The sequence below is a fragment of the Arvicola amphibius genome, chromosome 4 (assembly GCF_903992535.2).
Source record: "Arvicola amphibius chromosome 4, mArvAmp1.2, whole genome shotgun sequence".
Taxonomy (NCBI): domain Eukaryota; kingdom Metazoa; phylum Chordata; class Mammalia; order Rodentia; family Cricetidae; genus Arvicola; species Arvicola amphibius.
In genome coordinates, this window is record NC_052050.1 from 32,112,081 (window position 1) to 32,237,803 (window position 125,723).

Below are 125,723 nucleotides of genomic sequence, written 5' to 3' on the forward strand. Positions count from 1 at the left end.
AGAATTTCTCATACATAATTATCTAGAGAATGAAATGATCTCTGTGAAAACATCCAGGCAGCAATTCAGGTGGGAGGAGAAGAGGTAAGAGGGCAAAGGGGATGCCCACAGACTCTTGACTTAGAACAAAGGCTCAAAAGGGAACTGTAACCTCTGTTATCTCCATCAGAATGGAGCCTATAATGAGCAAGGTCATAGAGATTGAAAAACTTAGCCATGGCTTTGATTGACTCCACTTAACACAGGCCGTGGTAGCACAAAGGCCTGTCTGGACTTCCACAACTTGTCAGTTCTGTGAGTGGGACCTGAGTACCTCACCCCTGGGCAGAAGAGAGGACTCACTGGCAAACTGCACATCTAGTTCCTGGAGTGGTAAGAGAGGATGCAAGCCTGGACCAACGAGAGCTTTCTATTCCATGTATGATTTCAAACCTGGCCTGGATAACTGAGGCACCCATGTGGACCTCCCTCAGTCCTGTCTTATCAAGGGCAAGCTATTAGCAGAGCACCTGGTCATCTGTTCCCAAAAAGTGACCATGTATATGTACATCAAAGAGTCAGGTGCCAGGGTGCTGATGGGCTCCTGTTCTTACTCTTGGACTGGCTATGAAAGCATGAGATTTTCATGGGCAGCCCCCACCCTGAACTCTGCGATTTGTGCTGTTTTCCCCATACTTGTTATAATCCAAGTAAATTGTTTAGGTGCCAGGAAGCCAGATGACCTCCCGCATGGTCTCTGGTTCTTCCCAGCACCTGCAGTGCTAGGCAAAGGGACAGTCTTGCAGCTGCTGCTATAAATCATCTGGTTTCGTCCGAGTCATTGCTAGGCTGGGACAGGCCAGCAAGGATCTTCAAAAGATACTTACCCCTTTCGCCACAAAACTCCAAGCAGGGCCTCAGCCTGAGTTTTCACTCCTTTAACACATTTCTATGTGCAACCCTCACGAGGTCCTCACTGAACCAAGCCTCGCCCTGAAGTCCATCTGGCCTCCACCACCCAGAGAAAGGATCCAGAAACAGGGATGCTACCGCAAAAGCCCCCAACCTCCCTGCAATTACAGCAGCCACTCCTGCAGAGTCTGCTTTGGGGAATTTTCTGTCTCCTTGTCTCACTGTCCCTTCCCACAGCCAGGTCCCAGGATAGACCCCATCCTCTCACATACGGACCACTATAGATGCTCTTTACCTCACATTCGCCTAAAGTTGCATGCTTTTGAAGGACATGCCCTCTGACATCATCTGACGGTGTCACACTGATTGCATCGCAGTGAGGTCCCAAGATCAACACTAACTTAGGCTGCATAATGAGATTATATATATATATATATATATATATATATATATATATATATATATGCGCTTTGGAGCCAAGTATGGTAGTGTCTACTCCTGCAATCCTAACACCCCGAGAAAGAAGGACCTTACATTCAAGCCAACCCGTGCTCCATGGAAACGCCTAACTCAAAAACCAAACGGCTTGCAAGAAGGCTCAGTAGGTAAAATCATTTGCTGCTCAGTCCTAATGACTTGAATTCAGTCCTCAGAATCCATATAAAGGTAGAAGGAGAGAATTGGTTCTACAAAATCATCCTCTGGTCTCCACACATGTCCCATGGCACACACATGTGCACGCGCATGCACACATGCATGTACACGTGTGTACACACACACCTGTCAAACATACACATAATGATAATAAATAAATAAATATTTATTTTAAATGTAGTATTGGCTTGTTAAATTGGCTAGTGGGCCAGATGAGACCTGTGGGCAGTTTTCAGATCCCTGTGTTAAGGGATGAATACCACAGCTGAAAAACAGAGGAATAAGTCAAAAATGAAGTGTTAGCACAGAGCCTCTTCAGAGTCTAAAGAGCATAGAAAGAATCAAAGTTATTTAGGAAATTGAGATTCATAGTGAGCGTGGAGGTCAGTTTGCAAGGAGCAGAACCCGGGTCTACAAGGTAGTGTCCAGAGGATGAGAAAGAAGAGAAAAAAGAGATGTCGCCAAGCTGGGGAGCAGGGGCAGGGCTGGCTTCCAGCCCTAGAAAACAGCTCAGTTCAGGGGTAAAGGGTTCTTGTCACAAGCGTGAGGATCTGAGTTCCTTTCCTAGAACTCATTTTTTGTTTGTTTTGTTTTGTTTCATTTTGGAAAAAAAAAAAAAAACCCAGCCATGGTGGCCTGTGCTTGTAATCCCAGTGCTGGAGAGGTGGAATCAGGCAGATCCTTCACCCAGTGATCCACCAGCTTTGTCTAGGTAGCAAGTTCCAGCCCAGAGAAAGATCCTGTCTCCCCAACACACCCTCTAAAGAAAGGTGAAGGCACTGAGGTGTCCTCTGGCTTACACACACACACACACACACACACACACACACACAAAATACTAAAGGAAACACTTCAAACTCTGGGCTCAGCTGGGCTCAGCTGGGCGCAGCTGGGCTGGGCTCTTCTTCCACGTACCTTCTCACTGATTTCCAAATGTAACAGACTATAGTATTTGAGCCCCGACGCCTGGCTACCCTGTGCAGCGTTTGCCTAAAAGCGTGGAAGGAGACGCTGGTGAGGTCCGGGCCAAGCCTTCCACTGCTTCTGTCAGTGTGTGTTTACATCACATATACAGCTGCCCGCAAAACTATCTGGGCACCCACAGCGCTCCACGAGCAGGCCGTGTGTATTTATAACCGCACAGCCATGTGTGGACAGCCCCACACATAGATCTCACCTCCATCACTTCACACATCCCCGAGGTGCCCGGGGCCTGCTTCCTGACCTCACGTCAGGAGCTGTGTGCCCTGTAATTGACTCTGATGGGAACCGCGTTCTGCCAGCCAAAGGCATGCAGCCCACCACCTCCCACAGCCCACGGCTGCTGCCCTCCCACAGCTTCAGGGGCTGAGCCTTCCTGGTAAAGCTATGCCTGCCCAGAGACTGGCTATAAACATGCCACAGGCTGACCTGCATATGGAAATGAGGCTCGCGGTTGGGACTGGCGCCCAGCCACAGGCCTGTGGCCTGGCTGCCGCCAAGTATCTTTAGCATGAACTTGGTTCCCATCAGTCCTTTCTCTGCCCTGCCTCCTGTCTCCCTGGTCTCCTGCCTTGTCTTCCACTCCTAGTTTGTGGCTGAGGGCTTAACCTCAAGCCGGCACAAAGGGATTGGCTCCAGCCTCCCCATCTGACAACGATAGCAACAGAATCATAGCGTGGTGCTCTCGAATCCAGAATCTTGTCCAATGTGTGAGTCTCCCACGTTACAAATAATGACCTGAAGCCTGGAGAAAGTCATTCAAGACTAAAGAGGACAAGTTTATCACAGTTCGAGGGTGATCTCGTGGCTAAAAGCACCAGCTGAAGGAGGTGTTGGAATAGGCCCACACAGAGCAAAGACATAACACCGCAAATGAGGAGAACAGCTGGCAGAGAATCATCATCACCCAGGTGGCCATGGAGAGAGGGTGACAAAGAAGAAATGAAGAACGTCTCCAGGCATTCATAAGAGCTATGTACAGAGTTCTCTTCCAAGAGAGAATAATGGCCATCCGGGAGACCTTATTAGATTAGAAGATACACTGAGGATACTCAGGCCCCTTGAGATGGAGTGGGGCTCAGTGCCCTAAGGGGCCTGATATGGGGGGCTCTCTTGAAGACCACCCAAACCACTCCTAAGAACCTCTGAGATGTCAGCCCATCCTTTCTTTCATCTCCAACATTGCCCAGCCATTTCCGGAGCGGGACCCCAAGCACCTTGGGAAGGGGATGGAGAAGAACACTTGACTGCTTCTCTCATCAGTGGACTGTGGTCCCTAGGCTCAGCTACCATGGAGCCCCTGATGGAGGCAGGCCATACCTGTCTCAGTTTCAGCCACTAATAAATATGTGTGTGGAAACCTTCCCTCTTTCCTCCCCTGTCTCCTTACCCCTTTTCTTCTCTCCGTTCCTTCTTCCCATGCCCTTTTTTCTACCATTCTAAAGGATTCTTTCTCGGGTTGAACCATGATCAGCCTCCCTAGGATTTTTGGTCATTTGTTCTGCTTCTGCCTTCAAGGCTGCAGCAAATGTGTGCCAGCACAAGCAGTGAGGAGGATGGCAGTGAGGGTGGCATTTTGTTGGTACTAAATGCACCTCATGCTGTCTCTTGGTTCTCTTTCCAGCCTTGGGGTGATTCACAGGCAACAGGTGGCAGCGTGAAAGCCTTCAGCCCTGGCAATCTAATGCAAGAGCTCCTTCCTAGAGCCCCTCACTAGAAGCTCCAGCTCTCCTCTTGCCTTCCATGTGCAAACCTTTAAACAGTAAAGTCAGAGTCCGCAAGATGGTTCCATGAAGGGTAAAGGTACCTGCCTCCAAGCCTGAGGGACTTGAGTCTTTCGTGGTAGGGGGAGAGAACCAGCTTCCACAAGTTGCCCTCTGATCTCCATGACATACATGCACCCAAGCACACACACATACACACATACATATACAAACAAACAAACAAATAAATAAATGTGATTTGCTATTTTAAATACTGAGACACTCTCCCCACCTAATGGGGCCAGGCTACACCAGCTCCTAAGCCAGCCACTTTACCAGCTGCCCCATCAAGCTCTCCACAGTGTAATCAAACCACATCTTGCCTATCCTGCTGACCTGATAGGACTCTGCAGAGCTGAGTGCAAACCTAGCCCCCATTTCCAATCTGCCAGGTTTCACAAAAATGCCATTCCATCCAGCCCACAGCCTGCGGGCCGGCAGACACGAGCCCCATGGAGACCCACTCAGACTCTTTAAATGGCAAAGCTGAGATTGGAATCCACTATCCTGAGCACGAGTGGTGTCCCCCCCACTGACGTCACACCCACTAAGAGAGGTCACTCACTTGGGGATCTTCTCTAAATCAACTTCCCACCCCTCCTACTGTCTCCCATTCTCCGCCCATGGGTCCTCACTGAGTCCTGTGTCTGTGGCTCCCATGCCTTGGGTCATAATAAACCCTGATGAAATGTAAGTTCAAGCCTGTCCATTGTCATCCCAGTAAACAGCCTGGACCCGGAGACCGCCTCTCTCCCTCCTCCTCTCCCTCCCCAGCAGATTAATAAATCAGATGTAGACGCCCATTGTTCTGGACGCAGTCAGAGTCAATTGCAGGATTTTAAATCTCTCAGCACAGAGCAGCTGGCTGGCTATGAGAGGCCCCGCTCTGTCTCTGGGAAAGCCAGCTAGGGGTGGAAATCAGAAAGGGGAGAAAGGGGAGATCAAATAATCAATAGTCAGCGGGAGCTCTGGGTGGTATCCCCCTTGGATCCCACAGGAAGAGGATCCCTAACTTCATCGTGATTCTCACACTGTTAGGACGTCGGGAGGGGACAGAAAGTCAGGCCACGGGGTGGAAGGTCTGGTAGGCCTGGGGTTAACCCTCAGATGGGTGGGGCCCCTCCACACCTACCCTCTAACCTCAGCAGGGGCTAATTTCATCTGCAAATGTTTGAATGGTTCCTAGGTGAACCTTCACGGTCCCAAGCCACTAGCTGAATTCCGGTTGATTATCCCAGAATTCCAAGGAAGAATTCATAGAAATCCCTGGATCTTAGACTAATTATCCCTGGACACCCCCACCCCTTGGGCTTTGGTTTTGTTCTGTTGTTTTGTTGTTTTAATCCCTCACTCTCTTGGGAGACATGGTGTGTCTGCCACTGCCGCCTGAGTGGCTGCTAGCATTTTCCCTCCCTGTGTATGTGGAAAATCATAAAAATATTTGGTGGCCAAAAAAAGAATGGGGAAATGCTTTGGTGGTCTGATGCAATAGAAATGCTTTTATGGAGGGAGGGAGGCGGGAAGCTGGACGTCTTCTTCTCATCCGAAAACAAGCATAAACACTGTATTGACTGGAAAATGCTAGGTGGACAGCATTTTCCTGGGAGACCCAGCCCGCCCCACCCCCTCCAAGCAGACAAAAGCACTGTTGGCATCTGGCAGAGGGAAAGTCACTTAGGATCAGACCACAGAGTTTGGGAAGAGCTGAAAGCCGAAATTTTTGTGGGCTATGTTCGAGGCTCCTGCCCTGGTGGCCTAATTCTCTTGACTGAGAGAGGAGGCGGGGCTGCTGGTGTCGGCTCAATGATGGTGCTGATGCTGACGCTGACAGTCAGAGAGAGGGCAAGGGGGGGGGGATACGAAGCGGGGTGTAAAACAGAGGTGTGTCGATTTGAATGAAAAACATCCCCCATAGGCCCATGTATTTGAACCCTTGGTCCTCAGTGGGTGGCACTGTTTAGGGAGGATATGAAACTTTAGGAAGTGGAGCCTTGCTAGGAGAAGTCCATCACTCAGGGTGGGGCTTTGAGAGTTTATAGGATCACCCCCTTTCAGCTCACTCTCTGCTTCTTGTCAGGGTTTGAAGTGTGATCTCTGCTTGCTGCCCCTGTCACCCCACCACCCCCACCGTCAAGGACATCTCGCCTTCTGTTACTGGAAACCAAAATAAGTTGCTTAAGTTGCTTCTGGTCATAGTATTTTATTACCCAAACAGAAAAGTAGCTAGAGTAGGAGAAGAGAAGAAAAACGGGAAAAGGGCCGTGTTTTCATTATGTCAACTTGACACAAACTAGAGTCATTTTGATAGAGGGAATCTCAGCTGGTGGTGGCGCACGCCTTTAATGCCACCAATCGGGAGGCAGAGGTAGGTGGATCTCTGAGTTTGAGGCCAGTCTGGGCTATAAAGTGAGTTCCAGGACAGTCAGGGCTACACAGAGAAACCCTGTCTCAGAAAAAAAAGAAAGAAAGTAAAGAAGGGATGAAAGGAGGGAGAGAAGAAGGGAGGAAAGGAGAGAGAGAGGGAGGGAGGGAGGGAGGGAGGGAGGGAGGGAGGGAGGGAGGGAGGGAGGGAGGGAGGGAAAAAAGAGGCACTCTCAATTGAGAAAATGCTCCCACCATATTGACTGCGGGCAAGCCTGTGGTTTGGGTTGATGATTGATGTGAAAGGGCCCCACCCACTGTGGGTGGTGCTGCCCCTGGGCTGGTGGTCCTGAGTGCTATAAGAAAGCTGAGAAAGTCATAAAGAGCTAGACAGTATGCAGTTCTCCTCCACAGCCTCTGGGTCAGCTCCTGTCTCCAGGATCCTGCCTTGTTTGAGTTCTGCCCTGACTCTCCTCAGCAATGGAGTGTGACCTGAGAGTTGTAGGATGAAATAACCCTTTCCCCTTCAAGTTGGATTGTGTTTTATCTCAGTGACAGGAACCCCAAAACATGAGGGACGGGTAAAGGAGAGGAGAAGAGGAGAAGGGAGAGGAAGAGAGGGGAGGAGAGGAAAGGGGAGGGGAGGAGAGGAAAGGGGAGGAGAGGAGAGGAAAGGGGGGGGGAGAGGAGAGAGGTGGGGTGGGGAAAGAAGGGAGAATAGAAGAAGAAAGGGAAGAGAAGAAGGGAAAATAGGGAAGAGGAAGGAGGGAGAAGATGATAATAGAGGAGGAGAGGCTAGGGAAGAGGAGAGAAGAGATAGAAAGGGAAGGGAGGGGAGAAGGGAAAGGTAGAGGACAGGAAGGGAGGGGAGGGGAAGAAAGGAAAACAAGCATTTGTGCCGTGTTTTGGAGCTGAGAAGCCTGTCTGCATAGTTATCTCCTTTGATATCCCTGGTGACTCCCAGGGGCTGGGCAGGTGCCATGATCACTCCACACCCATCCCAGAGAATCAGAAAACGAACCTCAGAGGCTAACATGTCCGGCAGCTCATCAATAGCAAAGATTCAATCCTACATGTCCGCTTCAGATCAATCCTACAAGTCAACTTCATACCACGTGTGCCCTGGGTACTTTCCAACAGAAAGATAGTGTGAGTCCCTCTAAATTGTTCTGGTAGCCACCTTTTCTAAAGTTAATATTTGAAGTTGATTTGAAGCCGTAGGACATAGTGAAAGGAATGCACACTATTGTACTGAATTTGGGGATACGGCATGGCATCAGATGCGTGATGGGATCAGGCCGTTTTGCAAGACTAATGACATACAGTTGGTTAATGTTGTGAACTAGAAAGGATTAGAAACTGCCTAGGAGACAAGCCTCTAAGTACACCCGTGAGGAATTCTTTAACTTTGGGCATGCCTGTGAGGGACTGTTTATTGGGTTAGTTGAGGTTGGAATGGAGTCAAAATTTGGGTGGCACCACTCCCTGGGCTGGGATCCTGAACTCCAGAAAAAGAGAACATGAACTGAGCATGGGCATTTTTCACTCTCTGCCTCTTGATTATGGATGCAATGCCACCAGCTGCTGCAGGCTCCTGCCACTTTGACGTCTCTGACATGAAGGCTGTACCTTCTAACTGTAATTCCAAATGAGCCCTTACTCCCTTAAGTCGCTTTTGGGTGTTTTGTCTTCTTGTCATTCTATGCATCGTATGATACCCAAGAAGGAGGAGAAAGAAGAGGCAAAGGCAGGAGGAGGAGGAGGAGGAGGAGGAGGAGGAGGAGGAGGAGGAGAAGGGATGTAGCTTGGGAAAGGAAGTGATCCTTGTGTATTGACTGAATGACTGAAGGGAGCCGACATTGAGATGAATTCTTCTGCATCAAGCAAGGATCCCTCTGTCTGAGATGCTGTCAGCCCCATCCTCACCATTAAAGCTGTCAAGTTCTTCTAGACTGGTGCTGCTGGGCCATCTTCCCAGCCCCTAGGATTAATCTTGACCGTCGACTTGATTGTGCTGAGAGATGCACAAATTAGTAAAATACACTTTTAGGTGTGGTCTGAGGGCTTCTCCAGAGACAATTAACTAAGTGGAGGAAAGGCCAACCCAAAACAGAACCTGGGGACCGTGGCAGAAATGGAGGGGAAGAAGGAGGGAGCCCACCAGCACCAGCACGCTTTGAGCTTCCTGGCCACCGGGATGTAAGCATCTTGTGCTCACACATGTTCTGGCCACCATGATGTTCTTCCTTGCCTCGGGCCCACAGTGGAGCAAGCTGACTCCAGAGACCAAGTTTTCCTCCTTAAGCAGCTTTTCTCTGGGGTGTGGTCAGAGCACTGTGAAACACTAACTCCCAGGAGCATGGGGCAAGTGCCCTCTGAGAGCTTCAGGAAGTAACCACCTAGATTTCGGACATCTAGCCTCTACTTCTTTGACGATCTTAATTCATAACCCACCCACTACAGCAGTTTCTTAAAGCAGCCCCAAGAAACTACTAGAAAAGGAAGGCCAGCCACATAGCCTTTCTCAAGAAAACCAGAGGACAGCTAACTGAGCAGACAGGACTTACAGGGAGGCAGTGAGGGACCTGGGTGGTGGTTTCACTGACTGCAGGCCCCCGGGTGCTTGTGAACACAGATCCAATGACATCACCTGTCACAATTACTCTACTATGTTGGTAATTACATGTGAGCCCTGTGAGACACTAAGCCTTAAAGTGAAAGGTTGAACATTTCAAATAAGGTTATGTAGATGTAACGGCAAGCTGTCTGCCACATCTGTTACCCCACTGATCGCCAGGGCTGATTCTGGCTGTCTGGAATCTTCCCTTCCTCCCTCACTACTCCCCATACATCCCTCTCCCTCGATAGGTCAAAAAGGACAACCCCAAACAGAGGAGGACCAGCATCATCCAAGGTACAGAGTAGTTGTACTTCCTTCTAGAAACCTCCAAACAAGCTCTCGAAGTTCCAATAGTATCCTATAAAGGAGAAAGTCACTTACTCTGAGAACTACTCAGAGGGCAGCCTGTGGGACAGAATCAAAGTAAGAGGACAGGAAACGTTAGTTCAACAAATCAGCCTGGGGTGGGGTGTTGTTTGTTTGTTTGGGGACAGACCTTGATGTGTGTGACCCAAGCTAGCCTCAAACTCCCACTCCTTCTTGTAGTGAGGAGCAGCGGGCTGCATTCCCGCAGCCCCGGCTCCCAGCCGCCTGGCTAGCTTGTGCCCCGAAACAACAACACACAAACTGTATTCATTTAAACACTGCCTGGCCCATTAGCTTCAGCCTCTTACTGGCTAACTTTCACATTTTGATTAACCCATATTTAGTAATGTGTGTAGCACCACGAGGAGTGGCTTACCAGGAAGATTCTAGCCTACGTCCATCTTGGGTCGGAGCTTCACTGCATCTGACTCACTTCCCTTCTTCCCAGCATTCTGTTCTGTCTACTCCACCCACCTATGTTCTAACCTATCAGGCCAAGCAGTTTTCTTTATTAATTAACCAATGAAATCAACAGATTGATAGAAGACCCTCCTCCATCACCTTCTAGCACAACTGTCTCTGTGGCAGGGTTATAGGTGCATGCCACCATGCCTAGCTCTTCTGACAGAATTTTGTTGTTGTTGGGTCCTCAGAAAGAGCAGTCAGTACTCTTAACCACTGAGCCTTCTCACTAGCCAAAAAAAAAAAAACCTAGATCCTGTACATGGGTTTCTGTTCCCTGTTGGAGGCTGAATTGTATCTGGCAAAAAAATTAAAAAATCAGGGCTGGAGAGATGGCTCAGTGGTGAAGAGCATTGCCTGCTCTTCCAAAGGTCCTGAGTTCAATTCCCAGCAACCACATGGTGGCTCACAACCATCTGTAATGGCGTCTGGTGCCCTCTTCTGGCCTGCAGGCATACACACAGACAGAATATTGTATAATAATAAATAAATAAATATTTTTTAAAAATTAAAAAATCATGTTGAAGTCCTAACCCTTAAGCATTTTAAAATGTGACTGTATTTGGAGATAAAGTACTTAAAGAGGTAATTAAGTGAAAATGATGTCATTAGGGTGGGCCCTAATCCAATGTGAACCATCTTCTTCTTATATGAGGTGGGAATCAGGACAGTGACAGGCACAAAGGGAAGAGCACACACATGAAGACACAGGGAGAGCAGCCATCTACCAGACAAGGAGACAGGCCTCAGGGGACGCCAACCTTGCCAACACCTTGGGTTTGGATTTCAGTCTCCAAAACTGAGAAAGAGAGAAAGAGAGAGAGAGAGAGAGAGAGAGAGAGAGAGAGAGACAGAGAGAGAGACAGAGAGAGACAGAGACAGAGACAGACACAGAGACAGAGACACAGAGACAGACAGAGAGACAGAGAGACAGAGAGACAGAGAGACAGAGAGAGACAGACAGAGAGAGAGAGAGAGAGACAGAGAGAGAGAGAGAGAGAGAGAGAGAGAGAGAGAGAGAGAGAGAGAGAGAGATCTGCTGTTTAAATACCCCAGTCTGAGGACATTTGTTATGGCAACCCTAAAAGTTTACTGCAAGCTCTGGCTGAGCCACTGTGCCCAGAGAAGGTGTCCTGGTGTTAACATAAGCAGTGAGTGGGCTGGGCCTGCGTGGCTACTTGTCGGAGCACATACAGAGCCACGGTGGTTCCAGTGTGCAGCAAAATGTGAGGACACCGTTGGCACAGGCCAGCTACCAGCCTCTGGTGTACCAGAAGCAGCGTGGAAAACGGATGTCTCACGGCTCCCTTCTCCACCGCCTGCAAGCCGAGGCATTAACCTTCATCCTTTGCAAAAGCGACAGCACTTTTTCTATGCAAAGATAAACATGGGCCTGGTCCAGGTTTCTTATAAACACAGACCATGAATGCAAACAAAGTCAGGTCTGCATATACACATACGTGCATGCATGTGCACATGTGCATACACATTATTTCTAGATTCCCTCCCAATATACTCTCCTCCTGGGTCCGGCACCAATATCCAGCAGCACACCAGGGCTCAGGAGACCTGGGCTTGGTTGCAGCGCATCTCTACCAATTTCCATTCCTCCTAGCTTTCTGTTTGTTCAATTTAAAGTCAAAGGCCTAGATTGGAGATGGTTTCTGATATGACTTTCGGCACTCAGGACTCTTAATCCCAGCCCCACGAAGATAGCCCAGCCTGGCATGACAGTTGTATAGGGGTCTGCTGTCGATCAGCCACGAGCAGCCAGCTGGTCACAGCTTCTGGTCTCTGTCTCCTCCACTGTAAAATGCACCTTGCAGGCTTCCTCTCACAGTCTAAATGCGAGATCTGCTCTCTGCCATATCAATTCTTCAGGCCTTCCGTGATTTTGCTGGGGGTTTTGTTTGTTTGTTTGTTTGTTTTTTCCTTCAATAAGAATGTCTCCTCCTTAGCCTCCTGAGCCTCCTGAAAAAAAAAAAAAAAAAAAAAAAAAACGGAAGGACACTCCTAGGTAAGGTGGGGAGAAGGTCCATTGTAGAAAAAGGAGAGCATAGCTAGAGGCAGGGACATCTGGGAGAGTCATAGTGAAAACGACCAGACTCAGCTGGCCTGTGTGAAGGGAGGGGATAGGAGAAAGGGAAGAGGAGCTGCCCACCAAGAGGGGCAGCCTGGGCCAAGAGACTAACCAAGGGACCAAGAAGGTAAAGGGTAGACAAAAAGTCAAAAGGACCAGGTAACCAAAATGTCTGGATTATATGAGAAAGGGCAGCCCAGCCTCTGGGCTGGAGAAGTTTAGGGTTAGGGGAGGGGTAAGACAATCCTGTGACCTATAAAGACTGAAGGACACAGGTGGCCGGGGTCTGCTTTGATTAGTTAGCCTTTTGTCCGGGGTTTGAAACCTTGCCTCTCTGCTGTCTTCTCTAGGCTCTGCTCTCTCTATTCCCTACCCCACTCAGCATTCCTGAGTCCCTGCTGTTCAAACTTTTCCTCCTCCATTCCCGATTATCTACTGCTCTAGCCTCAATGACCTTGACTGACCTCCATTTCCACTCCCCCTCCTTGATCATAAGGGAGCGCTGGGCCCTCCGGCACCCACCGCCAGGGCAGCCGGCACCCTCACGTCCCCTTCGTTTGCTGACTCTTGCTGCTCCCACCCTTTATCTCTACAGTATCTTTCTTTCTTGACCACTGAGTGCCCTCCCTCTCCTGCTGTCACTAAGAACCCCTTGCCTCCCATTCTGGAGTCCGACTTCCCAACCTCGGGGCCTTGGCATCAACCCAAGCAAGAACCTTATCTCCTGGCAACTCTGGACAGCAGAATTAAACAGAGAAATCCTCCAGCTACACAGACAGGTGCCAAGCCAGATGAAAGAAAGGTCCCTGCCACCGCTGACCCTGGACAGAGATCACCTGTTCCTAACAGTCCTTCTGTCCTCACCCCCGCCCAGGTCCTTCCCAGCCTCCCCAGCGCCTTCAGTCTCCCAGCCTGGGAAGCTGCCTGCTACACCCGCACAGGATGACCTCGCCTCCTCCATCACAGAGAAAATAGAGGCGATCAGGAAAGGACGCCCCCATGTTCCTGCCACCCCACCCATGGCTCCACACATGTCATTCCTGCCTTGCCTCCCGCTGAGGGGAAGGGCACTCCTACCCCTGCCAGGGCTGATCCCTACTCTCCCTCTCCCTCAATCCTTGCCCTGCCAGAAGTGACAGCCCCCTCAGGTTTTGACCTTTACCTGGTCCTGGGTACCTTTCTCTTGGCACATATGTATGACTGCATCTCTCCTTTTGGAAAAAGAGGGACTAGATTGCAGGCCCTGCCCTTTGAGGTAACTTATACCCCCACTTCCTTTCCTGGCTCAGACACTTGAAATCAGCCACTGGTCAGGGACTTTCTCATCAGATACGTATATATTTTAAAAGTGAAAATCTTTTAGGATTTCATGTGAAGGCTTTTGTCTTCTACCTTACTGAGGCTTCATCTCTTGTCAGCGCTACTGTGCCAAGCACTCCAGGCTGGTTGTCCCCTGAGCTTTGGACAAAACTCCTGTCTCCACCTCCCAGGAATGCTAGGGTTACAGATGTTTGAACCAGACCAAGTGGGTTCCAGGGATCAAATTCAGACTGAGACTTGTACAGCCAGTACCTTTCTCTATTGTGTTGTCTTCCTGACCCTAAAGTTGCTTTCTTGCTGTTAAAAGGCAGGGGCTCATTGTCGGCTTACAAGCAATACAAGAACATTTGAAAAAAACCAAATTTAGCCAGCAGGACAACTCTGCAGATGAAGCCGTCAGTGCAAGCCTGAGAACTTCAGTTTGACCCAGAAAACCAGCCCCAAAAATTTGACCTCTGACCTCCACATGGCACACACATATATAAATAAATGAAAGACATCCAAAGAAAACTTGAAGCCAGGTGTGGTGGTGCACACCTTTAATCCCAACATTAGGAGCCAGAGGCAGGTGGATTTCTATGAGTTTGAGGCCACTATGGTCAACAGAGTGAGTTCTAGAACAGCCAGGGCTGTTACACAGAGAAATCCTGTCTCAAAAATAAATAAATGAATGAATAGAGGGAAGAGGGGAGAAAAGGAAGGAGGAAGAAACTTTAAATAAAAAACAAAGTCAAAATTTCTCCTGCCTCAGAGAGCAGGTTTGGTGTGCTGTCACACAGCTTGCCCCTGGGTGTCTGCCCCTCAGGCTAGGAACTCAGGTTGTGTCCTACACAGATAAACTCTCAGAGTTGATGGGTGGCTCTGGAACCTGCTTCTCTCAGCACCCAGTGGGTTGTGTGTGTCTCTCCACAGCAGCCAGTGTGAATAGCCACCATCAGTGGTGGCTCCCCCAGACCCTTGTATAGACTCATCATCACTGACTGAACTGGTCTTCAGAGAAGGGGTGTTTAGCTTGCCCTTCTGAGCCCCCTCCCAGTGTGGCCAAGTGGTGGAGGGTGCAGCTCAAGACTGAGATACAGAAAGTACAGTTAAGTTTGAGAGACCAGGACCTATGCCCTATTGTTCTCTTTCCATTTGAATGGCTCCCCGTCTCTACTCTTTCCTGGATGAGTACTCCATTCTCCCTTCTCTACTGCTCAGCCTCCGGTCCCTCATCAGCACATTTGTGGCCACAGCCTCTGAGTCCACAAGGCCTTCCAGCTTTGCTCCCCAAGGAACAAGCTGTTCGTTCACAACCATCTGAGACAGGCTGGCCTCCTGTGCAAAGACTCCCCAATGTCCAGAGACAATGGCCTGTTAAGTCGTGTTCTCACGGTTTCCCCATTTCACTAACACCAGTAAAGGCATTGTCAACTGCTCTCCCCCATCTCCCTTCCATTTGCTTCCAGGCCACTGGCTCTCTACAGATCCCAAAGCCAGATTTTCCTGTACCTGAGAGTATCACCGCCACCACCCAGCCTGCCCTAACCCCAGTCCGTCCCAGCATCCCTCCACCCACTTCAGGGACTGATGTTCTCAGCTACCTGACAAAAGATTCTAAGCAAGATCTGGAATTTCCTTTATTGTAGGAGTGTGTGCCACAGCCAGTTCAGTTCCTACTCAACCCAAGGAAGGCACAAATACAACATACACGTGTGCACACATACACACACACACACACACACACACACACAGAGTCACCAGAGTCACCACATTCTGTGTCAACACCCTGTCACAAGGTTCATGACAAAACCAGCATTCATGTTGATCTATGGAGAATCTGACTATGGCATCCACTCTGTGGTCAACAGCAGTATGAAGCTGGACTGGAGACATCAGCCTTGGCATCAGCCATGGAATCTTACTAAACACAGAGACTTCCTTTACTCTGAACCTTTGTTCTCTCATGTGGGAAATGGGTATAAAGATACAAGGTCTGTAGAGAGGTGATAGCCTAGAAGCAAGTGGAATGGGAGTAAAGGAAGAGGGGTTGACAGTGTCCTTTATGGGTACCAGTGCAAAACAAAAGCATGGAAAAGTGTTTAACAATGGGGTGACTGAGAGATGGTGTTTAAGGCATATATGTGGGAGAGGCATGTATGTATATGCATATATATGCTGAATCTTCCAGTCTTTCCTCTGTCATATCTTTCATCCATGACAAAGCTTTCCAGGGCCAAGGCTCCTTTCCACAGCTATCCCTGGAGTAAGTGTGACCAGTGCCCTACCACAACAGAACCCCAGCTGAGTCACCTGCTGTCTTTCAAGCCAGCTCCACTTTTGTCAAAGCCTCAGTGACACATCTGGAGAGTGGATTGAGGGAACTGTGCCCAACTGTCACCAAGCTGGCTACAAAAGCAAGAGGAAGAAGCTGGCGGTGGGGTGGTGGCAAGGAACAAGAGGGGAACTCTATAAGTGACTTCTTGGATTCAATAGTGCAAGCAATGCCCATACTGACTGTAGGCTTCTGTGGTGATGTGAAAGAAAATGCCCCCCAAAAGGATTGGCAATATTAGGAGGCATGGTCTTGTTGGAAGAAGTATGTCAACTGTGAAGGTAGGCTCTGAGGTCTCATATATGTTCAAGTCCATGGCCAGAAAGACAGACCACTTTCCTGTTGCTTGCTAGTCAAGACTAGGAATCTCAGCCGCTTCTCCAGTACCATGTCTGTTTATACGACACCATGCTGCACCATGACAATATTGTACTAAACTTCTGATTGTAAGCCACTCCAATTAAATGGTTTTCCTTTATAAGACTTGCCATGGTCATGGTGTCTCTTCACAGCAATAGAAACCCTAAGACAGAAGTTGGTACCAGGGACTGGGGTATCGCTGAGATAAGTCAGACCCATGTTTTTATTTGGAGTAATACGGACTTTGGTACTTTGGGTTAGGAAAGCAGTGGAAGGCTTTAAGCATTCCTTAATGGGTCATACACTAGTAGGAGCATGAAAGACAACAGTGCTGAGTGTGACTTGAACTGGTGTGGGGGGGGGGGGGAGGCTGACTCAGGAAGTCTCAGAGGAAAAGAATATTAGTATGTGGCCTGGAGATCATTCTTGTGATATTTTGGTGAAGAATGTGGCTGCTTTGGGATCTTGTCTGAAAAGTTGGCCTGAGACTAAAGTGAAGAGTTTTAAATTAATTCTATTTGCAGAGGAAACCTCAAAACAGCCTAGTATAGACTCTGTAGTGTGGTTACTAGTGTTAATTCTAAAGAAGACATAAAATGAAGAGAGCAATCTGAGCAAGGAAAAATATTTGAGGAAAAAAGGAGCACCAGAAAGTGAAGCTAAATCTTGTGTACAGGAAAACAAACAGTTTAAGAAATGAAACAAAGGAGTGGAGAATCCAGGGCAGGATCCCACCCAGCTACATTTCCAACTTGTGAAAAAGAATTAAAGAAAAGTATAACGGTGCACACCTTTAATCCTAGCACTCCAAAGGCAGAGGCTAGCAGATCTCTGAGTTTGAGGCCAGACTAGTCTACGGATCCGGTTTCAGGACAGCCAAGCTTAAGCAATGAAAGAAACCATCAAGAATAGAAAGTTAGTAAAGATTGAATGAGGGAGAAAATGTTCTTGCCCCAGTAAGCAGCAGAACTTGGCAGCTTCAGCCACATGGTTCTGGCTTTAGAGTCAAGAATAGAAGAAAAGAGTTAGGGAATTTTCCCCTAAGACTATGGAAAGCCGCTGAGGCCAGGCATGTGTCATAGGTGTCCCTGAATGGAAGCCTAAAGAGGCCATTAAGTGAAACTGTGAAGTTGAAGTCTGGATTGCCTTGGAATCCCCAAGATGTTGGAGATGCCAGAGTCGTAGGATACCTGCCAAGGAAAGCTGCTTACAGGGAGTGGAACAAGCCCAAGAGAAAGAAGTATGTTGCAGTCAACAAAACTGAAACAAGTTGGAGATCTGAAGAGCATTTTGACATCAGACATGGAGATGCAGAGTTTGGAGTTTGCCCCACTGATTTTCAGCCTTTTCTTGGTCCAATATTTCCTCACTATTCTCTCTTCCCTGTGTTTTGGAACTATAATGTATATCCCGTGCCATTATATGTTGGAAGTATGTAATCTGTTTCTTGGTTTTGATTTTATAGGGGATCATGGTTAAGAAATTGCATGAATCTCAGAAGAGAATTTGAACTTTAGACTTTTAAATAAGTTTGAGACTGTTATAGACTATGGGGACTTTTGAAGTTGGACTGAATGCATTTTTGCATTATATGGATATGAGCCCTTGAGGGCCAGGGAATGGAATGTAGTGGTTTGAAAGTGACCCCCAAAGGGAGTGACTGTCACTATTATGAGGTGTGGCCTTGTTGGAGTTGGTGTGATCTTATTGGATAAAATGAGTCACTGTGGAGGCAGGCTTTGAGGTCTCGTATATGCTCAAACCACACCCAGTGAGACAGACCACTTCCTGTTACCTGCAAATCAAGATGTAGGAATCTCAGCTTCTTCTCCAGCACCATGCATGCCTGCACACCGCCATGCCGCACCATGACAATAATGGACTAAACCTCTGAAAATGTAAACCACCCCAAATAAATGGTTTTCCTTTATAAGAGTTGCCATGGCCATGGTGTCTCTCCACAGCAATAGAAACCCTAAGACAGCATCCATGTCCAGTGCCTCCCTTCCTGTCCCAGCAGTCCTAGAGTTCTACTTGGGAATTCAACAGTCAGTGTGACCATCCACGCCCAGCCAAGTCAGATGGAGTGACATTGTTATGGCATGAATGTAAAGCGCCCCTCCAAAATGCTATTGGAGTTGTTAGCATCAAAGTCCAGACCCTCGCAGCCTTAACAAGCTATGCTCATGCCACCCATCCTCAGCAGATCAACTAAACAAACAAGTGATGGAAACAAGGAGATGTGCTTGATATGGCCATACTAGGAAGAGGAACAAAGAGTTCCAGTAACACTTCCATCCCGACAAGCTCATCTATAGGGTCCTGACATGGAGTTTAGGTTTAAAAGGGGGAGGCAGAAGTGTATATTACTAAGTAGTCCTGGTCATGGTGTGGTCTGCTAATCATTGAAGCATCATTGTCCTGGCTCCAATCCCTTCTGTAAGGTGATCTGAGAAGTTGTCAGAACTGTGTTAAATCTCCATCAAGGGACAAAGTTTCCCCTTCTAGCTGGGACCAGGATTCAGTCAGTCTTTTCCTTTTCCCAGCATGGGCTCCCTGGAGAAATTCCAATTTCCTGGGCTCCCTTGTCTCAGTCTGATAGGGAGGTCACATGTGTCTATTTAGAATACCTTCATTCCTACCAAGATCATTACAAAAAGGCTTATGTAGAGCAGACTTGGTCCCCAGGTAGATCCAGTCACTGAGCCATGATTGGATAATGAGGCCTTGACCTGATCAATGGATGACTCCACCAAAGGATGCACCATGTGATGACATTACTGGCAGATGAAGGGCAATGTGGAAGGTAAGGCCTGGCTGGAGAAAGTAGACCACTGAGGGCTTGGGGGTTCTCTTTATTTCTCTCTACTTCCTGGACAACAGGAAGTGACATCCCTGCTCTGCCACCTATTCACCACCATGACAATTTTGCTTCTCCTAGGGCCCAAAGCAATGGAGCCACTGACCATCAGAAACCGTGAGCCAAATCAATCTCCCCTTTGAATATGCTCCTCTCAAGTATCTGTAAGCAAATGGAAAGTCTAACATAGATACACTCTGTTCCCAACACAGGTCACAGGGGAGAGATAGGGTCAATTGATCTAAATGATCCCCCAGTGTGCCATGCACCTTGAATCTCATGCCCATCTGCCTTCTACCCCCCTGCAGCCCTAAAGCCAAGCACACAGGAGTTTGCTTGGGAAGCAGAAGGCAGACAGCCCTGCAGATCCAGATGAAGTTCGTGACCCTTACCAGGCTCTGTAGATAGTGGAGGAGAAAGCACTCCCTGGTCCCATGAGTCTGTCAGCCCTGCACAGATATGTTGCCCTGAACTGAGCTTCCTCTTCTGTCACAAAGAGAGAAAGAAGAAAAATAAAAACTTGATAGGATCCATCCTAGAGTGCAGAAAACAGAAAGCACAAGCTGAAGGTGCTTCATAAGAATGCAATGAAGCCAGCAATTTCTCTAAGTAGAGATAAAGTGAGGCACTCAGAAACTACCAACAACGCCCTGCCCAGAGCTGAGAGGCTAAGAGGGAGCCCAGCACTGGGAGCAGACATGGTACAGATGAGCCAAGAAGAAGTGCTCCAACTCAAGCCAAGCATGGTGGTGCGTACCAGTAACCATAGAACCTGAAAGGTAGAGACGAGAAGATTGCGAATTTAAGGGCATTCTTAGCCACCTTGCAAGCCAGAGGCTAGTCTGGCTGGGCTATATGAGACCTTGTCTGTCCCAACCTCTCATCTTACCCTATGATGTCCTCACAGTGTCTTCCCTTGGACAAACCCAACAAGAAGCCAGAAGGTGGGTAAGGCAAGGGTGTGTGTCCATGGCGACCAGCCTTCCCATGGAGAGAAGGGTCAACATGGGACCGGAGGGAAAGAGCATTGTGCTCTTCCACGTCACTCCGGCATCCCAGCAGAAAGAAGCAAATGCCTGCTGTAGTGAATGCTCAGCACATTATGGTTCTTACCCTTGTCATTGCCACTTGTATCACCTGTCTGTCATGAACCCAGCCTCTGCTCTTCTCTTTAGGTACCCTTGTCTTCTCTTCCGTGGAGCGAACACAGTTATCTTTTATCTTCTCAGGGAGGGAGCCACTGATGAAGACGGCAGCAATGGGCTTTACTCTAGTGACCACATTTTACCTCAGATCTCACATTCCAGTATGTTAGAGTGCAACCACACCTCCCTCATCGACTTTGTCCAGCCTACCGAAAACGGCCCATGAGGTTTCCACTCTTGGCCCCCTTGGAGTCAAGGCATCAAGAAAACTGACATTGGCTGAGCTTCTATACTGCCCAGCACCCTTCCACATTATAGCCAGTGTGGCCGGACAGTTGAGCACATTTGCTTTGGGACTAGCGGTGGAGCTCAATGGTAGATCACTTGCATGGTATCCATCCTACCACTGTAGAGTCGGGGGAGGGAGAGTGGTGGCCTCGGCTTGGAAGCAGGCCATTCCTGGACAAACTGCTGGATTTTTCTGATTCCCAGGTCCCTCCCCACCCCCCCATCAATGGAACACTGCCTGTGAAAGCTCTGTGGTGACAATGGGGAGGGCCTCACACAGAGACGGTCTATCATCTCCGGGGGAACGTGTGTCAGATGGAGAAATGGGAATCATACCAGATAAGGGGTTTTCTAGTGGCTCCACCTGTGATGGCATTTGAACCCAACCCAAAGCCAGTAACAGCCCACTGCCCATTCTACTGTACCTCTCCCATCTGAAGCCATCGCTGTGTTTTGAAGAAGCACAGACTACACATCCTGTAATCTTATCTCCTGATGGTGTCGCTTAGCTGTTGGGCACAGATGTGCATGGGTATGGGGTCAGTGGCCTCCTTGGCAGCAGCTCCAGGAATTGCTTAGAAGGAAGGAGAATAAAGAAAGCGCAGCTGAGGAAGACCTGACTGTGAGCATCCATGCAAGGGGACTGACTAAACACGTCTTGTCCTTTCATTGAAACTACCAGAAGAGGGGACTTAAGAGGGGGACCCCCAGTGATATTCCTAAGCTATCTGCCAATCTAAGCAGCCCCCTCATATCCTGGCCTCCAGAGCTAAAAGATGGCCCTGTGAGCCCCCCTACACACACACACACACACACACACACACTAGGCCTAGGAACACTACTCAGAAATATGGTCTCTAGGAAGTTAATGTTAAGGTGATTTGGAAATGAACTTCACTGAAAACTAGACTGGCCTTTGAGCCATGAGGTGAACCTTTTTCTATGCAAGAGTAGAAAGTTAATCTTCCAGGCCTCAGTTTCCTCATCTGTGAACCCTAACTCCTCGTGTCATTAGGAGGAGGTGCACTGAGGTCAGGTGTTTGCAGGGAAGGGGACACAGGACTGAGGGAACCAAAGCTGTGGCCTCCTGACAGCTTTTAGTCAGGGATAGTTGAGCACCCCAGAGTTCTTCAGGCAGAATCAAGGCTGGCTCCTGTCTGTGCCTCAAGGTTCCAGCCCACTCTGGCTAAGGTTGCTTGTTGCCGCCTGCCCTTCGCTCCTTTAAAAGGAGGAAGCGTCCTTCCTCTGGAGATCGTTGTCCTGAAACCAGCCTGAAATGCTAGAGACATTGACTTCACGCTGAGTATGTGGAACCACTTTCTGGGTTTAAGAAAATATATTATTGTTTACTTAACAGTTCCTTGGTGAGAAATGGATGTCTGTTGCTTTAAACAGAGGCAGGGTGTGCACACAAAAAGGCTCCAGACTTGTTTGCAGCCAGCGGAGAGGAGGGAGAAGGAGGGCATCCTGTTGTCAACCAAAAAGGACAGACAGACAGATGACAGGGAACAGGTCACCAGGGACCTGAACAGAGATACCAAACTCATTTTCCCTCTCCACAGAAAATTGTGGTGTGTGTGTGTGTGTGTGTGTGTGTGTGTGTGTGTGTGTGTTTTCAAAAGCAATTCCTTTCCTTCTCTTTTCTGGCATATATTTTGCCAGTCTTACCTCAAATACTACTACTTTGCTTAAGAAAACCATACTTTCTCCAGTTAGGCTCTGTGGGACTGACTGGCATGTCTACCTGACTACGTCAATCCTGAACATCCAGTCAGCAGTTTTATGAGCAGCTCAGAACCTGGTAATGGGAATACGAAAAGCCCATCTTACAGCTGCTGCTTGACTTATTAAAATTATACATTGCTTATTTAATTTTTTCTTTTCCAAAATGGCATTACATTTACTTGTGTGTATATTTGCACATGTGTGAGCATGTGTGACACATTTTTGTGTGTAGAGGTCAGAGGGCAACTATTTTTATCTTCTCTTCAGTGGAGAAGGGGCATATTACACAAATATGCATATGGTGGCTGGAAGACAACATTATGGAATCACTTCTCTCCTTCCGCTTTTGCGGGAGTTCCGGCTTGCATCATTAGCGGGAAGCTCCTTTGCCCACTGAGCCACCTTGCCAATCCTAATTCTTTCTTATGACATCAAATTTCCCCACGCTCAGGTCCAGCCTGATAAGCGTAGTCTTCATACCTCATCAAGGAAATTTCCTTTCGCCATAGATGGAGACCGCAATGGAAAACCACAATCAATCAATATTGAAGAGCTATGGAGACCAGTTCCAGAGGATAAACCTATGAAACACTTCCACGCCTACGGCTCAGGGAACGTCGAGGAAGAGAGAATGGAAAGAATGACAGAGACAGAGGATCAAGGACTTCGCTGAGAGATCGTGTCTCCTAGGAATGCCAGAAGCTACGCCTAAAAAGTCTAACCAACGTGACGGCCTAAACATGAGCTGAACGAGGAGGGCACAAGTGAACACGCCAACTACCTGCAGAAAAGCCCTCGGGGCCTCAACTCTACGTGAAGAACTCCAGGCAACTGAGTAAAGCTGAGCAGGAGAGTGGTCCTCCCCAGGGAAGAGCGCACCAATAGGTTAGCCAGTGCCAGTCGACCCTGAGAACATACATACAGGTATCTCTGTATGGACTGAACAGGTTATATTTGGGAATATAAATAAATACACACACATATGCATGTAATAATGACTGATGAGAAACGAGGCCATGGATTTGAAGGAAAGCAGGGAGGAGTAAATGGGCGGATTGGAGGGAGGAAAGGGAAAGGAGGGATGTGATAACTAAAATACAATCTCGAAAATAAAAAAAACAGTAGTGAATTTAGCTGTTCTGTACCATTCCTGTCTCCTGTATCTATCTGACCTGAATAATTATATCGCTGTTAATTATCTTTATAAATTCAAGCAGTGTGGTAAAAACGCATTATTCATTCAACTACTACTGGCCCTTTTCCCCACCCCAAGACAGGGTTTCTCTGTGTAGCCCTGGCTATCCTATAACTCCCACTGTAGACCAGACCAGGCTGGCCTCAAACTCACAGAGATCCACCTGCCTCTGCCTCCCAAGTGCTGGGATTAAAGGCGTGTGTCACCACTGCCCGGCATTATTGGCCCTTCTTAAATTACTGTCTTATAAAAGTTCTAGGGTCTCTCTGTTTTTCTTAGCTCACATCTCCACATGACTTGGCAACTTCTGTCATTTCTATATTTACAGTGCCAATGGTAACAACATTCACATTCTGTTATTTGGCCAAAATAATTGCCTTCAATTCCCTGTCTATCTAAAATTTGAAAATACATTGCATTTATATTATTGGTCTACTAATACTCGCAAATAATGTATAACAACATCTCCTTTGTCATAGGCTTTATTATTTTCCTTGAGTTGTCAATAGCTTTTGTTTTCCTTTTAGTATTTACCTTTGTTATAACTCCTCCCCTCTCAATTGTAAACTTTCTATCGTACAAAGTGGGACTCCGTTTCTCCAGGCGGCATATTAACACACTATCCTGACCCTCACTTAACCTCTACAGCATCTTCCAGCATGGTTGCTTTTGAGTGCTCCCCCAAAGCTCTCATAATGTGTTCTCTTCAGTTAGAGCCATGGTATTTTAAAGCTGTGTCTTATTTAGGGGTTTCTGTTTGGTTGGTTGGTTGGTTGGTTGGTTGGTTGGTTGGTTGGTTTTTCAAGACAGGGTTCCTCTTTAGCTTTTAGAAGTCTGTGCTGGAAGTCACTCTGTAGACCAGGCTGGCCTCGGACTCACAGAGATCTACCTGCCTCTGCCTCCCAAGTGCTGAGATTAAAGACGTGTGCCACCACTGCCTGACTTAGTTAGGGTTTCTAATTGCTGGAATAAATACCATGACCAAAAGCAACTTGGGAAGCAAAGAGTGTATTTCATGCTTATAGTCCATCATGCCTGGCAGCGAGGGCAGGACGTCAAGGCAGGAACCTGGAAGTAGGAACTAATGCAGAAGCCATGGAGGAATGATGCTTACTGGCTTACTTGCTAATGGTTTGCTCAACTAGGATCACCTGCCCAGGAGTGCCACTACCCATGATGAACCGGGCCCTCTCACATCAATCTTCACTTAAGAAAATGGACCACAGGGCTCGCTGACAGATCAGTCTGTGGGGGTGCTTTCTCAATTGAGGCTCTCTCTCCTAAAATGGCTCATGTGTGTGTGTGTGTGCGCGCGCGTGTGCGTGTGCATGTGTGTGTGTGTGTGTATGTGTAGATGTCTGTGTATGTACATGTACAGGGAAGCCATAGGCACCCTCAGGTACGAGTTCTTAGGAGCCATATCATTTGAGACAGGCTCTCACTGGGACCTGGAGCCCACTGGTCACTCTAGGCTACCTGGCCAGTGAGCCCCAGGAAGCTCCCTGTGTCCCACCTTCTCAGGGTTGAGCTCACAAAGACCACCACATCCGGTTTCTCCTATAGGTGCTGGAGATTGAACTCAGGCCCGCATGCCGGCAGGGCAAGCACTTTACCAACTAAAACTCTCTTCCCGGCTCCTCTTCCAGTGTTTTCACTGCAACATGGTCTTAACTTCCAAATAAATAAATGAAGGGTTCGTGACACACACCTTTGATAAGTCCTTGTCGTTGCTTAACTATGCCTCTCAGTTATAATTGATCGTTTTTCTAAATGGAGAAGTCGATGGAGAGTCATTGTTCCTCAGAACTCTTAAGTCACATGCCTTGTTTAGCATCCAGGACTACCCATACAGAGTATGACCTACAGTCTCTCCTAGATGACAGTTTCTTTCTCTCTCCCTTTCTTTCGTCCTGGGCTTCCTTTCTTCAGGATCTTTTCATTTAGAGAAAGTTAACAGTGATTCATCTTTTCAGTTACAAACTTGTGTTCTTCAGCTCTGGGACTCTGTAGACATGACCTTGTGTATAAATCCTTGCTTCTGTTTTCTTTGTCGCCTTTCTGAAGCCCAAGCAGGGCTTCGAAGCAGGGCATCCAGGAGGCACCTGGATGCCGCCTTTACATCTCGTTTCCTTTCTCGCCACTTCTAGAAGTCTCTTGGCCTATGTTCTGGGATTCCTCCCTGTCCTTATTGTCCAAATAGACATCTTTTATGTTATTTGTATTTTTTAAATAAGTCCTTTTTTTTCTTTTTAAAAAGAGATTTGACTTTATTTTATGCGTATAAGTGTTTGTGGAGTAAGTTCAAAGCCAGCCTAGGCAACTTAATGAGACCTAGTCTCAACGGATAAGAAGGCTTGGGAGTTTAGCTTGGTGGCAGAATACTTGCCTGGTGTGCCAAAGGTCTTGGGTTCAATCCCCAGAGGCACAGAAAAGAAAGAGATAAAGAATGAAAAAGAAAGAAAAGGAATGGTCTCTTCAGTCTCTATAGCAGGAGGTAGGATCTTCCTGGGCCCACACAGGGTGATCTTGTACTACACTAAGGCCGGCTGAAGGGGGGGAAGAGAGGCTGAAATAAGGCCCCCCTGCTTTCCAGGGCTTGTGGGCTAGCCCAGAGCTTGTTAAACCTGCTTGGGCTCCATTTCAGCCTCTCGTTGCCCTCTCACCAGAGGACTCGTGCAATGAACGACCTGCTCACACATCTACAGAAGCCCTGTTTCTCAGGAATAAGACGACCACACTAGCCCCCATTGTCACCGGGCAAGACGCGAGAGTCCCACATCCTCCTTAAACTGAACACATACTCCATATCACCACGTCTTCTGCCCAACCTGCTCTGTTTATTTATGTTACCCATGTTATCCCCCAAGGAATTTGAGTTTATGATCGTTATCTTAAACAATAACCTTTTTATGTTGGTTTATCCAAGTAATTAGTTTCATGGCCTATTTCTGAACGGCATTTTTCTTTCCCACCCAACCCCCTTTCCCAGCACTCTTGGTTAATCTATTTGTGCTCACTCTACCCCCTTCTAAAAATACATACAATGCAATAAGATTTTTTTTAAGGTAATCTCTGGAATGTGTGAAAAGCATTCTGACCACAAAGTTATATTAAGATGTTTAATTATCAGAAAATTGCTGTATAATAAACCTATCAAACAGTAAGTGTGTACCCTGCATATATGCACTGGGAATTCCTGAGCAACCTCAGTCTGTAAACCTATTCACCTCACCCAGGCACTCAACGGACTCTTTATGCCTTTGCTTTAACCAGCCTGAGAGGCTTGGAGGTTCAGTTGCTTCTGAGTGGCTTTCGGATCCACCAGTTCCGGGGAGTTCTCCAAGCAGTTAGGACTTCCCCTAGCTCACCCAGAGACTGTGCTTGTTCGTTCTTTCCTCCTCTTGCTAAATGCCCACTCTTAAGGAATGTATTTGTTCACTGTTTATGTTTTAGGAAGTCGCTGGGGCACCAGGTCGCTACAGTGGGTTGCCTCAGTCAGCTGATTCTGCATAACAAGCAAACACAAACATCACAGTAGCCTGTAACAAGAACCTTCGTGGGGTGGCTTGACTTCAGGATGTATGTCTCTGGGTCATCTGGAGCAGCTTAGCTCTGCACAGCTCTCGTCCCAACAGAGCCTATGCCCTGGTTTTCCCATAGCAACGGCACACATTTAAGGAGGATGTTCAACAGCATGAGCCATTTCCACTTCTATCCGTAATGTTGCCTCCATTAGCACCAAGTGACACAGGAAGGCTGGGAGTCAAGGGCAGGCAAATGTGCTTGTCTCTGGAGGTGGGAAGGGAGAAGAGGAGTATCTACAGACTTTCCTCATTCGTCTGCCCATTTGTCAGAAATATCTGCTCCTTTCCCACATACAAAATACATCACTAGATCCCTGAGACACACCACCAAAGCCGGCATGGCTCTGAAACCCCAGAGTCTGATGATCTACACTGGGAGCTGGCTGAGACTCTTCTTCACGTGATAAGTGCTTGAAAATAAAAAAGAAAAGACATGGCTGCTCGTAGGTACGGTGGAGGAGAAGGTTTATTATAGATAGAAAGGAGAACTTGATAGTCAGAGGCAGGGACATCTGGGAGAATCCAGAGTGAGCATGGCCCTTAGCCAGGATATGTGAGGAGAGAGGAGAGAAGCAGTATGGGCCAAGACACTGGCATTGCCAAAATGGCTGAGTTATAGAGGGGCCAGAGGAGCTGGGGGGAGGAAGCCCAGCGGGCTGGAAAGTCCTGGGTAGGGGGCAAGTTATGCCTGCTGGGAGGTGGGGGTGACTGTAACAGGTAGAGACAGAGGGATGTTGGGAGAACCTGACGGCTAGCGCCCACATTGGTATGTTAACGGGCACCTCAGTTAGCATTTGTCCTGTGTTTAGGACCTAACAAGAAGGATCTGAGAGGGGCTGGAGAGATGCCTCAGAGGTTAAGAGCATTGCCTGCTCTTCCAAAGGTCCTGAGTTCAATTCCCAGCAACCACATGGTGGCTCACAACAATCTGTAATGGGGTCTGGTGCCCTCTTCTGGCCTGCAGGCATACACACAGACAGAATATTATATGCATAATAAATAAATATTTAAAAAAAAGAAAGATCTGAGAATTAGCAAGACATATTGTTCTTCCTCAGACACCTAACACACAATGGAGCACCATGTACCGAGCCATGGCAGAAACACTCCCATTCAGGGTGGGACAAAATGGAAGGCATGCAGCCCTCCTTCATGCCTTCCTCATTCATGCTGCCCACAGTTTCAACATGAAGCTGGAAATGCTCTCACTCACAGAGTCCCTGCTCTTCACTCTCTGTCTACCCTGCTCCTTCCTCTCTGTGGAGTTCTTGACCCTTCCTTCTGCAGTACCTTCCCTGCCTATCTGTCTCCACCAATTTGAAAGAACCTGTCTGAGGGCAGGCGGATCACCATCCACTGTCTGCTTCCAGCCAGACGTGATGCTCACATCTCCAACTGCCCCGTCTCTCTTTTGAATCGCCAGATGGAAGTTCTTGCTGATATTTCGTTAGCATTCTGTGAGGTTCATTCCATTTGATTCCAAGCACAGAAGCCGTGTCTACAGTTCTTTTTGAGAGCAAGCTGTTCTCTTTCCCTGAGGAATCACACCCTTCTTCCTTTTGCCCGGGAGCTTTTGTGTCCAGCTGAAAGGGTACCCCATAATCTAGCGGGCCACCGGGAGCTGCCACGTGGTCAAGATCAACTAAGGAAAATCAATTCGACTGAGCCAATAAGTTGCTGAGTGTCCTGGTGGCCGAAGCACTGAGCAATGAAAAGATTCATGCTAGTTTGTCAGACAAAATACTTTCTCTTTTCTCGAGATCATCAAATACAGTAAGCAGGCTAAAATTCAGAAGCAAGGAAAGGGGGCAGGGAGGGGTAAGCTTCTGACCGGTGAAGACAACTTCACACAGGCCAGGAAACTTAAAAATGACCTAGGGGTTAAAAAGGAAGAGTCTGTCAGCTCGTGTGAACCTCAAACAAGAAGATAGGCTATCCCAAAGGCAACTTCCTGTTACCTGGGAGAGAGAGGAAATAGGGGTGAAGAAAAAGAAAAGGCATAAAGCCCTATCCAAGGATCAGAAATCTAAGATTTCTGATAGTCAGTTGTATTTTATTTTGTTTTTCAAGTTTCAAAACACTGAGGGGAGTATAAGCTTTAGGGCTCACTTCAGAGGTGAGAAGGAAGATGTGCTGGCTGTTCAGCTGACCATAGCTGGATTTGCTCTCTAAGCTCTGGAGACCCTGGACTGGCCTTCTGTCTGATTGCTGAGGGCTAATGCAATCCTTCCTGTCTGAAGGCACTGGGGAGGCTCCCACAGAGGCTTAGTTAGGAAGGGTGGTTCATTTCTGAACAAGAGGCTGACTTGGTCCCTTTGTCCTGAAAGGGTACCACATGTATCTGGGACACGTGAGGTTAATAATAGACGGCGGGGCCAAGAGGGATGGTTCATCAGGAAAAGGTGCTTGCTGCCAAACCTGATGACCTGAGTTTGATCCCCAGAAGCCATACAGTTAAAAAAAAAAAAAAAAAAAAAAAAAAAAAAAAAAAAAAAAAAAGACTCCTGCAGGATGTCCTATGGCAACCACACATTCTGTCAAACGTACACATACACAGCACACAATCAGTAAATAAAAGGCAATGTGTGCACATGTCTGTGTGTGTCCGTGTATGCTCCTTTTCAGGAATTCTACGCGGGCTGTCCTCTCCAGTCAGAGATGGCTAACCACAGCCCTACCGACTCCTGTCCAGCTCTGCTGGGCTGACGTGGAAGTGAGAGCTCAGCGGAAGGAAGATGGAAGGCTGGAGTTGGAAAAACACCTTAGAGCTGATGTCACCGATACAAGAGGCTCTTGTGTCTCCCCACTAGTGTCCTGTCTGGTTCATAGCTGCGGCCCAGTGCTGCAGCCAAAATTTGGCCAGACTCTTTCCGGATTCCCAGCTGGGTCTCTCTGTCCCAACTGACTGGTGTCTTCCCCATTTACTAAATGTGCATTGTGATCTCAGTTAGCGGGAGACAGGAAATCCACGCTAAACCCAAGTGCCGGCATGTCTGGGTTGGTCCTGGGGTGATGCTCGCTCTGCGATTCATTCATGCATCTCCCTACTCACAAAGCCGTTACCTGTCTCCTGCAGCAAGAGGGCTCTCAGGAGGTGATGATTCATTCCCAGTGGTGGGCACAGAGGTCAGAATCAGGAAAAATGCCTTCTGTCTGCCATGACACCATTCCTCAGAAGAAGGCAGGCTCTCTAATTTGAGGCTCCTTTCTAGCAGGGGCATGGTGAAGGGTGGCGTGAAGAATGTGGCAGAGCCAGCCCACCAGTAAAGCAATTACAGAACAAAATTAGGCTGGTGGTTTAGGATATAGCACAAGCCTCCCCTCAAACGTGCCCTAACCTAAGAGCCAGTCCCCAGGACTCTGTGGCCCCTCAGGCGGCCTCCCTGCTGGGGAGGGAGCATCCCTAGCAAGCAAGGAAATCATCAAAGGCTGGGCAGCAGGGATGCTCAGCCATTAGACAGGGAAGACAGATTCCCTCTAAAACTAGCCTTTAAAGGCATCTCATTTACCTTCAAGGGCCTCGGGAAAGCCCCAGATAGGTGCCATCCAGGAAACAGGGATACTTTGAGATCAGCAGGGTATAATGCGGCATAAGAGAGGCAGGTCAGGCCCAGAAACAACTTCCTGACTCGGAGGGCTTATTGGACCATGAAAGAGGACTCCTAGGGAGACTGCGAAATCACCATCTTTCTGGGCCTTTAGATGCCTGTTTATGTGAGGCCAGTGGCTTCCCAGCCAGCCCAGAGGCCGGCTGGGGAATACAAGGACTTCTCAAGTCCCCTCCTGTCAGCCAAGGGAAGCTATTTCAGCCTAAGAGCCCAGGTTTCCCCTTTCTGAGTGGAAACTCAAGTCCAGAAAACGGCAGTATCTTCATTGCTTTAGAACAGCACAGAACTATCCACTTCACCCACTCATTCATTCATTCATTCATTCATTCGCTCAATATACACAGTAAACATTCATCCCACGCTTTGTTCAGTTCTGCCTACTTGAGAGTAATGGGAGGGCTTTGATGTCTTGTGATTTCATTTTATTATCCAAAAAGGGATGGGGTAAGTAAAAAGGGGGCAGATCTTCTTCAGAAATATTCTCAGCCTGGAAGTCATTCCAATGTCTTAACTCTGGGGGGCTTCTCCAACTTTGAAACAGCTGTGGGATATAAGATTGAGTCCATAGTTCTAAAGTAGCAAGCGGTGAGTCAGGGTGGTGGAGGCAGGGTCTGGAAGCTGGGAAGGGGAGCAGGCAGAGAGGAGGGTGGAGTGAATAGTGACTTTCTTTATGTGGACTCACATATACAGACTACACACACACATATGACGTCAGGACTGGAGAGACAGTTCGGCAGTTCAAGCATGTACTGCTTGCTCCATGGAGGATTGGAGTTCAGTTTCCAGGGCCCACATGGAATGGCTCACAGATGCCTGTAACTCCAGCTCCAGGGCATCAGACACCCTCTTCTAGCCTCCTTGATCACTGCCCTCACATGTGCAAACCCGCACTCAAACACGCACGCACACATAATTGAAATTTTAAAATAATTTAAAAAATAAATACCAAATTAGAACTCCCAGCATCAACCCCTCAACCAGGAAGTATAGATCTTATAGCAGCAGAATGCCTACAAGATTTGGTTTAGAAATTCTCCTAACATCTGAATGTGAACTCCTTGGGTGACCCGGTCATGTACAGACAGGCTATGACCCCCGGCAGCTGGACACGAACATCCCCTGTGGAAAGGGTGGAGTGTGGGGGCAGGGGCCAGCCTTTCATCTCAGCTCCTTGAAGTGTATAGTCTTCCTCCAGCATCATTCTTGGGGCTCACAAGCACAGGAGTTGCCCCTCCATGCCTCTTCCACTGTCTGCTGCATTAGGAGCTTCTGGATTTGCAGTATATTTATTGGGTATATTTATTATTTATTTACGTAGCTCCTGGAAGTGAGCTGCAAGGTTGTGCTGGGTTCTGACCATTGGCTCTGGCTTCTCTGGGTCTTCCCTGCCTTCTAGGTTTGTATTCTTGGTGCCACAGAGAACACAAACTTATTCGCTCACCTATTCTGTTCATCCACTCATTCATTCGATTGTTCACTGAGTTGCTTGCTCAACACATTCAGTAAATACTCTTCTTATTTTATTATTTTTTTATTTAGGTGAAGGGGCACACAGGTACTGTGCCATGTGTGTGAAGGCCAGCATGGGTCCTCCAACTCAGGTCGTCTGACTTGGTAACAAGCACCTTTATCCACTGAACTATCTCACCAGCCCAGAAAAGATTCTTGAAGCCTTGTCAAGAGCTAAAATTGCAGCAATGAACAAGATAACCTCCATTCCGGTGGTGCCCAGTGTTATAATTTTTTTTAAAAAGTGATGCAAGAGAGAAAGACACCATGTGATAAGAGTTCACATGGAAGGATTTTTTATTAGGAGAAAGAGAACATAAAAAGAGGGAAGTGATGTGGGATTCCCCTCTGTATGCTGTGAATAGCATTGGTTAATAAAGAAGCAACTTTAGGCCTATCACTGTGCAAGCTAGAGCAAGGCAGGAATTCCAAGCAGGTAAAGGAGGAGAGAGTAGGTGGAGTAAAAGAGAAACCATGTAGCCTACATAGAAGATAGACACTAGATGCTGGTTGGAACCTTACCAGTAGGCCAAAACCACATGGTGATACACAGATTAATAGAAACAGGTTCATTTAAGATGTAAGAACTAGCCGGGCGATGGTGGCACACGCCTTTAATCCCAGCACTCGGGAGACAGAGGCAGGCGGATCTTGTGAGTTTGAGACCAGCCTGGTCTACAAGAGAGCTAGTTCCAGGACAGGCTCCAAAGCCACAGAGAAACCCTGTCTCGAAAAACCAAAGAGCTAACTAGGTGGTGTGGGAGGTTCTTCTGTCTGTGTGTTGCTTTTATTAGTTAATGAATAAAAAAACTGCTTTGGGTCTATAGCAGAGCTATAGGGGAACAGAGCTAGGTGGGGAAAACTAAACTGAATGCTGGGAGAAGGAAGGCAGAGTAAGAAGAGAAGCCATGGAGCCACCACTGGAAACAGACACACTGAAATTTTGCTGGTAGGCCATGACCTTGTGATGATGCACAGATTAATGGAGATGGGTTAAATTAAGATATAGAAATTAGCCAATAGGAAGCTAGAGCTAATGGGCCAAGCAGTCATTTAAATATAGTTTCTGTGTGATTATTTTGTGGCTGAGCAGTGGGGAAACAAGAAAGCAGCCTCCCTCCAAGAAATTGTCACCCACGTGATCAACTAAAATCCACTTAAAATTTGAGAGGGCTTGGAAAGGAATTCTAGACACTAAAAAACAATGTTCAGCTGCACTTAATTTCTCAAATGGGCTTTGCTTGCTGGCAGCTCCTTTAAGAGAGATTTTCCTGCTTCAGCAGTAGCAAAAAAAAAAAAAAAGCCACGGCTTTGAAATGCTGGCTTTCTGGGCTGTGTTGCCAGTGTGACCTCTGGCTCTTTCAGGAGGCCAAGCATTTAAATGGGTTTTGTAAGCAGAGTGTTACAAACTGCTTAATGGCAACATGGACCTGCTGTGCACTGCTGGGCACTGTGCACAGCTTGCCGAGGTGGTGAAAGGACTTCCACCATGTTGGACTATGCAGAGCAAGTAGGAAGTACCGTATATACACTAGTAATGCTGCAGCTTAAGTTTTTAAGATGTGCTTAGCATTTTAAAAAGTACTCCTGGACAGTAAAGAATTACAGATACACAATAGGACAGATTCAAACATAACATACCTCTAAATGAGTCATAGTGTTGAATAAATGTACACAGGCTTGGGAGAGAGAAGATAAAACAAAACAAAGTCTTTAAAGAGACAGACTATAGACAGATTAAAAGGAATAAAAAATAAAAATTAAAAATAATAAGCCACATAAAAAATGGAAAATACACAGAGAGTCTGAATTATGTATATTATTGTGTTCTCTTTGAATTATTTGACTGTGAAGGAGCTAAGTACACAGAGACATTTCATTGTATGGGCTGCTAAGCTAAACCATAATATATATTTTTAAAGGTATCTTGATTTTAGAATTTGAGTCTAAGTATGTGTTGCTTTGGAAAAGAGGTTCTTCTTTTGTTTCCACAGAGGCTGAGAGCCTATGGATTGCTTCCAGATTAACATGGTTTGATGTACCAAAATCCCCTGAAAGGTTGCCATGAACACCCCCAAAAATTACTTCACCCAACTGCTGACTGAGATGAAACTAGCACATAGAATACACCATGAAAGACCTGATTAACAGCAACCCCAATCAGCAGGAAGTAATTTATAGAACTATGCCCAAATCCCAAATATTGTTTATAAATGTTTGTTTACATTTAAAGGGGGATATGCTATAGAGATGGATACTTTGCATTGGTTAGAATCTTGGTTCATTGATACAAATTTAAGGTCAATTTTGTTATATTGTAAATGTATATTTCTGCTCTTGATTAAGGTATTGTGTTTGTGCAGCTCATTTAAAAATGTAATGTATAATTAAGAAACATAGGTTAATAGATAATGATCTATAATAGCCAAGCTTGTAGTCATGTTAGTTAGGTTTTTTTAGATATATAGAGATATACTTCAGTTAGATAGGTATTCGTCAACTCTTTCAGAGACCTTCAGAATATGGCATTTAGAATGTTTAAGAGCTTAGGACTTTTCATGACAGTGAGACACAGCTGTTCCTGGAAGTAGCAATTAGTTCAAGAGGAAGATGGGCATCAAAGAGGCTCCTCATGGAGTTTGCTAGCCATTTGGGCAAGAGACTGCTCTTGCCTGGACTGTTACATAAACTGAACATGCAGGACCCACAGAGCAATGGCTGTTGAATTTGCCTAAAGGTGAGGCAATCCTTCAGGATTCCTGCATCATAAAAGAGTCTGCCAGACATTCTGCAGGACACAGAAAAAAAGTGACTGACAAACTGCCAATATAGGCGTAACTGTCTTTGAAATTTACTGCATCATGGAAAAGTCTGCTGGATACTATGGGCCTGTAGGCTGCAGATGGATGCCCCAATAGTACAGACGAACTTTGGGTGACTGTCCAGGCAGTGAGATGGCTCTGTCAATTCTAGAGTGTTGAAAGTTGCTTACAGCCGGGCGGTGGTGGCGCACGCCTTTAATCCCAGCACTCGGGAGGCAGAGGCAGGTGGATCTCTGAGTTCGAGGCCAGCCTGGTCTATAAGAGCTAGTTCCAGGACAGGCTCTAGAAACTACAGGGAAACCCTGTCTCGAAAAACCAAAAAAAAAAAAAAAAAAAAAAAAAAGAAAGTTGCTTACAATGAACTTATTGTTTACTTAGGTAATATTGCATCCTTCTGGAGTCTTGGATGGAGCTGAAGAATAGATAGTTATAGTTTTTCTTAGTTATGATAAAAAGATAAAGTAGATATAAATATTATAACTGTAATTCTTGCTTGATACCTGTTTTGTTATATGTAATTTTACTATGTTAAAGTTAAAACCTTCCTTTTCATTTAAACAGAAAAGGGGAGGTAATGTGGGATTCCCCTCTGTATGCTGTGAATATCATTTGTTAATAAAGGAACTGCTTTGGGCCTATAGCAGAGCTACAGGGGAACAGATCTAGCCAGGGAAGACTAAACAGAATGCTTGGAAAAAGGAGGCAGAGTCAGAGGAGAAGCCATGGAGCTGCTGCAGGAGACAGACACGCTGAAAGTTTGTTGGCAGGCCACAACTTTGTGGTGATGCACAGATTAATGGAGATGGGTTAAATTAAGATGTAAGAGATGGCCAATTAGAAGCTAGAGCTAATGGGCCAAGCAGTGATTTAAATAATATAGTTTCTGTGTGGTTATTTCGTAGCTGAGCAGTCAGGAAACAAACAAGCACCTCTCTCCAACAGCTAGGAATACGCTAGAGTTGTTGGCCAACCAGTGTTGCAATTCACATAGTTTCAGTGTGATTATTTTGGGTCTGAGTGGCTGGGAAATGAAGTGGTTTCCAACAACAGGGAAGGGGAGAGAGGAGACCAGCCTCTGGGGAGAGGAGCAGCAGAAGAGGAGAGGCAGAGAGAGACAGAAAGAGAAAGGACATAGCCCCCACAAAGGGAGTGATACTATTAGGAAGTGTGGTCTTGTTGGAGAAAGTGTGTCACTGTGGCCTTGAGCTTTCTTTTTCTCAAGCTTCCCTCAGTGTGACTGTCAGTCAACTTCCTGTTGCCTGAAAGATACAGCACTCTCAGCTCCAGCACCACATCTGCCTGCACGCCGCCATGCTCCCCTTCATGATGATAATAGACTGAACCTCTGAAACTTTAAGTGAGTCACCCCAATTAAATGTTTTCTGTATAAGAGTTGCCAAGACCATGGTGTCTCTTCACAGCCATAGAAACCCCTAACTAAGACACTGGGGTTCAATTTCCAGCTTGAATCAGAGGCCAACCAAGAATTCCTAGCTTGTTCATGGTGACCCAGCAGTGCAACAAAGAGCCAGAACAGGCCCCGGAGCCTGCTGAGCTTCTTTTCCTGTGTTTGAGCCACTGTATCACAGCCCTGTGGCAGGTGCTGGCACCCTAGAGCCTTCAGAGGCCACAGTGGTTTCAGGAGGAGGGATCCAGGTTGGTGAAGGCAGGCAATAAGAGGTGAGGAAAAGGCACCATGAAAGTCCCAGACTTCAAACTGACCAGAACTGACCTCAAGTTCAGATGACCCATTCTTAGATCCTATGACCTTGGGAAGGCCATATAACCTCTCTGAGCTTCAGTTTTGCCCTATGCAATATGAGACAACACAGACCCACTCCAGAGACGTACTGTGGGTACATTCAGAGGGCTGAGTACAGGTCTGGGCACACGTGAGGAGGCCTTGGGATAAGTTTACTGTTATTATTGACTAGTCCTGAGCCTAGAAAGGCTTTTTCCACACACAAACACCCCAACACATAAAAACAGCAAATATTATCAGGCACCTGTCCCGTGACAAGTCCCCTTCCAGTCATTAGGAATACAATATGGAGCAGAGACAAACGTAATCATGCTAGTCCAGGAGGGAGGCAACGAGCAGCCCCGTGAAGATTGGTGAAGTTGCAACCAAGAAGTGCTAGGCCAGGGCCCCGGAGTGGTGGCGCACAATTTTAATCCCAGCAGTCAGATCTCTGTGAGTTTGATACTAGCTTGATCTACATAATAAGTTCTAGGACAGTCAGAGCTACATAGTGAGACCCTATCTCAAAAAAAAAAAATGCTAGGCCAGGGATGAGGGCAAGAAACTGCCGAACTCTCCAATGTAAAACAGCGCTGCAGACAATCTAATAAATCCTTTTAAAATGTATATGCAAGCCGGGCGGTGGTGGCGCACGCCTTTAATCCCAGCACTCAGGAGGCAGAGGCAGGCGGATCTCTGTGAGTTCAAGGCCAGCCTGGTCTACAAGAGCTAGTTCCATGATAGGCTCCAAAGCTACAGAGAAACCCTGTCTCGAAAAAACAAAAAAAACAAAAACAAAAAAAATAAAATGTATATGCATTCTTCTAGTTCTGTTCCTCTAGAGAAGCCTGAATAATAGAAAAGTATGGAAGATGGCCCAGCCCTGGCTCCTACAAACAGTTGAACGAGCAGACATACACTAGCAATAGTTTGTTGTAGAAGGAATGCTGGGCACGATGCCGAAATCCTAGGTTCGAGTTCTGGTTCTGCCCACTATTGAATAGCCCAGAGTTCCTCAGGATCAGGACTGAGTTTTGATCATCCCTAAGTCCCAACACCTGGCACCCAACAAGGCCAACACAGTTAAAATGGTCATGGAACCGGAAAGAATACCAGTAAGGTTACAGCTGCCCTGTGTTTTATCAATTTGAAGATCCTTCATCTGCCTTTTTACTACATGTTATTCTGAACCCATAGCATCCCTGTGATGAGGATTTGGGACTGGCTATATGATTCTTGGGACCTAGTATGAAAAGAAATGTAGAGCTCTCCTTCCAGTCTTTATGGGGTAGAGCATTAAATCAAACCTGGGTTTCTGTGAACATGAGCTCCTGAGTTTTCCAGGTGTGAGCCAACCCTGAGCAAGTCCACTGTACAAATGAGATTACAAAAGAAATGACTCTTCTAGCTGGGCATAATGGTGCACGCTTTTAATCGCAGCACTTAGGAGGCAGAGGCAGGCAGATCTCTGTGAGTTCAAGGCCAGCCTGGTCTACAAAGTAAATTCCAAGACAGCCAGAGTTACATAGTGGAACCAGTCTCAAAAAAGAAAAAAAGAAAGAAGAAAGAAAGAAAAATTATCCTACTGCTGTCATCCAATCAGAAACCAGAAAAACAGAGCTCCACAGTAAATCCCACCTGAGCCCAGCTCCTAAACTTCCCACAGATGTCAGATGACCTGACTTCTGCTCCAGGGAACTGTTCCTCCCTATTTCCTCTTGTGGAAAGAGACAGGTGTGGTAGTTTGAATAGGAATGGCCTCCACAGACTCGTGTTTGAATGCTTTGCTCATAGGGAGTAGTGTCTTTAGGAGTTGTGGCCTTTTTGAAGAAAGTGTGTCACTGTGGGTGGGGGGGTGAGCTTTGAGGTCTCAGATGCTCAAGCTAGGCCTAGTGCGGCATTCACTTCTGCCTGCAGATCAAGATGTAGAACCCTCTTGGGGCTGGGGTGGGGGAGAATGGGAGGGAGAGGGAACTGGAATTGGTGTGTAAAATGAGAAAAGATTGTTTTAAAAATGAAATTTTAAAAAAAGAAAGAAAAAGTTGTAGAACCCTCAGCTCCTTCTCCAGCACCATGTCTGCCTGTGTGCCGCCATGTTTCCCACCATGATGATAATGAACTAAACCTCTGACACTCTAAGCCCACCCCAATTATAAGAGTTGCCATGGTCATGGTGTCTCTTCTCAGCAATAGAAACCCTAACTAAGACACAAGGTAAACAAACGTCCTGGGATCTTACCCTCCGTGGGATCTTTATCGGTTCCCATTGTTCTCGGGACAAAATGGCAAAGCCTCGGAGGACCATGCAAAGCCCTTTGGTATCTGAGCCTCCATTAAAATTCCCCAGCTGCACTGCCTGCTTCTCCCTCTCTCTCAGAGTGTGCTTCCCAAGCACACACATGGTCTTGCCTCTTCCCAACTGGACCTTGATCCTTCTGGTTTCCAGGCCTTTGCTTCCTCCAGTCACTCCGTCTCCTGCTGTGTGTTAGAGGGTGACTAAAAGCTAAATGGTCAAGGAGGCGAACAGAAGGAAGAAAGCCGAGGCAGAGGGAGATCAAGACCCATCTGTCTGCAACCTTTGAGAATCTCTCTCTCCTTCCATTTATTCTGCCTTTCAATCACCATCCGTCCACATTAGTTACATCTATCGGTCCTTCCATCCATGTATCATCTGTTTATCTACCCTTCCACCTACTTGGTAATCTATCCACCATTCTTTCTACCCTTCCACCCTTCTATATAGCATCTGCCCTTCCATCCGTATGCCTAGTCATCCACCCATCCACCTATTTATTCATCTATCCAGCTACCCATCCCCATCTTTCCATTTATCCTTCAATGTGTGTACCCATTCATCTCCCCACCTGCCTGTCTTTCCGATCGTCTAGCTATCCTTCCATTCATCCACTACCCCTCAATCCACCCATCTAGTTTTCTCCATCAATCTATCCTTCAATCTGCCCATTCACTCACCTACACATATACCCATCTATCTTTAGCTCCATCCATCTCACCTGTCTCTCTTAGAAGCTAACAGTCTAATGGGAAGGCAGCAAGCGTCACCCATTGCTTAAACCAATGACATCCTAACTTGTATGAATCGAGACCTTGTCCTTACAATCGGTGACAATTCTCACTGCCCCCCCTCCTGATTCTATTTCTATCAGTGTTTCCATAGGTGTCGTCCCACAATAGGTGGTGGGGACACAGGTCCAGCATTCTTTACTAATTTCCTACAAGAAACACAAATCCAGGAGGATCCCTGTGATGCTGGTGACCTTGCTTGCTGCTGCAGCATTGAGGTGAAGGTGGTGTCCTTCACTCCACAGCTTTCCATTGTTTTGCTAGGTTTTTCCCAAATTACCCCACCTCTTCCCAACACCCAGAGACCCTCTCCACAGCACAGCCCTCTGGGAACATCCTCACTCCCTGCTGTGGCAAGTCCCCAGGATCTGGTGAGTATAATGGCCCTCTGCAACTCCTCTCCGCTGTCTGCCAGACTGCAAGCCAAGACCTCCAAAATCACAAACATGGGCTCCTGGAAGCATTTCTATTCATTTCCCAGTGTCTCCAGGTCAGCTAACCCTCGAGTGCACTTCCCCAGCTTCCTTTCCTCCCCTCCACACCAGCAGCCACCTGTGAAATCTGTCACAGATTTCAGAAGGAAACCCGGCCCTGGCCCCTTCCCCCTTGAGCCCTCAAGCAGGCTATTTTGTAAGAGATCATGGACTTCCAAGACACCGTCTTGGGACCCCGAGGCAGTACCTTGTTTTGAATAAGGAAATTGTATTTTGCCTGAATATTGTGTTCAGATTCATTTTTTTTTTTTTTTTTTTTTTTTTTTTGGTTTTTCGAGACAGGGTTTCTCTGCAGCTTTTTTAGAGCCTGTCCTGGATCTAGCTCTTGTAGACCAGGCTGGTCTCGAACTCAGAGATCCGCCTGCCTCTTCCTCCCGAGTGCTGGGATTAAAGGCGTGCGCCACCACCGCCCGGCTTCGTTATTAATATCGGAAGCCACAAAATGTGAATGGTGTCTAAAGAGAAGGAGGGGAGGGGTGTGTTCTCCAATCTCACCCCCAAAAGCATTCCTTCAGCAATTGACTTTGGAGGCAACCACTCTGTATCACGGGACTTTCCTCCATTTGCTGGGCATGACTGGCGCTGAGCCACCCAAACACCAGGCGGGTGCTTACTCAGCAAATCAGTACTCTGGTCCCTACTCATGGGCTCCAGGGACTCACAGCAGAGGGGCCCAGGAGACAGGTAGTTCCTTTCTTAAGAAAACTGGACCCAGCGTCTTGTTTCCATGCAACACATCTGCCCTGACTTAAACTTTGACTCTGCACCAGTATCCTTTCTGAGCTGTTTGCACTGTGAACATAGCACCTAAAAAGATTCATTTAAAAAAATTAAAAAGAGGTAACTGTCATTTTTAGAAAGGCGAGACACCCAGCACATCCTACTCTGAGTAGATTTCTTTGACAGAGTCTGGTGTTGCCCGGATGGTAAATATGCCCTCAGACTGCAAGTAAACAGTTCACGGCATGGAGCTGGGGTAGAAGAGAGGACGTGTTACACAATGTGGCCACACACACCTTGTTATTTCCCAGAAATTAGAGGGTCTCCCGGTGACCCCGAAATTCATCACACAGGCATTATTCCACGGTTTCAACAGCAGGCTCAAGTTGACAGAGTTTTACAGTCCCCGTAGATAAGATGCAAGAAGCTTTTGCAGAAAAATGGATGGAGCTAGAAAACATTATTTTGAGTGAGGTAATCCAGACACAGAAAGACAATTATCACATGTACTCACTCATAGGTGGTTTTTAAACATAAAGCAAAGAAAGCCAGCCTACAAACCACAATCCCAGGGAACTTAGACAACAATGCAGACACTAAGAGAGACTTACATAGATCTAATCTACATGGGAAGTAGAAAGTTGAAAAAGACAAGATCTCCTGAGTAAATTGGGAGCATGGGGACCTTGGGGGAGGGTTCAAGGGGGAAGGGGAAAGTCAGCGAGGAGAGCAGAGAAAAATGTAGAGCCCAGTAAATGTCAAAAAAAAGAAAAAAGAAGATGCAAGAAACTGGGGGTGGAAGGAGAAGGGGCCAGTGGTTGCACCGAAAAAAACAGAAACCAAGTTCTTGGCCTCTGGGCTTCTGAAGGAAAAACTCTGTCAACAATGAGTATCTGCTGGCTGGGGATGGGATCCGCAAGAAGACTAGATGAGGGTTAATTCCTCTACTGGGGTGTCTTTTTCCAAAGCAAGAAGAGTTTACAGGACTGGCTGAAAGAGAGACTCGCACACACTGCAAGGGCTGCATCAGGCAGGTTATAATGGGTCCTGAAGAGCATCCTTCTACCTACAAAATGCATCAGAGAGGTTTGAAACTAAAGGAAGATTTCACAGCCACACTTAGCGATTCCCCAACTCCCTTTGACAGCCCCAAGGTTGAGCCCAAGCCCTCTCGCATGCTAAAGAAGCGCTCTCTCGCTGAGCTGCAAACACTCCCAGTTCCTTCACCAGCTCTTTGACTCAGCAACCGTGGAGAAATACGAATCGCCATGTTCTAAGTGGCCACCACTGATTCTCTTTAAACTGTGTCTTTCCACCACTAATGGTGACTGGCAGAGACCCAAGAGCCCAGCCCTGAGCACTTGAGGCCTTTGAGAAAACACATGGCTTGATCTTCACCATCTGGAATGCCGAAGGTGGGAAGTGAGGCTCAACTTAAAGGACTCCCTGCCTCACCCAGAGTCTGCTGCCGGGAAGGCTGGCTCCTGTGAGTCACCTGGGCTGTCATCTGTAAACCTGTGGGTTTGTGTGTGAGAGGGGGTTGCTGCTTTATTTTGTTTTGGGCCAGGTCTTTCAGCAGTGTTTCCAACCCGTGTTGTTTATTTACCCATCCAACAAGTGTCGCTGAACCTTTACTGTTTATATCGCTGCTGTAGATTTGTCCTGTATAAGATAGAGTCTCTTGTAGCCCAAGATGGCCTTGAACTTCTGACCTTCCTTACAGGCACAATCCACTATCCACGTTTTACGCCAAGCTGGAGATTGAACCCAGAGTCTCACAGATGGGAGGCAAGCACTATACCAACCTGGCAACATCCCAATTCCATCTAGACATTTTCTATAATGATGTATTTTATTTTGTTTTATGTATATTGATGTTTTTGTCTGTGTGTGAGAGAGAAAGCGTGTGTGTGTGTGTGTGTGTGTGTGTGTGTGTGTGTGTGTGTGTGTGTGTGTGTACCATGTGCATTCAGTGCCCAAGAAGACCAGAAAAGGGCATAGGATCCCCTGGAATTGGAGTTACAGACAGGTGTAAGCCACCATGTGGTTGCTGGGGATTGAACTCATGACCTCTGTAAGAGCAGCCAGTGCTCTTAACCACGGAGCCATCTCTCCAGCCTTCATACCCTGCATCTAGACATTTAATTAAGACCTTTTCAATGGTCAGCTGCTGTCTTTCCATGGTGGGCTTCACACTTCGATTTCAAGCCTTGAACCGCATCTCCTCCCACCCAGTCTGCTTACAGAAGCTAGTGTCAGTTTTGAAGTTGGCGGTCCGTGGAGTTCTTTGATGCAGTCTTATGTGTGGTTGTTACGACAACCAGGCACAAAAAAGAAAAGCAGTCATGAAGGCGATATCAAATATAACGATGGTGACAATGTTCTCATTTTCACACCTGTTAGAGGTGAGGCCTGCGCATCTTGAACGAATGCTGGAGCTGGAATTTGACCTCAGGTCCTGAGAGGCCGCTCTCTGAACCCTTCCCAGTGCTGCACGGGAACCCAGATGGATAGTGCCCTCTGGAGAAGATGCTTCACAGGCAGTGTGGCTAGATGCAATGGGCACAGAGAGAGAAGGGCCCACAGGCTCCCCAGTCAGACAGCCTGGGTTACAAGTCTGTCCTGTGACAGTAACCAGAAGGCCTTGGTCAAGTGCCTTAACTCCTTGATCCCTCCGTTCTAAAAGGATCAAAATCAAATAATGATAGTGTCTACTATGGTAAAAACCAGAGATTAATACACACAAAGTCCTAGGACAATGTCTTGACTTAAGAAATGTCGTTCAACCTTCAGTTGCTCTAGCATCATTACAGATAATTTGAAGGCAGTGGAGGCTGTGGAAGAAAGACAGAAGAGCACAGAGATCCTCAGCTGGGGGTGCAGGGGAAGATGAACTGAAGCTAACAGGAACCTACTCTACCACTTTCTCCGCACACCCTTGAAGAGATCTGCTGCTGTCCCAATTGTTGGCTTCCTCACCAGTCGGTGAAGGGAGTTCAATCCTATTAGTCACCGCTACTTGGCAGAGACTCCCTCGTACGTCCCCGTGGCCCCTGGGGACTCAGAAGCATTCCCAGCTGGACGGCTTGGACTGAGAACAGCTGGTAAAGATGACTGGTCAGTTTCGCTGAGCTCCAGACTGGCCGATTCATCCCAGATGCTAAGGCTTTCCCAGTTCTCACTGGAAGCCCTACCTCCAGAAACACAAACGAAGGAATACCAAGATGGCAGGCCACCCCGGTGGCCAACTCCTTGTTTAAAATTCTGTAATTTTAAACAGACTTTGCTCTTCCTTACCACCTCCGTAGATTTTTGGCCATAGTTGGTACGGAAGTCTTTGCCCAAACACCTCGATTTCCAAAGTCTTTTCACATCATGATGTCAGCAGTCGGTATAGCAGGGTCAGCTGGGAAAATAAATATCCCCATAAAAGAGGTTGGGGAGGCGGCTCAGTCAATAAGGTGCTTATTGTGCAAGCAAAAAAGGCCTGAGTTTCGGTCCCCCTGAATCTAAGTTAAGAAGCTGAACACAGAGGAGCTTGTTGTGATGCCAGCATCAATAAAGAGGAGACACGACGATCCCTGGGGGAGGCTGGCCAGCCAGGCTATCACAACTGACCCGCTCAAAGTTCACTGAGACCCTGTCTCAAAAGCAGAAGGTGGAGGAGAGAGTGAGGCCCCCCCACTGGTGTGAAGCGGGGCCAAGCCCACTGTGGAGGCTTCTAGAAGTGAGACCACCTGCCTGACCGAAGAAATGCACGGGCAAGAAGTTATTGCGATGAAACGGTGGCCGAAGAGCATAAGGAACGCTGCGAGACTTTGACCCCTTTACGGATGCTGTGACTGATGAGGGTGTGGAGACAGTAACTAACGGGCAGCCCAGTGACACCGGGAAAGCAGCGGCTCGTCCTGTCCTGTTAGAAGTCTCAGGACAAACTTAAACAATGGCTGCTCAGCAGGGCAGCCCATAACCCTCCCCAAAGGGCCTTGTTTGCTATGACAAAAAAATCGGATCATACATACTTTTATATGACACTTTTTGCTAATTAAACTTTTGTAATGAGAGAGAGAGAGAGAGAGAGAGAGAGAGAGAGAGAGAGAGAGAGAGAGCAAACTCAAACTGTGGTGGCTTTGTGTTTAATCCCAGCACTCAAAAAGCAAGCGTCACTCTTGAGTTCAAGGCCAGCCTCATCTATGTGGAGAGGCGAGCTAGAGCTATATAGTGAGACTCAGAAGAAAATGGTGGAGTGGAGAATAGCTAAGACACTTGATGCTAACCTCTGGCCTCCACACACACACGCGTGTATGCATACACACCCACACATGTGCTACACATATATGCACAAAAAGTAGGAGGGGAATCGTGCTGGACCAAGTAACACAAGCCTGGAGGAGCGATCTGCTTCCTCTTTGCCAGGCTCTCAGCTCCTGTTCATTCCTCACCATTCAGCTTAGACAATAATCTTCTGGGACGCTAAGATAGAGTCCCTCAGTCCCATGTAATCCCCAGTGCACCCTGAGCTCCTGTGTTCTCCATCCCAACGTTCAGTATAAAAAGGCCTCTCTCCATTAGGTGGGCTCAGTTGAGCTGCAACCTCCATGGAGACAAACACCCACCAACATCCACACACCTACTGCACTGCCCAAGGGTCCAGCAAGTGGCACATGATTATTGAGAGACCAAGCAACAACCACAAAAGCCACTCTCAAGCAGTCACCAAGATCAGTGTCACCCCTCACCCCAAGCATCTCCTTCCCATTCCCAAGATCAAGGCCTCCTCCCCACCCACTTTCTCAAGGAAGGCAAGAGCATGCACTCTAGCCACCGAGAACGTGGTATCCGGTGACACTACTGGGAACACTGACAAAAATGTGGTTGTAGTGGGTTCACCCTGCTCTCAGGAAGGACTAGGTATCAGTCAAACTGCCTCGCTCACAGGAAGAACATGAGCCAGTGCCGGCGGCGCAGGACGGCCTGAGCCTTTGGTCTTGGCTTTCCCCTCTCAGAGTATTTATATCCATCCGGAGAAGCTGGCTGGCCTCCTCAACGTGAATGTGTGTCCACCCAAAGTAGCTATGCCCCAAATGTGTTTAGTACCAGGCCTTAGATGGGCACTCTCTGCCGTTTTGAAGGTTTTAATAAAATACAGAAGATGAACGGCTCAGAGCGTCCAATGCTATCTTTGTCCCCTCAGAGGGGTGAGCTCCTGGCTTGGTGTATTGTTTGGGTTTGAGTTTGGTTGGGTTGGGTTTGGTTTGGTTTCCAGGACTGAGGTTTGAGTCTAGAACCTCATACATGCTAAGCAAGCACTATATCAACGGACTCCTCAGACCTTTTCTTAATTATTATTTTTTTAATTTTTATTTTTGAATCAAGGTCTTGCTAAGTTGACCAGGCTGGCCTTGAACTTGGGATCCTCCTGCCTCAGCCTCCTGAGTAGCTAGAATTACAGGCCTGCACCAACAGACCTGGTTTGCATTGTTCGTTCCTACAGGAACCACTACTTTACAAATAAATAAGAGGGAGGTGTAAGGTGCTCCATTGTTTAAGAAAGGTAAAAGGACAAGCCCTTCAGGAATGGAAGCAAAGACTGCAGATTTTATGGCCAGTGTCCCTGAAGATTCAAGCCCTGTGGCCATCTTTCTAGGTCACTCCTGGAGCCTTAGTTCCCCCACCTCTGATTTCTCCTTTCTCTCCAGAGAGCTGCAGAAAAGCCACCCTGGCCTTAAGAGTTGAATCTTTGCGGTGAGAACAAGGGAGGGCACATATGATTTCCAGCCACAGAAGTCAGCGCATGTTCCATGAGGGGCAAGGAATGCAGGTTGTCCCAGAAGGGAGAGGCCTGCTGCATGACAGGAGGCCAGGTCTGCAGCCCTGTCCCGCACGTGTCAGATCCTGGGGGGGTGGGGGGCAGTGCAACAGTTACCGGTATGAAATAAGAGAAAGTGGGGACAGTCCTTCTGACAAGGAGGAACTAGTTCAGTATCCACTGGTCACTATTTCCAGTACAGGAGTTAAGGCTCTTGCCCTGTTTTTCACTACAAAATATAATATAATATAATATAATATTATATATATATATATATATATATATATATATATATATATCCATCCTACTAACAGTGTATCAGGCACAGTAACTGAAATACAAAGAAAAATATGGAAGCCAGGTCAGGCTTCAGAGTGCTCACTGTACATGACTCAAGTTCAGAGAAAGGCAGGCAGGCAGAAGTTGGATCCTTGTGGAAGGAACTAGAAAAGTCATGGTAGAAGAGAGTGTGGAGGATGTTCGATATAGTGAGGGAAGGGGACCACTTATCCCTGACCCATCTGCCCAGTGGTTGGACTTGGGGATGAAAACTAACACCGATCAGATTTGGTCTAGGTCCCAAGCATGTAGCTCCGTTCCTGAAGTCTTATTTCCAGAGCACACTCTCAACAAAAGAATAACTAAACGCTGAAGTGACATCAGATCAGAGTGGATTTATTTTCTTTTTATGGCCAGTCCTTTGGCTAGTTAGCCAGACCGGGGATAAAGTGGAGTCTGTCATTGTACAGAGGCCCCAGAAACTGAAAGAAGAGAGAAGCGATTATGCGGGACTTCTTGTCTGCCCCGCCACCTCTTCCAAGAGTCTCCGGGTGGAATCCTGCAGTCCGTCTCCTGGGAGCGGTTCGCTCTCCAGAAAATATGACACTATTTCCTGCCCTTGTTGGTTAGCACACCCCGTCACCATCCGCCTCGGTTTCATGTAACTGCCAACCGGCATTAACACCCTCCTCCTCGCCTAGGGAGAAAATAGAAAAGGAAGAATTCAGCGGACCACCCCACCCCCGGTGCCATCCTCGGCGGCACCAAGATAACCAAGGCAGAAACCACAATACGATCCGTGCTCCCTTCACCAAGGAATGCTAAAGACAGGACAGTTTGACTACCTTCTGCATTTTCCTGCAAAGAGAAAGCATGTTATTTAGGCTGTCTAGGGTCTCTACCTCACTACAGAGAAAGATCCCCGCGACACACACACCCTCACCCCGCCAGTACAAGGCAAGAGGTGTTGAACACAGTCGGGCGGGATCTGTCAGATGGCTTCTGCAGCAATCAGGTGAGCCGCCCGCCGGCGCCTGCAGCGGAGACATACTGACCCCTAGTGGCCGGCCGAGCCCTTGAAGCCTTGTGCCCACCCTTCCTCAATTACAGATTGTTACAGAGCAAACAAGTGTGTGCCTGCGTGGGTGTGGCCCGTGATGTGTCTCCACCGCCTATCCCAGCACACTCACGCACGAGTACACACACACACACACACACACACACCACGTCCCTTTTCCCGTCCAAACCATAGAAGCAATTTTCCCTCCTTTAGTCCGTTCCAGAAAACAGTTTCCTAGGAACCTTAGGAGGGGCTCCTGGGCTCAGCTAAGGCAAGTTTCTAAGTTTTGGGGGGAATAAGTGGGAAAAAGAGAGAGTGCCCCCATATAACACGGGGCTGGGGAGGTGGTTCAGTGGGTAAGAGCATTTGCTGCTCGGGCATGAGGATTAGCGTTCCAATCCCTTAGCGCCCACGTGTCCGGGGAGGTTGGAGAAATGACCCAAATGGTTAAAGCACTGGCTATGCAAACATGAGGCTTGAGTTTTGATACCTAGAACCCACATAAATGCCAAGTGGGTTCCTGGTTGTTACAGGTGTTCTCCAGAGCAGACTGGCTAACCAGGCTCACCTGTGAGTGAGCTCTGAGTTCAAGTGAGGAGCAACCAAAGAAGTTTCCCAACACCAACCTCAGGCCTCCACACATGCACCCAACACCCATATACATACACATATAGACATTAAAAAGATAAAAAGATCCTGGTACACTTGTAAACTCAGCATTGCGGAGATGGGGGCAGATGGATACATGCACACACATGCGCGCACATGAACACACACGCACACACACAGAGAGACTTGTAAAATTATCCATGTGCTTTCAATATGCAATTAGGACTATACCAACACATCACAGATGAACAAATTGAGACCTAGAAAGGCGTAATAGTTAGGGAGGATGAATCCAGAAGAAAGCCCAGACAACCTGTCTCTCAGTCACGGCACTGGGCCCCCTGCTTTGCGGGTACCATCAAAGAGGTGCCCAGGATGATGGCAGAGTGTAGCAGGCTCTAGACCCCAAGCTCTTCTCTGCACCTTGCTTTCCCAGAACACCGCTCACTTTTGGAGCCTCAAGCGCAGCATGCAGGGTGTTCAATCAAACCGGAGCTAGTTTGAGGGAAGGTTCTAGGAAAATGGGAGAGCCAGAGGAGGGGCAAGAGCTCCGTGAACCCTAACGCTGAGGTGGACGCATACCTTGTGCCCTCCAGGACTAGCCCAAGAAGAGGAGTTTTCGGGTACAGCCTCATTGCCCCTTCATTTTGGAGCCAGTATGGTCTGTAGACCTCAGCTGAGCCCTGTGATTCACATCTGAAAATGGAAGCCTCTCTCCTTAGTTTAGTTCATGCATGTTATAGAGAAGTCTTACTACATAGGAGTAAATATGACCACATTTTTTTTTTACTGTTTTCATCACTTAGTGTGTGTCTCTGTGGAGGAGGGGGAGGCACGCATGTGCTACGGCCCACATCTGGAGGTCAGAAGACAACTGGCCAGAGTCTGTTCTCTCCTCCGACCATGTGGGTTCCAGAGATTGAACTGGTGTCACAAGCCTTGCCAGAAAGTACCTTGACCCACTGAGCCAACTCACAAGCCCACCAAACTCTGTTTTTGACGTGAGAAAATGAAGGTCTCTGCCAGATGGTCTCAGTCACTATCTCAGGCTTCCTAGGTAATGAGCAGAGACCCTGCACATCCTGGCTTCCTGAGTCAAGGCAGCTGTCTTCCCACACTGTGACTGTCACCAGGACCCTCACATGCTGAAAAACCACCTGTCCTCCCTTCTCCCTTTGAGCAGCTCTGTAAGGCTCGAGTCTGTCTGCAGACCTTTACCCGAGCCGTTCCCTCAGCCGGGAGTGCTCTTCCTGTACATGGATCCTCATGAGGTTGGATCCTTCCTGTCATTCCGGTGTCAGCTCAAGTGTCACCTCCTCCGAAAAGCCTTCCCTGTGCACCCAAACCCAAAATAGCCTTCCAGTTACTCTCTGTTGCATCACCATCGTATCTGCTTCCCAGCAGTTACTAATCTCTGCAGTGTGGTGTCCAGTCACCCTGGCTAGTTTCAGCCCCTGAGGAATAAGGGCATCTGTTACACAGCAAAAGCCCACCATGGGGCCACGCAAGGGTCCTAAAGTTTCACCACTGCAAGACCGTGGCAGTAGGTTCTATCGTTATCCCCATTGAACAGAAAGGGAAATCCAGGCACAGAACATTCTACAACCTGTCCCAAATTCTACCCTTAGTAAGCCTTGCTCTGAGTATGGACATTAGCCTGTCAAAACAGCAAAAGACAACTGAAAGTTTATGCAAGCACAGGTTTGGAGAGCTCTCCCCTTAAAAGATACCAAATTGGCCAATAAGCAAATGGAAAGATGCTCAAAATTATTATTAGGCTTTAAAGAAATCAAAGCCCCAGTGAACTCCCTTTCATACCCACCAGGTGTGTTTGTTTTAAGTGGGAAATAACAAGCTGTTGGCAAGAGCGTGAGAAGCCCTGATGCTTGTGTGTTTCTGGTGGGAGTGAGAGATGGGGCAGCTGCAGTAGAGAACAGAAACTCTCTCGAAGTACAATACAAGCCTGGGGAGATGGCTCAGTAAGATGCTTGCCCTGCAAGCCTGGGAACCAGAGTTCAAGTCCTGAAACCCATAAAAATGTTTTGTTTGGCTTAAAGTTGGTTGTACTGCGATGGCACTCACTTGCAATCACAGGTAGAAACAGGCAGATCCTTGGGGCACATGGGACAGCCAGTCCAGCCTAATGGAAGACCCTGACTCAAAATAAGGTGGGTGGCGTTCCTAGAGAATTACACCCCAAAGGTGGTCCTATGACCTTTATCCACTCACTGTGCACACGTGCGCGCGTGCACACACACACACACAAATGTGCATACACACAATAACAACAAAACTCAATGGAAATCACGTACAATCCAGCAATTCCCTCTCTAAGTAGGGACCAAGAGGAATTGAAAGCAGTTACAAAACAAAAAACATGGGGCTGGAGAGATGGCTCAGAGGTTAAGAGCATTGCCTGCTCTTCCAAAGGTCCTGAGTTCAATTCCCAGCAACCACATGGTGGCTCACAACCATCTGTAATGGGGTCTGGTGCCCTCTTCTGGCCTGCAGGCATACACACAGACAGAATACTGCATACATAATAAATAAACAAACAAACAAATAAATAAATGAATGAATGAATGAATAAATAACAAAAACAAAACAAAAGCATGTACCTGAATGTTTACACCACTAGGGAGAGCTAAAGCGTGGTAGGAACTCAAAGACCCATCAACTACTAAACATGAGGTGGGACATAGATCCACTCAATGGAATATTGGTTGGCCTCCAAAAAGGAATGTTCATGCATGCTACAGTGATGATATCCTTGAAATCATATGCTATGTATAAGAAATCAGAGACAAAAACATTATAGGACTCAGTGTATCTGAAATATCCGGAACAGGCCATTTCGTACGTAACAAGATGTTACTGAAGACGGGAAAGAATTAGAAACAGAGAATGACAGCTCAAGGGACATAGGGTCTCGCTCAGGGTGGTGAGACGACGGGAACTGAACAGTGGTGCTGGGTGCACAACGTGTGAATGTGTGAAACCACACTGGGTTCTGGGTTCTAAAGTGGTTACAAGAGACCTAAAAAGACGCCTCAGCGGAGAAAACTCTTGACAACCGGAGTTCAATACATGGAACCCACGTGGTGGAAGGAGAGAACCAACTCCTGCCAACTGTCCTCTGACTTCCAGGCTCACGACATGGCATGTATGTTAAACAAATAAATAGATTATAAATAAATAGGAAGGTAGGTAGATAGATTATAAATAAATAGACAGATAATTAGAAAAATAGATAAATAAATCGGCCTTCGGATGCAGGGCAGATAGCTCAATGGGTCAATCCCTTGTTGCAAAACCATGAGGGGCTGAGTTCAGATTCCCAGCAGCCATGCAGAAGAAGTCAGGCATGCAGCATGCACCTGTAATCCCAGCCCTGGAAGACAGAGACTTACAGGCTCCATGGTCAACCAGATCAGATCATCAATGGGCTGCAGGTTTGGCGAGAGACCCTACCTCAAAAAAGACAGTGGAAAACAGCTGATGTTGACTTCTGACCCCCACAAGCACACACGTGTGTGAACGCATACACACACATACAAGCACAAAATGTGCTTTGCATATTTTGTTTCCCACATCCCTGGACCTAGGGCCACTAACATTAGGTATATGATGAGATCATAAATAAATCCCTTAAGGTGGGAGAGGTGAGAGAAGCATCTGTGTCCCCTGGCACACTCGGGTCCTTTCACGGCATAATAAAGCCGTGACCTGCTTCCTCCAGAGAGTCACTGCCTCATAAGATATCCAGAAACTGAAATTGTGCCACTAGCTCGGAATCAAGCCTTACACAGTGGTGGTGTTTTTTGGGCAAGGGTCTCGTAACTCAAGCTAAATCTCAAGCTTGCTGGGTAGCTGAGGATGACCTTAAACAGCTGGTCCTCCTGCCTCTACCTCCTGAATGCCAGGATTCCAGGCATGAGCCACCATTATGGAATACTAGTTGTCAAGCCCAGGGCTTTGTGCCTACTATCTAGGCAAGCGCTAGTCTGCTCCTCTCCAAGCCAGTACAGAAGTCTTTGGGGAGCATCTCATACTGAAAACATGTTTCTGTGTTACCAGAGTAAAGGTTCGCAATTCAAGGCTGAGCTGGGATGGAGCAGGACCGGGAGAAAATTCACAACCGAACAAACAGATATTTACTATGTGCCTCCACTCACTGTGACAGAGAGCTGGGGCCCTCTCCAGAAACGCCTGCCAATGACTAAACTCTAGTGCAGCCCTTTGAATACGTATGAGTCTCACCCTTTGTGTACTAAGTCCATCTGAACCGGGACCGTATTTATCTATGCGCACCTTAAAAGAACAAACTCACTTCCTGGGTAGGGGCTCTCAGTGTTGGCTAAGTGAAATACTAAATGCAATTTCTCACAAAACTCTTAATGCCCATCCATTTCTTCTTATTTCTTATTTAGTGTGTGTGTGTGTGTGTGTGTGTTTGTACGCACACTGCAAGCACACCACAGTGCAGAGGAGGCCAGAGGACCACTTCCGGGAGTCAGTTCTCTCTTTGCACTGTGCGGTGGGGGGGGGGGGGGGGGGTCTCAGCTATGGAGCTCAAGTTTGCTGGTTTGGCACTGAGTTCCAGATTTTACCTTCCCTGGAACCACTCAGGGCTTCTCCCTTTACCTTCTCTTTTACTGGCTTTTTATTTCATCTCTACAACTTGGTATGATGACCCTCGATCTGAATAGCAAGCAGAGATGCCCTAAAATATAACAATACTTATGTGACACCAGCTTCATAATGGGATCCAGATGCCATCATAAGCTGTAGGAATGTTCAAAGAGGAAGAAGCAAACAATTTTCAAAACAAAAAAAAAGCTACATTAGTCGTATTGAAACAATAGCCCTCCATCGCAATGAGCAATAACAAGAGTAGCATCAGCCCCAAGTTAAGCGGAGTGAGGCTAACGTCTTTACGGAACTTTCTGTGTAAGGTTTCAGCGGCCTTTGAGGTCTCCTAGAGTTCTTTGGGACAGCTATCATCAGGCAATCCCGTGTAAGAAGCCTGCCTCACAAGCCACAGCTTTATTTACTGTTTTGTTTTGCAGAGTTGACACAAGGAGCTCCAATTTTGTCCCGCCAGGTTTCTTTCCCATTGCTATGCAGAGGTTCAGCAACTTTCTCCTTAAACCAGCCCAGCCCAACCCAACCTTTCCAGAGACAGGCCCACCCCGACACCACTCAAGGTGACTCCCTACCCTGCTTGAGCTTTGACTGCCTAATTCTGGGACCGATGTACAGGTGAAGGCTAAGGGGTACAGAGAAACAAGCACCCTGCTTTCCACAAGAAATCTCTCCTTTGCTAGAAGACTGGGTATGTATTTGGTCTTGAGTTATGGTCCTGTTGGGCTGACCTCGAGCTGATATCTTCCCTGCATTCTTATTTATTTCACGCACATATCTATTCTATCCATTCCTGTGAGTGGCTGTGTGCGTGCCCCAGCATGCTTGTGGAAGCCGGGGGATAATGTAGAGGACTCAGTTCTCTTTATTCATCATGCAGGTCCTGGGGACCAAACTCGGGTTGTCAGTCTTGGCAGCAGGCACACTCACCCACTTGGCCATCTCACCAGGCCCCATTCACATATTTAAAGAACAGTTTATGGGAGGGAGAAATGGCACAGTCATTAAAAGCATTTTCTGCACTTGCAGGGAACCCAGTTTTGGTTCTCAAGCCCCCTCCTCCCTCCCCCTCCCTCTCCCCCCCTTCCCCTATTCATCCCCCTCCCCCCCCCCCCCCGCACACATGGTGACTCACAGCTCTCTAGTAGCTACAGTTCCAGATCAATGTCCTCTTTCTGGTCTTCCCCAGTGTGGCGCACCATGCCCATCTGCACGCTATGTGCCGCCATACTGTTCGTGAACCAGGCAAGGGGCTGGAGATTGAGACATACAAAGACTCACGGACAGAATGCCCAAAGAATGCCCCCTTTATTGTGTCCAGGGGCAGCTTATATAGGGATAGCCACGCCCCAGCCAAATGCACCAGAAACCATTCCCCTGCCATCAGGAACTCCTGAGGGTCTCGTGCTCAGAGCAGCTGTAGGCTCTCAGGAGCCCTGTGATTCAAGCTCTTAGTTTTCAGATCAGGGGAAAACAAGTTGTTTACAAGAAATTCACGATCTGGTGGTTCACAGCTCCCAACACCCCAGCACATGGTGAACATACACACATGAAGCCAAACACTCACACATATAAACTAAGATTAAATAAGCCTTTAAAAAATAGTGGTACACTATTTGGAACTAGGTTTACAAAGGTGAATAAGGAAAGAAATCTGTAGTACTCTCCTAGTAGGAAAAGAGACACACAGAAAGATTAGACACCGGCCTTTATTAGTGTAGCAGAGAAATGAAAAAGCAGAGAACCCCAAATTCAGCAGCTCTCAGTGATGCACTTCCCCCCTCTGGGCAAGAAAGCCCAAAGGGCAGACACCCCGCCCCAGGCCTGTTCTGCAGCCCCCAGCTCCATCCTTCTCGGGAGGACTGGGGCTCTGCCTACTTGCAAACTGGTAGGAAGGCTCTCAGGGCCCTGTGATTCAAGCTGCTGGTTTTCACGATGTGGGCAGGTTAGTAAAACAGAGCAGAATATATATTTGTCATTCCCTCTGAAGGCCACTTCTGGCCTTCCCACAAAGGGCCGCAAGTTCCTGAGGTCAGAAGGCCTCATTTCTGCAGTTCCAGACAAGCTTCTCTCTGTCCCAGCAGCCTCCAGATCACTGCCTGGAAACCTGCTGGAGAAGAAAGAAGGAGGAAATAATTTTAGAATGGTGGTGGGGGTGGGGTGGAGGTGGTAGAGGTGGTGGGGTGGTGATGGGGGGGATGGTGATAGGAGGGTGGTGAGGGGGGTGGGAATGGCGGGGGTGGAGGTGGTGAAGAAGAAGAAAGAGGAGAAAGAAGGAGCTACCAGCTGTTATTTCCTGAAAATTCCTTCTGTGTGCACCAATTTTGAAAGATTTATTTTATTTATTTATGTGCATGTGCATCTGTGTGTGCATATATGTGTATGGATGCAGTGTGCCAGGAAGCCAGAAGAGGGCGTCAGACTTTCCTGGAGCTGGAGTTGTATAGATGGCTGTGAGCTGCCAGGCGTGAGTGCTGGGACTGAAGTCAAGCTCTCTAGAAGAGCAGTAAGCACTCCGGGGGTTTTTGTTTGTTTGGTTTGGTTTGGTTTTTTTTTTTTTTTTCTTTTTTGGAGCCAGGCCATTGATGACGTCAGGGTAATAAGACAGTCCATGACAGAACTGGAAAAACTCCCGGGTGACATTCTGAAGGGACATCCCTGTGCCATTACAGTCACACAGAATACTCAGCAGCAAAGGTGCGGAGATTGCTCATGACCACACATAATCAACCACCCGGTTATGCCCTGTCCTGCTTGGTCTGTAAAAGCCTAGAGAGGGCTAAGCACAGTGGTGCATGCCTTCAATTTTAGCACTCAGAAGACAAAGGCTGTAAGATTTCTTTGAGTTGAAGTTTAGCTTGATGGAGACAAAGACTGTAAGATTTCTTTGAGTTGAAGTTTAGCCTGATGGACACAGCAAGCTCCAGTCCATCCAAACTGGGGAGAGGGAGCTACAGAGAGAGATGACTCAGCGGTTAAGAGCTGCTCTGCTTGAGAACTCAGGTTCAATTCCTAGCACCACCCTCTTGGTGGCTCACTACTGGCTGTAACTCCAGTCCCAGAGGATCTGATGCCCTCTTCTGGCCGTTGTAGGAACTGCATGCATATCATAGATCTTTCCTGGATGGCAAATAGGGTACCATAAGCACCCCATCTGGGATCTCTCAGTGACCAGTAGGCTCCCCTGCTTTCCTTCTTCCCTGGCTCCCTTGCCACCCCTTAAACAACAAGCGTGACACCTGGCCCCTAAGCACACTCCTCCAGGAAACCTCCCCACCGTAAACATATTTCCTATCGTCATTCTCCCCAACAAAAGGCCGGGAACATACCGAGCCGGCTCCGGGTCCTTACACGGGATGGACCAGGTTCCTGTCGCAGTGAGGCTTGCAGTGGGGATTCAGCCAGTGTTCAAGAAACAGCTCCTCGGCGCGGTGCTCCAGGGCCAGCAGGTGGTGCACATACTCCTGACAAGACAAACCCACAGCAATGAGAGGCTCCTGGAACTCTCTTTGTAGACCAGGCTAGCCTTGAGCTCACAGAGATCCATCTGCCTCTGCCTCCCGAGTGCTGGGATCAAAGACGTGTGCCACAAGCCAGGCTTGCTCCTTCTTCTTAACCTCAGTCTTTCACACAGTCCAGTGGGAAGCCAGCCAGCAAAAGAAGCCAGATGGTACAGCCTGCAGGGTCAGCCTCGCTCTGAAAGAACCCTGAGCGCTATAATCGTGAGACGGGAATCACCGCAAAGTGTGTGGGAAATGGAACCACTTAAACATTTTTAAGTAACTCTAAAACAGAGGACTGTTAACCAGAAAAGTGGCATTTCACCTTGAGAGAGAATGAACATATTCAGTCATATAGCATTTGTGACAGATTAAATCCTTTTGATATGTATCTATATCAAATTTTATATAGCAAAATTATTATATGTTTTATATATAATAAATATATATAATTATACATATATATGGTTTTTCAAGACAGGGTTTCTCTGTATAACAGTTCTAGCTGTCCTGGAACTCGATTTGTAGACTAGAATAACCTCAAACTCACAGAGATCCATCTGCCTCTGCCTTCCAAGTTTTGGAATTAAAGGCATGTGCCAACACCATCCAGCTCAAAAATATCTTAAAGCACATGAGCCTTCCTGGAGCACTGAAAAGCCTTTAACAGAGGGCCCAGCTTAAACGTTAAGATTTTTGTGTTTCGAGAATGTCCTCTGGGAACTCTATAGCCAGTACTAAATACAATCATTAACAATTTAAAAGAGAGGGTGGGGCTGGGAAAGAGTGCAGTTGGCAAAGCACTTGTCATACAAGATTAGGGCTGAGTTCAGATCCCCAGACCCCACAGGAAGCAGAAATGGGGGTAGTGACGCGTGCCTATAATTCCAGCACTGATGAGACAGACAGAAGGAGCCCAGGGCTTGCTGGACAGCCAGTCTCTCAGAATAAATGAGTTCTGGGAGACAGTGAGAGGCCCTGTCTCAAAAAAAAAAAAAATTCCAAGGTGAAGAGCAACCTCTTGAGAACCTCTGGCTTCCGCCTGCATGTGTACACAGCTGTACCTGCACACCTGCACAGAAAAACATGCATACACATACACCATACATGTGCACACATCTACTCTACTGTACCTGTACACTTGCACAGGAAAGCATGCATACACATACACCATACATGTGCACACATACAGAAAGCCAGATGTGGTGTAGTACCTATGTAGCTGTAATCCCAGCACACAACAGGCTGAGGCAGGAAGACTGCCATACATTCAAGGCCAGCCCAGGCAGCATAATGAATTTCAGGCCAGCCTGGGCTTAGTATGAGACCCTGTCTCCAAAGAAAAGAAATGTTATTGGGAAAGAGGGAAGGGTAACACCGCTCTTGACGAGGGCCTAAAACACACAGCCAGGTAAAGCCTTGCCACCTACTTAGTCGTGACTGCTGCTTTTGGGCACTGGAAAAAATTACGCTGAGTGCAGTAACCCAGGCTCAGAAACACAAACACCGTGTGTTCTCTTTCATGTGCAGATCCAAACTCCGGCCTCTGGGGGTACAGCCCTCACATGGCGCACGGACATACTTGCAAGCAAAATACTCCTGTGCGTAAAATAAAAAACAAGTCTATAAAATAATGTTTAAGTGGAGAAAGGGCTACATAGAGAGACAGCGTCTCAGAAACAAACCAACCCTGGGCTCCGGTGATTCTCTGTCGTAGGCCTCCTGAATAGCTAGGGACTAGGGCACATGCTACTCAAGCCAGGTAGGGATTTGCTTTGGTTTGTTCTTTATGGCAACAGCCGCAGTTAAGACACTGAGTGTGTGCCTTAGAGCCTGGTGCACCGTTGGGCCTCAGTACAGCTCCCTGAAGAAATCTACAAATGAGTACATGACAAGATTGCTTCTGATCCTACTACGTCCCCGGTGGAAGGTCCCTCGCCATCTGTCCCGATCGTCTCGCTGTCATAGTCAAGTGTTCATAAAAGCAAAAGTCAGTATCTGTTTCACAGCGGCTGAGGTCACCCCCGAAGGAAAGTCATCAAAATAGACACACACCGAGAACAAGAAAAAAAAAGCCAGAACCGGTTTCCATGACACTTGAGTATTTATTTTAAATGTTAGGGAAATGAATATGCCACAAAGGCCTGAAAGCAGTCATTAGTCAAAGATGAAAAGCCAAGCTCCAGATCTGCTAGAAACCACAAATTCAACAATTGCACTGGCCGAGTCCGAAATGGCCCAGCATTAATGAGCATCTCAAATGTTCCTGGACTGGGAAAGCAGAGGGAGATGGAAAACGGGTTTTCATTTCTTTAGATTCTCTTCTCTGGGGAGGGAAGAAATTAAACAAAAACAAAAACTGGTATTTGTGTTCCGTGTCAAATGCCCATTGTAATGATTTAAGTGAATCATTTCCCAGTAATGGGAATGGAAACCGCACATAGACCCTCACTGGACTAGCATGACAGCAAAATGAGCGGAACCTGACCTGACCCAAGCATGACACAGCAAAACCTAGCAAAGCAGGAACTTTTTTTCCAAGATGTCACCATCCTTTCCTATGACATTTGAGCGGGATTACAGATCCATGGACATTTGGAAGAATTCTTTTTGCTCATTAGTCAAAGCAAGGTAATCACACAAGCTGGAGGATGGCTCAGAAGTTAAGTGCCCCAGAGCCCCAAAGGCTCCGTGCCCTAGGAAAGCCAACATGTGCCAAGGGCAACAGACGGCTCGGTGATTCTGAACCGTCTTTGAGACCATGGGAACGAAAGCCTGATGCGGTTCCTAGGACATTTCTCGTAGGGATAAACATGAAAGCATGTTTACAAAGGATACTTAGCATCAAGCTAGCCTGATTTATCCGCACCCAGGAAGAACATGCCTGGAAGGAACACAAGCCAAAGTGGCCCAGCTTCCTAGAAAGGCAAATCCCCAGATACAGGAATGCTCATGAACACGATCACAGAAGACATCCCTGAAGCCTGAATGTCATCTTTCTTAAAGAGTTTGCATCATTCTCCCTGGCAATGGGAGAATTTGGAAAGATTAAGAGAGGACTAACAAGTTTAAATGAGGTAAAAGAGGAGATCTTGAATAAACTCCAGGTCCTACAGTAGAGTTCTATCCTGCTGAGTCCACCCACCCCCCCCCCCACCCATCCCAGGAAGCACGGAGACATAACTAGTACTTAGTAAATGCCAATCACCGGTTTGGTGCTGGAGACCCAGAAGTGAGACAAACTGTCCATCTCCTAAAACCATTGACAACAACGGTCTAATAGGAGAGACATAAAAATATCAAAACTGGGGACTGGAGAAATGGTTCAGTGGTTAAAAACACAGGCGGTCCGTGCAAAGGACCCAAGTTCGATTCCCCAAGCTCCTACTGGGCAGCTCTCAACTTCCTGTAGCTACTGCTTTAGGGAATCCAACTCCTTCTTCTGGACTCCACCTGCATACACATGTGTGCATGCCCACACATAGACAAGCACACAAATGCATATCTAAAAACTGAATCTTTTAAATAAATAAAAATGTAAGTATTAAATATAAAGTTCACCAAAACACCACCTTCAATCTCCAGTGAGATGGTAGGGCTGAGAGTCAACCCATTACCTCCCTCTGGGCCTTTTCCTAGAAATCCACTCCGACAGTGTGTTTATGCAACATACAACATTGCTTAGTAGATGAGTAGGACATCTGTCTGTCTATCCACAGGAGAGACTCTCTACCCACCGGAGATCCCTTCTCAGCCCCCCTAGTGGATGCCTGCAAAAGTCAACCTGTGAGCCGGGTGGTGGTGGCGCACGCCTTTAATCCCAGCACTCCGGAGGCAGAGGCAGGCGGATCTCTGTGAGTTCGAGACCAGCCTGGTCTACAAGAGCTAGCTCCAGGACAGGCTCTAAAGCTGCAGAGAAACCCTGTCTCAAAAAAAAAAAAAAAGTCAACCTGTGAACTGAACTGCCTGCCATATACTATGGTTTTTTCCTACACACACACACAGGCCTAGGATGAAGTTTAATTTACAAACTGGGTCAAGTAAGAAACCAATGACAATAATTAATTATAAAATAGAATAATCCAAATGTTATGCTACAGAGATGGAGAGGTAATTCAATCAGTAAAGTGCTTGCCCCCACACAGAGCAGGACCTGTCTCAGGGGAGGCTGGGTCTGGGTAGGGAGAGAGTTACTGAAATTATCCATAATAATGAGAAAGAAAGCTGACTGACCAGACAGTTAGTAACGTACTTGCCTTGCAAGCATGAGATCTTGAGTTCAATCCCTGGAACCTACATTAAAAAAACTCCCAGGCATATGCTTTGGAAATCAGTATGGTGATTTCTCAGAAAATTAGGAAACAATCTACCTCAAGACCCAGCAATACCACTCTTGGGTATATACCCAAATGATGCTCAATCATACACAAGGACATGTGCTCAGCTATGTTCATAGAAGCATTATTCATAATAGCAAGAACCTGGAACAACCTAGATGTCCCTCAACCAATGAATGGATAAGGAAAATGTGGTACATTTACACAATGGAGTACTACACAGCAGTAATAATAATAATAATAATAATAATAATAATGACATCTTGAAATTTGCAGGCAAATAGATGGATCTAGAAAAAAACATATTTAGTGAGGTAACCCCGACCCAGAAAGACAAATATAATATGTACTCACTCATAAGTGGCTTATAGATATAAAGCAAAGAAAAAACAGCCCACAGGATACAACCCCAGAGAAACTAGATAACAAAGAGAACCCTACAAGAGACATACATGGATCTACATAGGAAGGAGAAAAAGACAAGATCTCCTGAGTAAACTGGGAATCTGGGAGTCACGGGGGTGGGGGGTGGGCTAGAAGGAGGGGAGAAAAAGGGAGGGGAGTGAAGAAAACTGTATAGTTCAATAAGAACAATTTTCAAAAAACAGTCATAATGGTGTGCACTTTTAATCCCAGTGAGCAGATCTCTGAGCTCACTGGTCAGCCTGTCTATCCTACTTAAGGAGCTACAGGCCCATGAGAGACCCTGCCTCAAAATACAAAGTAGATAGAGGTAGGTAGCTCCTGAAAAATGATACTCAAGGTTAACCTCTGACCTCCACACATAAAAGCACAAATGTTCACACACACACACACACACACACACTCACACAGCTTATTGGACCGTACTTCTCTTCTTCCTGTGAGGACTTGAGATGACACAATGCTTCTGGGGTAGGATGCAGTGAGGTGAAGGGCAGAGGCTGTGTGTACGTGAAGCTGGCTGAAGGAGAAACACAACTCTGCAATGGACCCGGTAATAGACACAGGACTGTCCTAATCACTGTGGTTACTATGAAGATACTCCGTGACCAAGGCAACTCTCATAAAAGAAATCATGTAACTGGGGGCTTGCTTACAGTTTCAGAGTGTTGGTAGGAAACAGGCAGGCATAGCACTAGAGCAGTAGCTGAGAGTTTTATACCCTGATCCCTAGGTAGCAGGTGAGAGGGACAGTAGGCCTGGGGTGGGCTTCTGAAACATCAAAGCCCACCCCCAGTGACATACCTCCTCCAACAAAAACACACTTAATCCAACAGGGCCACACTTCCTGATCCTTCCAAGCAACTCATCAGCCGGGGACTAAGTGTGTAAATACACGGCCTGTGGGAACATTCCCATCCAAACCACCAAAGAAGCTAAGTGACTGACAGGTGTCTTGTACAGAGTGCAGGCACACTAGACCTCCCCACCCCAGGCGAGATGAAGCAAGACAGCACAAGATCGCATCACCCTCCCCGGAATGATGCACAATTTTAATCTTAGGCATTGTTCCTCGCTAGAAGTCCCCATTTAATATGTGTAGACTCGGGGTGAGCATGAGTCACAGAAGCTTGACAAAGAGAAAGCGCAAATAAGGAAGGGTAAGTCCGCTGGGAGAGCAGATAGGGAAGAGAGAAGGAAGCACTGTGACATTCAGAAGGAAGAGGAGGCTGTCAGGGGGAGCTGAGGGACAAGGGCCTTGCCGGCAGATGGAGACGCTTATGAGAAGGTGCTGAGGTTTGAAAAGAAACAAGAAGTTCTGGGTGATTGAACATCAGTTACCCTGGAAGGGCAGCAGGGAACCCAGGGATAGCTTGGGGCTAGGATGTCCCCAGGGCAGAGCACAGTGCCTTTCCTTCTATAAGCAGAAAGGAGGCAGAAGGCTGTCTTAGTCAGGGTCACTGCTGCTGGGATGGAACACAGTGACCCAAAGCAACTGGGGGAGGAAAGGGTTGATTTCAACCATTCTGTGTTACGGGTCATCACTGAAAAGAGGTAGGGCAGGGACCTGGAAGCAGGGGCTGATGCAGAGGCCATGGAGAGCTGCTGCTTACTGGCTTGCTCCTTATGGCTTTGTTCAGCCTGCTTACTTAAAGAACTCGGGACCACTAGCTCAGGGATGGCCCAGCCCACAATAGGCTTGATCACTATCAATATCAATAGGCCCCCATCAATCACTAAGAAAATGCCCTCCACACTTGCCTATGACCTGGTCTTGCGGAGGCATTTCTCCAGCTGAGGCTCCCTCCTCTCTGATGACTCTAGTTTGTGTGGCATAAAACCCACCATCAACAAGCCTTCAAGGATTATTTCCTGGGCTTTGTTGTTGTTGTTGTTGTTGTTGTTAATAATCACCCATAGGTATCACTAGGCTGAGCACTCACACACAGTCTCTCATTTCAGCCTCACAGTGAGCCGAATAGGCAGTTACCAGCTCCTCATTTCCTAGCCGTGAACACTGAGACTCGGGGAGTTTAAACGATTTGGCCGAGCTATGGCAGCAGGACTGCAGTGAGCAGAGGCGCAGACAAGTTAACTGCTGCCCAGCATGAGCTCCATGACCTTGTGGAAATCATACATAGGATCATTAAGTTTTTTTAAATGGCTGTTTAAATAGCAGGCTCTCTAAATTCATGTTTACTTATAACATACAAAGGGGACCCTTTGTCTTGGAAGTTGGATCTTTATCAATGTTACCAATCGAAAATGACATCATACAGGATTCAGGTGGGTCCTATCCAGAACTGAGAGCTCAGATAAACCCTTTCTCCACTAAGTTACATTGTTCAGGGTGTTTTAACAAAGCCACCAGAAACAGAACTAGAATATTCCAACCTGAAAAGGAGAAAATGGAGACACTGTATCGCACAAGGAACAAGCCCCCCCCCCCCCCCCCCCCCCATGTGACAGCAGGCAGGTTGGAGTCAGGCAGTCATGGGTTAAGAAACGGTAAGGACCACCAGTCGCCACCAGGAGGCAGTGGAGGGACACGGTTCTTCAACGCTTCCAGAAGGAGCTAACTCTACCAATGCTTGACTCAAACCCCAGCCTCCTGAACTGTAGGATAATAAAGTACTACTGTTCTAAATACCACAGTCCATCACGGCAGCCCTAAGAAAGGAAAACACAGCAACCGCGTAGAGGACGGAGGTGACAGTAAAATTTTGCTCCAAATTTTATCACTCAGAAACATCATCACTTTTGCCCTGTGTACACATATGCACATGGTACCCATGTAAATATGGGTAGGCCAAGTTTGTCTTCAAAACTTCCTCTCCGCTTTAAAAGCTGTACATGCAAATTTTTTATTTAAAGTTTTGTCAAGAGTACAGAAAACTGACTACCAGGGCGCCTCAGCGGGGAAAGGAGCTTGCCACATAAGCTTGGAGACCAGAGTCGGATTCCTGGAACTCACAGTGAGGTAGGAAAAGAGAGTCAGCTCCACAGAGTTGTCCTCTAACCTAACCGTCCCTTTCCTCCTCGGGGAGCAGAGATGAAAGCATTGCCTTCTGCAGAGCAACACTTCCTAACTTGAAGGTGTCCGGGGTGGCTGAGTATCGCACAGACAGGGGCCATGCTTAAAGGGTGTGCGTACGTTCTGCCAGTCAGAGGAGCTCAGATGAAGCCTGAGCAGCTTTCTAAGGACCACACTGGGCAGCGAGACTTGAGGCCCAGCCCTGCAGATGGAGGCCAGCACTCTTGCAGGCCAGGGGCTCTTCCAGGGGGAGCTCAGAATCATTTTTGTGTTGGTGACTTCCACACCACTGCGACCTCAGTACCTGGCAGAAAACAACATAGAAGAGGAAAAGACAGGCGGGAGACACAGCTCAGCAGTTAGGAGCACTGACTGTTCTTCCAGAGTTCAGTTCCCAGCACCCATGCCAGGTGGCTCGCAACCACCTGTTACTCCAGCTCCGAGGGACTGTCACCTCTCACCTCTTTGGGTACCTGCATTCACACGCACATAATCCCCACACAGATATGTGAAAATACAAACCATGGAAAGTATAAATAAGCCAGGCAGTGGTGGCGCATGCCTTTAACCCCAGCACTCAGGAGGCAGAGGCAGGCAGATCTCTCAGTTCAGGGCCAGCCTGGTCTACAAAGTGAGATCCAGGTCAGTCAGGGTTACACAGAGAAATCCTGTCTCAGAAAAAAAAGACCTTCATATAGATAGATAGATAGATAGATAGATAGATAGATAGATAGATAGATAGGTAGTATAGATATATAGATATATTGTGTGTGTGAGAGAGTGAGTGTGTGTGTGTAAAATCTTTTTGTTGTTGTTTTGGTTTTGGTTTGGTTTTGGTTTGGTTTTGGTTTTCAAGACAGGGTTTCTCTGTTTAACAGTCCTGACTGTCCTGGAACTCTCTCTGTAGACCAGGCTGGCCTCGAACTCAGAGATCCACCTGCCTCTGCCTCCTGAGTCCTGGGATTAAAGGCATGTGCCACCACTGCCCAGCAATATAAACATTTTTTAAAGACTTAGGAAAGATTTGTTTGGCTCATGATTCTAGAGAGTTTATGTAACCCATCAAGGTGGGGGAACCATGGCAAAGACCTCAGTTCAAGGCAGCTGGAGTGTGTGACTGTTCACATCATGGTGAACTGAGGAACAGAGAGAAAAGAGCAATAACCAGAGATCAGGTACAATCTCAAAGGTGTACTCCTGACCCACTTCCACCAGTCAGGCCTCAGTGCCAGCCGAGGAACAAATCTTCAAAACCTGAGCCTGTGGGGACATTTCCGCTTCAGACAGCTTTCCGTTCTGCCTTCTCTTCCTACAGCCCCATCATCAAGCAGTTGTCTCCAAACAAGCTTGGGTTATCTGTCTGGTCTTGGCCTCTGTGTGCTTGCTGGAGCTTCCTTAGACCTACAAGTCCTCTGACACAAAAGAATCACTATGACAACTCAGTCAAATCTACCTGTCTCCGAATGGCACATCCCAAAATGAATACCAGCCTTTGGGGAGCTCCCATCCCATTTCCAGAGGGTTCAGACCCTACTCTCCAAAAATCTCTGAAGATCTGGAGCCAAGTTAATTATAAATGACTATCAGAGCCAGTTACACTACCACAACAGCTCCAAGAGTCTAGGGGTGACTTTCCGCTCCTGACAGCCACAATGGTCCCCACGGTGTACCCCCTGCCAGTCATCACTCCTTCCGGGAAATCACTAACACAGATGGCTGCGTGTGGCTGGGGACTGCAGAAGATAAAACACACACAACAAAACCAACTGCAAACCCAGCTGGGCAGAGAATTCCAGGAACTACCTCCCTTGGACATCAGCCATGCTCCTTTCTCTGAACAAATGCCGCGCCACAGTTCATGAGAAGCGACTGTGAGCCTCTGTGTGTGTTTTCATTTTGAATTAACACTCCCCCAAAGCACGGCTCCTTACCCTGTGCCGTGGCTTCTTTCTTCTCTAAACCAGCTTTCTTCCCTCTAGTCACTTAGTGAGAAGCAAAATAAAATCACCCCAATAGTCAACATCTCAGTTACCTCCGGTGACAGCAAGCACGTGGGTCTCCAGGCTTGGTTGCCAGGGGCACATGCTTTCCCCCAAAAGCTGTCAGCTAGATTCATTTGCCAAAGTCCACCTGTCCATCTCCCAGGTACCATGACAAGGAGATGGAATACATGTCCAACGATGTCACTGCCTGTTTCGAATGTGCAGCAGGGTCTGAAGGTCTAACAGAACCTCTAAATGGTTCCTGTGGAGCGGGCTTGATTGTCTCAGTTCTGCGCTTAAAATTCCTAGATGGTTCCACAATGTGTGCAGCCCAAAACTCAACCAGGTTGCAAAGATGGCTAGGAGATGTCCTACCTGACCCTGAGACAGCCTTCCTCTGGTACCATTCCAGGTAGCCCAAGGCAAGGCCCAAATAGGAATATGGAGGAAGGAGTTCAGACAGTCTGACACATGTTATTTTGCAAAGCCTTTTACAAAACACACACATATAGGCCAGACATGGTGGCACACTTTAATCCCAATACTCGGGAGGCAGAGACAGGTGGACCTCTGTGAGTTCAAGGCCAACCAGCCAAGGCTATGTTGCAATACCCTGCCTCAATGAGAGAGCAAGAGAGAGGGGGGGGGGGAGGAAGAGGAAGAGAGAAGGAAGCATGACTCTTCAGGAGCCAAGGGCCCTTGGATGATGTCCACTCTCTGTGAAGCTCCTGACCCTGCCTAGCCAAAGTTGGGACCTCACTGGCACCCCAAGAATGCTGGCAAGCACAGGGCCACCATCCTTGGCCTTCAGATCCAGCTGTGTGTGTTCTCAGGGGTGGCGATGGCCCCAAGCCAGAAGTAGGCACAGTGTCAGCAAAGGAATACACTCAGAAGTTTGTGTCTAAGCCAAGAGAGGACCATACAAGGCAGAGTTCAGAGCCAAGAGCAGCACAATTGCAGGAGGCAGGAAACAGCTTCAACGGTCCAAACACCTGCAGGGAGAGGCCTACAGAGTTCTTCAGGAAGGGCCCAGGCCGTTGCCCCACAGAGCTCAAGACAGCCAGGTGCAGGTGCTGGCAGAGAAAACCCTCAAAGACTGGTGTGAGCTGAAGGGTAGAATGTTTGTTTGTCCTACTTACGCAAGGCCTCAGATTCAGTCTTGGTACAGGAAGAAAGTTGAGGAAAATGGTGGAGAGTAAGGTAAGGGAACTTCCCACATATGCAGTTAGAAAGGAAATAGGGACTGGCCTACCTGGAGGGCTCGGGGGTAAAGGTGCTTACTGCCAACCCTGACAACCTGAGTTCAGTCCCTGGGCCCCACACGGCAGAAGGAGAGACCCATCTCCCACAAGTGGTCCTCCAGCCTCCAGAGGAATGTACACACCACTCAATAAGTAGATGTAAAACAAAGGAAAAATGAGAGAAGGCACAAAGTGAACGGAAAGATTCAAATCTAGTCTGACCTGAGCCAGGAGTATTTACCATCAATTTTTTTTCTTTTAATGCTGGAGATCAAATCTAGGGCCTTGCACATTCCAGCTGAGCGTTCTGCCACTGAGTTACATTCCCAGACTAATGAAAGTCTTTTAAATATGCGCACTGAGTCCACGATAAGAGAAGGCAAATGTGGTTCCAGGTTCCTGTGGACCTCACATAAGAATCTGACAGAGAGGCTGAGATGATATTCAATTGAGGGGTCCAGGAAAGAGACCAACCAGAACCACAGAAATACCACCAGACAATAACCTCCAGACACCCAAAGCTGGTACATTGTGATCAACCTTCCCCTTGATGAGGTAGAAATACAGTGAATGTCAGAACAGCCAAATTAGACCCCAAAACAGGGGCTGGACCAGCCTGCCAGCGTCTCACAGAAGGCACTAAACACCCAAAATAAAGGCAGGGAAAGGGGGGTGTACAATTACTTTCCTTGTTGTGATAAAATGCACCTTGAGCCGGGCAGGGGTGGCACACACTTCTAATTTCAGCACTTAGGAGGCAGAGGCAGGAGGATCTCTGTTAGGTAAAGGCCAGACCAGTCTACAAAGTGAATTCCAGGACAGCCAGAGAAACCCTGTCTCAAAAAACAAGGGAGGGAGGGAGAGAGGGAGGAAAAAGAAAGAAGAAAGAGAGGGGGAGGGAGAAAATGAAAAGGAAAGGAAGGGAAGGGAGAGGAGGGGAGGGGAGAGGAGGGGAAGGGAGAGGAGCGGAGGGAAGGGAAGGGAAAGGCAAGGCAAGGCAAGGCCAGTCCAACTTATACATCTTCAGCACAATCCCTGCACCTAAGGGTCGGGGATCATTGCAGAGGAGGGGACTTGAAAGACTATAAGAACCGGAGGAACAGGGAGGGTGCTGTGAGCTTGTGTCTCCTAGAAATGTCAGAGAGGCTGCATCCATGAAGTCTAGTCAACATGGCCGCCTAAACAAGACTTGAACAAGGGCAACAGAAATGGACATTGCTAACATGGAAGAGAGAAGCTTGTGAGGCTTCAACCCTAGCTAGACAAAGAACTACGGGCAACCGGGAATTTTGAGAGGGAGAGAAACCATCTCTCCTAGGGAAAACCCCCCAGTTAGTTATCTAATGCCAAGTTGTCAACCCCGAGATCATATACATGCAGGTAACATTATACGGACCAAGCAGGTTGAATTTATGTATTTAGGAGTGGTGTGTGTGTGTGTGTGTGTGTGTGTGTGTGTATGTGTGCGCGCGAGCGCGCGTGTGTGTGCGCGTGTGTGTGTGAATCAATTAAAGAAAGGGAGTCAATGAATTTGAGAGAAAGAGGATTACATGAGGGGTTGGTGAGAGGAGAAGGAAGTGAAGAACAATGTAATTATATTACAATTTCAAAAAATAAAAGAATGGGCTGGAGAGATGGCTCAGTGGTTAAGAGCACTGGCTGCTCTTCCAGAGGTCCTGAGTTCAATTCCCAGCAACCACATGGTGGCTCACAACCATCTCTGATGAGATCTGTTGCTCTCTTCTGGACTGCAGGCATACATGAAGGCAGAATACTGTATACATAATAAATAAATAAATAAATCTTTAAAAAATAAAAATAAATAAAAGAATATTACTTTTTAAAAAATGAAAGCTACCGCCCAGCTTGCTTTCTCTTTTTGAATGCAGTCTAAGACCCAGTCCATAGAATGTTGCTGCCTACATTTAGGGTGTGGTCACCCATCTTGAAACTCTCAGACATACCAGAGGCTTGTCTTGAAATCAATGCTAGGTCCTGTTAAGCTCATAGTCAATATTGGCTATCCCAGGTGCCTTGGTTAAGAAAGACTAGGCAAGTAGAAACCATAACCCCCAGAGCAGAGCTGAGAACAAAGGCATCGACCAGAGGCAGCTGGTACCAAGATTCTACCCAAGGTGACCGCTGCCAGCTGAGGGTACTAGTGCAGTCTGCCCCGGGGTCCGAGAGGCAGACAGCAGGTTGGCATCAGCCAACAGGAGGAGCTGCTGAGCAAACAGAGCAGAGGAGGGAGATGCCAAGCAGCCCCTCGGGATGCCGGGCGCACACACCACATACCCATAGACCCTGCTATCTCTGTTTTCAGTACCATGTCCTCGGTAGATGAAGAGAGCCAGCATTCCCAGGGGTGAAGGGCACACATGTCTTACTGCTGTCTGTATCAGAACCCCCATCTCACTCAGTGAGCCCCACTCAGTTAATTTCAGAATAGACTCCCATTCAGAAGACAGAGTGTGCTACACAGTTACCAGAGCCAAGCACTCACCCGCATGGGCTCATCAGGGAATCCAGGCTTGCTGGGCCTGTCCTGTCGCCGGGACCTCAGGAGCTGCTTGGCTTGCTTTTCTGTCAGGATCGGGGAAGCTTCTGAAAAGAATCAGGAAGAGACTTGAGGGCTCCCCGGGCCCAGGAACCCACACTCCTTCTCAGGGCTCCAGGAGGACTTGCAAGTTCAGTCGTGGTGAAACAGAAAGAGGAATCTGTCCCAAAGGATGTGACATTTCTGAGGAAATTTTACATTGTTTCTACTAGGGTTAACTTAAAGTAACAGCTTCAGGACTTAAAAATCTACTTACTTCTTGCAACGATCCACTCATTTACAGCGGGCATTTATGTAATATATAGTTTTCTTGTTGTTATTTATTGTGGCTCATTTTTATTTGTTTTGAGAGAAGATCTTTTGCCTCGCTGCCCTTGAACTCAACTGTCTCGTTGGAATGACCTTGAACTTCTCATCATCCCGAGTGCTGGAATTACAGTTGTTTGCCACCGTGCCCTGTTAACATGGTCCTGCCTGGGACTAAACTCAGGGCTTCTCCACATGCCAAGCAAGCACTCTGCCCACTGAGCGATCTCTAGCCCTGACTACAGTTTTAAAAAACATATTCTTTCCCAATCTATTGTCCGTGACAAGAAGACTGTGTTAAATCCGTTCTTCACTCATTCCACTCAGAAAGTATGATTGCAAAATCATTAATGGGGAGGGGGGCCTCATGCAAACATTAAAAGACATTAGCATAATAAAAGTACATCAAGCTTTCCATGATCGTATATGAACCTTAGAAGAAGATGTAATTCAAGGCTTGTCACTATTTCTGAAAATAGTACTCAGAAACATCTTAAGTCTTTTCAAAGAAAGTAATTCTAAATAATAGAAATCTGAGAAGTTTAGTTTTACAAAAAGAAAGCATATCAAAATATTAATGTATACTATATATGATCACATCAGTGCAAAAATAGGCCGTGTCCTTCGAGAGAGAACCTACCTGAGGAGAAGACCAGGAGGGTGAGAGCAAAGACCAACACAAACAGCTTCTCCATGATGCTGGCCAGGCTCCTCTCCTCCCCTGACTGAACCCTCTGGACCGGCCCAGACCCGTTCCAGCTACTTAAAAGAGGCCCCGTCAGTACCAATGCTGTGTAGACTTCCACTAACACAGTTTGCCACGTGATGTTAAGCGTATCTGACTCTGAGCTTGGAATAATGACTGTAAAAATATTTCCCTCCGAATTCCTGGGACTTTTCATCCTGAGACAAGAAATGCTCCCTCTGTAAGGTGACCTCCTGAGTGTGGTTTCGAGAATATCCATTTCACGTAAACAGGTCTACCGAGTGCATTTGGTAATATTTCTGAATATTTCTCTAAAGCTTTGGTTTATTATTTTCTGCCTCACTGGGTAGCACTTGCCCCTTTTTTGACATCTAGCTATGTTGTGTGTGTGGATGTGTGTGTACAAGGGCATTCACGTGGTTCCATGCAATTATAGAAGTCAGGGACCAGCTTGTGGGAGTCAATTCTCTCCTTCCACTGCGTGGGTCCTGGGGATTGAACTCAGGTTGTCAAAGATTGTCAAGCTTGTCAGCATGTGCCTTTACCTACTGAGCCATCTCACCAGCTGGAATCATCTCTTATATTTGCATATTTGATTAATGGGTTTTGGGAAAATGTCATAAATCTAAGTTCATCTCACACACACACACACACACACACACACACACACTGATAATTTCAGAGGTAGGTAAGAAGCAAGGAACATAATAAAGGGAATAAAGATTTTTCTCTCGGGCTTTGGAGCCAGAAAAGACCACCCTTTGAATCTTGCCCTCACCCCCACCCCACCCCACTCCCCACAGACACTGCTCCTTCAGGTAAGTTGGTAAGTCATTTAACTTCTTTCTTCTGTTCTTGGAGAAGGAAGCAATAAACCCACCATGTGGGTGTGGTGAAACACTGGGGAGAAGCATGAACTTGCAGTAGCTGTGACCCCTCACTATCAGCCATCTCTTTCTTAAAACTGAAGAAATTAGGATCCAGAGAAGGGAAACCGAGTCCAAGTTCACACATATATATTGGGGAGAATTTAAGTCTGTCTCCACACTTACGTTGTGTGTTCTCCTTATGCTCCATGCCATAGCTTACATACAACTACCCAAAAAGGCCCGTGTTAAAGACCTGGCCCCCAAAATGCCAGTACTGGGAGGAACAACCTTTAAGATGTGGAGCCTTGTCCAGATACAGTGGTGCATGACTTTAATCCCAGCACTCTGGAAGTAGAGGCAAGCAGAGCTCTGTGGGTTCAAGGCCAGCCTGGTCTACATAGGGAGTTTTAGGACAGCCAGGGCTGTGTAGAGAAACTCAGTCTCAAAAAAAAGAAAAATAAAAAGCTGGGCAGTGGTGGCACAGACCTTTAATCCCAGTATTCTGGAAGCAGAGACAGGGGACCTCTTTGAATTTGGATCTCTGTGAATTCAAGGCCAACCTGGTCTATAACGTGAGTTCCAGGACAACCAGAGCTACACAGAGAAACCCTGCCTTGGAACACAGGAAGGTTCCAAGGTCACTGAGAACAGGTCCCGATGGGGGCTGTGGGACCTGACTCCTTTCCTCTTCCTCTTTTGCTCCTGGATCACATGATCTACTCTGTTCTACTCTGTGCTCTTGCCACGATTATGCTGCCTCACCACAGGCCTAAATCTTTCTAATGTGCTCAGCCTTCCTAATGCTGAGACGCTTTAATACAGTTCCTCATGTTGTGGGGACCCCCGACCGTAAAATTATTTCGTTGCTACTTCATAACTGTAACTTTGCTACTGCTATAAATCGTAATGTAAATACCGGAGATGCAGGCTATCTGATATGCGACCCCTGTGAAGGAGTCGTTCGACCCTCAAAGAGGCCACCGCTCACAGGTTGAGGATAACTGCCCTAAACTGCGAAACAAAAGGAACCGTTCCTCAGGGCTGGGGCAACATCAGTAATTAAGAGCACCTGCTGTTCTTGGCAAGGACTCAGATTCAGTTCCCAGAACCCACATCAGTCATAATTCCAGTCAAGCGCACACATGGTACACATGCCTGCATTCGGGTCAAACATTCATAATATGATAAAATAAACCTAAAAAAATTTAAGGGAAAGAAGCCATGAATTGGAAAGAGAGCAAGGTGAGAGGGTACACAGGGGGGTTTGGAGGGGAAAAGAGAAGAGAGAAATATAACGACATTATAATCTCAAAAAAATTAAATAATTTTTTTTTGAAAAAAACTTTTTGTCTTTAAGAATTTGATCCCCGCAGACAGCCTATCACAGGGATAAAAACCTGACTAACACACCCATAGCCCACTTCTTTCTGCACAGGGATGGGGGAAATGCCAGGAAGGCCATAGCAGCCTTAGCCAGACTTCAGGTTATTTTCCTAAAGACAGTAAACCTGCTGGGTGTGGCGGCACACTGTAGGAATCCTGTCCTGCTGGGTAGCAGTAGGAGGACGGGGGAGAGAGAGTTCGAGGTCCTCTCCACCACATAGGAAGTTCAGTGCAAGCCTGAATCTCAGCGACCCTGTCTCGATAGAAGAGGGGGAGACTCCAACACACTGCTGAAGTTCTCTGAAATTCGTCAATAAATACCACGTGAAGAAATCATTAGGTGCATAACAAATTAGAACTAAAAGGAATGTGGTCTCTCTTTGCATAAAGCTCTCCATCGGGAATAAATGACCTGCTGTCCTGTTGTCATTTTCCCTGCCAGCTCCAAAGGAAACAGAACTTGACCCCCAGTTGTCAGCGGTTATGCTAATTCTGTGTGACTGATAGGAAACCGAAATGCCCTCAAAAGGAAATGAAAAATAAACAAACTTTCTAAACTGAAATATCCTGCCACTGGGTTGGTATTTTGAGCAGTCTGCAAACAGGAAAAGAAATCACGCACTGTCAGTAAAAGATGCCTCACGCGCTCTTCTCTCCCCCTTCCCTCTCTTTGAAACAGGGTCTTTCTGTCTAGCCCCGGCTGTCCTGAAACTCACTCTGTAGACCAGGCTGGACCTGAACTCACAGAGATCCGTCTATCTCTGCTCCCTGCATGCTGGGATAAAAGGCGTGCGACACCACATCCATTTGCTCGTTCGTTTCTCAAAACATGGGGCTTGGTTTAAGGAGTTCTGCTGCTGTTAGCAACCTTCTGTTTTTATACAGTTCTCCTGGGAGATGGCTCAGTGGTTAAGAGCCCTTGTACCAGGCTTTTTCTGTTGTCACCAACCAGCTCCCAGATCAGGACACAGAGACTTATTAGTTATGAATGCTTCGGCCTTAGCTTATGCTCGTTTCTACCTAGCTTTTTTTTTTCCTTTAATTGAAATTAATCTGTTTCTCTTCATCTACGTTTTGCCTTGGGGCTTTTAAGCTTCTTTCTGTACGCCCTGCTTTTCTGCTTTCCTCCAGTGTTTGTCAGGCTGGCTGCTGCCTGACTTCTTGCCCCAGGCTGTCCCTCTCTTTCTCCCTCATTCTCTTCTCTCTCCTCTTCTCTTCTGCCTGCCAGCCCTGCCTATCCCTCTCCTGCCTAGCTATTGGCCACTCAGCTTTTTATTAGACCAATCAGATGCCTTTAGGCAGGCAAGGTGAAACAAATGCAACACATGTTTAACTAATCAAACGCATTCTTACATCCTTAAACAGATACAACATAAATAAAAGTAACACATCTTTACAGCATTAACAAAGGCAGAAGAAACCAATGTAACATCTCTTTGCCTAGTTAAAATAATACTGCAAAACAAGCCCTGGCTCCTCTTCCAGAGAACCGGGGTCACCGCCCTACACCCACATAGTGTCTCACAAATGTACCTGAAACTCCAGTTTCAGAGATGATAGTCTTCATGGGCACTGCATGGACATGGTACACAGATGTCCACTCAAGCAAAACACCCATACTCATAAAATAAGAACTATACTCAAAAAAAGAACTATGGAATTTTAAAGTATTGTTTTAGGAATATGCATATTGTCACATTAAGTATTTTGAGGTCGATTTTTGTTTTTCTTTGGGGGGGGATAAGAGGTGGGGAGGATCAGGCTAGTAAAACAAATACTAAGCCTAACAACCTAAATTTAATCCCCAGAATATACAGGGTGAAAAAAAAACTGAAGTTCTGACCCTCACATGAGTGCCAGGGCATCCTTGTGCCCAGTGCATATGTCTCTACAGAAACACATAAGTAAATAAGTAAATGTAATAAAATATTTAGGCGTCCTGTCTTTGGTTTTTGCCCATACTCATTTTTTTCCCATTTCTTCTGCTGTTTGTGGTTGGGTAGAACACTGTTGTTTTGTTATATCAAGTAAACTTCCTCCATCAATTAGAAAAAATAAACTATACCTAGTTAGAAAATTCTAAAATGTTCAGTATACATTCACTCTGAAAGCATTTCTCTAATCTAGTCATTTCTGTCCAATAAAAAACATCTCATGTGGGCCAGGCAGTGGTGGTGCACACCTTTAATCCCAGCATTTAGGAGGCAGAGGCAAGCAGATCTCTGTGAGTTTGAGGCCAACCTGGTCTACAAAGCAGATGCCAGGACAGGCAGGACTGTTTTACACACACATACACACACACACACACACGCACACACACACAAAACCATAATGGCAAAGTACAGCAGTGGTACCACACTCCTTTAATCTCAGCACTTGGAAGGCAGCGGCAGGGAGATCTCTGAATTCAAGGACAACCTTGTCTAAAGAGGGAGTTCCAGGACAGCAGGGCTACACAGAGAAACCCTGTATACGGGGGAGGGGGAGAATACAAAAAATAATATGAACCAGGAATAGACACACAACTGTAATCCCCGCACTCAGGAGACTGGGGAAGGAGGCTCATGATTCCCAGGTTGGCCTTAGATACACTATACGGCCCTCATTCAAACAAACAAAACAGATACAATAAATAGAAGGAACTTTTTGGCTGAGGATGTGGCTCAGGTATCAGACCCTTGCTAAGCACAGGCACAAAGCCTTGGGTTTGGTAACACAAGCCTTAAATCTTAACACTCAGGATGGGGAGGCAGGAGGGTCCGAAGCTCAAGGCCCTCCTCAGCTACATAGAAATGCAAGTCCAGCTTGGGCTGTGTGGGACCCTGTCACAAGGAAGTACCAAACTTTGAGGGAGAAAGTCATTCGAGACGGGGTCACATACAGTGCGGGTTGGAAATGAACCCTGATCATCCTGCTTCTACCTTCCAAGTGTTGGAGTTACAGGTGTATGTCACCATGCCCATTTTTATGCACGGTTGGGGATCAAACCCAGGGTGTCATACGTACTAAGCAAGCACTCTACCAACTGAGCTGTATCCTCAGGCCTGGGAAACTTCTCAAGAAACATAAAATAACCCAGTAGTGTTAGAGGAAGCCGCTTGTTGGTTTCCGGCAGCTCATCCCGGCAAAGTTTCAGCACATCTGTCTCCGGCTGCAGCGGACCCATGGCTTCTCTCTAACTCCTCCTCCTTTCTCCCAGCATTCCGTTTAGTTTTCCTCACCTAGCTCTGTTCCCCTATAGCTCTGCTATAGACCCAAAGCAGTTCCTTTATTAACCAATGATATTCACAGCATACAGAGGAAAATCCCACATCACATGGGGGTCACACACCTTTAATTCCAGCACTCTTGTGGCAGAGGCAAGCAGACCTCTGTAAGTTGAGGTCAGCCTGCTCTACAGAGTGAATTCCAGAGATTTGTAGAGACACCCTATCTCAAAAAACAAAACCACAGCCAGGTGATGGTGGCTCACGCCTTTAATACCAGCATTTGGGAGGCAGAGGCAGATGGCTCTCAGTGAGTTCCAGGCCAACCTGGTCTTTACATAGTGAGACCCTGTCTAAAAATATTTTTTGAAAAAAAATTTGAAAAAGTGGAATTAGAAACTCCACTACCTTCCCTATAGACTCAAAACAAAATCAGGGCCCTTCCCATGTGCTACACGCCCCTGAGCCCTATGCATACAGCTCTTTCCAATTCCCGCTCCTACCAGCCCCCCCATCCTCCCCAGTCACTTCCTGTCAGCTAAACAAGCTCTTTCCTACCTCAGGACCTCTGCATGTGCCTTTATTCATGACACCTCCTTCTCATCTTTCAGGTGTCAACTTGAAACTTTTCCCATCTGGGTAACCCTTCTCAGTAAAATTCCCCCTTCCCTACACCCATTTCTGTCCCAAAATTTATTCATATCATTTTAGTTATTTGCCTTTTAAAGGCTGTCTCCTCCACTGGGTTGTAAACTCTAAGTTAACGCGTACTCTCTAGTGGACTGGAGGGGCGACGCTGGAGAGTGAGCATCTGTATCACACCCTGGGGTGCTCAGGTGGAAAGGACCCTGCAGGTGTGGAGCTAGGCAAGCTGATGCTCCAAAGAGCCTGTCCAGTTTTGCCGCTCAGAAGAGGATGCAATTCCCAACACGTCCACAAGGTGGCAGAGGAGAGGTTAGGACCCCACAACTAAACAGAAAAGCAACAAGGACCCTAGACTTTTCCATTTTGGAAGCAGCCAGGCTCCCAGGGAATCACTGGTCATGGGAAGGAGTGGCACTCCAGTGCCCAAGACTATTTCTCTACTACAAAGTTAATGTACTACTCGAAGTCTTTTTTTTATTTTTTATTTTTTATTTTTCTTCATTTCTGGGGCCAAACCCAAGGCCTTGAGTGTGGAAAGGACGTGCTCCACCTCTGAGCCCCACCTCAGCCCCTCACTTGAAGGCCTTCCCGAGGGTCAGGAGAGGTCAATTATCCATCTGACAACATCACGAACACAAGAAAGTGCCAACCAGGCTTGGAGGAACACACCTGTAATCCCAACACTCATAAGGCTGAGCAGAAGGACTGAGGATTACAGAGCAGCTTGCCTCTCAAGTGCTGGGATTAAAGACATGTACCATCACTGCCGGGTGCACATTATGCTTTTTAATTGGACAGAAGCTACTAGATTTAGAGAAAATGCTTTCAGAATGGATGTCTACTGAACATTTCAGAAATGTCTAGCTAGGTATGAATTCTTTTTTTCTAAGTGATGGGTGAAGTTTATTTGATCAACTAAAACATCAGTGATCCATCCCACCACAAAGAGCAGCATTCCTTGGTGTCACATGGCAGGATAGCAGGATGTATGCTTGTATTTAAAACCGAGTTTGCAGTGAAGCCAAACCCGTGAAGCACGTGGAAGCACAGCCAGAAAGGCCTTGAATGAATTCCACGTTTAGTTCTGTAATTTGGGTTTGGTTGTCGTGCATTCAGGAACCTTTTGCTCTCACCGAATCTTCCACCGCCCAACATATGGCTAACACCACAGCTCCCTCTAGAAGAGCTAAGGTCTGGACCAGCTGACTCTCTTTGAGCAGTGGGATAATAGCAGATGTGATACAAGCAGGGTGTGCACTGTCTTTGTGAAGGTGGTCATTCGAGGCAACTTACCCAGGTCCGTCAATCTGCCCAAACCCACCAAGCCTGCAGTGGATCTAAGTTATTAATAAGGCCTTGCCAGAATGGCCATTCACAAACAAATGAACGCCTCTGTGTAGGGAGGGAGGTCTAATGGCTGCAATTGTGGCCTTTGGACCTTGTCCCCAAACCTGGGATAGTTAGGTGTGGTGTCTGCCTATAATTCCAGCAATTAGGAAGTGGAATTAAGCAGGAGAGTCACAAGCTTGAGGCCAGCTGGGGGTACGCATGCTGTGACCCTCTCTCTCTCTCTCTCTCTCTCTCTCTCTCTCTCTCTCACACACACACACACACACACACACAGGGGTGGGGTATAATTATCATTCTTAGTCTTCACCTCTTACTCTGTGCGAAGCCACTTTAATTTGTTTTTGCATACGCATATACACCCATTCTCAGACCCAGGCCGGAAAGTCGCACACCAAGCCAGGGGTGTCAGTGCAGGCTGTGTTTGTAATCCCATCACTTGGGAGGAGGAACCAGGAAGATCAAGAGGTCGAGGTTATCCTTGGCTACACAGGAAGTTTAGGAAGTTCAAAGTCATCATGGATAACACAACAGAGCCTGTCTATAAAAACAGAATGGGGGAGGGTGGGGCGGAGGGCGGGGAGGGAGGGAACCCAAGTCTGTGAAACAGTTTTCAAAGGACCAAAGATGCTGAGGTTAGTCCCGGGTATCAGGATGCAGACCTTTCCACACTGTTTCTGAGGAGAGACTGTGGCCCCTTTTTAATGTGAGATTGCTTGCCCCACTCACACATGCCTCTCGGCTTCCCTTCCCTTCCCTCAGGGTTTTGCACGAGTTCACCCTTCCCTTCCTGTTTGGAGCTGCAGAACAATGGTGAGATGTTTCGGCCTTGGACAGAGGCCTCCTGAGTGCTTCCACAAATGGACTTTAATTTCTCTTCTGAGTCCAGGGACGCTGGCCTCAATTTGTGTCTGCCCAGCAGGTGAGGAGGATGGCCAAGGTCAGCAACGGTTATGGTGGCCAGAGGCAGCCTACTGTCCAACCTAAACAGGAAGGAGAGGCACGCGGGCAGAGGGGAGGGAATGTACGATGTTGACCGGAGGGGACAACGAGGTGCACTGTGAGGGCTACAGTCCTATTCAGGATCAGCACCCGGCCTGAGACTGGAAGACACAGCATTCACTCAGGGAAAAATAACAGTCTTATGTCAGTCAGGTTGACAAACTTCCACGATCAGGGACCCCCAGCAGCGCTTCTCCAGCTTCTGAGGAGTTCTGATGCAGCAGAGAAAAAGAAAAGAAGAAGATAAAAGCGAATCTGGGTCAGGCATGCTGATAGAGCTGTAATCTCAGCAGTCCAGAAACCAAGACACATCGCGCTGTGGTGGCGTGCGGCCGTTAATCCCAGCACTCGGGAGGCAGAGGCAGGCGGATCTCTGTGAGTTCGAGACCAGCCTGGTCTACAAGAGCTAGTTCCAGGACAGGCTCCAAAGCTACAGAGAAACCCTGTCTCGAAAACAAAACAAAACAAAAAACAAGCTGAGACAGTAGGATTGAGAGTTCAAGGTTAACCTGAGCTTCATAGCAGTAACCTGTCTAAATTAATTAATGAATCAACAAACCTTTAGGGGTAATGAGCAACTGTAAAAAGACAAAAAATGCTTCCAGGTGGTGGTGACGCACATCTTTAATCCCAGCACTTGGGAGGCAGAGGCAGGCGGATCACTGTGAGTTTGAGGCCAGCCTGGTCTGCAAGACCTAGTTCCAGGACAGGCTCCAAAGCTACAGAGAAACCCTGTCTCGAAAAAAAAAAAAAAAAAAAAAAAAAAAAAAAAAAAAAAAAAAAAGTATCTTCTGAGAGATAAGAGCACATTTTTGCTCAAAAGCGAGAGGGACAGGATGCTAAAAGAAAGAAAAAGTTGGCTAAAGAAAAAAAAACCCACAAAAGTTCAAGCAGGGTGTGATAGTCATGCCGTAGTCCCAGCTGTCTCAGCAGCTGAAGCAGGAGGATTGCTTGAGACCAACCTGAGCAACATGGTGAGAAACCCTATCTCAAAAACTGGGAGAGAGGGGGAAAAAAAGAAAGGAAAGAAAATTCAGGAAATTAAAGAAGCGGGCTGGTGAAATGGCTTAGCAGGCAAGAGCCTCGGGCTTGACTTTAGTCTCTAGACCTATATGGGCAGAGAAGAGCCAAGTCCGAGAGCATAGCCCATGACCTATCTGCAGTGACTGCAGCATGCATGTACACACACACCCACACACACACACAAATAATAATAATAATAAACTAAAGGTTTTTTAATACACAAGCAGAAATAAAAAACTTAATTAAAAAGATTTAAGGGAAAACTGAAGTATCTTTAAAACAAATCAAGAATGACAGGGAGGCTTAAGAAAACAAGAAAAAAAATGTTTAAAAGAGGAAGCGTTTGCCCAAATGAGTTGCAAATCGTGCCCACATGAAAAGCTCCACAGGGAAGTTCATAGAGGTTTTATTCATCATTGCCCAAACCTGGCAGCCATCAAGATGCCCTTCCAAAGACAACAGATGAATGATCTGGAGAGAACAAAACAAAGAACAGGGCATTTCAAGAGTAAGTGGAAGAAAGTGGGTTGAAGCCAGGTACCTGGTATGCTGGGTGCCACCATCTGAGCTGTGGCAGTCCCTGCTCCCCACCACCTCACCCTATCACCTGGGTGCGTGCTCCTTACCCAACAGCATCCTCCCTCTGAGAATATATTTTTGCCAGATGTTCAAACTATAGCCCAGCCTGGAAATTTCCTTCAGTGATCAGCTGTCTCCCGAGAACCCGCCCACTCAGGCTGGGATCTTCTCAGGGAATCTGAATCCATGCTCTGTCCCTGAGACACTCAGCTTAAATCCCCCTGGTAACCTTCACATAGAAGGAAATAGGTTTTCTGCCACCCCTGCACCCTTCCCCTGATGCGGTAAGCCAGATCAAGCCAAACTGAAAAAGTATAACAAGTATATTGAGCAAAGCAACTCTCTGGTGGGTTCACTGGTCTCAGGGAATGAGGCCAGAGAAGTAGCACACAGCGGCTAAAGCAGTAACATTTTATAGATTGTAGGCAAGGGGCGATGACATGCCTGCCACAAGAGGGGTTTGTGCCCAAGTGTGGTCAATAACTAAGAGTTTAGGCAGGGACTTGGGCAGCTGGCAACTTCAGGGGAGGAAGCTGCAGCAGCCACCAAGACTATAGCTGAGCTTCTGTTACCTTTCCCTTGTTTGGAGACTGAGTGGGCAGGGTTCACAGAGACAGAGAGAGACAAGGAGAGAGACAGAGAGAGAGAGATGGGGCTTCCCAGAACACACAGGGGCAAGCTGGAAGCTCCAACCAAACATGGGGCTTTACTGATCCTCTGGATAAGGCTAAATTGGGGCAAAATTATCAGATAATATTGACTTACTAGAGGTACTATTTTTGTTTGATTGAGACAGAGTTCAAATTGGCCTTGCTATCGCTATAGAGCCTAGACTGACCTCAGACCTAAAGGAAGCCTCCCTGGTGAGGGAGCAGGGGTGCGCCACTGCACTCAGAATATTAGTCTTTAGGACTTTTTCATAAGCGTTGATCCACCACAGTGATGTCAGAACCTCAGGAAATCACGTGAGACAGGGGGATGTTTGTAACAGCATATGCTAGCAACAACTTCACTAGTTCTAGAAGTAGGATTAACAAAGTGTGGGTGGCATGGAAAATTATATTACAGAATGGAATATTATGCAGCCACTAAACGTGACCGTTTTTATTTTTCTTTTTCGTTTTTTTGTTTTGTTTTGTTTTTTTGTTTTTCAAGACAGGGTTTCTCTGTAGCTTTGGAGCCTGTCCCGGAACTCACAGAGATCCGCCTGCCTCTGCCTCCTGAGTACTGGGATTAAAGGTGTGCGCCACCACCATCCGGCCCTTTTTTCTTTATTATGTGTATATATGTTGCAAGGGGCTGCTTAGTTCCGAAATAATCACACAGAAGCTGTATTATTTAAATCACTGCTTAGCCCATTAGCTCTAGCTTCTTATTAGCTAACTCATATTAATTTAACCAATTTTGACTAATCTGTATATTACCACAAGGTCATGGCCTACCAGCAAAGTTTTAGCATGTCTATCTCCAGCAGTTACATGGCGTCTCTGACTCTGCTCTTCTTCCTCCCAGCATACAGTCTAACTTTTCCTGCCTACCTAAGTTCTGCCTTGCTATAGGTCCAAAGCAGCTTCTATATTCATTAATGGTAATCACAGCACATAGAGGGAACTCCCACATCACCTCCCCTTTTCTGTTTAAATAAAAGGCTTTAACTTTAACATAGTAAAATTACATATAACAAAACAGGTATCAAGTAAGAATTATAGTTACAATATTTATATCTACTTTATCTTTTATCATAACTAAGGAAAACTATAACTATAAATTTTTCAACTCTGTCAAAGATTCCAGAAGGATATTGCCGCGCACCGCGACCCCGTGTCTACTTTCGGTGCGCTTTTACCCAGTTACTGAGCTTCAGGCAAGGGGCTGGAGGTTAAAATACACAAACACACACAGACAGGCAGACAGACAGCGACACGGGTCATCCTTGAATTCCCCAAGAATGCCCCCTTTATTATGTTCAGGAGCAGATTATATAGATATAGCCATGCCCCAGCCAAACCCACCAGAAACCACTCTGCCACCAGGAACTCCTGAAGGTCTCGTGCTCAGAGCAGCTGTAGGCACTCAGATCAGGGGATTACAAGAAATTCAGGATCTGGGGTCTCACTGCTCCCAACATCTCCCCCCTAAATTTTTTATAAAACAGTGTCTGATCTTAAGTATTCGGGGGAATGAGGGGTCAGTATCTCCAGGTAACATTACTTCTGGCACTGCTGTGGCATCTGCCAGGCTAGGCACTAACTGGGCTGAGGCAATCTGCCTTCCACCTCAGCCACCTAGCAAAGCTGTGCTCCAGCTGCCTTCTAGCCCCAGCTGCATTCGTTCCGGGTCCAAACTGGTGCATGAAGTGGAGCAGAACTCAGGGAAGCAGGCTTGCTGCTCTGCAACCACTGAAGGGGCCCACTTAGGGAATTTGGACATTGTCAGTAGGTCTGGCTACTTCCTGTTGAGAGGGGATGCTGCATTCTTAGGGGTATTTACTACAATTTACTGCCATTTTCCAGTAGCTCAGTCGCAGGCCTAGCGTTCTTGCCTCGTTGGTCCTCGAGGCAGGTCCCAGGGTTTGCACGCATTGCAGCCACTCAGCGCTGGCCACCTGGAGCCGCTGCCGCCCTCACTCCACTGCAACATTTCAGGAGGTCTCGGGGATTCAAACCACATGAATATTGAATAAATCCTTAGGCTCTCATCGTCTGTGGAGACAAAAACAGAACCTCTTTTCCAAAGCATCAAATTCTTAAGCCCATATTTTAAAGTCAAGATACCTTTCTTAGCAGTTCCTAGAATCAAATGTCTTTCTCCAGTCCAGAACACAGAAGACAACACAATCAACATACCATACATCTGTACACACTTATCTTTTTAAGCTATATACTTTCTATCTTTTCCCAATACATACGTCCCCTCGGCCTGGGACAACCGTGTTCGTTTACCCCTCTTTCTCGGTTGGACTTCCTGGAACCAAAACCCGAGCAGAGGACGTCAGGATTAACACATATACCCCAATCCACCCTCACCTTCTGAGGACGACCTCTCAGCGTTCCCTAGTTCCCGATATCTCGGCTGGGACCTCCAATTTTTGAAATCTCGGTGGGAACCTCCAATTGCCACGCACTGCGCCCCCGTGTCTGCGTTCAGTGTGCTAGCACCCAGTTCGCGAGATTTGGGCAAGGGGCAGGAGGTTAAAATACACAAACACATACAGACAGAAAGACAGAGATACGGATCATCCTTGAATTCCCCAAGAATGCCCCCTTTATTGTGTTCAGGGGCAGATTATATAGAGATAGCCACACCCCAGCCAAACCCACCAGAAACCACTCTCCTGCCATCAGGAACTCCTGAAGGTCTCGTGCTCAGAGCAGCTGTAGGCACTCAGATCAGGGGATTACAAGAAATTCAAGATCTGGGGTCTCACTGCTCCCAACAGGATATAATATTACCTAAGTAAACAGGAAATGCACTGTAAGCGACTTCCAAAACTCTAGAATTGACAGAGACATCTCGTTGCCTGGACAGTCACCCAAAGTTTTCTGTAACATTAGGGCATCCATCTTCAGCCTATAGGCCCATAGTATCCAGCAGACTTTTTCATGAAGCAGTAAATTTTAAAAACAGGTCTGCTTATATTGGCAGTTTGCCAGTCACTTTTTGAATCCTGTAGAATGTCCCGCAGACTCTTTTATGAAGCAGGAACCCCGAAGGATCATCTCACCTTTTGGCAAGTTTAGTAGTCATTTTTTTTTTTTGTGGATCCTGTATGTCCAGTTTATCTAACAAACTCTATAAGGAGCCTCTTTGATGCCCATCCTTTTCTTGAAGTTTTTGGTGCTGCCAGGAGCAGATGTGTCACACTGTCGTGAGAAACAAATTAAATGTTTTTAAAACATTTAAATTCCATATTCTGAAGGTCTCTGGAAGATTTGAAGAATACCTATCTAACTGAAATATATCTCTTATATCTAGAAAACCTAACTAACATGACTACAATCTTGACTATTATAGATGACAATCTATTAACCTATATTTCTTAATTATATATTGCATCTTTAAATGAACTGCACAAACATAATACCTTAATCAAGAGCAGAAATATACATATAACAAGGTTGACCTTAAATTTGTATCAATAAACCACAATCTATACCAATGCAAATTATTCACTAATGGTAATCACAGCACATAGAGGGGACTCCCACATCATATATATACATAGAAATGTATAAATACAATCTCTGAGTCCATCTAGTGGCACTACTATGCAGGTGTTTTTAGGGCTGACCACTTGACACTGGATAATCAATTAGGAGGCTTATCCCCGGGCATGATAGGGTCTCCCTCTCTCATTAGTCACTGATTGTAGCTTTTCACCTAGGGGTGCAGTCTCGTGAGACACACTGGTATGTCAACTGGTGTTATTGTCCAGGTCTTGTTCAGGCTATAAGTATGACTTTTAAAAATATGTAAAGGACATTTTGTTGCCAAGCGTTGTGATGCACACCTGTAACCTCAGCACTGGGGAGAATGAGGCAGGACCGTCACCATGTTTCAGAGGCTTACTTGAGTTATGTAGTGTGACCCTGACACACACACACACACACACACACACACACACACACACATTATCTTGAAATCTAAATTTGGAACACAGCGATAAAGAATGTGCTTACTACTTGCCCCTGAGTGTGTAGAAAAAGTATGTCACTGTTTCCAAAAAGAACAACCAAAGAGGGTTGGAGGGCATGCCCACTGTGCAGCCCTGGGTTCCATCCCCAACACCAAGTAAACCAGGCTTGATGCTAACTGCCTGTATTTCCAGCACGTGGGAGGTGGAGGCAGGACAGTCAGAAGCTCAAGGTCATCCTCAGCTACATAGTGAGTTCCAGACCATCTTGGGATAAATGAAAGCCTCTTTCAAAAGGATAAAAAAGAAGACAACAGAAGGAAAACAGGTTAAAATATTTAAACACCAGCTGTCCCTGGTAGGACTTTTGAGCAATGCTTTTTTTTTTTCTTCCCTTTACTATTGTGCATTTTCCAAATATTCAACAATGGAAACATGGAGAGAAACCATTTTTTAAACTGTATGTTCTTTCATTGCCTCTTCAAAAATGTAAGGGTTCTGCACCCAGAAGGTTTTAGAGAAAATGGTGACTAAGCACACACCGGCCAGTGGACAGAGCAGCAGGATTTCTGCAGAGACCCTCTCACACTCACTGTGTTACAGATAAGGATGTAGGACCGGGTTGAAACATGAGCCTAGGCGGCAGGAATCCCACATGTGAGGGGCAGGGCTCTCCTCTCAGCACTCCCCAGCCCATCTGATCATCTTCCCATTTAACCAAGAGCATCTTCATCTTCCAATTCCAGACTGCTAGGCATGCCAGACTCAGACTCACAGTGAGATGCTAGGCTAGCTCCCCATCTGATAGCTACTGTACATGCAGACTCCCACCGCCAGGCAAAGTGGTACCTGCCTGTGTTCCCAGCGCTTGAGAGCCAGAGGCAGGAGGACGTGTTTCTCCGCCAGCTTCCCAGTTAGACCTGAAGCTGCTGCCCTTTTAACTGCCGTATGTGACCCTGAAGCCCTGCAGTCAGCGCTCTACTGCTAAGTGGAGTTTTTAACTAATTCTCTTCTATCTACCAATAAAACTCGGAAGTCAGATATCAGGGTGAAAACCTGCTAGCTCAGAGAGGCTGAGAAGCAACCAGATGACCTTTCTTTTGGACCAGAGATCCAGCAAGAGAACATCTCTCCTGCTGTCCCAAACCAAAAAAAGGCAAAACTGTTAAGTCCTTCCCTACCCTTGCTGTGTTTCCTGTGTCTTTATATTCATCTTCCTGTCCTCTGTCTCTCTACGACCAATTCCTGTCAACTGGTTGCTGGCTTCACCTCCTGATCCAAGGTTGATTTTATTAGCACAGTCTCAGGTTTCACAGTGCAATCAAATAGCCCACAATGACTGACACAAATTTGAGGCCAGCCTGGCTTACATAGTGAAACTGTCTCAAAGGAATAAGCATCTCAGACCTCTTTCCCGAGAAAAGGAGAACCAGAGCCTACATTTTAGAACCCCAGGGCAAGATTCCCAAGGGAGCAAAAACAAACTATAGAAACTCTTTCGTGGCTTAGGCTGAAGCTGACCTGGATGGCCAAAGAAATGCTTTTTTTTTTCAAATTTTATTTATTTATGGGGGGCGGGGATCCTCACATGGCACAGAGAATATTTGGAGGTCAAAGGACAACGTCTTAGGGTTTCTCTCGCTGTGAAGAAACACCAGGGCCACAGCAACTCTTATAAAGGAGAGCATTTAATTGTGGTGGCTTGCTTACTGTTTCAGAGGTTTAGCCCCTTTATTGTCTGGTCGGGAAGCAAAGCAGCATGCAGGTAGACCTGGTGCTAGGGAAGGAGCTGAGAGTTCTTACACCTTGACTACAGACAACAGGAGGTGGTCGATCTCACTGGGTGTGGCTTGAACACAGGAGACCTCAAAGCCCACCCCCCATAGTGACACACTTCCTCCAACAAGGCCACACTTCCTAATAGTGCCACTCCCTTTGGGGGGGGCATGTTTTTTTCCAAATTACCACAGACAACTTGCAGAAGTCACTTCTCTTCTTGGGTCCCAAGAATCAAACTGAGGTTGTCAGGGGTAGGCCTCTACCTGCTGAACCGTTCCACTGGCTCACAGATGGCCAGAGTAAAACAAAATGATTTGGGATGTGGTAAGCTGTTATGGATGGGGTTGGCCTTGCCTATGTAGTTCAGTCTGGCCCTGAACTCACAGAGATCCATCCTCCTCTGCAGGCCACCATACCCAGCTTGTGTGTGTGTGTGTGTGTGTGTGTGTGTGTGTGTGTGTGTCCCATGCATGCAGGATCCAGAGGGGGCCAGAAGAGGGCGTCTGATTCCCCTGAGCTGGAGTTGTAATGCTACCAGAGAACAAAATTCAGTTCCTCTGGAAAAACTCTTAACCTCTGAACCATCTCTCTAGCCCTTAATAATTCTTTTTTATTCTCCCTTTTCTTATTTTTCCTTCCATCCTTCCTCCCTCCCTCCCTCCGTCCCTCCCTCCCTCCCTCCCTCCCTTCCTTCCTTCCTTTTTTTTCCTTGAGACAGGGTTTCTCTGTCTAGCCCTGGCCATCCTGGAATTCATCTGTAGACCAGACTGGCCTCGAACTCAGGCATCTGTCTGCCTCTGCCTCTCCACTGCTGGAATTAAAGGCATGCACCACCACCACCCAGCCCCCTTAATAATTCTTGCTAGACGGGTTTCTACAGGCCCGATGCCCTCTGAGCGTTGGGACTTCCCACCTAGTAATTGTCACCTAGCAATCATTCAGTATGTGTGTAATAATACCAGTAAGTAGTCTAGGGTAGTTCAGTGTAGTGTTGTCTAGCATGTGATACTGCTGAGTTCAATCCCCAGCAGCAATATATAAATAAGTAAATACAGAGAGAGAGTAAGAGCACTTGTGACTTTTGACAATCTTTTACTTGTGCCATTCAGAACATTACACTTTCAAAAGAGACAGTTTTCTCCACTCCAACATCCATAACCATGTCAATTCCACCTCCATCGGCGAGGAAGTGGGTGAGGCTGAAGGTCAAATACTGTAAATTGTTTATGGCAGAACTTCCTGTGGTTTCAAAAGTTTGCGAAATCTCATTCCACACAATAAATGTGTACTTTCAGGGTCTTCGCTTTCAGGGTGCTCATCCTTTTCAATGCAGTCTTTCAACATTCCTGCCCACCTCCAGTCTCCGCCTCGCCCCCAGATCTGGCTCCGCCCTCATACCTGACCCCTCCCACTCAAGGGCCGCGGGCCCCGCCCTACATCCCGTCCCGCCTATAGATGCGCTTTATCTACACAGGCCCCGCCCTTCTTTAGCTCCGCCCACCAGCGGAATGCGCCGCCATAGGCCTTATCCTATCCGACTCCGCCCACTCCCTGGGAGGGTCAGGCCCCGCCCATCCCTCACCGCAGAGGGCCGGCGTGCGGACTGCGCAGGTGCGCGCCACAGGCGCGGCTTCCTCACCCCACGCAGATCTGGCTATGTGAGGGTGGGACGGCGATCGCGGGCTTGACTGCAGGTAGAACCCGGGGCCGCGCCAGCCATCGGAGGTCTCAGAGACCTCGCGAGAAGGGCGCGGGCGAGGCCCCGCGGGACGGCCGTTGCGAGCGCGGTGGCGGCGGGCCTGGCCTGTGCTGGACGGAGCCCGCGAGTGTGGGCCCGGGGGAGCCGAGGCCGCGCGCTGTGAAGGCGAGCCGCAGCCCCACGCTGTGAGTCCTAAAGGCGAGCCCTCTGGACCTGGCCGCTCCCTAGGCCACGCCCCAGCCTGGGAAGATGGAGGGGGACCGGCGGACCAGTCCGCCCAGCCAGAGCCTGCTTCCCGATGGCCACTTGGTCCTATGGACGCTGTTCTCCGTGCTGCTGCCGGTGTTCATCACCTTCTGGTGTAGCCTTCAGCGGTCGCGCCGGCAACTGCATCGCAGGGACATCTTCCGCAAGAGCAAGCACTGCTGGCGTGACACCGACCTGTTCAGCCACCCCACCTACTGCTGCGTGTGCGCGCAGCACATCCTTCAAGGAGCCTTCTGCGACTGCTGCGGGCTCCGCGTGGACGAGGGCTGCCTCAAGAAGGCGGACAAGCGCTTCCCGTGCAAGGAGATCATGCTCAAGAACGACGGCCGGGCCACAGATGCCATGCCTCACCACTGGATCCGCGGCAACGTGCCCCTATGCTCTTACTGTGTTGTCTGCAAGCAGCAGTGCGGCAGCCAGCCTAAGCTCTGCGATTACAGGTATGGCCTTTGTGTATGGAGGGGGCGGAGGCGGGCAGGATTGCAAACACTCGCTCGAGAGACCTAAATTCATCGCAGCAAATGGCCTAAACCGCTCACTCACGAGTATCCCTGGCGTTCCCCGGCAGACCCCCTTTAGATGCTTTGTTTTCGCGTTTTGGAGATGGGGGTCTCCTATAGCCCATGCTGGCCTCAAACTTTTTGGATAACAGAGGATGACCTCGATCTTTAGATCCTTCTGCCTTCACCTCCCCCGTGCTGAGATGACAGGCCAGTTCAAGAGGTGCTGGGGATCTAACCCAAAGCCCCTGAACGTGTTTCTCAAGTACTCTGCCAACCGAACTCTGCCACCACCTCCCCATCCCTGCCAGGGCTCTTAATTTTCATCAAAGGCCTCATAATTGCCGCCTGCCTTGTGGCTACTCTGTAGCACCCCATTTTATATAAGGAAAACTGAAGGGCACACACAGTAACTTTATTCTAGTTACAAGCCAGCTGGCTCTTGGTTTGGAACTATGAAAACAAGGGTTGTCCCAAAGCAGAGCTCTAAGTTTCTTTTGCAAACACAGCTCCTGGTGTCATAGTGAAGTGTTTGACACACAAGACAAAAACGGAGTATTTATTTTATGTTTGCCATTTGTTTATTTGTGTGTGGGAGTGCCCATTTGTAATGAGTTGTATATGTGGGGGTCAGAAGACAGAACTTGGTGGAGTGAGTTCCCTTCCACCGCAGGAGTCCTGCCTCTCTAGCAAGGAATCAGGCTAGGGGGCCTCACCAGCCCTGAAAGGAATATTTCGTTGTCAGACCTTCCAGGTGAGTCACCTGAGTTAAACTGAACGTGTTCTTATGGCTTCCGCACTTACACTGAAGAGTGCGTTTTGCGTGTGGAATGGCGTCTGAACGAGGCTTCTGCGTCGGAGGTCCCTGGACAGCAGTGCTGCCCGGCAGATCATTTGCTCTCGCGTGCTTAACGGTTGAGAAGATTGAAGATAAAACAGGGCAGGATCCCAAGATTTCTAACACCTAGCCTCGTCAGAGCCTTGTCTGGATCTCACTGTGTGACGGGTCTTATTTCCAACAAATAGAAAGTCCCACACATGCTTCCAAGAGCTGAAGCACAAGGTGGTACTAGCTGCTGTGTGCCTCTGTGTGTGGGGAGGCGGGTATGTACACATGAGCACCCAAAGAGGCCACAAGAGGGTGACATGCAGACACACACCCGAGCCGAAGTTGTAGGTAGTTGTAAGCCTCCCACATGGGTGCTGGGAACCAAACTCGGGTCCTTTTCAAGAGCAGTACACATTCTTTAGCTGTTGATCCATCTGTCCATCCTCTCTTTAAAAGGTTTTCAAGACAGGGTTTCTCTGTGTAGCCCTGGCTGTCCTGGAACTAGCTCTATAGACCAGGCTGGACTCATACTCACAGAGATCCGCCTGCCCCTGCCTCCCAGTTCTGGGGTTAAAGGAGTGTACCACTGCTGCCTGGTTGAAAAGGTTTTAACAGGAAAAAAAAAGATTGAATAAGTTATGAAATAGTACATATAATGTAACATTACACGTTTCTTTCTAAACCATTTTTTTAAAAAAAATAGCTTAGGAAAATATGCATGATACCAACTAGGAAGAAATGCAGAGTCCAATACACACAGATTACACTCTTACCTGAAAAGTATCTTGTACTATAAAATTGGGAATATGTCTCCAGAAGAATTGTCGATGGATGCTGTTATTTATACCTTTCTAAGATTCCTAAATTCTCAAGCATAAGTTTTTTGTTTAAAAAAAAAAAACTTTTATTAAAGAAATTCATCAGGCTGGAGAGATGGCTCTGTGGTTAAGAGCACTGACTGCTCCTCCAGAGAACCCAGGTTCAATTCCCAGCACCCACATGGCAGCTCACTCTTGTCTGTAACTACAGTTCCTGGGAATGTAACACCCTCATGCAAAAATTAATGTGAACAAGACATCAGTGCACATACAATAAAATTAAATCTTAAAAAAATCATGAATATATTCTATTTTTTAGAAACTCACACACACACACACACACACACACACAAATAGAGGGTTAATTAGACGTTACAAATAGAGGGTAATTAGACGTTCGTGTCCCTCCCCATCTTTAGTTTCACTTTTCTTCCCAGGGGAAGTTATTAGGAAATATTGCAGTGGTTATCCTGCAGGTTATGTTCAATAATAATATACAATAAGGCCACCATCATGTGTTAGCCTGTGCCAGGAGGCTAAACCTAGACTCAGCCCTTGCTTGGGGTTCTTCAGGAGGCTAGATTTATTTTATATGTGGTGTTCTTCCTGCATGTATGTCTCTGTACCGCTTATGTGTCTGGTACCCCCAAGTGGAAGAGGATGTCAGAGGCCCTGGAACTAGAGTTGCAGATAACTTGTGAGCTACCGTAAGGTGGTTGCTGGGAATCTAACCCAGGTCCTCTACAAGAGTAATAATGCTCTTAATTGCTGAGCCATCTCCCCAGTCCCTGCCCTTGTTTTTTCAACATAACAGTTTTTGGTTTAGGGTTGGCTTTTTTGTTTTGTGTGTTTCGGGGTGGGGGGGGATTGTTTGTTTGTTGTTTTGGTTTCTTTCTCTTTTTTGACACAAGAACAACACTTCTGAATGGGAAATTATCTAACCCTTATGCTTGTCTCTGTGGTGGTGACAGTTTGTTTATATTGCCACATCTGATTAGCTGTGCAGGTGTGAAACCAGGAACTTAAGTAGATCAGTGTCTCATAGTCTTATTTAGCTTAAAAATTGGTGGTGAAATTTGACCCTTTTCCCCGCAAATAAATGTGATATGGGGAAAAATAAATACAATATAGTAGGTTAGAGTTAACTGAGCTGTAGATGGAGGTAGGTAGGTAATAAGAACACTTGACTATCATATACAAATCCTAGCTTCCATCCCTAGCACTGGAGGAAAATTACCCAAACTTGGTGGCACTTGCCTATAGCCCCAGCAGTCTGGAACCTGAGGCATTAGGATTGAGAGTTCAAGGCCAGAGAGGATCAAATAGCAGCATCTTTGCTCAGAAACAGTGATAACATATAGTTATTAGCTGTACGCAGCCAGTAGATGGATGTATTCACATCTACTGTGTAACCTCTATTACAGTTTCTGACGTTAGAAGCCAGTCTTTATAAATGGCATGAGCAAGTTGTGTTATAATTGTCTCATTGTGCAGGTATCTATTTTTAGCCATCAGTAGAACTCTTGAGTAAACAGTAATTTCTTGACAAATCTCAACATCCAAAAGGAGAAAAAAAAAACCTTTAAAATAGAAGACCAGGAGTTAACATCTGGCAGAGAAGTGTTTGTTCCCTCCTAGGTTAGTTAATTCTGTCCTGCTCTGGTGGCCTGCTTTTGCTCAATCAGATCTATCTTATCTGTGAGAGGATTAAATAGCTTAGCAGATTAATAATAGAAAGCCTAAGTCTTGCCAACACTGTTCCCTGCCTGTCGCTGGCACTGGTTCCCAATACAGAGACAAATCTGAATACGCACGCTCTGTCTTTGTTTCAGAAGCAGACATGGAACTGTTTATCTGCTCCTAAAGGAAATGGGATGCTTTCCTCTCTATGTGCAAGTTGACAGCTTTCCAAACCAGACCTGAGGAACTGCAGGTGTCAGACAGGTTTAAACGAAAGCCTACACATTGCTAATTATGGCTGTTGTTCTAGGTGGACCTTATTAGGGGATTGTACATACAGGTGTCTTATCATGATACAAAATTACCCTGAGAAATTGTTTGTTCATTTTTAAAAGCATGATCATTATATTTATTTTTGTGTGGATACACTGTTTTACCTTTTGACAGAAATGTGGTTTGTGGATTAGGAACACGGGTTTACAATGAACTGATGGCTGTTTCTTCTTTCCTCAGGTGCGTTTGGTGCCAGAAAACAGTCCATGACGAGTGCATGAAGAGCAGCTTAAAGAATGAAAAGTGTGACTTTGGAGAATTCAAAAATCTCATCATTCCACCGGGTTATTTAACGTCCATTAACCAGATGCGTAAAGACAAAAAAACAGATTATGAAGCGGTAATTAGTTTATTTACTTTATAAATTTAGTCATTTAAAGTTAGTATATAAGATACTTAATTCTGTGTGTTTGAGAAAAAAATGGGAATGAAGTAAATAAGAGATTAAGGGGTTTAAAATGTCATTATAGGAAGCCATAAAACTGTACTCACGGCCAATCATGATAGCAAACGACTTTAATAGGAGCACTCAGGAGGTAAAGGCAGTAGGACCAAAAGTTTAAGGTCATTATTATAGCAAGTTCTAGAATACATAGCAAAAACTAAGAACCAGGAGCTGGAGAGATGGCTCAGCAGTTAAGAGCTCTGGCTGTTCTTTCAGAGGACTAGGATTTGATTCTCAACATCCACATGGAGACTCAGAACCAGCTATAACTGCAGTACCAAGGGATCCAACACCCTCTGGACATTGCTTTCATATGGTACACAGACATAAATGCAGGCAAAACACCCATACATATAAAACAATAAAAGAGCCTTTAATCACAGTACTTAAGAGGCAGAGGCAGGAGGCAGTTAGATCTCTGTGAGGCCTTGCCTCAAAAGACAAAGAAAAAAATTAGAGATCACAGACAAAAAAAAAAAAAAAAAAAACAAAAAAAACAAAAAAACCTGGCCGGCTAGTATATTCTCAAATACATCTAGAAAAGAAAAACAAGGTCAGAGATCAGAATCCACTCTGCTGATGGCTAAAAGACCATGGACTGTATTAACTGGTGACAGACTCAAATATTAAGGTTGAACATCCCTAACCCAATATCGAAGATCCAGAATTTTAGGTGCCATCATGGTACCACAAGTAGAAAATCCTCCTAATCACAGGACAGGTTGTGGTCAAAATGTAGGAACACTAAAATGTCCTATAAAACTGCCTTTGTGCTGTTTGAAGGTACATACATATGAAACATAATTTCAATTAAATTTGGATCCTGTCTCTAAAGTCACCGCATTATGTATGTACAAACACTCCAAAATAAGAAACACTTCTGCTCGGCGGGTGGTGTTGGAGCAGGTCTTTAATCTCAACACTCTGGAGGCAGAGGCAGGCGGATCTCCGTGAATTCAAGGCCAGCCTGGTCTACATAGCAAGTTCCAGGACATCCAAGGCTGCACAGAAACTCAGTCTCAGAAAAAAAAAAAAAAAAAACAGGGAGAGACATGCTTCTGTTTAAACATTTCAGATAATGGATACTCAACCTATGTAATGGTCCAAGTTTTTGAACATAGCAGTTATGTGGAAATTTATGTAATGACTATTTTGGAAGCAAAATGAGAAAAATCAGTGAAAATTGTTAAGAACCCCATTTTCAACTTAATTTTATACTAATTTGATTTAGCAGTGGCATAAGCTGCTTTATCAACGAGTTCCTCTAAAGTGATTTATTTCATGTGTATTCTTGTCTCCAGAAGACCCAGGTTCAATTCCCAGCTGCCACATAGCAGCTCACACCTGTCTGTACTCCAGCTCCGGATTATCTGACCCTCTGACTTCTGAGGACACTACATACCTACATATACATAATGCACATACATATATGCAGACAAAACACTCAGACACATTAAAAACAAATTTAAAATATGTTAAAAATCGATTAAATTTAATTTCTTAAAAAGAATGACATGGAAAGAATACTGTGGAGATTGGGAAAATGGCTCATTTAGTAAGCACTCGCCATGCAAGCATGAGGACCTAAACTCAGTCCTCAGCATCTGTGTTCGAGGCTGAGCATGGTGCATCCATTTGTAATCCCTGCCTTAGGAAGGCAGTACTGCTGGGGCTTGCTGGCTAGCACACCTACCATAACTGACAAGTTGCATGAGCCGTTGGGAGACCATATTTCAAAAAAGAAGATAGTCTCTCTTGGTAGGTATGTGGCCAACACCTTCCATCTAGCACTTGGGAGATGGGCAGGTTGATTGATTTCTATGAGCCCCAGGCCAACCAAGGCTATATAGTGAGATTCTGTCTCAGGAAAGGAAAGAGGGGGCTTCTGGAGAAAATATCCGAGGGGGTTGTCTCCTCTTTCCATGGAGACTTATGCACACAGGAAGTCTACATTGAGTGAAAGGTCAAGCTGTAAAATCCTCTGCCATTCTCGGGCTTGTTTGTCATTATTGTGTTGATAGTACAGGTATATTTCTCTCAGCAAATTATAGCACCATTGCTACTAAGAAAAGTTTCGTATTTGCCATCTCTCAGACACTACTAACCCTGTTTCGTCCATGTTCATTTATTAGCTGGCTTCTAAGTTTGGAAAGCAGTGGACCCCATTAATAATCCTGGCCAACTCTCGCAGTGGAACTAACATGGGAGAAGGACTGTTGGGAGAGTTTAGGATCCTGTTAAATCCAGTCCAGGTAACTAAAGAGAAAGCCTTGTTTTCTAAGTCTCATTTTTAGCTTTTGTTTTTCCTAAAATGCAATGGTTATTGATGCTTTAAATCACTACCTAGTCATAGGAAAGAATAATAATTGTTAAAAAAAAAAAAAAAAACCTCAAGCCTTTCAAATATATAGCAAAACAAAAGTCACGGCACCCAGCAATCTCATTTCAAGGGAAAGGAAGCCTTATGTCCCACAGAGATTGGGGTACAAATGTCCGATGGTAGTATTAGCCATAATTGCCTAAAAATGGAAGAGCTTGACTCTCCCGTCAGCTGGTGAATGAATAAACATGCTGTGTCTTCATAAAATGGGTACTTTTCAGTGACTGACAGAAACAAACTATATGATAGTAAGTGAACCTAAAGGCACCGCTAAATCAATCAGGGCTGAAGGTATCAATCAGACTGTGTAATTGCTTTCATGTGTCCTGTCCAGAAAGGGCAAATCAATAGAACCAGAGAGTGTACTTCTTGATTGCCTGCTGCTAGAAATGGGAAGTGGCTATAAAGGGACCCTGAGACATCTTATTAAAAAAACAAAACAAACAAAACAAAAAACAAAAGGGTTATGTACTGGATTTTGATAGTAGTTGCACAAACTAAAATCAACTATGTGTTCCTTTTTAGAGAGGAATTTTTTGATAAGGTAAATTAGACCTTTATTTTTTTAGGAGGGGTTCGAGATAAGGTTTTGAGCCTGTCCTGGAACTCACTTTGTAGACCAGGCTGGTCTCAAGCTCATGGAGATCTGCCTGTCTCTGTCTCCCAAGTGCTGGGATCAAAGGCATGTGTCACCACTGCCCAGCTTATACCTTGATTTTTAAAATGGGGGAGGCACACCATTAAAACTGAATGTACATAATCCAAGTATGATGGCACACCCCTACAATCCCAGTACAAGGAGACAGAAGCAGGTTGATCATCCCACCACCCGGCTAGTTTATACCCGAAATAACCACACCAAATTGTATTAATTAAATTACTGTTTGGCCCATTATTTCTAGCCTCTTATTGGCTAACTCTCATGTCTTGATTCAACCCATTTCTAATAATCTGTATGTCACCACGAGCTCATGGTTTACCGGGAAAGATTCAGCATGTCTGACCTGGCAGCTTCATGGCGGGCTGCTCTCTGACTCTGCTTTCTTCCTCCCAGAATTCTGTTCTGTCTTCCCCACCTACCTGAGTTCACCCTATCAACTAGGCCGACTTAACCAATGAAAGTAACACATAGACAGAAGACCCTCCTACACCATTAGCACACTAGAGTTTGTTGTGAAGAGAAAGGAGTCAAATGGTACTGTAGCCTTAGGCTCTCAGTTTGCATTGTATTTCCACATCTGCAGAATCGCACAACTGATTTAGCCTCCTGGGCCCCATGTCCTAGTCAGTAGAATGAGGCTGGTCCCTGCTTTGTAGGTCAGTGTACTGGATGAGCCACAGCAATAGATCGGGCCCTGGGAACTGTCAGGAAACTACATAGAGGACAGTCATCCGCAGGTGAAGGACAGTGTGGGCTGAACATAGTCTCCTTGTTCTTTTATTTTTAGGTGTTCGATGTAACTAAAACGCCCCCGATCAAGGCCCTGCAGCTGTGCACTCTTCTTCCTTATCACTCAGCTCGCGTCCTTGTTTGCGGAGGAGACGGAACTGTGGGCTGGGTCCTCGATGCAGTTGATGAAATGAAGATTAAGGTATCTGTCTTTAAGAACCACTTTAAAGCCGGCAGTGGTGGCACATACCTTTAATCCCAGCACTCAGAGGCAGAGGCATGCAGATCTCTGTGAGTTCGAGGCCAGCCTGGTCTACAAGTGCTAGTTGCAGGCTCCTGAAAAAAAAAAAAAAAAAAAAAAAGAAAAAAGAAAAAAAAAGAACCACTGTAATGGGGGCTGGTGATATGGCTCATTAGTAGAGTGCTTGCCTGGCATGTGTAGGGTCAGTCTCTAGTACCACCCCCAAAAAGAATGAAAGTAACAGGTGACCACTAGATGAAGCCAATTTGGATAGTTAGGAATGAAACACTTGTGATTAAGTAATTAGTGCAACCTACAGTTGTTACATTTTTGTCTTTGTTGCTTTAGTCTTTAAATTTTACAAAATACTATTATGCTACAAATAACCTAAAGAGAAAATCTGCAGTACATCTTCTGTATTCTAGGGACAAGAAAAGTACATTCCACAGGTTGCGGTCTTACCTCTGGGAACAGGCAATGATCTGTCCAATACCCTGGGTTGGGGTACAGGCTATGCTGGAGAAATCCCGGTCGCACAGGTCTTAAGAAATGTAATGGAAGCAGATGGAATCAAGCTAGACCGGTAAGTTACTACTGCTAACTACTAACAAGTCTGTTGCTTGAGTTGGGAGGTATTATTTGTGTAAATGAACAGTGAAGTTGGTCAGGCATGGTGGTCCCAGCATTTGGGAGATGAAGCAGAAGAGAATTGCCATGAATTTGAGGCCAACCTGGGCCATGGAGTTAAGAATTTGTCTCAAGAAACCAAAAACAAGCTAAATGTAATTTAAGTGAAAAGAACTATTATATTAGTTGCACTTATAGCAGATTCTGGTGTCTTGTTTTTAGTATTGTAAATAATCCAGTTATAAATTATGCTAAAATTTGCACACTTACTTAGATGTGGGTACATCCTCAGATGCTTTAAAATAGCATCGAGGGCCGGGCAGTGGTGGCGCACGCCTTTAATCCCAGCACTCAAGAGGCAGGGGCAGTCAGATCTCTGTGAGTTCAAGGCCAGCCTGGTCTACAGAGCAAGTTCTAGTACGGCCAAGGCTATGCTGAAAAACCCTGTCTCGAAAAAACAAAAAAATTAAAAATAAATGACACATAAAATAGCATTGAAATTGTCATCTGTCAACTTATCTAGAATACATAGTTTTTTGGTAAAATATATTTTTAACTTCTTTTTTTTAGATGGAAAGTACAGGTAACAAATAAAGGATACTACAATTTAAGAAAACCCAAGGTACGTTTTTAGTACTTCGGTTGTAAGCAGTTTAGCAAGAGCACACAGAGTGACTGTGGTTCGTTATTCCAGTCAGGCAGGGTGGAGAGATCTGGCATCAAAAGGGAGCTGGGTACAAAGCAGATCATCCATGTGCCTGCCTTACTCACTGAACTGTTGGTTTTGGTTGTTTGAGGTTTTGCTTGTTTTGTTTGTTTCTTGTATTTGGGGAGGTGCTAAGTGAATATTTTGACCACATCCCCAGCCCTCAAGCTGGGCTCTAAAATGTTCTTTGGAAAAGAACAGGTGCACTTAGTTCTGCCCTGGCAGATCTGGTTAATTTGGATCAGCAAAGGAGCATAGGTGAGGGATGTCAGCAAGTAGTTGACATTACAGAGATAGTAGAGAACATTTGTTTACCAGGGATCAAAGTCAGGATCTCCCACACGCTGCCCGAGTGTTCTGCAACTGAGGTACCCACAATCCCAATCTGTATTTTAAGAAAATTTTCTGATGGGGCTGGAGAGAATGCTCAGTGGTTAAGAGCACCGGCTGCTCTTCCAGAGGTCCTGAGTTCAATTCCCAGCAAACATATGATGGCTCACAACCATCTGTAATGAAATCTGGTGCCCTCTTCTGGCGTGTGGGCATACATGCAGGCAGAATGTTGTATGCATAATAAATAAATAAATCTTAAAAAAAAAAAAAAAAAGAAAGAAAAAGAAAATTTTCTGAGATAGTGTGACCATAGCTTACAGACACAAGGAGAGCCTTAAGGATAATTTAGAGAGTTTATTTTCAGTTTAAAGGTGTTTTAAAGTTAAACTGATAAGACTTAGTTAATGATGGCCACAAAAGGAAGAAAGCAAATACATAGCTACTAGAGCTTAATGTTTATGATTAGGTATATGGAAATGATATTAATCAAGAAAATGAGTTACTTGGCATGGCGTCTCAAATGACTGTGGGTATTTAATCAGAGGCTGAAGGTTTGTGTTTTTTACTCACAAGATCCGAGCTAGACATGTAGACTGAAGAATTTAGGCTGAATAGGAAAATACAAACTAAGGGAATAAAGAGTTAAGACCAACAGAATCTGAAAGTTACAAAGAAGATACAGAACAAATACCATGAGAACACAGAAGTGAAAAAACCTGCCTAGAAAATGCAGAGCCTCAGTGGTGGCGCACATCTTTAATCCCAGCTGGAGGCAGAGCAGGCGGATCGCTGTGAGTTTAAAACCAGCCTGCTCTACAGAGAGAGTTCCAGGATAGCCAGGACTGTTACACAGAGAAACTCTGTCTCAAAAAGCTGGGGGGGGGGGGGGGGTGGGTGCAGAGCCATTCCAGATGGGACAAGATGTGGCGTGGAGTCGTGTCTGTAGTTACTAGCCCACAGCTCCACTGCAGTTTCTGATAGTCTGTGAATTTGCAAGAAGAATGTGGACTGGGATTGGCCAGTGGGTGGCGCAGCTGCTGGAGTCACCGCCACTTCCTCTCTCACAGGAGTTCACAATGAACAACTACTTCTCTGTTGGACCTGATGCCCTCATGGCTCTCAATTTTCACGCTCATCGTGAGAAGGCACCGTCTCTGTTTTCCAGCAGAATTCTTAACAAGGTGTGTGGGATAAAATAACATTTCCTGCTTATCGCTGAAGGTACAGTAAAAATCAATAGTTCAGTTATATTCGGCCCTCTTAGATTCTGATCAGACTGACTTAGAGAAACATTCACATGCTCTGCTTTGTGTAGGATTTCAAATTAAGATCCATAAATGTATTTTGTTGACTATAACAAGAGTTTTAAAATTAGAAAGTTGAGATATTTTATTTATATGAAAGTTAATTGGAGTATGTTAACATCTGTCTTAAATAGCTGAAAGGTTTTTTGGGGTTTTTTTGGGGGGGTTGGTTTTTCTAAACAGGGTTCCCCTGTAGCTTTGGAACCTGTCCTGGAACTAGCTCTTGTAGACCAGGCTGGCCTCGAACTCATAGAGATCCACCTGCCTCTGCTTCCCAAGTGCTGGAATTAAAGGCATGCGCCACCACCACCCAGATGGAAGATAATTTTTGGTTAAGTCACTAATAGAGAACTATATTCTGTTGGCGTAGGAAAACCCCACAAGGCAAATGAGGTAAGGAAAGGGGCATGTGTTCCCGTGACTCTTAGACTCTTAACAAAAGTCACTTCAATCCTAGCATGGCTGACCTCTACTCCTTATTTGGTTTGGTTTTCTGTCTTGATTCAGTTTGGTTTGGTTTTTGGGGGGACAGGGTTTCTCTGTATCACAGCTCTGACTGTCCTGGGACTCATTTGTAGACCAGGCTGGTCTCAGACTCACAGAGATCCACCGCCTCTGTCTCCTGAGTGCTGGGATTATAGGCATTCACTACCCCACTTGGCATGTTTGTATTTGATTTGTTATTATTATTGCTTCTGGATTTTTTTTTTTTTGAGTCAGGGTCTCTCTGTGTAGTTCTGGAACTCACTATGTGGACTGGGCTGGCCTTGAATTTGCAGGGATCCACCTGCCTTTGCTGGGATTAAAGGTGTGCTCCACCATACCTGAGTCTGCTTAGCATATTTTTTTCAAGTGACTTGACTGTGAAATACACATTAGTTTATCCTTATTTATGTTTTACAAATAGTTGAAATTTCATACTATTTGTATATGAAATATACACATTTCATGGGGGCATGTCTTTGCATCCTTCATGGTCAGCAGAGAGATGAACTTCAGGAGGCAAGAAGGCAGTTCTGCTCAGCACGACTCAGTACCGGGTGTTGGTTCAGACTTCAGCAGTCTGACCCCAAGTGGTTTGTTTTAGGCATCTTAAGCACAGCACAGTTTGGTGGAAACTGTTCTGGGGATAACTAACTCAGTCCCTCATAAACAACAAAGCATGTATACATCTCCTTGGGAACAAAGTAAGCTAAAAACACACCGGATATGATTCCATTGAAGCTCTTTGTAAAGCCCATAAAGATGGGTTCTATAGATTAACTCAGAAAAACAAACTTAGGGTAAGGGTCTAGGGAGGATCTGGTGCCAGAAAATCTCTGGCCACACAGGTAGTGCAAAGGTCACCAGATTAGCAAACAAGCTTCAGCCTCTGGGCAGAGAACAAGTTTGCATTCCTTCCCCTGAAGAAACAACCCTGTGTGCAGGACTGTGAGCATAGAGACCTCCACGGCCCCAATATTCCTCTCTTTTTATATTTTAAAGAGAATAAATTGTGGCTGTAATAGAGGCGAAGGCTGAGTGCAATACCTACCTACAGTGCTACTCTAGCTATTATAGGCAAGCAGAAGGGAACTGCACGAATAGCAGGGGACCAAGGAAAGGAGAAAGCTATCTTAACCATGATAGTCATTCAGAGGTCACTTGGGAGGAAGATTTTTGTCGTTGTCGTCCCTCCCCCCCCCCCCCCGCCGTGTGTGTGTGTGTGTGTGTGTGTGTGTGTGTGTGTGTGTTTGTTTTGTTTTGAGGGTTTTTGGTGGTTTTTGTTGTTGTTGGTTTTTGTTTGTTTTGGGGGTTTCTTTGGGGGGGAGGTTTGTTGGTTTGTTTGGTTTTTTTGTTTGTTTTTTCAAGACAAGGTTTCTTTGTGTAGTGTTGTCTGTCCTGGAACTCATTCTGTAGACCAGGCTGGCCCAAATTCAGAGAGATTTACCTACATTTGCCTCCTGAATGCTGGGATTAAAGGCGGGTGCCACCACCACCCATCATCATTTATGCAGATTATCAATTTGACGACTGATAGATAATATGAGAGAAATCTGGCATACTAAAGCAGCATGTGCCAGGAAATTGCTGGCACCAAGATTATGCCTGAGCAAAAATTCTCTGTAGTAGCTATGTTTTCTAAAACGGTGGTTCTCAGTTTGCCCATCACTTGATTAACTTCTGCTAATATTGTTGCTATTGTATTAGTACTTTTATTAATCATACAGATCATTTTTTAAATATCTCTTTGTCTTCCAGTGATCACTGCTGGGACTGGTAATAAAAAAAGACATTGTACCAGCAACCATTACAGGATCTAGTTGCAAAAATAATCACAATTTTCAGGGAGAGCTCTTTCACAGACACTGGCTCCCTCTTCTTTATAAAATAATAAGACAGGAGGGGACAGCAGAGATGACTCAGTGGTTAAGGTCACTGGATGCTCTTGCAGAGGACCAGGGTTTGATACCCAACACCCACATGACAGCTCACGACCCTCTCTGACTCCAATTCCAGGGAATCAGATGCTCTGTTTGATTTCTATAGGTACTAAACACACATGTAGTGCATAGACATACATTCAGGCAAAGCACCCACACACATAAAATAAAATCTTTTTTAAAATAGTGTTGCTAAGACAATAAAGACTGCTATTTATACAGTTGGCAACTTCAGTTTTTCTGTCAACCCTTCTATATTCAAAAGTGTTTAGACAATGTTTGCTGGATTTATATGCATTTTCCTTAATAATTTGGAGTACTGGGAAAAAATAGAATTTTCTTATTTCAACGTAGTCTTATACTTTTCGAATAAGAGAGGCAGTATTATTTGAACACAAACCATCCCAACTATATCCCACATTCCCTCTGAAAAACAGAGTAGTTAAACCAAAAAATAATGGGTTTTATTGTCACCTTTAAAGAGAGTGATGATTCTGTAATTCTAACAGAATGGGAGACCTGAGGCAGGAGAATCACCAAAAATCAAGGCCAGTCGACTACATAGTAAGACTCTATCAGAGGAAAAAGAGGGTTCAGAAATGCTGCTCAGCTGCCAGTGCCTCAGTTGCATGTGGCCCTGGGTTTAACCCCCAGCACCTCATAATGCCAGGTGGGGTGACAGCCAACCAACTGTAATCTCAATACCCAAGAGGCAGAGGCAGGAGGATTAGGAGTTCAACCTAAGTATCAAATTTTAGACCAGCCTGGGCTAGATGAGACCCTATCTCCAAAGAGAGACAGTTAGCATGTCGTGTGTCCTGGCCACAGTTCACCTAGACTCCTCCTACCACAGCTGCATGAGGAACTGAAATGCCGGGCGGGTATCAGAAGGGTGTGAACCCGGGTCGCATGCCAGAGGCTTCCCCGTTTCTCTGTCCCTCAGTGTCCAGGCCACCTGGGAAGCAATGGCTTCCAGCATAGCAGGAGTCTTGCTGTACTGTCTTCCTCATGCTTTAATGCTGTATTTTTGTCTATTTTCACAGGCTGTCTATTTATTCTATGGAACTAAAGATTGTTTAGTGCAAGAGTGTAAAGATTTGAATAAAAAAATTGAGGTAAGCTACTAATGCCTTTTCTAAAGATTTCGGTATTGTCTGAATTCTGAAGTTCTTTAACAAATGCTGAGTAGTTTTCTGTAAACATACTTTGTTCATGGATGTTGAGTGTCCGTTCATATGCTAGACACTTGCTTAAGTTGCTTGTTTTTATGTATATGAGTGTTCCACCTGCATATATGTAAGTACACCACCTGTGTGCATGGTGGTCTCAGTGGCCCAAAGAGGGAGCAGTTCCCTTGAGCTAGAGTTCAGGACAGTTGTAAGCTGCCTTATGGGTGACTAGGAACTAAGCCTGGTTTTCTGTGAGAGTAACAGGTGCTCTTAACCAATGAGCCATCTCTTGATGGCCTCCACTTGACTGAATTCTTTATAGTCCTTATTCCTCTAAATTGTCAATGCAAACATATATGTCAGGCATTACTATATTCCCAGAGACAGCAAAACTATTTTAAATTAAGTTATTTTCCTAAGTCACATGGTTCAAGGTCACAGGAACTAGTTATTATTCACAACTTGGACCCTGGTTTGTTTCCAGAATCTGCTTAACTGGTAAGAAGATAACAGATTTACATTTCCTAACACAGTGCAGACTCATCTGAATGCTCATGAAAGTTTAAAAGATTAATTCATGCTTTGTATGATATCTCTTACCATATTAAAGCAAGTAAAAATGTATAAACAGTAAAAATAAGGCATTGTTGACTGTGTATTGTTGCAGACCCCTGACATCACATATAGCGGTTGTGTATCTTCCTTGCTTCTAGAAAGAGTCTGTAATAGCTAACAACAACAGAAACATTAACTAGAGAACCCCAGAACTATTGTAAAATAAGAAGGGGTGGGAATGATAAACGTCTTGAGAAAGAACAGACAGCATGGGCATGCAGTAAGGAGCCTGATGCGCCAGCCCAGAAAGCTGCTGCTGTCCAGCAAACTCTTAGCAGAAAGCCTTTAAGAAGCCACCCAACAGGGAGGGAATTGCAAGAGTCTCCATCAAAGTTTTATTGACTGTGGTGCTGGGAATCAAACCCAGAGCCTACGGAGCCCAGATCCGTATAAGAGAGCTTCACTGCAGAACGTGGCTTGCAGGGAGGAGACGGTGAGAGCCAAGTCCATGACCCATGGCCTATCATAGCAGACTGGAGCTTAAATTCTGCCTCGGGTGCCAGGGTAAGCCAGGGAAGGCTGTAAAGAGGGTGTTGGTTGTGCCAGCTGATGTGTTAGGGTGCATGAGAGGGGAATGAGGCAGGAGTACACAGCCTGTTAGAAACATTTACGGGGGAAGGGAGGGTGGGTTCCACAAATCACTGTCAGGAGCGCAAGACAGGCAGTGTCATCTGGTTTCCTACTGATGGGCAGTGGGGAATCCAGCGCAGATAGTGCCAGGCTCCCAGTTTGGGAATGTAAGGTGCCATGCTCCTTTCTCTATTTTGTACAGAGCAAGGAGCCCAAGTAACTAGTTCTAGGGGATCTAGGCCCTCTTCTGGCCTCCCTGGGCACCAGGCATGCAGGTGGAACACAGACATATAAGTAGGAATTCACACTAAACATAAAGATTTTAAAATATATAAATCTTAAGGGGGAGCCACTGGAGAGATGGCTCAGTGGTTAAGAGCATTGCCTGCTCTTCCAAAGGTCCTGAGTTCAATTCCCAGCAACCACATGGTGGCTCACAACCATCTGTAATGAGGTTTGGTGCCCTCTTCTGGCCTGCAGGCATACAGAATAATGTATACATAATAAATAAATAAATAAATGTTTTTTTTTAAAAAAAGAGAGAGAGAGAGGGAGGAAGGAGGAGGGAGGGGGAAGGAGGTAGTGGAAAAAATGGTGTTGTTGATAACTTGATTAAAAACTGTTACACTTGGGACTGAGGAGATAGCTCAGTTATAAAGGGCTTATACAGCAAGATTAGGCCCATAATTCAGTCCCCAAGGTGGATAGCACCTGGTGAGTGACAATTGAGATTGACCTCCACACGCGTGTGTGCACACACACCAGGAATAAATTAATTAATTAAGAATTGATTCCAATGGCCTGGAGAGATATCTCAGCAATTAAGAGCACTTAGCTGCTCTTGCAGAGGTCCTAAGTTCAATTCCCAGCACCCACTTGGTGGCTCACAACCATCTGATTCCCTCTTCTGGCATATATGAAGACAGCACTCAAACACATAAAATACTTGAATGAACATCTTTTGTAAAAGAATTGATTCCATTGTATGAAGAAAAGGAACAGCCAGGTTGCCTTGCAGGTGCAGAGTTGTCTTCCCCTCGGGCATGTCTCACATCTGAATATGCGTGTTAAAGTCTGAGTTCCGGGTAGATAGGTGTGGAAATAGGGTGCCCTGTAGTAACCACCTACATTTCTTTAAAGCTAGAACTGGATGGTGAGCGAGTTGAACTGCCTAATTTGGAAGGTATTATCGTTCTGAACATTGGCTACTGGGGCGGCGGCTGCAGACTGTGGGAAGGAATGGGAGACGAGACTTACCCTCTAGCCAGGTAGGGATGTTTGCGGTAGTTGGTTGGGCTTGGCAGTGCTTGGTGTGGGTACATGGTCTCACTGTGAAAACCACATTCATCTTGAACTCAGTTTCACACTGCGGCCTCCCTAGAGCTGGATTACAGTTGTTAGTCACCACAGCCAGCTGTAGTCTGGGGTTGTCACTTTACTTAAGTGCTCTGGGGTTTTTGTTTTATTTTGTTTTAGTAAGTTTTCACTTCTATATATGTTAACATATGAACATTAATAAGTTGATGGAATAGGGTGTGATGGTGCTGGGTGCCTTTAATTACATGGATGGATGGGTGGATAGGTGGGTGGGTGGATAGGTGGGTGGGTGGATGGGTGGGTGAGTATTGTAGGAGGCCGTTTGTTTGTTTTCCCAGCCACCCAGACTCCTGAAATAATCTCACAGAAACTATATTATTTAAATCACTGCTTGGCCCATTAGCTCTAGCTTATTATTGGCTAACTCTTAATCTTAATTTAACCCATCTCCATTAATCTGTGTATAACCACGAGATCGTGGCCTACCAGCAAAGTTTCAGCATGTCTGTCTCTGGTGGTGTCTCCATGGCTTCTCCCTTACTCCACCCTCTTCCTCCCTGCATTCAGTTTAGTTTTCCCTGCCCAGCTCTACTCTACCCTGTCACAGGCCTAAGACAGTTTCTTTACTAACCAGTGGTGTTCACAGCATACAGAGGGGAATCCCACATCAGGGGGGCAGATGGATGAGTAGGTAAATAAGTAAATAAATAAACTGATAGCCCATCTTATTAAAAGAGAAACTGCTGCCGGGCGGTGGTGGCGCACGCCTTTAATCCCAGCACTCGGGAGGCAGAGGCAGGCGGATCTCTGTGAGTTCGAGACCAGCCTGGTCTACAAGAGCTAGTTCCAGGACAGGCTCTTAAAAAAAAAAAAAAAGCTGCAGAGAAACCCTGTCTCGAAAAAAACCAAAAAAAAAAAAAAAAAAAAAAAAAAAAAAAAAAGAGAGAGAGAGAGAGAGAGAAACTGCTATCTGTGGATAATTTTATTTCATTGTGTTCTGTAATCCATATTTTCTTATTCCAATGTTAGGCATGATGACGGTTTACTGGAAGTCGTTGGAGTGTATGGGTCTTTCCACTGTGCTCAAATCCAAGTGAAACTGGCAAATCCTTTTCGAATAGGACAAGCACATACGGTGCGGGTAGGTAGCTGACTGTTGCCAAGCTGTGGGTGTGGGGAAGACAGCACGCATCTGTCACTTCCTCTATCTCCATAGACTATAGCAGGGCCTTGCAGGAAGCTGCCAACTAAAGAAATAAAATACCCACTAGAAAAGAATCCCTAAACAGTCTTTCGGTATATGCAGATGAATTTTTGTTTAAAGTCAAAGGTTAAGAACCTGTAGGAGTTAATGGGAGATAGAAATACCTGCCCGTAGTTTCTAGAACTGACATTTTTCTAATTATTTCCTGATTTCAGCTGATTTTGAAGTGCTCGATGATGCCGATGCAGGTGGATGGGGAGCCCTGGGCCCAGGGACCCTGTACTGTCACCATAACGCACAAGACACATGCTTTGATGCTCTGCTTCTCTGGGGAGCAGTCGGATGACGACATCTCAAGTGCCTCGGATCAAGAGGACTTAAAGGAAGCTGAGTAGGAAGAGCTGGAGCAGCAGCTGTCCAGCCGTAGACGCGTGGTCGCCCACGGGAGTGCTGTTCACTCGTCCTCATTCCATTCCTAGTGTAAGGGGTGAGCGCATGTGAACAGCGTTTCCCCAGCTAGACTTCCGTGTCACAGACACGGTCTCTTAGCAGCAAGATCCTCTCACCATTTATTACTAACTTTGGAAGAACACTCAAAGTTGCACGAAGATGAGCTGTTTCTCCTGCCTGGATGAGACGGGCGCCCACTGCAGTGTGCACTGTCTTGAGTGGCAGTTGACAGACAGAGTGAGGATGAGAAGGTCATTTCCCTCTTAGTGTTTGATACAGTGACAACGTAACACGCTAAAAATTAACTTGCTTTCTGAACTGCCGTGGTTAACGCTGGGCTCTCTCCTGCAGTGGGGTTCCTAAGATTTCCCAGCCCCCAAGCCAAATGGACCTACATCCTGATTTCTGGGAGCCCCGAGGAGGACAGAGAAGGAGCAATGACACTTTAAGCTTTCACAGTGGTGTGTTTTCTGTCATTGTTTGTAGGCCTCTGGGTGTTTGTTTCATGACCTTATTGAGCTGAAATGTAAAAATCTTTTTTTTTTAATTGTTTTTGTTTGGGCAGTACTAGGGTTTGAACCTAGGTCCTCTGGAAGGAAGTGTACACAAATGTTCTACTACTGAACTGCACTCCCAGTACAGTGTGTGTGTGCGTGTGTGTGTGGATGTGTCTGTGTGCGTGCGCGTGTGCGTGGGTGGATGGGTCTAAAGTAAGATTAAGAGCACTTTGGGTTGGGAGCTCTATAATTCACCAGCTTCTCTGTTGATTAAAAGGTAGTGTTGACAGGGGGGAACATACACATGAGGGAAGCTTTTGAGTTAGATTAATTATTCAAAGAACAATTCTAGGCTGACTGCCTTCGCATCAAGTGAGCGGTCTTGTTTTAGGAAACACCGCAAGGCTTCAGCAGCATCAGCCTTGGAGAAGGAAGCTCTGCTGAGATGTTTATATCATATTTATTTCAAAGTTAGAAAAATATATATTTTTAACTTAATTTATTATTATCCTTGTGGTATGATCCTTGTGGTTAGAATTTACACTGTATTGTGCAGCTTTAGCTAGTGAAGTGGTCACGTACGTCTGCTGGTCACAGTCACATAGAACTCTCCTTTGGTTTCTATGGCATGTATACTCACTGTGCTCATTTCTCAGACTTGAAAAGGGAAAGCACATGGTGAAGACCTTGGGGTAACAAGCTTGGTTTCATCGCACCTCCACCCTCTGTTGCCAAGGACTTACTGAAAGGCAGTTCCACAGCTCTCCATTAGAGGGTGCTCTTCTGTTGTCAGTGGCCTGCCTCTGTGGTTAGTCACACCCATTGGGCATCTAACCCTGTGTATTTCTGACAAATGGCATGTTTGCACTTGGTGGTCTCGCATGAATTAATTTCTGAAAGACTAGAATCTATTCCCAGAACCACCATTTATCTCCTGTTTAAATGGTTTGTTATGAATCTATAGTCAGTGAATTGCCATAAACTTCAGTCTGAGTCACCTCAGGCCTAGACCATGTGTTTGGAAGGCCAATTTAGTAATGTCTATTAATGCATACATCATCTAAAGTAAATTTTCACTGCTAAATTAACCTCTTCCAGGTGATGCCAAATTCTACCATTGAAAGTGCTCTACAAGTCTATCCCAGCTTCCTCATACACCTTCACTGGATAACTGTAGCCGAGGGCATGCGAGAGTTTGCAGCACTCCCTTGTGAACGGATCCTGTTTGGTGTGTGAGGAACTTCATCCTTAGATTCATGGTCAGGATTGCTAAGGTGTCACCCTCTGAGGCACACTCTTACTTTTACCTGTAATTCATACCGCTCATCTGTAGTGGAAACAAATCATTAATTTGGGGCTATCAATCAAAATACTTCGGGTAAGTCCAGAGATGCCCTAGTTAGAGCAGGCGTGTGTCCCCTTCCCACAGCACACTAGACTGATTTTCTGAGGCCTTGTTCACCCAGATCTCATTCTGCACCTTTCACACCGCACCACGAAATGTACAGTATTGTTCCACAGCTCACACTTTTAGGCGCTAGTTTACCCAGCATTCCAGATAAATGTATAGGCATGTGCCTTGTTTGAATACAATTTGTAAGACTTGGTGTTTGCAAGTTATATATTAGGTAGCGGTAGCTTACATTCCCGGGGTCTGTACTTCACACACTGGGTCACCACGAGATCCTCTGTTCCGTTTAAAGTTGTCTCGATAGCAACATAACTTAACATGTTCTCAGGAAAAATTAGAAACCATCTATTTTCACGTCTCTTGTCTTTTTCTGCCCTGATACATTCCTAATGCCCATAAACTTAATGGCTTAAACACCAAATACCTGGCAGCTCCTCTCGGTCCTTAGGCAGATAGTGTCTAGTGCTTTGTTATATTTAATCAATTCAGAGGCACTTCTGTCTCGAACAGAAGTTGTCCAACAGTGAGGTCACTAAATATAAATGTCTGGATTTTCTGTAACTCTTTGCTGTGAATGTGTAATGTAGCTGATATTTATAAGCATTTTATAGTGAAACTATTTATTTTATTTTTTTAGAGTATGAAATCTGTAGTAGTTGCCTTTTGAACATTTGTGTACCTGGTTGTAACATAGACTGACTCAGAAAAATTCTTATCTGTGCTGTAAACTGGGTGCTTCTGCCAGCATGTCAAAAAGAGGCATTTTCATCTGTAATATAAAGTCAAATATTTCTGATGTACACTGTGGGTTTTTTAATTTGCACTAGTTAGAAAACTTGAAAGATTATGTTAATTTGCACATCAATGTGAACTTATATACATAATCTGACCAGAAAAGTCTATAGAAGATGATTTCATGATACTTTTGTTCAAAATGGTAATTCTGAAGCAAGAAACCAGTGCTTTATATTCAGAAATGCTCTGCTAGTTTCTCTGTGTGTGTTGGGGAGGTTAATTTGATTTTTGTGAATTTCTTTTTTTTAAACTTCTGTACAGTTTAGGACAGGGAATGTTCAATAGACTTTTATTATTATTATTATTATTATTATTATTATTATTATTTAGAAAATGTTTTCTTGTTTGGGTTTCCTGTTTTGCTTTTTTTTGTTGTTTTTTTTTGTTGTTGGGGTTTTTTTTTTTTTTTTTTGCCTAGAAACTTTAAAAAGAAAATAGTTTTGTTGCTTCCTCCCAGTCCTCAGGAAGTCCCATGCTCAGCTATAGCACAGGCTCTTGCTTCAGCTCACTTTTGCAAAGCATGTTCTGTGTTTCTAGAAGCCTCAGACCTAGCCATTGCATCTCGCGTGTTCTCTCAGAGCCAGGAAGGCCAGGAGTGTGGTTGAGGGGTGAATTCTCAGCCCAGCCATGGTCTCACAGGACAGAAGAGCCTTTTTATTTATAGCACCCTTGTTTGTACTAGGTTGGCAGTGTATACTGTTTTAATCTCAACACCTGGAGGCAGAGTCCTGGCCAGCCTGTCTACATAGGAGGATCCTGTCAGGGAAAAAAAAAAATTGTATTCTAACCCAATCAGTGCCCTAGCTGTTAACATAAACATTGGTAGTTCCTGGTGTGAATGTAGTCTTTAGACTGTTGTGTGGGGTCTCGGAAGAAGAGCTGGTGGAGCAGAGTGAGCAGGCCAGATGGCCCCTGCCTTCCTCCTTAGCACATATGAGACTACTAACCTCTGCTGCACCGAACCATGCTGAGTGAGTCATGGGACTTCAGTGTGTAAAGTATTTATGCTGTTTACAAAACAACTCTAACTCTCCCTCCCTCCCTCCCTCTCTCCCTCCCTCTCTCTCTCTCTCTCTCTCTCTCTCTCTCTCTCTGTTTTTCGAGACAAAGTTTCTCTGTGTAGCTTTGGCTGTCCTGGATCTCACTCTGTAGAGACCCACCTGCCTCTGACTCTGCCTCCCAAGTGCTGGGATTAGAGGCGTGGGCCACCACTGCCTGGCATGAGTTCTCAGTTGGGCATGGTAGCAATGTCTGTCATCTCAAAGAGAGAGACAGAAAGATCTCTGGGTTCAAGGCCAGCCAGCCAGCCAAGGCTACAGAAACCCTGCCTCAAAAAACAAGGTTTTTTTAAAAAATGTTTTTATGTATATGTATGTTTTGTTTGCATGTATGTCTATGCCATGACGGTGCCCAGGGAGGTCAGAAGAGGGTGTGGGGTGAGCTACAGTGTGAGTACTGGGAGTCGAACTCAAGTCCTCTTGAAGACCAGCCAGTGCTCTTTTCTGCTGAGCCAACTCTCCAGCTCAAATTTTTTTCTAAGGATTTGGAAAATGCTTTCTTTGAACGCTTTGTCCTATGGTTGGTTCTCTAATGTTTTTTATGCACTCAAACCCTCATTTTTTTTCTGAAAATACTGTTTTGGGGGACTGCGTTGCCACTTGGAACATAGTCACTTGGCAATGTCACAGCTTTCAGTGGCATTTTGTTGCATAGTGAAGTACCGGAATTGGCCTCTGTTGTGTTGTGATCATAGTGTGCAAATTGTCTGTGTATTCAGGTACTTTACGTAAAGACACACATGTGTGTTTTCTCTGATGCCCCTGGCTATTGAGTGAGTATGAGGCTTACTGGTCTCAAAAGGGTATATCCCAAGATTATTAAAAAGTTAAGTTTTAATCCCAACATTGACAAGATTAGCGCTCTGCAATAGGATCTATAGAATTTACCCAGAAAGTGTGTAGTCACGATACTGATACTAGACCAAGGGCATTTCCTCAATCTCCATAAGGGTAACCTGGATATTAAGGCTACTCACATTAAAGGAGATCCAACACACAGAATGCATTGAACAAGAAAGGAGCCCAGATCTCTGGTGACTGACATAGAATGTTCAAACGGGAAGAGTCGGGACATTAGATTGTTTTCCTAGTTTTTCTTCTGGCATTGTCCAAGCAAGATAGCACCCTGATTGGATGGACGGATTTGACAGGCTGGGAAAAATGCAGGGCTAGGCAGGGCACCACCTTCTCTTGGATGGCAACTGCTTCAAACATCTTTTCTAAATTCAGGGTTCTGCTAGTAGTCCTTACAACTTGATCCGCTTGAATGATCCCTTGGCCATCTGCTCTGCGAATGTGTTCTGTGCCAGTTTAGAGCACCCTACCTGGGTCTTCGGTGCTCTCCCAAGAGAACTCATCCTTTGAACCCTCAGCATGGAAGATGCGGCGACTCCACTGGGGCAGCCAACTGGCTTCTTGCCCCTTGTCCCTACTCTGATCACAGATCTAACATCCACCCGTTTCTGTTAACTGCTCCCGTGGAGTTGGGTCTGCATCCTGTGGTTGGTACTACAAACAAATATAAAGGAAAGCATATGATATGTTGAAACTATGTTTGCTTGTTTTCAAATAAAATTTAAAATTTAGCACTTAAAAAGTCAATCTTGTGGTGACAATGACGTGAAGCTATGTGTCATGCCAGGTGGGGGGTGGCGCACACCTTTAACTCCAGCCCTCGGGAGGCAGAGGCAGGTCGATCTCTGTGAGTTTGAGGCCAGCCTGGTCTACAAAAGCCAGTTCCAGAGCAGCCAGGGCTGTTACACAGAGAAACCCTGTCTTGAAAAAGAAAAAGAAAAAAAGAAAGAGAGAAAGCTTTGAGTCTCTAGCAAATAGTCATTGGTCTTCAGCAGGGCAAACATACTTTGTAGCAAGTTCTAAGCCATGATTCTGAAGGCAAAGAAACATGGAAAATTTATGATGCCTGTGGTTATGGTGACACTCACCTTGTGTTGGCTTGAGTGAGAGAGTGGTCTCCAGAGACTTATGTTTTAACACTTGGTCCCAGTTGGTAGAGGTGTGGCCTTGGAGGGGGTGGGTGTGTCTCAGAGGTGGGCTCTGAGCTTTCAAAAGCCTCCCGGAATCGAGTGTGCTCTCTGCCTCCTGATTAGAGTTTGAGATGTGAGCGCCCAGTTGTTCCTGCTGCCGTGCATTCGCCCCCTTCCATTAGAATTGTACTTAAATGGCATTGAAGAGATGGCTCTCAAGAGCACTCGCACAACCATGCGAAGCTGAGTTCGAATCCTGGCACCCACATAACAACAGCCTGGTGTGATCTCCCAAATTCCTGTAATCCTAGCATTCAGGAGATAGAGACAGAAAGATTCTGGAGTTGACTGACTGCCAACTTAGAGAAGACAAAGACAGGGCCGCACTTGGTGTTGCACGCCTTTAATCCCAACATTTAGGAAATAGACAGGGGCCTCTATGAGTTCCAGGCCAGCCTGGTCTACATAATGAATTGCAGGCCAGCCAATGCTATGAACTGACACCGTATCTCATAAAAACATCTATTATACCCAGAGAAGTAGGGTACTATGTGAACTGGAGCGTATAAAACACACCATCTATCCCAGTCAAGTTGCATGGTAGCCTCCATAGAGTGTCTCGTCCATAAAGCAATCTCAGCCAACTATTTTTTGTTGTTGTTCCTTCAGTGGAGTGGAACAATGGAACAGAGAGAACTCCTATTTCCCAAATCATGACACTCAGAAGGGTTAATGGCATACTAAGTTGTCGTGCTGACTCCATTTTTGAGTCTGTATAGACGCTTGCCAGCTCTCTACTCCCCACCCCCTGACAGCCAGGTCTGCCTTGGCAACACATTTGGAAGTTCCATAACCCTGACCATGGTCCAGATGCATTAACCAAAATAAGTAATGATTATGCGAACAAAATGTAAACTAACATAATAGAAAAGGGTATAAATCAGAATTAATTGCCATGTTGTGTCTGAAATAATTAGGTTCTATCAAAACAAATGCTGCTGGGTTACTCTGACCCTCATCCAAGATTGATGTAATTGTGCTTTTTTTGCTTTTAAAAATCCTGCCCTGGAGCTTCTATGCCAAGAGATGCTGAGGTATTGGCCCCACTCTTGGCCACAGGTAAAAAAATTAAAGGACTCAATCTTGAGATTCTTGTCTTCACTGGAGTGGTGGTCCGTATCTTTCTCATGTGAATTTATTTCAGTGACGGTGTTGCATAGATTGTAATCCCTGACCCACACAGTCTTATGACTCTGAAATCCAGTGGGTTTGGCCCTCTCTTTTTTCCCCAACTAAGTTACACCATCTTCTGGCCGGTGAGGAGTTTCTAGCTTTCACAGTTGACTGTTGTAACTGTGAGGGTTTCTTTCTGTTGTTGTGACCAGATGCAAGGACAGCATTTATTTCCGCTTACAGGATGGAATTCATTGGTAGAGTTCAGGGCAAGAACTTAAGCAAGGGGCTGGAGAGATGGCTCAGCAGTTAAGAGCACTGGCTGCTCTTCCAGAGGGCCTGGGTTCAATTCCAACACCCTCACACAGACATGCATGCTGGCAAAACACCAAAGCACATAAAATGAAAACAAATCATTTTTTTTAAAGAGAGAACTTAAGCAAGAACTTGGAGGTAGGCCTGCTTGCTGTTCCACATAGCATCACCTCCAGTCAAGGAACTAACTTCACAGCCAAACAAGTACAGCAGAGATCGTGGAAGGGGAAGAGGTGCTTGCTAGCTTGCTCACAGGACATGTTATACTCAGATAGCTTTCTTACACAGTTCAGGACCACCTGTCTGGGGCTGATACTTGGGTCCTCCTACATCAGTTAATAAGACAGCCCCAGACATGCTCACAGGCCAATCCCACCTGGAAAGCCCCTCAGGTGAGACACCCTGCTCAGATGTCTCCAGGCTGTCAAGTTGACAGTTGAAACAAACCACGACAGGGCTGGAGAGATGGCTCAGCAGCTAAGAGCAGGTAATTGCAGAGGACCAGAGTTTAGTTTCCAGCACTCAGATTGGGTAGTGCAAAATTGCCTGTTATTTCCAGCTCCAGGGGTTCCGATGCCTCTTGTGACCTCCAAAGGCTCTGCATTCATGTGTACAAACCCATGCACACACACACACACACATAATTCTTTTAAAGTTAACTAAGACAGTAACAGACTCCTTTTTCCTCTCTCCAACTGTCTCGCTGCTATACCACAAAGCAGGAATTGGTGTTTGTATGTATGTTGCACATTCATGTGTGTGCATGTACATCTTACATGCAGGTGCATGTGTGTGTGGAGGCCAAAGGGTAACCTCAGTCCTATGTATCCTTCCTTAGGCACAGTCCCCTTGTCTTTTGAGACAAGGTCTCTCACTAACCCTGGGAGTTGGTGGGGTAATGGGGGGTGCCTCACCAGATAGGCTAGACTGGCTAGCCAGCATGCCTAAGGGATCTGTTGTCTCCACTTCCCGAGTGCTGGGTTGTAACTATGCCAACCACACCCAGCTTTTGTACATGCATTTGGAGGATGGGATGGAACACACATCTTCACTTCAGGTTTACGTGACAAGCACTTTACCAACTGGGAGAACCCCCAGATCTCCCCAGACCAGAAAGCAAAATTCTGTGGGGACTTCACTGGAACTGGCCTGGCAAGATGACTCAGCAGGTGAAAAACGCTTGATGCCAAGCCCGATGGCCTGGGTTTGATTCCCAGGGCCCACAAGACGGAAGCAGAAGAAAGCGGCCTCCATAAGTCGTCCTCTCTTCCCACCTGTGTGCTGTGGTTCACACACACACACACACACACACACACACACACACTATGCACACACAAAACACACACACCATGCACTAGATAAATGTAAAAAATACAGATTTTCATTGCCTGGCATGATAGTATACATGTTTGGGGTTTTTATTGTTGTTGTTATTGTTGTTGTTTTGATTTGGTTTGGTTGGTTGGTTGGTTTTGTATTTGATTTTGGTGGGTTTTTTGGAGGTTTTTTTGTTTTGTTTTGTTTGTTTCTGTTCATTTGTTTGTTTGTTTCAAGACAGGGTTTCTCTTTAACAGTTCTGGCTATCCTGGAACTCCCTTGGTAGATCAGGCTGTCCTCGAACTCACTGAGATCCGCCTACTTCTGCCTCCCAAGTGCTAGGATTAAAGTCTTGAGTCACCACTGCCTGACTAGTGCACACATTTAATCCCACCTCACCCAGAGGCAGATGAATCCCTGTGAGCTTGAGGCCAGGCAACAGGGCTACCTAGTAAGACCCTGTCTCAAACACAAAAACAAAGAAAGCAAACCCCAGCAGTTCTAGCCAGGTCAATACATGCTGGCGGTGCAGGGAACTTGCTCTGACCGGTCAGCTTCTGCCGCCTCCAGTCATTTTCTGCGCTGACTCATCGACAGGCCCACAGAGAAACAGCGGGTTCAGAAGAACAGGAAAAGGAAAGTGATACCTAGCCCGAGCCTAGAAAGAGATGATAAGATAACCTAATAAACTCAAATCCGAAGATTTGTCATTTGTGGTAGCTATTGGACAAGACAGCAGGAAAAACAGGGTACTAGCAGAGGCTCAACGGGCGATGAATGGGGGGAGGGTAGCAGATAAACAGGGAGGAGAATTTTTTGACGACATTCATGCTGCTGTAAAGCCCAGCTCTCAGCAGCTCGAGAACGGAAGGGGAGACGCGGAGTCCACAGACTAATCGCTCAATTGACTTTCTTATCTGAGGGAATAAAGCGTAATTCTCTGGGGCCAACAAAAACGGTAAACACACACACCCATGCGAGTGAGCGCGCGCGCGCACACACACACACACACACACACACACACACCTTCAGAGTCTATCATTTTCTAACTTTATTTTTTTCCCTTACAGCTTTTATATACCGCATCAGAATCTTCCTAGCAGTATAAAAAGTACGATGTGGTTACATTCTGTTTTTCAATTGAATGATTATAATGAATACAAGTAAAAAAAAAGCATGTTTCTCATTTCCCTTACATGATTAAATATTTTCTATATTTTGCATATTTCTATATTATAATAAATAAATTATTCCCAAGGACCCACATACATTCATGTCTAAGCAACTTGTTATAGATTAACAAAGTGTTCACACACAAGATATCTTTCTTAGTCAGCTCTGTTACTGGCAGGCTGCGTTTTACAGTTACAAAGAAAGGATCAATCATTTTATTATTTATCCCAAAAGGTAATCTTATAAAAAATTTTTAAAAGAATCACAAATCTAAACTCTTATATATGAAAAACAGTCATCTCTACTTTAAATCCTCAGGGTGCATACCGACTCATCAACAGCTTTTTATTACAGGAAGTTGAGAGCAAAAATGGGAACAAGGAATTAATCATCGCCTTTGGCACGTGGTCAGCTAGTAATACCCGGGCCACCTTTGTTCTTGTTCCCTGACCTCAATGAGTCCCTCGTTCAACTAACAAACGTGTGCCTTTCTAAACGTTAAATTGTCCCCTAAGATTTTCTACATCAAAGCCATTAACAAATACACCTTAACCTAACCTTACTAATGGTCTACATGTCTAAAAATTTTTTCTAAGGCTGATGACGGAATCATTAATCTGCTCCAGCAGCAATGCTTAGAAAAAGTCACTGTTATTGTAAGTACCAGTAACATTGCCCAGTGAGGGGCTAGAGACCCCTGAGAGTTTTCATACAACTCATAGATTGTGAGGGACGTGATGACCTCAAGGGTAATAAGCAGAATTATACTCAATAACAGCATGAGGTCCTCAGGACACGTAGTCTTCGGGGTTCTGCCTCTCCAAGGCTCACTTGACAAAGCTTTGCTGTCCACCAGGCCATGTTCCATGAGTTCCAGGGCTGCCTGTTGGTCCCCTGGCATGGCCCATGACACATTCATTCATTCAACATTCATTCATTTATTCATTGATTACAGAGCGTGCAATCTCGGCACTGGGGAGAGAGAGGCAAGATCAGAAGTTCAATTTCATCTTCACCTACACAGTAACTTTGAAGGCAGCTTTTGTTTGACATGAGACCTTGTCTCCAAGGGGGAGCTTTGGCGGGGAAGCTTGAGCCTTGGAAGAATGGATCTGTTCAATAACTCTTGTGCACACGCATATGTGAATGACAGAAACAGAAGCACAGAATGCCAGATCACACAAACATAGCCAAGACCAAGGCCTGGGTGATTGACTCAGTAAGCTTATAGGGAGACACTCTGAATTTTATTTACTTTTTATTGATTTTATTGAGTTATACAATTTTTTCTGCTCCCCTCCCTCTCTCCTCCTCTTAAACCCTCCCCCTTTGTCCCCATGCTCCCAATTTATTCAGGAGATCTTGTCTTTTTCTACTTCCCATGCAGATTAGATTCATGAATGTCTCTCTTAGAGTCCTCATTGTTGTCTAGGTTCTCTGGGATTGTGAATCTCTTTGCTTTATTTCTAAATACCACTTATGAGTGAGTATATATGATATTTGTCTTTCTGGCTCTGGGTTACTTCACTCAATATGATGTTTTCTAGATCCATCCATTTGCCTGCAAATTTCAAGATGTCGTTATTTTTTTTCTGCTATGTAGTACTCCATTGTGCATATGTACCACATTTTTCTTATTCATTCTTCAGTTGAGGGGCATTTAGGTTGTTTCTGGGTTCTGACTATGGCAAACAATGTTGCTGTGAACATAGTTGAGCACATGTCCTTGTGGCACAATTGAGCATCCTTTGGGTATATACCCCAAAAGTGGTATTGCTGGGTCTTGAGGAAGGTTGTTTCCTAATTTTCTGAGAAATTTGCCATATTGATATCTACACAGAGAAACCCTGCCTCTAAAAACAAAACCTAATAAACAAAGGCAAGAACCAGCTCCTAAAAGTTGTCCTCTGGCCGGGCGGTGGTGGCGCACGCCTTTAATCCCAGCACTCGGGAGGCAGAGGCAGGCGGATCTTTGAGTTCGATGCCAGCCTGGTCTACAAGAGCTAGTTCCAGGACAGGCTCTAGAAACTACAGGGAAACCCTGTCTCGAAAAACCAAAAAAAAAAAAAAAAAAAAAAAAAAAAAGTTGTCCTCTGACTTCCCCATGAATGCAGAGGCCCATACATATACAATAAATCAGTGCAATAAAAAAGTAATGATAAAAATATACTATTACTTCTCTAGATAGCAAAAAGAATAGTCCAAGGCTGGGGGTGTAGCTTAGCGGATGGGTATGCCAGTTGTGGCAGTTTACATAATCAGTAAACGCTGGAGGAGGCAGGAGAATCAGAAGTTCAAGGTGATCCTAAACTACTTACAGAGTTATTGGGCTTCGTGAGAAACCCTGCCTACACAAAACGAAACCAAAGATTGCAGGTTTCCTTGAATTTTGTCTTACACACCAGAAGATGCAGGAAGTTCAAGGGGCGTGAAGACCACAATGAACGTGGTTGAGCAGTGGGTTAAGAAGCTGCTTCTGGTATTCTGCTTTTGGTATTAGAAAACTCTGCTGTGAGGAGCCTGGGCAGGAAGCTCCCCCACTTCCTCCCACCTCCCAGAAGCCCTGAGAAATGAGAACCTGTCTGATAGCTTCTCTAGACAGCTATGACAGCTAACAGAAGGACTCCTGGAAGTTCCTTGAAGGCACCCAGCCTCCCACATCCAGGAAGATCACAGGATGTGCTGCCAAGACCCGATAAACGGCCTTTCAGATTCACCTGAGTACGTGCAAGGTCACCACGACGCCATGGCGAAGCCCTCCCCACACATGGGGGCTGGGCTTTCAGAAACTGCAGATAAACTTGGCTTTAACTAGAGGGACTGTCCAGATAATGGGGACATTCATGGGGAAGTGCCTGTGGCTGGGCAGAACTGTGTGTCCTGTGCACATTTGGTGGTGACGACTGGCCATTTGAGAGCCATCTCTAGTCCTGAGGTCTTGCTTCTACAACACCTGTCGTGGTTTCCATCTGAGATGTCCCCCAAAGGCTCACGTGCTGGTGTGCTTGTTCTCCAGCTGATGTCACTATTTTGGGAAGCTGTGAAACCATTAGGACAGGGGACCTAACTAACTGGTTAAAGGAGTCACTAGAGGCAAGCCTTCGAAGGCCGGCTCACGCTGCCTCCTTCTCTGTCATGACGTGAGATGCCTCCCCCAGTGAAATGATGAATTCCACTAGGCCTTCCTGGCCTTCCTGAACTGAGCCCCTCTGGAACTGTGAGCGGAAGCAAACCCTCCTGTAAGGTGTTAACGACAGGCATTCTGTCACAGTGATACCAAAGTAACAGATAAAACAGCTGTGTTACTAATTACCTGAAAACTTAGTAATTACGGGATTTTTTTTGGTGGGGGGAGGGCAAGGTGCTTTTTGGGTGATACTTTTCCCCCAGCTCCACCCAAAGACTGAGGTTCAGGCAGGTGATACTGGCTGAGTCCAAAACAACCTCCTCTGACCTCTATGAGAGGCTGCCTTGCTATGGAATAATCCTCTTGTACACTGTAAAGATTTGTCACTCAAATTGGTTTGATAAAATACTGATTGGCTAGTAGTTAAGCAGGAAGTATAGGTGGGGTGACCAACCTAATGATGATAGGAAGAAGGGCAGAGTCAGGCATCAACAGCAGACCCTGAGGGAGCAGGAGATGAACGTGCCATGCTAATAAAGGTACCACCACGTGGCAGGGCATAAATGAGGAATATGGGCAAACTTAAAATGTAAGAGTTAGCTAGTAATAAGCCTGAGCTAGCAACTGAGCGTTTATAATGAATGTAATTATAAATGAATGATTATTTGAGAACTAGTGGCAGGGGAAATGTCCTACTACACTGCCTTAGCTTCCTCACAGCATAGGATCCTAATTCCAAGGAAAACATTTGGAGACGCAAGCTGTGGAGGGAAATCCTGTCTCCTCAGGTGACAGCCTCAGAAGTTACAGTGGCATTTCCACAAAAGGCTCACCCAGACTCCCCAAGAAGGAGGTAGCCTTAGCCTCTTCATGGAGATGTGGAAAGGTGAGAAGCTTGTGGGACCAGAGAGAGGCACTGGCCATTTATGAAAAATGCATATGCAATATTATTAACATTATCTGCCATTCTTTTTGTTGTTGCTCTTGTGGCAAAATATGCGTAAGGAAACACATCAATTTAGTGATAATCTTGATAGGCTGGTTTTACATTTAGTTAGTTACTGCATGTGTGTGCCTGCATGTGTGTGCCTGCATGTGTGTGCCTGCATGTGTGGAGGTGGGAAGACAACACGCAGGAGTCTGTTCTCTCCTTCCACCTTGTAGGTTCCAGGGATCGAACCCAGGTCTTCAGGGTTAGCAGCAAGTACCTTTAACTCTCCCTGGCCCTGTTTTAATTATTTCAAAATATATAAAACAATTGCTTGCAATAAGCCCACAAAGTTGGGAAAATATCACTGTCATCCCTTTCTAGAATTTCCCCAATAACCCAGTCAGGACTCTGTACCCATCAAACAATGGCTCCCCACTCCCACTCCTCCCTGAGTCCACCATTCTACTTTCCGATGTATGAAGTTGCAAGAACCTCATCTAAAGGGGACTGACACCGTTTGAATGTGAAATGTCCCCCCTAGGCTCACGTGTTGAACACGGTCCCAGCTTCTGGCTGTTCCTGGAGATTATGGTACCTTTGGGGAAGATGGACTAGCTGGTGGCTATGAGTCGTTGTGGGTAGGGACTTTGAGCATGGCCTCCCAGTCCTGCTTCGCACCTGAGCTCCCAGAATTCTGTCTAGCAAGGTCTGAGGAGCTACCGTGACACTCTTCTGCTATGCTGGAGTGGTTGTCAACCCTCATCACCATGATGAAGTAAACCTCTGGAACCGTGTGTCTGAACAAGCCCTTTTTCTTAGAAGTTTCGTCTGTCTGCTATTTTGTCACAGGAATTAGAAAATTAATGAACACGGGGACCATCCCGTATCTGTCCTTTCACGCCTGGCACAATGTTTCCTAGGTTCAAGAAAGACCTCTTGAGCCTGTTTCTTATTTCCAAAGTGGGGTAACAGAACCTTCCCCATACGGTGTTGACACAACCCCTATCAAAAGTGAATCAAATTCTCCTATCTATGAATGTATACACTGACCTTTCTTTCTTGACAGAGTCTCACACAGCCCAAGGTGACTTCAAACTAGCTAACATAGCAGGATGACCTTGAACTTCTGACCCACCTGCTTCTACCTCCAGATCACTAGTATTGCGGGCTTTACCACTTTGCCCATCTTACGCTGTGCTGGGGAGGGAGCCCAGGACTTCACACTTGTCAAGCAAACTGACTGAGTCACACTACCAGCCCTACTTGGATACTTCTAATGAGGAGACTGCAGCCAGCGTGGCACAGAGTCTCCTGATGTGCCATTGTAAAAGGTGGTCCAGCATCTGCCTGGTTCTGCTGTGACAGCTGCCCTTGGATTCCAGTCCTTTCTTCAGTCTCTCACCAACGAAACCTACCTGCTGCAAGGAGAGCGAACAGATGTATGGGCGGGTCCCAGTTCATGTTAGTGGGTAGTGCGGGGTGTGGGGGGAGCAGGTTAAGGACAGCTCTAGCCTCCAGCTTTCAAGCTACCCCAGCAGATGTCAAACTGCACACATCGAAGATTCAGGAACAGAGTACACCTGTTTTTTTCTCCAAGTTTGTTCTGTTTGTTACATAGAGTTGACACATGCTGAATCAACCCAGAACCGCTCTGCCTTGAGACTGAGAGTTCTTGAGATGAAACAGTTCCTTATTTTTAAAAGCTGTGTTTTCCACCAGAGCTCATGGTTATAATCCCAGCACTCAGGAGGCTAAGGCAAGAGGGTTGTCTCAAGTTACAGTTCAAAGTCAGCTAGAAGAGCTGGGTAAAACAGAGTCTCAAGGACGGTAGTGGCACATGCCTTTAATCCCAGCACTGGAAACCAGAGGCAGGCAGATCTCTTGAGTTTGAGGCCAACCTGGTCTACAGAGTGAGTTCCAGGACAGCCAGGGCTACACAGAGAAACCCTGTCTCGAAAAACAAACAAACAACAAAAACAGGCTGGCAAAAATCGCTCAGTGAGTAAGGGCACATGATACTAAGCCTGATAACCTATATTAGGACTCTGGGTAGTCATACTTAGCATGAGGGTGTCGGTAGTGTTTAAAACAGGATCTCACCATGAACTCAGGCTGGCCTTGACTCAAGACCCCCATCTCAGCCGGAGGAGTGCTGTGATTTCGATTATGAACCGCCATCCTCAGCACAAGTGTTAAAGATGACAATGACGATGATTTTATGTTTGCGCAGGAGTGAACAGGTGTGAGGGAGTATGTCGTGAGAGCACAGTCATCCCTGAAGGCCAGAAGAGAGTATTGGGTGGATCCCTTGGAGCTGGAGTCACCAGCAATTGTGCGCTGCAGGGTGTGGGCACTGGAAACTAAATGTCCAGTCCTCTACAAGAACAGGAAGTACTCTTAACAGATGAACCATCTCTCTAGTCCACAGCTCAGGATTTAAACACACCACACATGCGCACACACGCGCACACAAACACCTCACTTCCAAACCTTCGTGTTCTCCCAACTTTTCCTTTTGGGGACTCAAGAACTCACCCCAGCAAAGGGGTCGTCCCCAGGGCCTTAGCTAGAGCAGCATGTGTCCATTTATTATGCTACGGTCTGGCCTGTTTTCTTTACAGCCACCTTTCCCTACACCTCCCTGTAGGATACAGAACTCCACCCCACCCCCAGACACAGAGCTGGGCTGCTTTTTCACTAACATGGTTACAATGCCTGGCACATGGCGGTCCTCCAGACAA

At 46.2% G+C, this 125,723-nt stretch overlaps 2 protein-coding genes across 2 annotated transcripts; one reads left to right on the plus strand and one right to left on the minus strand.

Moving 5' to 3' along the window:
• Positions 1–55,039: 55,039 nt before the first annotated feature.
• Positions 55,040–75,304, minus strand: C4H17orf67 (chromosome 4 C17orf67 homolog). The gene is made up of 5 exons (XM_038325366.2): positions 75,220–75,304; positions 71,369–71,533; positions 70,369–70,469; positions 56,678–56,812; positions 55,040–55,458 (listed from the first exon to the last, which is right to left on the minus strand). The coding sequence occupies exons 1-4, from the start codon at positions 75,302–75,304 to the stop codon at positions 56,696–56,698; spliced, it is 468 nt and encodes a 155-aa protein (XP_038181294.2). The 3' UTR covers positions 55,040–55,458; positions 56,678–56,695.
• A 14,544-nt stretch (positions 75,305–89,848) lies between these two features.
• Positions 89,849–112,166, plus strand: Dgke (diacylglycerol kinase epsilon). Its single transcript, XM_038327297.1, has 11 exons — positions 89,849–90,306; positions 94,207–94,366; positions 96,604–96,723; positions 98,300–98,443; positions 98,908–99,065; positions 99,680–99,731; positions 101,216–101,329; positions 104,919–104,990; positions 107,370–107,497; positions 108,576–108,687; positions 108,966–112,166. The coding sequence occupies exons 1-11, from the start codon at positions 89,849–89,851 to the stop codon at positions 109,143–109,145; spliced, it is 1,698 nt and encodes a 565-aa protein (XP_038183225.1). The 3' UTR covers positions 109,146–112,166.
• The last annotated feature ends 13,557 nt before the right edge of the window (positions 112,167–125,723 follow it).

What these genes read in the sequence shown, in the direction of transcription:
- Dgke (XM_038327297.1), top strand. Translation starts at nt 89,849, where the DNA reads ATGGAGGGGGACCGGCGGACCAGTCCGCCCAGCCAGAGCCTGCTTCCC. An exon ending in TTGATGAAATGAAGATTAAG is followed by an intron (nt 98,444 to 98,907) that starts GTATCTGTCTTT and finishes TCTGTATTCTAG; the next exon opens with GGACAAGAAAAGTACATTCC. An exon ending in GATGGAATCAAGCTAGACCG is followed by an intron (nt 99,066 to 99,679) that starts GTAAGTTACTAC and finishes TCTTTTTTTTAG; the next exon opens with ATGGAAAGTACAGGTAACAA.
- C4H17orf67 (XM_038325366.2), bottom strand. Translation starts at nt 75,304, where the DNA reads ATGGGTGTTTTGCTTGAGTGGACATCTGTGTACCATGTCCATGCAGTG. An exon ending in CCTCCTGGTCTTCTCCTCAG is followed by an intron (nt 70,470 to 71,368) that starts GTAGGTTCTCTC and finishes GATTCTTTTCAG; the next exon opens with AAGCTTCCCCGATCCTGACA. An exon ending in TCCCTGATGAGCCCATGCGG is followed by an intron (nt 56,813 to 70,368) that starts GTGAGTGCTTGG and finishes TTGTCTTGTCAG; the next exon opens with GAGTATGTGCACCACCTGCT.